Source organism: Ochotona princeps, chromosome 8 (genome assembly GCF_030435755.1).
Source record: "Ochotona princeps isolate mOchPri1 chromosome 8, mOchPri1.hap1, whole genome shotgun sequence".
Classification (NCBI taxonomy): domain Eukaryota; kingdom Metazoa; phylum Chordata; class Mammalia; order Lagomorpha; family Ochotonidae; genus Ochotona; species Ochotona princeps.
The window spans coordinates 25,802,632-25,908,775 of NC_080839.1; the positions used below are offsets into that span (position 1 = coordinate 25,802,632).

Consider the following 106,144-nt stretch of genomic DNA (forward strand, 5'->3'; position numbering starts at 1 on the left):
AATCATGAAACCATAAGCAGGAAGGGTGAACCATTAACATAAGCAGGGAGTGGGAATCATTAACATAAACAGGGAGGGGGCCGTGCCATTAGGGGCGGAGGCTAGTTGCAGGTGCCCCTTATCTCTTAGGCTCCCAGGCTCTGTCATGAAATGTGTCACTGCCCTTCACTGTCCTTTTACCGCAAGCAGAATACAGAAAGTAAAAAGCAAATTAAATTCTTCTGTCATTTCAATCCTAAATGTCCCTTTTCACTTAAAAAGTGATAAAGAGGGCCCGGGACAGTGGCTGAAGTCCTCATCTTACAAGTACCAGGATCCCTTATCGCTGCCGGCTATAGTCCTGGCAGCTTTGCTTCCTATCCAGTCCCCTGTTTGTGGTCTGGGAAAGCAGTCGAGGACAGCCCAAAGCCTTGGAACTCTGCACCCGTGTGGGAGACTCAGAAGAGGCTCTTGGTTCCTGGTTTTGGATCGGCTCAGCTATGGCCGATGCAGCTGCTTGTGGAGTAAATCTCTCTGTCTCTCCTCCTCTGTGTATATGCAATAGAAATAAAGCAATATTTAAAAAAAAAAGTGACAACAAAAATAAAAAGGACCAAGCAAAAATCTTAGAGATGAGGAACTCAATGTCAAATACAAAATACAGTAGAGGCCACCATTGTGGTATAGTGGGTAAAGCTGTTGCCTGTGATGCTAGCATCTCATAGGGGTGCCAGTTTGTGTTTCGGATATTCCACTTCCAATCCAGCTCACTGGAAAAAAAATTGGAGCATGACTCAAGGTCTTGGGCCCATGCTAAACATGTAGGAAACCCAGAAGACATTTTTGGCTGTTGGCTTCACCTTGGCTCTGCCCTGACCATTGCAGCCACTTGGAGAGTGAACTATCTGATGGAAGATCTCTCCGTCTCTCCCTCTCAAACTCTTTCACATAGATGAATAAAAAATGCAGCTGAAAGCCTTGTAGCAGCCTGAATCAGCAGAAGAACATCCGAACTTGAAGACAGAACACTTGAAATATTCTGGTTAGTCCAGGAGAGGACAAGCAAGAGGTTGAAGAGGAAGAGGAGGAGTAAGTTGTGGCTGCAGGGGAAGAGGAGGAAGAAGGGGAAGGAGGAGGGTTAATCCTAAAGGATGGACCATGAACCTAGGGCTTCGGGGAGAGGTGAGAGACTGGGTCCTGGCTATATCCAACCTTTAGTCTAGGGACATTCATGTAGGGAATTCCAACACCTAAGGTTGCAAGCATTAGCACAGTAAACAGAAGCAAAAATGAAATGTTCACAGTGTTGTGAACTACAAACAATTATGTAAATATTCATTCAGGGAATTAGTGACAAAGGCATTTGAACAGATGTGTTCTTAAACACTAAGTTTTATAATAAAGATACCAACAGGAACCACAAGAAGGCGGCAAAAATAATTATAGAATCAGACAAGCTTTCCCCTAGGTAGAAACCTTTGAGCTGAGGACCTGGAGTTTGCAACACAAAGGGCTGGGTGGGGTCATTTTGGTGTGCCTGTTGGTTCATTCCCCAAATGGAGGAAACGACTGGAGCTGGGCCAGACCAAAGCCAGGAGCCAGGACCAGAACCTCTCGCTGGGTCTCCCGTGTGGGTTTAGGGGTCCAAGAAGTTGGGCTGTCCCCCACTGCTTTCCCAGGCACAGTAGCAGGGAACTGGATCTGAAATGGAGCAGCCAGGACCCCAACTACAGCCCATATGGGATGCCGGGTTGGGGGTAGGGGATGCACAGCATACAGCACTCCCACCCACTACACTACAGCCTAGCTTCTGCCTGGTCCACCTATTGTGGCCCTTTGAGTAGTGAGCCAGTGGAGAGAACATTTTCTTCTTTCTCTGCCACTCTCAAATAAATAAAACTACTCTCCTCCCCCAAAATGGTTGGTGTTCCCTCCTCCAGGAATTGCAGTCTATTTTAGGGGAATGAGGCTCAGTAATGCCCATGAAAAACCCCTAAGGTGACTATAAAATCCCTTAGCAATTTGCTCAACTGCCTTCTGTGGCAGCAGCATCCCAAATGCTGGTTGGAGTCCTAGTTACTCTACTTCTGATCCAGCTCCCTGCCACTGTGCCTGAGGAAAGATGGGCCAAGTGCTTCCTGCACCCATGTGGAAGACCTGAAGAAGCTCCTGGCTTCAGAATGGCCCAAACCCTGCCTCTGTGGCCATTTGAGGAGTGAACCAGCAAATGGAAGACTTGTCTCTCTCTGTAAATCTGCCTTCTGAATAAATAATCAATCAATCTTAGGAAAACAGTGTTGATCTAAGGACTTAATTCTAAGGCACCATCTGGCTCCCTGCTACATTATCGAAACCTGTTGGTTAGAACGGACGCAGGACTTAATGACTTATTGGTCTCAGAGCCCACAACAGCACGGAACTTGGCAGGCCACTGAAGCAGGTTTTAGAATGAACAAGGAATGGATGAAAGGATTCAGTTGCGGACACTACACGTGCACTTCTGGTGTCACTAGTCGGCTTTCAAAACAAAAGGGCAGGAGGAGGCAGACACAAACTTAAACACACTGGGATGAGGACCAAGGTTAGTTTTCTTTGTTTTCAAGTTTCTGCATCATTCCCCTATTTCCGGCCACTTTAAGCTACTCCACCCGCAGGGAAAGTCCCCTTCGGTCACCGCGCGCCCCGGCCAGCAAACCGCCGGGGTCCCAGACTGCGCAGCCGCGAAACCCCAAACCACTCCCCGGGCACCCGCGGCCCCGGCGCGCCTGCGCACTCAGCGCAGTCCCAGGCGTGCGCGGGAAACTGGGCCGAGTCCGCCAACGATTGGTTGCCGCGGCGGATGCCCACCCACCAAGACGCAGCGCTGGGTGCTGATTGGCTGTGTCTGGCGAGGTCGGGCCGCCGCGCTCAGCGTGCGGGAGGGGAGGCGGGAAACAGCTCGGTGGGCGCAGGCTGGTGCGGGCACCTGAGCCTGGACCTGGAAACGTTTCGCCATGGCGGTGCAGCCGAAGGAGACGCTGCAGCTGGAGAGTGCGGCCGAGGTCGGCTTCGTGCGCTTCTTCCAGGGCATGCCGGAGAAGCCGGCCACCACAGTGCGCCTCTTCGACAGGGGCGACTTCTACACGGCGCATGGCGAGGACGCGCAGCTGGCCGCCCGGGAAGTGTTCAAGACCCAGGGGGTCATTAAGTACATGGGGCCGTCAGGTGAGGCGCGGGAGAACGCCTCCTGGAGTGGGGGACTCGGTTTCCTTTGTCCCGTCGCCCCCAGCTCAGCGGCCCCGGGCCCGCCCCTTCAACCGCTCGGGATCGGGACTCCGCGCGCTCGCCCAGTGTTTGCCTGTGCTAAGGTGTTACCACTTTGCTTTTCAGCTCTAATCGCCGGTTTCCCACAGATCACGGGAGGCGGAGTGGGTGGGGGATGTGGCAGGTTCGTTCTTTTCTGTCACCCGCATGACTGTGTCCACAAGACCCTCCCTCCGGGTCCTCGCTTGAGGAGGGGTGGTGTGGCCCCGGGGTCGGGCCCATGTGCCCTGGATTCAAATTTCCCGTTGTTGACGGAGTGACCTTGGGCAAGCCTGGGAAGCCAAGCATCCGTAGCCTGTTGCCCCCAGGCAGGCGGCCTTCTCGGGCACGCCCACTCTGTACCTGTGCCAGATAGCGGCTGTTAAACCCTTTCCTGGCCGGGGCGCGATGGCTTTAGCTTTCATTTATATGTAATATGAATGGCGCTCCAGGGGAATCCAGGAGTTGGGAAGAGGGGGTTCTGGGCCTGACGTGCAGATGGAATGTTCTTGACAAAAGTTGCTTCCGAATTGGAGGTTCCCGTCACCCTCTTGGCCCCGAAGCAAAAGGCACCAACGCCGAGTTCAGGGTAGGAGGTGAGGGTTTTCGAGCTGTGTAGAGAAGAGGGTGGCTGAAGGTCTCACGTGCCTCCTGGAATTTGGACTGAAGTGAAGTAGATTGGTATTCTGGTGCAGAAAAATGGCGATGGGGATGTCAGCGTAGGTGTCCTAATGTTGGGAGCTTTTGTGCTGCAGACAGCGAGTGGGCTCAAGACTGCCCATTAACCTCGAGGTGTTGGATCATTTAGAATGGACTGTGGTGTGGCAAGCGGTTTAGAAGGGGGCCCAGAGTAGAGGTTTGAGATCAGCTTCATAGTTGTTGAGTGTCTAGGTTGCTTTCCCAAACATTAACATTTTTAAGTTGTTTTCATCCACTTGAAAGGTGGAGAGAGACAGAAATGGAGAGATCTTCCATCTTCTGGTTCACTCCCCAAGGTTACAGCAACCAAGGCTGGGCCAGGCAGCAGCAGCTAGGGCTCCATCCAGGTCTCCATAAGCGTGCAAGGGTCCAAACACGAGCAGTATCTGCTGCCCCCCAGGATGCAGTAACCAAGCCGGATAGGGAACAGGACAGGCTACACTGTGATGTGAGGTGTGGGCGTGGCCAATAGCCACCTGTCCCTGGGCCCACATGCCTGATTTGCAATTTTAGAGATTATATAATCCTGGTTCCTATAGTTGTCCTGTCTCAGTGTTCAGTTTAGAATAGTTTTAGCAAGGTGAACCGCTGAACATACTTGTATGTATTTGTATGATTTTTCTATCTTTAGAATTTTTCTGTTTTGTTTTTAAAAGTTTTTTTTTTTTTTTAATTGGAAAGACAGATATACAGAGAGGAGGAGAGACAGAGAGGAAGATCTTCCATACATGATTCATTCCCCAATCGGCTGGTGCTAAGCTGATCAGAAGCCAGGAGCCAGAAGCCTCTTTGGGGTCTTCCATAGGGGTGCAGGGTCCCAAGACTTTGGGCCATCCTCGACTGCTTTCCCAGGCCACAGGCAGGGAGCTGGATGGGAAGTGGGACTGCCAGAACTTGGATCCAGTATTCCATTGGAGGCTTAACTTGCTATGCCACAACATAGGTCTTGAGTTTTACTTTTCAAAGAGATTAGGAAGGAAATAATGTTTTTTCTCAAGGATCTAACGTTGGAGAAATGCTAAAGGTGCATTTTAAGAATTATCTTGATACTTGTTTGGGTATAGTAATGACTGTAAAAGAGGAGTAATTTGTCACTAGAAATTGATGGAAATATTAAAGAAGGAAGAAAGGAAATAAATGAAAAATGTTTGCTGTGGGGATTCGGGTGCCATGGAGGTTGCCTGCCTCCCAAGTCGGCGTGCTTGGTTTTGAGCCCTGGCCCTGCTCCTGATGGCAGATTCCCTCTTGGTAATGTACAGCCTGAGAATATAGGTGTTGGCTTATGGGGCTGAGTCACTGCTACTTACATGGTAGGTCCACCCCGAGTTCTGACTTCCTGGCCCAACCCTGGCTGTGGTGGGCACATGGGGGAGTGAAACAGCTGGGTGGGCGATCTCTTCATGGACTGTCTTGCTGATCCTCTGTCCTCCAAATAAATAAATGAAAATATTTAGCCATGTACCATGAGTCTCCAATGGAAATGGCGAAATGCCACTGAAGATTGTTTGTAATTCATGTTGATGTAACGCTACTGACACTTTCTTGGGAGGACTCTTTCATGTTAACTTTATGCCATGTTGGTAAAGAGTTAACAAAGTTTTGTTGCCGGGTTCCTCCACAGCTGTTTAGGTTGAGAAGGCTTGCTGTCCCTGGACAGCATGAGAAGGACCCCATACTCCAGGTTCTGATGAGGTGTTTGCACTTCAGCTGTCACGGGGTGGGGGTGGGAGGATGACAGATGGATGGTTGTGCAGCCTGTTGCTGTATGCTGGGAGGAATGTGTGATGCTTCCAGCTGGGTGGTGCTTGCTGCAAGTGGATGGATGCCACGGGCGTCTATGGTAGTTCTCTGAGCTTGAACACTGCTGAACTTGGAGGCATTGTGTGCACTTACTAGTTTTTTGTGAAATGATTTATGTCAAAAGGAAACTGGAAAACAAAAATACAGCTTTGAGTTGGTACCTTTTTGTTTTTGGTTTGTTTTTGAGATTTTGCAGGTTTGTGAAATGCATGTAAATCATGGTTATTCTGAATTTGAGCTTAAAATGGTGATAAAGTTATGGTGTGGGTGAGAATAAGGAGAGGTAGTACTCTTACATACTACCAGCAGGGGTTCTAGCTTTCTGGATTAAAGATTAGTGGTGCAGTAATCCTTAAAAATCTTCATAGATTAGTAAAGAATTGCTATAATTCCGTAGAAAGGAAATACAATATTAAAGTCTATAGAAGATGTTTAGATGCCTGATGAAAGTGTGAAAATGTGCTCAAGTTAAAATTGCAGTCTAAAAAATTATAATGTATCACAAGAATGATTAAATTGCAAAAATGATGGCAAATGCTGAGAATTGGCACGAGTGTGGCCCCTGGGTCACTCAGGCACCACTGGTGAGAGTACAGATTGGTTGTGGTTACCTTGGCAAACTTACTAAAGCTGATTGTGCACATACATAGCCCCTGGTCCGGTAGTTCTTGTTAGCAGTGGAATACAGACCCAGCGGAAATGCATATGTGTGTATTTACTTAAAGAAAAGTATAACAGTGTCCATAGCTCCATACTGGAAACCACCCAAATGCCCATCAGTGGTAAAACAGATAAGTAAACTGTTGTTTATTCATACTGTAGAATATACTGTGCAAGGAGAGTGAACAATACTACATGCCAAAAAAAAAAAAGAAAGATGAATCTTGGAAAAAATTATGTTGTAAAAAAGCCAGGACTAAAAAGAGAGCTTGTTGTTTGATACTGACCTATAAAAACAAGAATAGCAGAAGTAGTGTACTTACTCTATGAAGAGTCGTAGCATAACTGCCCTTCCTGGGGAAAGCGGGGAAAGCAGTGAAAGCCGAGCTGGAAGGGCCCAGGAAGAGAAGCGGGGCCAGGTGATGTAGTACAGCACATCAGGCTGCCGTTTGGGATGTGGACATTTCTGGTCAGTACCAGAGTGCTGGGTACTCTGCTTCCAGTCCAGAGTCTCATTCATACTTCCTGGAGACATCAGTTGGTAGCCCAGCTGTGGGGCCCCTGCCATCCGTGTGGGAGACTCAGGTGAAGTTCCAGGCTTCTGACTGCTGCCTGACCCAGCTATGGCCATTGCAGCCGTTTAGGAAGTGAACTAGTGGTGGAAGATCTGTTATTCTGCCTTGCAAATAAACTACCAGAAAATGGTGCCCCTTAATTAGGAGTTTCACTGTTTGGTATTTATGCTAAGGGAATAATAATTCCTGAACAAACTCACATTCGAAAATGAGGGCATCTTGTTACTCTTAGTAGAATTATAGTCTAAATAAGAGAAGAACCTAGGATCATCTGTTTATATTCATTGTGGCATTTTTCACAATGGCCTTGATCTGAAATATCCTAAGTACTCATTGTGGGACGTGTGGGTAAAGCAATGTAGCATAGATGAACAGTGGAACATTGCTGAGCCCTAAAAAGGAAATTCGTTAGTTTGTGTCCATCCAGATGGCATTGTGCTAAGTGAAAAGACTGCATAGTCTCGATTCAAATGTGAATTTTTTTTAAAGATTTATTTATTTATTTATTTATTTTATTGGAAAGGCAGATATGCAGAGAGGAGGAGAGACAAAGATCTTCCATCCGATAATTCACTCCCAAAGTGACTGCAACGGCCAGTGCTGTGCCAATCCGAAGCCAGGAGCAGGAGCCAGGAGCTCTTCTGGGTCTCCCATGTGGGTCCAGGGTCCCAAGGCTTTGGTTCGTCCTCAACTGCTTTCCCAGGCCACAAGCAGGGAGCTGGATGGGAAGCGGGCGGCACCCAAATGGGATCCCGGTGCGTGCAAGGCGAGGACTTTAACAGCTACGCTATCATGCCGGGCCCCAAATGTGCATTCTTAAAAATTCAAATACAGGGCCTGGGACCCTGCACCCCTGTGGGAAACCTGGAAGAAATTCCTGGCTTTGGATCGGCGCAGCACCGGCTGTTGTGGTCACTTGGGGAGCGAATCATCGGACTAAAGATCTTCCTCTCGGTCTCTCCTCTTTGTATATCTGGCTTTGTAATAAAAATAAATACATCTTTTAAAAAAAAAGGTCAAATACAGAGGAGCAGACCAGAGGTTGTCAGGGACAGGGAGAGCCAAGAGCAGAGCTGGGGGTCTGAGGGTGTGCAGTTGCAGTTGTGTAGGCTGAGTAAGTGTAAGGATCTCATGTGCAGTTCAAGGGCTGTAGTTAACATTATGTAATGGAAATTTGAGTAGATTTTAGGTGCTCTGACACATACCCCTACATGGCTGTAGTGATCATTTCACTATGGCTATCAAAACATGCTGTGTGTGTTAAATATGCATAATTTATAAAGACCAGAGGTGAGTTCCCTAGGTAATGTCAGTAAACAGTGGAACTTTTTTTTTTTTTTAAGATTTATTTATTTTCATTACAAAGTCAGATATACAGAGAGGAGGAGGAGGAGAGAGAGAAGAGGATCTTCCGTCCGATGATTCACTCCCCAAGTGGCCACAACAGCTGGAGCTGAGCCAATCCGAAGCCAGGAGCCTCTTCTGGGTCTCCCACACGGGTGCAGGGTCCCAAGGCTTTGGGCTGTCATTGACTGCTTTCCCAGGCCACAGGCAGGGAGCTGGATGGGAAGTGGAGCTGCCGGGATTAGAAGCGGCACCCAAATGCGATCCCATCGCGTTCAAGGCGAGGACTTTAGCTGCTAGGCCACGCCGCCGGGCCCAACACTGGAACTTTTTTCTGCGTGTGTTCTACGAGGGCACTAACATCCCATATTTCTTCTGCCAGCTTCACTTCAGCTCCTCTGTCTACCCCAGCATCTTCCTCATGCCCTTTGGGCTGCTGTTGGGTCTCAGACAATTGTTCCATTGTTCCTCATCTTTGCTGCCAGTTAGCCTCAGCTCTCCTTACCTGCATAACCATTTTCCTTTTCATTTGGCCTCCACTCCTGAGAGCTGGTACTCTTCAGAGCCTTGCAGCTCCACATGGAAGAGCTGGAGCATTGGCATTGCCAGGCTGTGCGTAAGGCCCCTCTGCAGGTGGCTACTGTGGTGTGGTTCATTCATGTGCCAAGGTCCCTTAGGAGTGCAGTGCCTTGACGGCTTCCCCACCCTCCACGCAACCCCAGCCTTACCATTTTGCCCTGCGAATCTCTAGCTGTAGCTCTGGTCTCTGACTATATAAATTTTTAGTAGAGAACTCCCTCTATTTTCTATCTGCCTACCTATACTATATTTAAAATTGTATACCAGATGGATTGAAATAATCCATATAAAGAATTCACGTACGTCACATCTGCTTGTAGTGGTGTTGAGTATATTCAGAGTTGAGCAGCCACCACAATTGTAAATTGTAGATTATGTCACTCTTAGGAGAAACCTTATATACTATGACCAATTTCTCATTGTTTTATCTTTTCATATATGTGTGTGTGTGTGTGTGTGTGTATTCCAGATTTTTTCATTGCACCCTGTACATCCACTGGAGCAGAGAATTATGTTCACTGTTTTCTGCCCTTCAGAATCCCTGGAGTTGAAGAGCCAGTTTGTTGAGTGAATGCGTGATTGGGAGGATGTTCAGCTTGGAGAAGCCTTTTGTTGGATGCAGAACAAATTCTCAAATAGATAACGAGTTTTGTTTTTATTTTTTAGGAGCAAAGACTCTGCAAAGTGTTGTGCTTAGTAAAATGAATTTTGAGTCTTTTGTGAAAGATCTTCTTCTAGTTCGTCAGTATAGAGTTGAAGTTTATAAAAATAGAGCTGGAAATAAGGCGGCCAAGGAGAATGATTGGTATTTGGCTTTTAAGGTAATTGTCTTCCTTCTTAATGGTCTTAATTAGGAGCAGAAAACAAACAAACAAAAAAAACCTAGAAGTGTGAATAATTCAGCCGTGTATTAATTCTCACTAAACGCTGATTAATACATTACTGGTTGAGCTGTTACAGAGTTTGGATGTCTTCTGGCCAGGGTTGAGTGTATGGTGAAGGGGACAGTGCTCTTGGCCTGTAACCTCAGATTTCTTTTGTATCTGTTTCTCATGAACAGTAAAATTAATTTTTTTTTTTTTTAAGATTTATTCGTTTTTATTGGCAAGGGATTTGCAGAGAGAAGGGGAGACAGGGAGAAACATCTTTAGTCTGCTGCTTCACTTCGCGAGTCTCCGCAGTGACTGGAGCTGAACCGATCCAAAGCCAGGAGCCGAGGTTTTGGACCATACTGCACTGCTTTCCCAGGCCACAAGCAGGGAGCTGAATGGAAGCGGGGTAGCTGGGATTAGAACTGATGTCCATATGGGATGCTGGCACATGCAAGGCGAGGACTCTAGCCACTAGGCTACCACACTGGGCCTTCTTTTTTTTTTTTTTTGCAGATATGTTTTGTTTATTTGAAAGGTAGTTACTGAAAGAGGGTGAGTAGAGACACAGAAAGAGTTCTTCCTTCCACTGTTTCGCTCCCCAGGTAGCCAGGGCTGAGCAAGGCCAGTGACGGGGCTTCGTCCAGGTCTCCCACCATGTGAGTGTGCAGGGGCCCAAGCACTTGGGCCATCTTTCCCAGATGCTTTAGCAGGAAGCTGGATCAGAACTGGAGCAATAGGAACTTGACCTGGTGCCTATATGAGATGCCAGTTTTACAGACAGTGGCTTAACCTGCTGCAACACAGCACTGGCCCTGAAATTCAGATCTTTTTGAAATAATGAAAATAAATCAAGGATTCTTTATTTGGAAATCACTAATCCAGGACAACCATTGCATTTTATAGCTGAATATGTTCATTAAGAGATGACTTTACAAGATCAATATTTAAGCCAGTAATATTGCTCTCCTATGTGATACAGCTGCTCTGTGAACCAATGGGTAGTTTGACAGAATGTAGAAGTTTAAGCACAGCATTTTCAAGAGCACTGGTTTGGGTACCTTAATGATTTTTGTGTACAAACCTACCTGCTGTGGTACTGGTATGTTTTGTAGCACACTAATCCTCTGCCTGGAGTACTTGCACCCCCAATAGGTGCTAGTTTGAGTACCAGTTGCCCCACTTCTCACCCAGCTCCATGCTAATGGTCTGGGAAAACAGCAAAGGATGGATCAAAGCCTTGGATTCCTGCACCCATGTGGGAGACAAAAGAAAACTGGCTCTCAGCTTGGGACTGGATAAGCTCTGACTGTTTTGACTATTTGGATAGTAAACCAGCAAATGGAAGATGTCTGTATGTCTTTCTCCCTATGATTTTGAAGTTCAAGTCAAATTAAAATCCTTTTTTTTAGATTTACTGATTTTTATTGGAAAGGCAGATATATAGCGAGGAGGAGAAACAGAAACATCTTCCATCCGATGATTCACTCCCCAAGTGACTGCAACGGTTGGTGCTGCTCCGATCCGAAACCAGGAGCCAGGAACTTCCTCCAGGTCTCCCACGCGGCTGCAGAGTCCCAAAGCATTGGGCCGTCCTTGACTGCTTTCCCAGGCCACAAGCAGGGAGCTGGATGCGTAGCGGGGCTGCCGGGATTAGAACTGGTGCCCATATGGGATCTCGGTGTGTTCAAGGCGAGGACTTTAGCCGCTAGGCCACACTGCCGGGCCCAAAATAAAATAAATCTTAAAAAAAGCCAAAAAACTACCTGCTAAATTTCAAAACATTACTTCTGATATAATTATTTAAAATAATCCCCAAGTCAGTAGCACAATGGATAATGCGTTTGACTACAGATCAGAAGAAATCAGTTGGATTCATTGCATCTTTCCAGCAAAGTCAGTTTCATCACCTGCAGTAACCTGTCCCATGCTTACAAACTGAGTGCAGATGAGAGAAAATCTAAGACACCACCCAGCCTTCATTTACACCCCAAACTAGGGCTGCATGCAGACCCAGTCCCCAGGCTTTCCTCTGTAAGGATTTGAGTCAATTCCAGGTGGCATTTATTCCTGTGGTCTGTCCCCCTGAGCTCATGGCTCCGTATTGGTTAGGGGTAAGAGTATCTGGACCTACCGTTTTGTCCTCACCACTTGGGTGCATGCTGGCCTTTCTGTTGGCATACCCCTGGCCACTGCAGAAGCACTGTTTATCTGTTCATGGCACACTTGAAGGGCTGGGAAAACGTGTACCCTTGAGTCTTGGCTCAGTTAATACAGCTGCAAAGTGAGATGGTATTGACGAAACAAACTCTAACAAACAGTGATTCTGTGCTTTTGAACTGTTCACGTAGGCATTTGTCATTATCTGGGAATGTAACTTTTCTTTCATTTGTCTTACTGTACCAGCTAGGATCTCTTACACAAAAGATGTCCTGTGACAACTGGATATACTCCCCAAGTACTCTCTTCTCTCCCTTTCCCAACAGAGTATACTCATTTCCTGCCCCACTGTTTGCCTTGGCCATATGACTGGGAATGTTAGTTGATATGTGAGCAAAGGTTTGACATACAAAGGTGTCCAGAGTTTATGGGAAATGTGGTATCATGAAAACATAGTGCATGGGTTCAGAAATATTTGGCATCAAAATAAACTTTAATTCCATTTTCCATGAACTTTTGGAAAAAAAATAAAAAAAATAATCCCCAAGTATTCTGGAAATAATTGGAAAAGAAGGGAGGATACTTTATAGAAAATATAATAACCAACAAGGCATATAATTACAACCACTTACTTTTAATAAGAAAGCATTTTATTATTAGCAAAATTCTTCCTCGTTGGCTTGATTCTTGTCTGCTAGTAAAATTTGAAAGTATGTTCAGCATTTAAATAGAACTTTTCTTTATTTTTCTCTTAGGCTTCTCCTGGCAATCTTGCCCAGTTTGAAGATATTCTGTTTGGTAACAATGATATGTCAGCTTCCATTGGTGTGGTGGGGGTCAAGATGTCTGTAATTGATGGTCAAAGGCAGGTTGGAGTTGGATATGTCGATTCCCTCCAGAGGAAACTAGGACTGTGTGAGTTCCCTGATAATGACCAGTTCTCCAACCTCGAGGCGCTCTTGGTTCAAATTGGACCCAAAGAATGTGTTTTGCCAGGAGGAGAGACTGCTGGAGACATGGGAAAACTGAGGCAGGTAAGAGAATCAAGTCCAGGGATAGAGGAACATGTAGGCCTTGGAAGGGCTCAGTCGTGGACTTAGACTCAGGGCAAAATAATTTAAAGTCTTTTTAAAAAGTTAATTGGAATGTTTTGTTTGGGGCAATGTCTTGCATAAACTTTGTATCTCTGGAAGAACATTAGAAGGAATTACTTGTGTGAGACTTATTCTGCCCTGGTTTCCCTGCCCTTTTTCTCTCCCTTCCTCCCCCTTCTTTGTTAAAGGAATACTTGTTACAGTAGATGTTATTGGAATCAGTGAATCTATCAAAGGAGATATAATGCGTTAGGACTATTTTTTGATAGCAAAGCATGATGGCCGTTTCTCTCTAGGTAGTGTCTAAAGCAATTTTCTGTTTCTTTCTCTGAGGAGTTTTTACTGCTGAGACTGGTTTTGAATCCTTGTGCATACAACTTCAAATTTCAGTGACAGTATTTAAGGTTTTTTCTTTTAATTTTTCTTAGAGGGTTTATTTATAGATTTACAGAGAGAAGGAGATACAGAAAGGTCTTACATCCACTGGCTCACTCCTCAAGCGACCACAATGGCTAGAGCTGAACCAATCTGAAGCTAGGAGCCAGGACTTTCCTCTGGGTCTCCCATGCAGGTGCAGAGTCCCAAGGCTTTGGGTCATCCTCTACTGCTTTCCCAGGCCACAAGCAGGGAGCAAAAAGGGAAGTGTAGCGTGTGGGACACAAACCGGCACGCATATTTGATCCTGGTGTGTGCAAGGCAAGGACTTTGGCCACTAGACTGCCATGCTGGGCCCAATTTTTAAGTTTAAAAATCTGTTAAAAATCCTGTGTATTGTGAAGGATTTTAGTGTAGGTTCACTTGTTGTCACTTTGTTGGTGTTGCAGTTTTCCTTACAGTGATTGAAAATATTTCTTACAGGTTATTCAGAGAGCAGGAATTCTGATTACAGAAAGGAAGAAAATGGACTTTTCTTCTAAAGACATTTATCAGGACCTGAACAGGTTGTTGAAAGGCAAGAAGGGAGAGCAAACAAATAGTGCTGTTTTGCCAGAAATGGAGAATCAGGTGTGTGGGTTACAAACGTGCATTTATTTATACTTTACAATAGTGACTTTTAGCTTGTTTAAAGATGTATTTATTTTTTCTTTTATTTGAAAAACAGAATGTACAGGAAGAGGAGAGATAAGTGAGAAAGCTCTTCAGCCGCCGTTCACTCCCCAAATGTTCACTCCCAAACAGCCAGTGTTGAGCCAATCCAAAGCTGAGAGCCAGGAGTTTCTTCCCAGCCTCCTGCATGGGTGCAGGTCCAGCATTTGGGCTATGCTCTGCTGCTTTCCCAGGCCATAAGCAGGAATCTGGGTCAGAAGTGATGTAGCTGGGACTTTACTGGCACCTGTATGAGATATTGGCACTGCACGTGGAAGAGTAGCCAATGATGCCACTTGGCCAGCCCCAATAGTGACTTTTTTGTTGTTGTTTTTTGGTTAAGATTAATTCATTTGAAAGGTAGAGTTACAGAGAGAGAAATGGAGAGGGAAGGAGGGAGAAAAGGAGAGAGAGGAAGAAAAAGAAGCAAGGAAGGAAGAAAAAGAAAGAAAACAGAGAGTGCTCTGTCTGCTGGTTTATTCCCTTGATGGCTGCAAAGCCAGGTCTGAGCCAGCTCAAAACTAGAAGCCAGGAGTGTGATCCCCTTCTTCCACATGGGTACAGGGGCCCAAGCACTTTAACCATTTTCTGTTGCTTTCTCAACCACATCAGCAGAGAGCTGGAACTAAAGTGGAACAGCTAGGATTTGAACTGGAGCCCACATGGGACGCCAGAATTACAGTGACTTTGTGTGCTTTGCCACAGCACTGGTCCCATAACTTAATTTTTAAAACTGAACATAATGCCATAACTAACATCTTGAAGTCCAGAAGAATCTTGAAGACCTGGAGGCGCCTCAGACTTGCTTACAATCACTACTCCACCAGGCTTGGGTCTGACCTCAGTGTAGATCAGTTTGACTGTTTTTGTATTTTCTGTAAGTGGAATAGATAATTTTCTTTGCTGACTTTTTGTTCAGCATTACATTGGTGAGATTTATCTGATTGTGGAGTATAGTTTGGATTGACTGGTCAGATTTGTTTTTGCCAAGCACTCTATAATATAGATGTGGCAGAATTTACCCATTTCATTTATTTTGTTAAAATTATGACTTATCCACTTTTTTTTTAAGGAATTTTTTTTTTTTTTTTTAATTGGCAAGTCAGATATACAGAGAGAAGGAGAGACAGAGAGAAAGATCTTCCATCTGCTGATTCACTCTCCAAGCGGCTGCAGTGGCTGGAGCTGAGCAAATCTGAACCAGGAGCAGGAGCCTCTTCCGGGTCTCCCACTCAGGTGCAGGGTCCCAAGGCTTTGTGCTGTCCTTAACTGCTTTCCCAGGCCACAAGCAGGGAGTTGGATAGGAAGCAGGGCTTCCGGGATGAGAACATTTGCCCAGATGGGATCCTGGTACATTCAAGGCGAGGATTTTAGCCGTTCGGCTACCGTGCCAGGCCTGGTTTCTTTTCTTTTTTTTTTGTTGCGATTACTTTTATGTTGTTTTTCTATGTAAATTTTATAAAATTTTATTTTTTATAATGATTACATGGTGGATCAGGATGGGAACGATCGAGGTTTAGGGAAAATTGGTTGTACACGTTGCTTCCAAATTTGCTATTTCTTGTTATTTCTAGGGGAAGGAGAGAGACAAAGGGGAAAACCACTTGTGACTTTCCGAAGTCCCAGTACCCAGGGATGAGGAACCGCCTACATGCATGTTTATCTTAGTGATGGTAGGAATCTTATATATTTTTTCTTCTTAATTTTAGGTTGCAGTTTCCTCGTTGTCTGCAGTTATCAAGTTCTTAGAACTCTTATCTGATGATTCTAATTTTGGACAGTTTGAGTTGACTACTTTTGATTTCAGCCAGTACATGAAGTTGGATATTGCGGCAGTCAGAGCCCTTAACCTTTTTCAGGTAAAAAATGGATTTTGAAAAATGTTTTCTTGAATATATGCTGAAGTCTGTTACTAAGCAACTTAAATCTTTTGAAATATTGTTACATTTATAATATAAAGCAGTGTTTTCTTTTAAGGATTTATTTTATTTGAAACAGTTACAGAGAGGTGGGGATAGATCTTCCATCCACTGATTCATTCCCCAAATGGCGACAACTGCTTGGCCAGGCTAAAGCTACTGGCCAGAAACATTCTGGTTCCCTCATATGTGGCAGGGGCCCAAGCATTTGAGCCATCTTATGCCACTTTCCCAGGCACATTTGTAGCAAGATGGCACAGAAGTAGAGCAGCTGGAAGTACCACCCATATAGGGTGCCAGCATTTCAGTTGTTAGCTTAACGTGCTATACCACAGTGTTGAACCCACTGTGTGTGTGTGTGTGTGTGTATATAAAATTTTCCCGCCTTCGAAGATTTATTTATTTGAAAGGCTGAGACAACAGAGAAAGTGGTCTTTAATCTGCTTGCTCATTCCCCAGATGGCTGCAGCAGGCTTGTCTGAACCTCTCGAAAACTGAAAACCAGAAACTGTTCTGGCAGGGGCCCAAGCCCTTTTGGTATTTCTGCTGTCTTTCTGTCTTTCTTTCTGTCTTTCCTTCTTTCTGTCTTTCTTTTTTTTTTTTTTTATTAAAGATTTATTTATTTTATCACAAAGTCAGATATACAGAGAGGAGGAGGAAAGACAGAGAGGAAGATCTTCCGTCCGATGATTCACTCCCCAAGTGACCAAAACGGCCGGTGCTGTGCCGATCCGAAGCCGGGAAGCCAGGAACTTCCTCCAGGTTTCCCATGCGGGTGTAGGATCCCAAAGCATTGGGCCGTCCTCGACTGCTTTCCCAGGCCACAAGCAGGGAGCTGGATGGGAAGTGGAGCTGCTGGGATTAGAACTGGTGCCCATATGGGATCCCTTGGTGTGTTCAAGGCGAGGACTTTAGCTGCTTGGCCATGCTCCGGGCCTTTTGCTGTCTTTCCTTGTGCATTAGCATGAAGCTCTGGCCTGGGGGTCTTCCATGTCGGTGTTGTGAACCCAAGCACTTGGTCAACACTCCATTCCCAGGCCATTAGTAGGAAGCTCAGTGGAAAGTGGGTGCTCATATCGGATGCTGGTGCTGCAGACAGAGGCTTAACTTGCTATGCCCTGGCACTGGCTTATATATCTATAGCTGTATCTATCTATCTGGATATGTAGATATATCCATATATATATATATATATATGTAGATATATCCATAGATAGATAGATAGGTAGATAGATAGATATAGCTCTATAAAGGATTTATCTTTTTGTTTGAAAGGCAGATTTCAGAGAGTGATCTTCCATTTGTTGGTTTACTCCGCAAATGGCTGCAACCTTCTGAACTGTTTCCTGGTCCCCCTTGTGCGTGCAGCGTCCTAAGACCCTGGGCCATCCTCAGCTAGCCACCCAGGCCATAAGCAGGGAGCTGGTTATGAAGTGGAGCAGGCACGATGTAAACTGGAAGCCCGATGGGTTGCTGGCGCTATAGGTAGAGGATTAGCCTACTGTGCCTGCTTGCCAGCATGGACCTGACCTCTATATTATTTAAAAAAATTTTTCTTCTTCGAGCATCAGAGATACAGAAAGACATAAACAGAAAATTCTCATTTATTGGTTTCCCCACAAATGTCTGTAATGGTTGGGGTTGAGCCAGTAATTGATTCTACATCTCCCATATGTGTGGCAGGAACACAAGTGCTGTCCCAGGGTGCACATTAGCAAGAAGCTAGACTTGGGTGAAGGTAGGACTTGAATTCAGGCATTCTGAAAAGGTGGGATGTGGTTATCTTGCATTGGCTTAACTGCAAGGCCAGAAAGGTGTGCGAAATTTCATACATTAATAATTTTTTGACATTGCATTTGGAAGGGTCTCTTTTGGCTTAGGAGTTAAAATGCTAGTTTAAGACAACCACGCACCCTGTGGGAGTGAGTTTGATTCCTGACTGTGATTCCCAATTGCTAGGGCAGAATCCGGGAAGCCGCAGATGCTAGCTTGAGTGGCTGGGTTCCTGCCTCCCACCTGGATTAGACTCCATTCTCAGCTCCCATGCCTCTGCTTTGGCCCAACCAGAGCTAGGCATTGCAGGGATTTGCAGAGTGAACCAGGAGATGGGAGTTTGCTGTTCCTGCCTCTGTCTCACTGTTTCTCTCTGCTTCAGATTTTGCCAAAACCAAGTTTAAAAGATGAATATTTGGAGATAATATATGACTAAGCAGTGCATTTAAATTGATTTTGCTTCAGTGATGCACAGTTAAAAATAGAGATTGGTTGAAAACTGATGTTAGCAAGAGAAACTGCTGTGGAAAATTTTCACTCAATATTGGAAGAATATGATGTGATACTATTTCCGCAATGACTGAATCTTTTGTATGGTATGAAAATGTTTCTCAGGCCCGGCAGCGTGGCCTAGCGGCTAAAGTCCTCGCCTTGAAAGCCCCGGGATCCCATATGGGTGCTGGTTCTAATCCCAGCAGCTCCACTTCCCATCCAGCTCCCTGCTTGTGGCCTGGGAAAGCAGTCGAGGACGGCCCAATGCTTTGGGACCTTACACCCGCGTGGGAGACCTGGAAGAGGTTCCAGGTTCCCTGGCTTCGGGATCGGCGCAGCACCGGCCGTTTTGGTCACTTGGGGAGTGAATCAGTGGACGGAAGATCTTCCTCTCTGTCTTTCCTCCTCCTCTCTGCATATCTGACTTTGTAATAAATATAAATAAGTCTTTAAAAAAATATGTTTCTCCAGTGAGTGTGCCACTGCTGTTATTATTCACTTCTCAGGGCTCTGTTGAAGATACCAGTGGCTCCCAGTCCCTGGCTGCGTTGCTGAACAAATGCAAAACTCCTCAAGGACAGCGACTGGTCAACCAGTGGATTAAGCAGCCTCTGATGGATAAGAACAGAATAGAAGAGAGGTATACTAATGAATATTTTTTCAACTTTAAACCCTTTGCAGTTACTCCTTGATTATACAGTGTATTCTGATGTGTCATCTTCACCCATATTAAGCATTTTACTGTGCAGATTGATTTCTGTTTAATTTTTATTTGTTTTTACTGGAAAGGCAAAGTTGCAAAGAGAAGGAGACACAGAAAAAAATCTTCCATTTGCTGAATCACTCCCCAAGTGGCTGCAATGCCTGGTGGTGAGCCAATCCAAAGCCAAGAGCATCTTCCAGGTCTCCCATGTGGGTATAGGTCCCAAGAGCTTGAGCCATCCTCTGCTGCTTTCCAGGTCTTAAGCAGGGAGCCGGATGGGAAGTGGAGCATCCAGGACTTGAACTGGAGCCCATATGGGATGCCAGTGCGTGCAAGATACTACTTTTTAAGTATTTAAATTTTTTTCCTGTAGAACAATAAGATTTTACTAAATAATTATAAAGCAGCATGAGCTTGATAGCCCATATGCCTTGGTTCAGACTTTTGTGTTGTCTGGGGCAAGTTACCCAGTTGCAGTGTCATAATGTCATCATTTTGTTTTAAAGATTTATTTATTTTTATTGGAAAGGCAGATATATAGAGGAGGAGAAACAGAGAGGAAGATCTTCCATCCGATGGTTCACTCCCTGAGTGTCCGCAATGGCTGGAGCTGAGCCAGTCCAAAGCCAGGATCCAGGAGCTCTTCTGGGTCTGAAACGAGGGTGCAGGTTCCCAAAGCCTTGGGTTGTCTTCAACTGCATTCCCAGGCCACAAGCAGGGAGCTGGATGGGAAGCAGGGCCACTGGGATTAGAACTGGCAACAATATGGGCTCCTGGCACATGCAAGGCCAAGAATGCCATCACTGTCTCCCACATGGGTGACAAGGACCTAAGTACCGGTGCCTTTATCCACTTGAAGCAGAGGAGCCAGGGTGAAACTGGCATTCTAATATCGCATTCAGTTATCCCAAATAGTGGCTTAGTCCACTTCACTACAGTGATGGCTCCATGAAGAACCTATTAGGAAAGAAAGGGTTTATTTTAGTTTGCAGTTCTGGATCTGGTAGCCCAGTAAGATAGATTCTGCAGAGTCCTCATCATACAGTGAGCTTGCAAATAGAAGTTAGGCGAACTCAGATTAAAAAATCAACAGATGAACTTGACTAGACAATAAGATGCTGAACTCTATGTTTAGTATATGCTTGCAATGGGGGAATCTCAACTGAACTTGAACTGTGGTTATGCAACAAGGTGGAGGAATCTACCATGGTGAGAGAGTTTGGGGAGGGGTGGGGAGAATCCAAGTATCTATGAAACTGTGTCACATAATGCAATGTAATTAATGAATTTAAAATAAAATTAAAAAAAAAATCAACACATTGTTGTGCCAGTGTTGTATAGTGGGTTAAGCTTCTGCCTGCAACACCAGTCTCTTATGGGTACTGATTCACATCCCAGCTGCTTTTTTTTTTTAAAGATTTATTTATGGCCCTGAGTGGTAGTATAGCGGCCAAAGTCCTTGCCTTGCACACGCTGGGATTGCATATGGGTGCTGGTTCATGTCCTGGTGGCCCCGTTTCCCATCCAGCTTCCTGCTTGTGGCCTGGGAAAAAGCAATAGAAGATGCCCCAAAGCCTTGCAACCCTGCACCTTCGTGGGAAACCTGAAAGAAGCTCCTGGCTTTGGATTGGGTTAGCTCTGGCCATTGCGGGCACTCGGGGAATGAATGAGTGAGTGAATGGAAGATCTTTTTTCTCTATATCTCCTCTCTGTAAGTCTGACTTTCTTTCTTTTTTTTTTTTTTTTAAATATTTATTCTTTATTACAGTCAGATATACAGAGAGAGGAGGAGGAGAGACAGGAAAATCTTCCGTCCGATGATTCACTCCCCAAGTGACCAAAACGGCCGGTGCTGCGCCAATCCGAAGCTGGGAACCTGGAACCTCTTCCAGGTCTCCCACGCGGGTGCAGGGTCCCAATGCACTGGGCCGTCCTCAACTGCTTTCCCAGGCCACAAGCAGGGAGCTGGATGGGAAGTGGAGCTGCCGGGGTTAGAACCGGCGCCCATATGGGATCCCGGGGCTTTCAAGGCGAGGACTTTAGCCGCTAGACCACGCTGCCGGGCCCTGTAATTCTGACTTTCCAGTGAAAATAAGTCTAGAAACAAAATGTGTTTGCACATGAACATGGCTGCTGCAAATTTAGAAGTGGTAGCTGATGTGACAGATCTTTTTCCTGGTGGTTCACTCCCCAGCTGGTTGTAAGACCAGGACTGTACCAAGATTCCGGAACTTTGATGTCTCTCTCATGGGAGCAGCCTTCTAAGCACTTAGGTAATCCTCCACTGCTTTTCCAAGTTCACTAGCAGGGACCTGAATCAGAAGCAGAGAAGCTAAGACTTAAAGTGGCATGCCTAGGATGCTGGTGTTGCAGACAGCAGCTTAACTCGCCCTGCCACAAGGCCGCCCTCCCTGCACAAATCCTGTTTCTCTAAAGCCCAGCTATTTAGAGTATAGGCAGTTAAGTATGTCAAGTTAAAATTTTCTGGCTCCACAGGCTTTCCTCGCTTGTTATCCATGTAATATTTCATTCTGTTGTGTATGTCATTTGATTCTCAGCACTGATGGGGATGGAAATGGGTTCCTTTATTCTACTGGATTGTTTGAAAGCATCTTCTTTCATACCATGCCCCTCATCTTGCTTTCTTGGTTTATTTTTTAGTCTTCCTCATGCTAAGTATAATATATCGGCTACTTAATGTATCAAATGATTGATTCTGCTGTGTTAACCTAAGTGAGGAAGAGGTGGAGTATTCAGTTCTTTAGGTTGCATGCCTGCTCCCCAGTCTTGTGTATGGTCTGTCTGGGAATTCTAGTCAATTCTTTTTTTTTAGTTACCAGACATGCTAGTCAGAGAAAGGACAGTTGTGATTTAAAAATAATTAAAAATGTCTTTAACTGTTAAATTTTTAAAATTAATTGACCTTAAAAATTTACTTTGTAGTCTAATTGATTTGCAAATTAATACTGCATGAAACAGTGCATGACTGAGTAATTATATTGAGCAGGATTGGCAGCTCTACTGTGTTATGCCAACAGTAATATGGATAGTTCAGAAATTGTGATTTAAATGGGAAATTGTCATGGAAACAGCAAAAGGATCTTTTTTCCCCCATTCTTACTGCTTTTTGCCAAAAACAAACTGATACTGTAATTATTACTGAAATGGTATACTGAATAGACTTGAAACTAGTGATTTATTAGCTTTAAAACAATGTCTGGGGCCCAGCATGGTAGTTTAGTGGCTAAAGTCCTCTCCTTGCACACATTGGGATCCCATAGGTGTGCTGGTTCTAATCCCAGCCTCCCTACTTCCCACCCAGCTCCCTGCCTGTGGCCTGGGAAAGCAGTCAAGGACAACCCAAAGCCTTGGGACCCTGCACCCACATGGGAGACCCAGGAGAAGTTCCTAGTTCCTGTCTTTGGACCGGCTCAGCTCCAGCCGTTTTGGTCACTCAGGGAGTGAATCACAGATGGAATATCTTTCTCTCAGTCTTTTCTCCTCTTTGTATATCTGACGTTGCAATAAAGATAATTCTGAGCTCAGCACAGTAGCCTGCTGGCTAAAATCCTCACCTTGTACACGTTGGGATTGGGGCGCCAGTTCTAATCCTGGCGGCTCCGTTTCCATTCCAGCTTATTACTTGTGGCCTGGGAAAGCAGTCGAGGACGGCTCAGTGCTTTGGGACCTTACACCCGCGTGGGAGACCCGGAAGAGGTTCCTGGTTCCCAGCTTCGGATCGGCGCAGCACCGGCCCGTTGCGGCTCACTTGGGGAGTGAACCATCGGACGGAAGATCTTGCTCTCTGTCTCTCCTCCTCTCTGTATATCTGACTTTGTAATAAAATGAATAAATCTTTAAAAAAAAAAAAATAAAACAATGTCTGGACCAAAGTCTAAGGAAGGAGGCTGACCTATGTTTTTTAGAAGCTTTTATTTTTTTCTTTAATTCCTTTTTATTTTTCTTATTTGAAAGTCACAGAGATGGAGTCATCTCCATCCTCTGGTTCATTCCTTAATTAACCATCACAATTTAGGCTGGGCCAGGTCAAAGCCAAGCAGCTGGGAACTCTGGCTGTTTCCTAAGTGGGTGGCAAGAACCCAGCTGCTTAAATCATGACTTGCTTGCACCAAGATTGCACATTTCCAAGAAGCTGGAATGATGGAGAGTGCAGCTGGGCTTGAACTCAGGCATACAGACAGAGGTGCAGAGCCCCAGCCGTGTGGACCATTCTTGGCTGCTTTCACAGGCCATTAAACAGGGAGTTTGATCTGACATGGGGCAACCAGGAGTCCAGCTGGCGCCCTTGTGGAATGTTGGCACGGTAGATGGCTGTTTCACTTGCTGCATCAGAACACCATCCAAGCTGTAAGTTCTGATGGATTATGAATTAATATTGTGAATAATAAATAATATTTTTCTTGAAACAGAAAACTGTATAATGTAAAAAAATAGGCATTGTTTTCTGAAATCCATTTAAATTTCCACGAATTTGCTGGGTCTTTCCTGTGGATTACAGTGAAAATAATAGAAGGGCACGGGGTTCTGATAAATTACACAAGAGGCGCAGGCTAGAAATGTAATAGTTGTTGAAATAAGCTGAGATTGATTTGCTGACTTTGGGAAGCAGTAAAAATATTTCAATGGTGTAATTAAAAATTTTGGAATTTGTATTGTCAAAAAGTGATTTTAGAAAGAATTCTGAACATGTAAAACATCCTCTGATACAATAAACAGTTGAATTTGGCATCATTCTCTGTTTTTGTAAGCATTATTGTTTACTTATTTAATATTGTATCAGAAAGAAAAGTGTCCCAGCAGTGAATTTTTTTTTTCTTCTGAATTGTCAACCGGACGAAAGTCAAACTGAATTGTGTATATTTTAGTGTTGTTTACCACTGCCTAACTTCATGTTGATTTGACTGTTAGTCCAGAAATGCTTGCCTCGAAGTCTCACAGAATGAAGCAGGAGTGGGGAACCTCTTTTCTGACAAAGGCCAGATGCCTATTTACACTGTGGCTCACCGAACAATCAGCTGAGCAATCTGGGGGCCAGCACCATGGCATCCCATGTGGACATGGGTTCTGTTCAGTTCGCTCCTTGTTGCCTGGGAAAGCAGCCAAGGGTGGTCCCTGTGAGAGGCCTGGGAGGAGTTCCTAGCTTTAGACCCGCCGAGCTCTGGGTGTCTTGGCCATTTGGGTTTCAAGCAGCCAGTACCAGATCTCTATCCTCTGTAAATCCCTGCTTTTCAAATAAGAATAAAGAGGGCTCGGCAGCGTGGCCTGGTGGCTAAGGTCCTTGCCTTGATCCCATATGGCCGCTGGTTCTAATCCCAGCAGCTCCACTTCCTCTCTAGCTCTCCTCCTCTCAGTATATCTGACTTTGTAATAAAAATAAAATAAATCTTTAAAAAAAAAAATAAGAATAAAGAAAATTTTTTAAAAGATTTATTTATTTTTATTGCAAAGTGAGATATATAGAGAGGAGGAGAGACAGAGGAAGATCTTCCATCTGATGATTCACTCCCCAAGTGACTGCAACGGCCAGTGCTGAGCCGATCCAAAGCCAGGAGCCAGGAACTTCGTCCAGGTCTGCTACACGGGTGCAGGGTACCAAGGCTTTGGATTGTCCTCAACTGCTTTCCCAGGCCACAAGCTGGGAGCTGGACGGAAAGTGGAGCTTTCGGAATTAGAACCAGCACCCCTATGGGATCCCGGGGCTTTCAAGGCGAGGACTTCAACTACTAGGCCACGCTGCCAGGCCCAGAATAAAGAAATTTTTGAAAAATTAACCTTCTTGGCATTTATTGGATTTCGAGTCCCGCCTGTGGTTGTCTTGGTTGGGCCAGATTCAATAGTTTTGTGGACCTTATGAGCCCATGGGCTGCATGTTTCCCACCCCCACTCTAAAAAAAGTTAACATTCTCAGAGTGGCTTCAGACTTCTTGTGCAGAATATTAGAGCTCATCGGTACAGATTTACAGAAGTATCTACCGTACCGTTAGAGGTACTTTAAGAATTGTGTGAAAAATGCATATTATGGAAAAATTGTGCATGTATTGCAAAAGTTATTGTAGCAACATAAACTTACCTTTTAATTCCATTTTTTTCCTTGAACGTTTTGAAGTCCCATGATGTGTTTGGTTGACAGGTTTTAATTTTGTATTAAAATACTTGAAATTAATTCTAATGTGATTGCTTTTAGGTTAAATTTAGTGGAAGCTTTTGTAGAGGATGCAGAATTGAGGCAGAGTTTACAAGAAGACTTACTTCGTCGGCTTCCAGATCTTAACCGACTTGCCAAGAAATTCCAAAGACAAGCTGCAAAATTGCAAGATTGTTATCGGCTTTATCAGGGTATAAATCAGCTCCCTAATGTTATACAGGCTCTGGAAAAGTACGAAGGTAAAATTTGATTCTGATTTTTCTCTCTGTTCATTCATGCAATGTACTTGGAAAATATGTTAGTGCTGCCAACTCCCACTTACAAAGTACTTGTTTTTCTAGTAGTTTGTTTACCACGGTAGGGTTTATTACAAAACCTAGCAACCATGAGGCAAATTAGAATTTTGGTTTTTTAGAAATGAATGCTAGTTCCTGGATTTGTAATGACTTGGCAGATCATACTAACAGTGCTAGTTAAATAGGGCTAACTTGCTAAAGACCTAGAACAGCACGTACAATGCCTATGTTACAGAAGGATGGGTTATAGCAGAAACATTAAGAAAGGCTGTGCATTGGGGTTCGGCGGTGTGGCCTGGTGGCTGAGGTCCTCGCCTTGATCCCATATGGCCGCTGGTTCTAATCCCGGCAGCTGCACTTCCTCCCTATCTCTCCTCCTCTCAGTATATCTGACTTTGTAATAAAAATAAAATAAATCTTAAAAAAAAAAAAGAAAGGCTGTGCATCACGGCCAATGACTATCTTAGCCTGTTTCCAAGGAGTTCAAGTGCAAGTTCAGTCATCCTTCCTTTTGTGAAATCTGTGGTGGGGTGTGTGTTCTGTCTCAGATCAGTATGGGCGTGTGGAACAGCTTGGAAGCAGGGAGCTCCAAATGGAGAGTTGGTCTTGCTGGTGCAAGGAGCATGCTGTTGTTTAAGTTACTAGAATAAAATGAGCAGTCACATAGGACTTTAGCCAGTAGGCCACGGAGCTGGGCCCTGTTTATTTTTCTTAAAGAGGCAGATTACAGAGCGAGAAATCTATCATCTACCAGGTTACCAGATAGGCCAATTTGAAGCCAAGAGCTTCTTCTTGGTCTCCCATGTCAGTGCAGAGACCCAAGCACTTGGGTCATCTTCCATGGCTTTCCCAGTCACATTAGTCAAAGCTGATTCAGAAGGGGAATAGCCAGGCCTCCAAACGGTGCACCTGTGAGATGTTAGCACCTCAGAGAGAGGTTTAACTTGCTATGCTGTGGCATCTGCTCTAGACAAGCTTAGTTTTAAATTTTGAATGTTTCTGTAACAATATTAGTAACTGTAGCTAACATGTAAAGTATTTTAATTTTCAGTTAAGTAGTAACATCTGGAAATACTTAAGAATTCTGTATAAAACTCTATTTTCAGAAGTAGACTTAAGAAACTTTATGATGACAGGATACAAAATAAGTATGAACTCAGCTTGAATCGTATGGTAGCTTTTTCGTTACATGTCACCTATAAAAGGTAGCTTGTGTTACAAAAAGTTTTTTTCAGGGGCCTGTGCAGGCTAATTCTCAACCTCCAGTGCTGGCAACTAAATGCATACTGGTTCAGGTCCTTGGTCACTCCACTTTTAATCCAGCTTCCTGCTTATGGGATGGGAAAGCAGTGGAGGAGGGCCCAAAGTCTTGGGACCCTATAACCACATGGGAGACCCAGAAGAAACTCCTGGCTCCTGGCTCCAGAACAGCGCAGTTCTGGCTGTTGCAGCTGTTTGGGGAGTGAACCAGTGAGTGGAAGATCTCTTCATCTATCTCTGTGTAACTCTGAAATTCAAATTGAATTAAGTTTTTTTTTTTTTTAACTGTGCCTTTTTTTTTTTTTTAAGATTTATTTATTTTTATTACAAAGTCAGATATACAGAGGAGAGACAGAGGAAGATCTAAAAGTATGATGATTCACTCCCCAAGTGAGCGCAACAGCCGGTGCTGCGCCGATCCAAAGCCTGGAGCCAGGAAATTCGTCCAGGTCTCCCATGCGGGTGCAGGGTCCCAAGGATTTGGGCCATCCTCAACTGCTTTCCCAGGCCGCAAGCAGGGAGCTGGATGGGAAGTGGAGCTGCCGGGATTAGAACTGGTGCCCATATGGGCTCCTGGTGCTTTCAGGGTGAGGACTTTAGCTGCTAGGCCACGCTGCCGGGCCACTCCTGTGCCTCTTCTTTAGTCTTATTAGATTTAAGCACCCTTGCGTTTGTTTCTACCACAGTGGAAATCGAATGGATCTTTGTTTATTCCTTCCTAGAAAGGCAGAGAGACAAAAACAGAGACAGTGACAGAAAGATCAATTCTGTGTCTGCTGCTTAACTCTGGAGATGTATCTGGGAACGGCAAAGCCAGGAACTCCATCTGGGTTTCCCATTTGGGTAGCAGGAACTCATCCTTGGGCCGATCTGATGTCTTCCCAAGCACATTGGTTAGGGAGCTGGATTAGAAGTTTACTGGCCAGGTCTCATATCAGCACTCTGATATGTGCTATGGGCATCCCAAGTAGGACTTTAGCCGCTAGGCCACGCCGCCGGGCTCACTTCATCATTTTCTGTAGCTGACTCAAAAATTTCTCTTAGCTCATCATTTGTCAATACTTCTCGATGAAGCTTGATGTGTTCTGCTTCGCCAAGCATGTCAACAGATCCTTCACCAACTTGGCTTGCTGCATGAATGACTTTCCTGCCTTCTCCACTGCCCTTGGAGAATTCTTGGAATCATTAGCAGTTTCACATGGTGTTCCACCAACCCCTTGGAGTTTCTGGTTTCTGATTCACTCTGCAGCTTTTTTTTTCTTTTTAAAGATTTATTTATTTTTATCACAAAGTCAAATACACAGAGAGGAGGAGAGACAGAGAGGAAGACCTTCTGTCCGATGATTCACTCCCCAAGCGGCCGCAACGGCTGGAGCTGAGCCAATCCAAAGCCAGGAGCCAGGAACTCTTCTGGGTCTCCCACGTGGATGCAGAGTCCCAAGGCTTTGGGTTGTCCTCTACTGCTTTCCGAGGCCACAAGCAGGGAGGTGGAAGGGAAGTGGGGCCGCCAGGGTTAGAACTGGCGCCCATATAGGATCCTGGCACATTTAAGGCAAGGACTTTAACCACTTCTGCTATTGCGCCTGGCCGCACTCTGTAGCTTTGATGACGGTTACAGCCTCAGCAGAGGTGAAGGGTTTGCTTTGTTTCTGTTCAGTTTTCATGAATGGAAGATTCATTCTTATCTAAATCTTAACAGTGTGATTTTCAGCGTTTTTTTGTTGTTAAATCAAGTACTTACTTAAAGGAAGCCCTGTATTACTTTTCTTCGGCATACCTGAAAGCCAACATCACTTTTCTTGCACTTTGGGGCCATTATTATGTAAAGTAAGAATTACTTGAACAAAAACACTGGGGTATCACAGAAGCAGATCTGATAGCTGATGTCACTATAGGTAGATACAGTGTATAGGTAGAGGGACAATTCAAGTTGCAAGCAGAAAGGCAGGAGCCAGCCTGAAATTTCTTTCTGCTACTCAAATTGATGAACAGTTTAAAATGAATTGCTTGTATCTGTAATTTATGTTTCATATATTCAGATCACTGAATGGGGAAAATTAGAAGGAAAATTGCTATATTCAAGAAACATATGTTCACCGCTTTTTCCCCCAGCCCCTCAATAGAAAAAACAATGTGCTGTGCACATTCCTGGGGGAATCTCACACCCTGAGATAACTATGGGAGTATCTAATACAAAATCATGCGTAAAGGATTTTTTAAAATAGTATGTTATATTAAAAAATGGTTGTCATGTCCCCATGTGCATCTGGGCATGCCGTCTGCTGCACAGGCTGCAACAACTGGAGACTCAATTCTGACACATGCACTCCACCGTCAGACCACAGATCCTGTGATTTTCCCTGTTGTTCGAGTTCTGACTCCAGTGGTACAGTTGGGACTTCCCCAGAGAAACTTCACCAGAGGTGACCAGAGGTGACCCCAGACCTGACTCCTGTGTTTTAAAAATGTGTTTAGTTTTGGGCCCAGCAGCGTGGCCTAGTGGCTAAAGCCCTCACCTTGAAAGCCCCAGGATCCCATATGGGCGCCGGTTCTAATCCCGGCTGCTCCACTTCCCATCCAGCTCCCTGCTTGTGGCCTGGGAAAGCAGTCGAGGACGGCCCAATGCATTGGGACCCTGCACCCGCGTGGGAGACCCGGAAGAGGTTCCAGGTTCCCGGCTTCAGATCGGTGCACATCGGCCCGTTGCGGCTCACTTGAGGAGTGAATCATCGGAGGGAAGATGTTCCTTTCTGTCTCTCCTCCTCTGTGTATATCTGGCTGTAATAAAATAGAGAGAGGAGAGACAGAAAGCTCTTCCATGCCCTTGCTCACTCCTTAAGTGGTTGCAACGGCCAACTAAAGTTGAGTCAATCTGAAGCCTGAAGCTTTTTCCAGATCTTTCACACGATTGTAGGGTCTCAGGGTGTAGATAGTCTCTTAGTGTTTTCCCAGGCCATAGCAGGCAGATGGAAGGGAAGTGGAGCAACTGGGATACGTACTGGTGCCCACATGGGATCCTGGTGCGTGCAAGGCGAGGAGTACAGCCACTAGGCTGTCACACCTGGCCCCTGTGATTTTTTTTAAATTTAATTTTAATTTTTTTGAAGATTGATTTATTTTAACTGTAAAGTGGATATACAGAAAGGAGGAGAGACAAAGATCGCTTGTTCATTGATTCAATCCCAGGTGGCTGCAACCGCCAGAGCCAAAGTCAGGAGCCAGGAGCTTGTTGCTTGACTTTGAGCCATCCTTGACTGGATTCCATAGTTTTTGGACCGTCCCCGACTGCTTTCCCAGGCCACGAACAGGGAGATGGATGGGAAGTGCAGACGCCGGGAGATGAACCGGCGCACATATGGTTTTCTAGTGTATACGACACAAGGACTTTAGCCACTAGGCTACCGCGTCAGGCCTATGACTTTGGTTTTTAATTAGACTTCTAAGTTATTCTAGGAAAAGCTGAAAGTACTGTGATTAAATAAACAGCAGGGGGCAGCAATAGCATAAAAGTATGTTGAGTAATTTTTTTTTTAAAGATTTATTTATTTTTATTACAAAGTCAGATATACAGAGAGGAGGAGAGATAGAGAGGAAGATCTTCCGTCCGATGATTCACTCCCCAAGTGAGCGCAACAGCCGGTGCTGCGCCGATCCGAAGCTGGGAACCTGGAACCTCTTCTGGGTCTCCCACAAGGGTGCAGGGTCCCAAAGCCTTGGGCCGTCCTTGACTGCTTTCCCAGGCCATAAGCAGGGAGCTGGATGGGAAGTGGAGCTGCTGGGATTAGAACTGGTGCCCATATGGGATCCTGGGCGCATGCAAGGAGAGGTTTTTCGACACTGAATTATTGTGCTGGGCCAATTCTTCATATATATTAAAGTTGAAAAAGCTGTTATGAGCTCAGTGTGGTAGCCTAGTGACTAAACTCCTCACCTTACACGTGCCAGGATCCCATATGGGGTGTCGGTTCGAGTCCTGGTGGCCCTGCTTTTTGTCAGCTCCCTGCTTTTGGCTGGGAAAGCAGTCGAGAACTGTGCAAAGCCTTGGGACCCTGCACCCACGTGGGAAATCCTTAAGAAGTTCCTGGCTCCTGGCTTTGGATTGGCACAGCACAGACTGTGCTGTTGGCTTGAGGAGTAAATTTTTGGATGGAAGATCTTCCTCTCTGTCTCTCCTCTTCTCTATATGTCAGAATTTCCAATAAAAATAAAATCTTTAAAAAAATAGCTGTTCTTCATCTTAGGGCCCACGCGGTGGCTTATCAAGCCAATCCTTAGCCCGTAATGCCAGCATCCTACATGGCACCACATGGGACACCTGGAAGCAGCTCCTGTCTCCTGACTTCTGATTGGCTCAGCTCTGACCTTACAGCCATTTGGAGAGTACACCAGCAAGTGGAGGGACCCCTGAACCCTCTCTTTCTCGCCTCTCTCTGTATATCTGCCTCCCTCTCAAATAAAATTGAATAAAAACATTTTCTAATAATAAAAAAAAAAGCTGTTCTTGAACTGTGGTGATGCAACAAGGTGGAGGAATCCACCATGGGGGAAGGGTTTGGGGAGGGTTGGTGAGAATCCCAGTACCTATGAAACTGAGTCACATAATGCAATGTAATCAATTAAAAAAAATAAAAATTAAAAAAAAAATAGCTGTTTTGAAATTGAATTAGCAGGGCCTGGTGGTGTGGCCTAGCAGGTAAAGTCCTCGCCTTGAAAGCCCCAGGATCCCATATGGGCGCCGGTTCTAATCCCGGCTGCTCCACTTCCCATCCAGCTCCCTGCTTGTGGCCTGGGAAAGCAGTTGAGGACGGCCCAAGGCACTGGGACCCTGCACCCTTGTGGGAGACCCGGAAGAGGTTCCAGGTTCCCGGCTTTGGATCGGCATGCTTTGGCCCATTTTGGTCACTTGGGGAGTGAATCATCGGACGGAAGATCTTCCTCTCTGTCTCTCCTCTGTGTATATCTGGCTCTAATAAAATGAATAAATCTTTAAAAAAAAAAAAGAAATTAGCAGTGTTGTACATTTTTGAGTATATTTTTCACAGTAGTTGAAACAACTTCAAGTATTTTTTTGCTGTTTTTATCGTAATTATTATAATGATGAGGTGGATAATACTACTTTCTCCCTTCATTCCTTTGGTTGTCAGATTTTAAGTTCCTCCCCAAGTCCCTATAGTTACTATTTCTCCCTGCGTTCATTGAGCCCTATGGTAATCTTTGTTGGCACATTTTTTAAAAAGATTCAGTCATTTATTTTGAATGGTAGATTTACGGATAGGGAAAGAGAGAGATGGGCCTTCCATCCATTTATTCTTTCACCAAATGACTGCAATGGCTAGAGGAGGACTGACTTATGAGGGCTCTGGTAATCAGTGAGGAGTGTAGTTTGTCAAAACCCAATTAGAGGGCCCGGCGCTGTAGGCTAGTGGGTAAATTCCTTGCCTTGCATGCACTGGGGTCCCACATGGGTGCCGGTTCTAATCCCTGCAGCCCCACTTCCCATCCAGCTCTCTGCTTGTGGCCTGGGAAAGCAGTCGAGGACGGCCCAAAGCCTTTGGACTCTGCATCTGTGTGGAAGACCTGGAGGACGTTCTTGACTCCTGGCTTTGGATCAGCTTAAATCCAGTCATTGCAGCTGTTTAGGGAGTCAATCATCGGACGGAAGATCCAATTCTCCGTCTCACCTCCTGTTTGTAAATCTGACTTTTCAATAAAAATAAATAATCTGAAGAAAAAAAAGAATTAGCAATTGGAAGTGCTGCGGTTCAATACAAATTTCACTTAAAGGAAGAAGTTGGATGTGCTTACCTGCACCTTGCAGGCTGGAGGCAGGTGAGCGCAGAAAGCAAAGTAAGTTGTGGATTTGAGTTGCTGGTATGTTGAGAGCTTCAGGTTGTTAACGTTCAGATTTTTTTTTAATAACACTAAGTGGTTATTGTTGAAAAACATTTTTAAATATTATATGGTAGGAAATTAACAGCTTTTTTGCTATGTGGAATTGAGGCAGACTTCAAAAACATGAAATGTTTTTTTTTTAGATTTATTTATTTTTATCACAAAGTCAAATATACAGACAGGAGGAACGGCAGAGAGGAAGATCTTCCATCCGATGATTCACTCCCCAAGCGGCTGCAACGGCTGGAGCTGTGCCAATCTGAAGCTAGGAGCCAGGAGCTCTTCTGGGTCTCCCACACGGGTGCCTGGTCCCAAGGCTTTCGGCCGTCCTCAACTACTTTCCAAGGCCACAAGTAGGGAGTTGGATGGGAAGTGGAGCTGCCAGAATTAGAACAGGTGCCCATATGGGATCCCGCATTGAGTTCAATGTGAGGATTTTAGCCATTAGGCCACGCCACTGGGCCAAAAAACATGAAATGTTTTTTAAAACGTTACTAACAAAAGCATTAGGAAACGTTAATAGAAATGGCAACCTCTGTTGAGTTGATGCAGCCCGTTTTCACCTTTCTAGTCTTAGACTTGTGGGCTCTTGCTGTCTGCAGGTCCTTCAGGGCATTTGTTCCTAATAGTGGTCAGGAGAAAGAATATCTTTGACCTGTCTACATGGCAAATATTTGTATAGCCATCATTTATACTCAGCTTTCCCACATATAGCATAGTGGAAATACAGGGACCTTTAAAGCAGCTACACAGCTAAGGCTTACTCTAATTACATGATTGCTTGTTCTGATTGTCTCAAAAGCATGAATACCCTGGTGTGCAATCAGATGAACCGATCACAGACTCTGATTTGCTGCTGTAATTCCCTATTCACCAGTGAGCAATGGGAAGTCACGAGGCGTTGTAGCACAACAGACATTATGTGGGCTAAGTGTTGTTTGTGGTCTGTCTAAATAGTGTTTCACACATAGGTACTATTTCCTAAATATGTGTTGATGTTGTGATTAATAACAAAGCATGCATTCTTAAAATAATTTTGCTGACTTGACAGTAGCTTTTCATCTCTTAAGTAGGAGCTGCTAAAATTTCATGGGAAATATAGGAACATTTTCTTTGGAGTGAAGTTCAGTGTGTTGTGGAACACTTGCAGAATTATTTTTTAAAGATTTATTTTTATTTATTTATTTTTTTTTCTCTTACAATTCTTTTTTTTTTTTAATTATTTATTATTTAACTTCAGTAATTACATTGTATTATGTGACACAGTTACATAGATACTTGGGTTCTCCCCACCCCTCCCCAAACCCTCCCACCATGGTGGATTCCTCCACCTTGTTGCATAACCACAGCTCAAGTTCAGTTGAAAGATTTATTTATTTTGGGCCCGGCGGCGTGGCCTAGCGGCTAAAGTCCTCGCCTTGAAAGCCCCGGGATCCCATATGGGCGCCGGTTCTAATCCCGGCAGCTCCACTTCCCATCCAGCTCCCTGCTTGTGGCCTGGGAAAGCAGTTGAGGACGGCCCAATGCATTGGGACACTGCACCCGCGTGGGAGACCCGGAAGAGGTTCCTGGTTCCCGGCATCGGATCGGCGCGCATCGGCCCGTTGCGGCTCACTTGGGGAGTGAATCATCGGACGGAAGATCTTCCTCTCTGTCTCTCCTCCACTCTGTATATCTGGCTGTAATAAAATGAATAAATCTTTAAAAAAAAAAAAAAAAAAAAAAAAAAAAAAGATTTATTTATTTTTACTGGAAAGTCAGATATACAGAGAAGAGCAGAGACCAGAGAAAGATCTGTCTGCTGATTCATTCCCCAGGTTGCTGCAATCACTGGAGCTGAACTGATTTGAAGCCAGGAGCCCGGAGCCTCTTTTGGGTCTCCAATGCGAGTGCAGGGTCCCAAGGCTTTGTGGTGTCCTTGACTGCTTTCCCAGGCCACAAGCAGGGACCTTGATGGGACGTGGGGGTGACTGGGACACGAACTGGCACTCATGGAATCCCGGCACCTTCAAGGCGAGGAGTTTAGCCACTAGAGTACTGCACTGGGCCTCACTTGCAGAATTCTACGGAAAAGTATTGGTAATCAGAATTAAATTCTTAGTGATCCGGGCCCATTGTGATAGCGTGGTGGTTGAGGTCCTCGCCTTGCACATGCTAGGATCCCATATGGGCGACGGTTCTGGTCCCGGCGGCCGTGCTTCTCATCCAGCTCCCTGCTTGTGGCCTGGGGAGGACGGCCCAAGGCTTTGGGACCAGGCACCCGTGTGGGTGACCCAGATGAAGCTCCTGGCTCCTGGCTTCGGATTGGCTCAGCTCCAGCCGTTGCACTCACTTGGATTGAACCATCAGACGGAAGATCTTCCTCTCTGTTTCTCCTCCTCTCTGTATATCTGCCTTTTCAATAAAAATAAATCTTTAGAAAATACAGCTTTAGTAATCCATACTGATTCCTTTTTTTTATAAATATTTATTTTTATTGGAAATTCAGATTAATATATATGTAGGAGGAGAGACAGAGAGGAAGGTCTTCTATGCGTTGGTACACTCCCCAAGCAACCCCATTGGCTGGAGCTGAGCTGATCTGAAGCCTGGAGCCAGGAGCCTCATCTGTGTCTCCCACATGGGTGCAGGGTCCCAAGGCTTTGGGCCGTCCTCGACTACTTTCCCAGGCCACAAACAGGGAGCTGTATGGGAAGCGGGAGTGCCGAATTAGAACCAGTGCCCATATGGGATCCTGAAGCTTTCAAGGCGAGGACTTTAGCCACTAGGCTACCACGTGTGTCCCTAGTGATTATTCAGCACGAATCATTTCTCATATTGTTTAGTCAGTGTGTGTGTGTGTATGTTTTAAGATTTGTTTAATTTTATTGAAAAGGCAGAGTTACAGAGGAGGCAGGTTTTTCATTTGCTGGTTCTCTTCCCAAATGAGCTAGTGGCCATTGCTGAGCTAAACCAAAGCCAGGAGTTTCTTTCAGTCTTCCGTGCGGGTGCAGGGTCCCAAGGACTTGAGCCAGCATCTGCTACTTTACCAGGCCATAAGCAGGGAACTGGTTGGGAAGTGGGGCAGCCAGGATACAAGCCTGCCATGGCACACATAGGTAAAGGATTAACTTGTTGAGCCACCATGCCAGCTCTTGGGTGTTTATCAGTATTTCATTTATTCATCTGGATTTCTGTTGCTAAGACTCCATTGTACAGATTTGGAAAAGCGATTCAGAATAATATGTGGTAGCTAAGAAAGCCACTAGGCAGCAGTATTAAAATTGGCACTGGGTCTCTACCAGTGCTAATTTATTTATTTATTTATTTATTTATTTATTTATTTATTTATTTATTTAAGATTTAGTTATTTCATTACGAAGTCAGATATACAGAGAATAGGAGAGACAGAGAGGAAGATCCTCCGTCCGATCATTCACTGCCCATGTGAGCCGCAACGAGCCGGTGCTGCGCCAATCCGATGCCGGGAACCAGGAACCTCTTCCGAGTCTCCCACGTGGGTGCAGGGTCCCAAGGCTTTGGGCCGCCCTCTACTGCTTTCCCAGGCCACAAGCAGGGAGCTAGATGGGAAGTGGAGCTGCCGGGACTAGAACCGGTGCCCATATGGGATCCCGCGGCTTTCAAGGCAAGGACCCTAGCCGCTAGGCCACGCCGCCGGGACAATTTATTTATTTTTAAAAGATCTAGTTGTTTGAAAGGTGGAATGAAGGGAGAGGGATCTTCCATCCATTTATTCATTCCCCAGTGGTTGCAGTGGCCAGGGCTGGGTCAGAATCAAGGCAGCAGGCTGGAGCTCCATCAGGCTCTCCCACCTGAATGGCTCAAATGCAAGTAATTGTGCAGGGAGCTGGATGGGAAGTCAAGTCCCCAGTGCTGGAGACGGAGTCCATATGGAATGCCGATATCACAGGCAGTGGCCGAGTTCAGTGTACCATGCCAGCCTTTCTCTGCTTTTCACATTACACACTTTGTTGCTGCGCTTAATCCTTACATCATGTGTAGGTACTCCTAACTAAGTTATGTTTTTTTTCTTTTAAATATGAAACACTTGATAGATTTGTGTGTTATCCATGCACAGAGGGCTGACAATCTTCTCCGTATCTTTTTTTTTATTTAAGATTTATTTGTTTATATTGGAAAGTCAGATATATAGAGAGGAGGAGAGACAGAGAGGAAGATCTTCCGTCCGATGATTCACTCCTCAAGTGACTGTAACAGCTGCCAGTGCTGCGCTGATCCGAAGCCAGGAGCCTGGAACTTCCTCCAGGTCTCCCATGTGGGTGTAGGGTCCCAAGGCTTTGGGCCGTCCTCAACTGCTTTCCCAGGCCACAAGCAGGGAACTGGATGGGAAATGGGGCTGCCAGGATTAGAACTGACGCCCATATGGGATCTTGTCGCATTCAAGGCAAGGACTTTAGCCACTATACTATCATGAAGGGCCCTCTTCTCTGTATCTTTCCAATTTTAGTGTATGTGCTGCTGATAAGCACTTGAAGCCGTAAGCTTTTTTTTTTTTTTTTGCCAGTGTTAATTGGAATACTGTGTTATTTGTGGAAATTAACAATAAAAGTATTAGAGGTCTTATTTTGATGCTTTTGACTTTGGGTTTTAAAATGTAGAAGAGGGACCTGGCACAATAGTGTAGTGGCTAAAGTCCTCGCCTTGCACGCACCAGGATCCCATATTGGTGCCGATTCTAATCCCGACGGCCCTGCTTCTCATCCAGCTCCCTGCTTGTGTCCTGGGAAAGCGGTCGAGATGGCCCAAAGCTTTGGGAACATGCACCCGCGTAGGGAGACCCGAAAGAGCTCCTGGCTCCTGGCTTCAGATTGGCACAACATCGGCCGTTGTAGTCACTTGGGGAGTGAATCATTGGACGGAAGATCTTCCTCTCTGTTTCTGTTCCTCTCTATATATCTGCCTTGCTAATAAAAAACGGTATAAATCTTTAAATAAAATAAATTTAGAAAAGATGAAATTCATTTAGCTGTAATTAAGGTACTGTTTTTAAATCTTTAGTTCTTTTTCGCCGGTACAGATATTCAGTGAGGGTAGTATTTTTATTAGTTGGCGGCTTGATTGCTGGATCACTGATCTCTATGAAATGAATTGAGTGTTGAATGCATTTGTATTTAGACACCTGAGTAAGTAGTGATTATGGAAACCTGACCAATGAAAAATATTTCCAAAAAGTTATGGTAATATTTATTTTGATGGAAAGAAGTTTTGAAATCTTAAATATGAGGTGCAATCAGAAAGTTCATAAAACGTTGTTTATTCTGGAAAAGCTACGTGAATATAAAAGTTTATGCCACAAATAACTTGTCTTTTAGTTCCAACAATTTTGTGAAACAACCTCGTAATTATGCTTTTTTTTAATCAAACCTGCTGATTTTATATCAAACTCTTATTGTCTGAAATCTTGTATTTTTAAAAATGACACAATTTTTCTATTTTTCTTCTTACTTTCTTTTAGGAAAACACCAGGCCTTGTTGTTGGCAATTTTTGTAACTCCCCTTATTGATCTTCGTTCTGATTTCTCCAAGTTTCAGGAAATGATAGAAACAACATTAGATATGGATCAGGTAAGCAGTATATACACACACACACACACACATATATATATACTTTTAGATTTATTTATTTTTATTGCAAAGTCAGATATACAGAGAGAAGGAGAGATAGAGAGGAAGATCTTCCGTCCAATCATTCACTCCCCAAGTGACCATGACAGCCAGTGCTGCGCCGATCTGAAGCCTGGAGCCAGGAACTTCCTCCAGGTCTCCCACACGGGTGCCTGGTCCCAAGGCTTTGGACCGTCCTCAACTGCTTTCCCAGGCCACAAGCAGGGAGCTGGATGGGAAGTGGAGCTGCCGGGACTAGAACCGGTGCCCATATGGGATCCCAGCGCGTGCAAGGCGAGGACTTCACCTGCTAGGCCACACCGCCGGGCCCGTGTTTTACTAATTTTGAGCAACGGTTTGTCTATAAAATCGAGTAGTTTCTGAAATATTTGAAAGTATCCTTAGGCCTCTACGCTGTGGATGAGTTAGCTAAATTCTTACTTTGTAAGCCCCGGGATCCCTTAAGAACACTGGTTCATGTTCTTTGGTGCTCCACTTCCCATTCAATTCCCTTTTTGTGCCCTGGGAAAGCAGCAGAGGACGACTCAAAGCCTTGGGACTCTGTACCTACCTGGGTGACTTGGAGCTGCCTTGAGGTTCCTTGCGCCTGGATTCAGATTGCCTCACCTCAGGGTCTTGTGCCTATTTGGGGAGTGAACCAGTGGATGGGGGCATCTGTCTCTGTTTTTCATACTCTTTGTAAATCTGGACTGCCTTTCTAGTAAAAAAAAATCTTAAAATAAGAGAAAACTGTCCTTTTATGTATATATTTTGAAAGTATCCTTTTATAAAGAATTTGAAAATAAAATCCAGGAGAAGTTTTTTTTTTGTTAATGTGTAAGAAATTGTTTATGTAAATATAATATCCTGGGAATACTGAATATAGTTTAGAAATCACATAAACCAAAGAATAGTATTTGGAAGTTTATCTGTTTTTTTCTAATTTTCCCCTTCATTTTTGACAATGTTTACATAGTTAATTAGGGCACAAAGGTTCAAAGGCTACATGAAAGTGGGTAAGATTTATTTCCTCATTATTTTTGTCATGTATGTGGGATAAAGGGGGAGATAAAGGGAGAAGCCCCACCCAGTCTCCCACCCATCCCAGGTTCCTGATGTTGGGCATGCGCCGAGGGTCTTGCTCAGGTGGTTTTGATAGTTCAGCAGTTATGAGTTGCTGCTGATCTCACCATTCCAAGCACAGTGAGGTTGCTGAAGAATCCGCTGATTGACATAGTCCATCTTAGAGTCTCCGTTTGCCCTATTTTTCACTGTCAACATATGGATGAGGTGGTTGATTGACTTGTTCTGTCTTCTATCTTTTCATGGTTAGGGTTCTGAGTCCAGCAGTTCAGTTGGGAAGATCCCTAAAGAAACTTTGTCTGAGGTGAACCCAGACAATTTTCTAAATGAAAATTACATGTGCTCATTTTTCTTATGAAGGTAACAGTTTATTTGCTGTTTGTTTTTTTCTTTGCATCCTTAATATCTGTGGATTTTTTTAAGTTCAAGTGATATTTCATTGTTATTGGATCATTAAGTCTTGCAGAAATTAAATTCCATTTGTTCTGTGCTCTCTGGATTTATTTGCAAGGCAGCATTGCCATTGTGGGGAGCAGGAGGAGGGAGGAATCTTTGCTTTTTCGCTCCCCAGATGACTGTGGTGGCTCCGCCTGGACAGGTGAAAGCCTGGAGCTTGGGAGAATGGCTGAGCTCCATTTCAAGTTGCTTGATCCTACATTCAGTGATTCTGTGTAGGGGATCTAATCATTTTATCGACCTTTTGTGATTTCCAACCAATCAAAGCTGATCCCTCTACCTTTTTATTTTATTTTATTTTTTTTTAAATCTATTTTATTTTTACTACAAAGTCAGATACACTGAGAGGAGGAGAGACAGAGAGGAAATGGAGCTGCCGGGATTAGAACCAGCGGCCATATGGGATCAAGGCGAGGACCTTAGCCACTAGGCCACGCCGCCAAGCCCCTACCTTTTTATTTTAATATTTATTCAAAAGGTCAGGGGTTGCAGATCAATGTTCGTCTCTGATTAGGATTGAGAGGGTTGGGGGTTGGGGGATGGTGGGTGAGATAAATGTTTCAGTTTTCCCTTCTTTGTCAGTGGAGCTGGGGTTAGGAATGGGGCAGAAGGGAAGTGCACTACATCAGTGCCCAGGGATGGAGCCGATCATTTGGTGAGGGTAAGCATGTTCCGAGGGTGTTAACTTGAGTTGTCTCAGTTATTCTGAGTTGTAGGCTTTGTAGCACCAAAGGTGAGAAGTCTTTGTAAGACCTGTTGGCTCTCCATGTCTACCTTGGTGTGTCCTGTCCACAAACTTAGGCGATTGCTGTCAAGCCTGGCCTTCAATGTTTTTCAGCCCGTCCTTTGAAGGATACTTAAAGTATCGTTGCTTGGATGAGCTGACTGTCTTTTGTTTCATCTGATTAGGCTCGTTCCTGCACGTGAGTCAGCCGCTGAGGTGGTCCAGTGCTGGAGCACGTGCTCCAATGTCAGACCAAGTATCTGTGCCATTTTCCCTGAGGCTGGTGATCAAGTGCAGCAGTCTAGTTGGGAGCCTCCTAAGAAACCTTCTTGGGAAGTCCTCAGAACTTGCTCTAGAGTGTGCAAGTTGGTGTGGAGGGTAGGCTTAGCCAGCATACATAGAGGTATGTGCAGCAAAGGCCAGTCCTGCTCCTGAACTCACAGAGGGACCTGCGGGTGTGCTGTGGGCTAGTCCAGCGTGCCCCAAGGACTGCCTCTTGCATGTACTAGCTGGTCCTTCAGCCTAGCTGGGACATTTCCCAAGAACCCATGTCATGCCCAGTAGCAGCCCCAGGTATTGCGCATGGCACATGGCAATAGATGCTGTGACCCCACCCTAGCCCCTACTCACAGGTAAATGCTATGGCCTAGCCTGATCTGATTCACCCTGCTGCCTCCATCCCTGCCTACTAGTGGCCGTGGTCCCACCCAGCCTGTGTCCTTGTTCAAGAGTCGTTCCCTTTTTTAGTACTGTCAGGCAACATTCAAAACTCGAATCCTGTAATTTGCTGTTATAGATTTACTTTTTTGGGGGGTGGGAGGAAGGTCAGATTTACACATAGACAGAGAAACAAAGAAAGATCTTCCATCCCCTGGTACAGTTCCCAAGTGACTGCAGTGGTCAAAGCTGAGCCCTGCCAGGGGTCTGGGCACAGGTGTGCAGATCCCTGAGCCAGTGTCTGGCCAAAATTGTTCATTTTAAAAATTATTACTCATATGTGCAAAACAGAGCTGGACCGTGCTGCATCCAAGAGCCTAAAACTCAAGCCAAACCTTCAGTGCAGCTGCTGGATCCAGGGATCCAAGAACTTAAAGCCTTGCTGCTGTCTCCCAGTGCGTGCTAGTGTTACCTCCTGACACTGGGCAGTCCGTACCTCAGAGCTAAAGTTGGTGCAGGAAGTCCTTACCCGGAAGACGTTCACTACGAGACGTCTTCATGGGAATCGGTAGAGTTCGGGAGGCTGGGAAGGGCCTTTGGGATGTCTGACACTTTCTTTTTTTTAAAGATTAATTTACTTTTAGCCATTAATTTCTTAAAGATCATTATAGAGATGGGGGAAAGGTTGCAGACCCATATGGGCCTCTGGTAGGGATGCAGAAGGTGAGGGAAGGAAGGAGCAGTGGGAGATGCGAGTGTGGCCAGGGCAGAGGGGCTATTGTTACCAGACTGCATTAGTGGAGGGGATGGAGTGGTTGCCTGACACTGCTGAGACTTCTTTAGTGGTGGTCAGTCACAGATTTCTCCCTTACTACTGGAGCTCTCTTGTTTGGTTGTCTCCCCTTAGTGTAGGTTTTGTTCATTTAATAGAAGCTGAAAACAAGATTAAGACATATTTTCCCCACAGTTGGAATTGTGCAGTCAGTCCCAGGACTGAAGGTGTAGAAAGGGCAGGATAGTGCAGCTGCGCTAGATTTGGGAGTAGAGCCATGGCTTGAACCTAGGCACTCTAATCTAGGATGAGCGTGTCCCAGACAAATCTTAACCGTTGTGCCAAAGGCCCTCCCCCATGGGGAGCACTGGAACAGAATAACTGTGCAGGGGTTCTTGCCTTTTGCCCAAGAAAGAGTGCAGACATGAGAAGAGAGTAGCGCTAAGTAAAGCAGCAAAGTTTAATGAAGAGAGTATGCCTGACAGACTAGGTGGGCGTCTTAGTAATGACTGAGACTTCAGCAAGGGAATCCAAAGGGAATGGGTCCAGTGCTTCTTGCCCTTTTTCCCTTTCTGTCTCCATCTTCTGGACAGAGGCCCTGCTTGGTATGAAGCAGGTCAAATTACTCACAAGATTTTACCACTTAGTATTATCAGACTGCATAGCCTTCCTGACACCAGGCAGAAGAGATTTCGCCCAGGGTTTCTCCATGGAGCAAGACTGGGAAGGCCTTATTACTCTAGGTTACCAGAGTAGTCCATTCACACTGGGTGCAAAAGATTCTCCTGGCATTCTTCCTGGGACCTTCTGCAAAGTCAATGGATCATGCTCAAAACTTTGCAGTGCAAAATACTGGGCTTTTTTTTTTTAAAGATTTATTTATTTATGTTAATTGGAAAGTGAGATTTACAGAGAGAAGGAAAGACAGAGAAAGATCCCACATCTGCTGAGTCACTCCCCAAGTGGCCACAATGACTGGATCTGAGCTGTTCCGGAGCCAGGGGCTTCCTTCACTTCTCCCACGTGGGTGCAGGATCCCAGGGCTTTGGGCCATCCTGTACTGCTTTCCCAGGCCACAAGCAGGTAGCTGGATGGGAAGTAGAAGCCACCTTTTTTTTTTTTTTAGAATTTTTTTTTTTTTTTTTAAATTGGAGAGTCAGATTTACACAGAAAAGGAGAGAAGAGAGAAATATCATCTATCCATTGGTTCACTCCCAATGTGGCCACAACGGCCTGAGCTGAACGGATCTGAAACCAGGAAGTAGGAACTTCTTCCTAGTGTCCCACACGGGAGCAGGGTCCTAAGGTTTTGGGCCGGCCTCAACTGCTTTCCAAGGCCACAAGCAGGGAGCTGGATGGGAAGTGGAGCTGCTGGGATTAGAACTGGCGCCCACATGGGGTCCTGGTGCGTTCAGGGCGAGGACTTTAGCTGCTAGGCCACACCGTGCAGGGCCCAGCAATTAGTTTTTGTTAAGCAAAATGGAGGAAGAAAATAGAGTCAGAAAATACTGCCACATTAGAGTACTGTTCTGAAACTGTAGGCATTCATGTTTCACAGTATGTTATTGTCTTAAATAGATGAGATTCCTGTTTGAAAGCTTTTTCTAGATTCTTTTTTATATTTTGATTTAGAATTTTTGGATTATGTGGTATAATTTCATATAGACTGGGATTCCCTACCCCCCCAAACTCCCATCCCCTGGCAGATTTTACCCATTTCACTACAGGATTTTTTTTTTAAAGATTAATTTGTTTTTATTGGAAAATAAGATTTACAGAGAAAAGGAGAGACAGACATCTTCCATCCGCTGGTTCACTCCCAAGTGGCAGCAACAGCTGGAGCTTAGTCAATCTGAAGCCAGGAGCTTCTTCTGGGTCTCCCACATGGGTATAGAGTCCCTAGCCTTTGGGATGTTTTCGACCTCTTTCCCAGGCCACAAACAGGGAGCTGGATGGGAAGTGGAGCTGCTGGGATACAAACTGGCACCCCTGTGAAATCCCGGCACATTCAAGGTGAGGACTTTAGCCATGAGGCTATTGCGCTGAGCCCTACTGGATTCTAGAGTTGAGCTAGTGTGGTATGTCCTTCATTTTGAGTTGCAAACATTTAAACTTGTCTCAGGTTATAAGGTGAATTCAGCCCTTCTCTGTCACTATAATTATTTGTCATGAGTTTTAGGCATTTGGATGATATGATTCAGAAGCACTTTGAGGAGATCAGCAGGGAGTAGTATCACATGTGTCACTGGAAATTTCTGAAGTTTTACTCACTGCTTCCCTGCTCTGCACTCAGAAGTTCAGGCCACACAAGAATAATGATTGACTTGAGTGGTTTGGTTAGGTTTTCTTGTTTGACTTAGCTTTGTGTGGTTTTATAACTCTTCCCCTTTATCCCTGCAGAAGAATTTTCTATTTGGGCAGTAAAAATAACCATTTAAGGGCCCAGTGTAATGCCTCAGTAGCTAAATTCTCTCCTTGTAAGTTCCAGCATCCCATATGGGCGCTGGTTCATGTCCGGACTGCTCCACTTTCCATCCAGCTCCCTGCTTGTGGCCTGGAAAAGCATTTGAGGCTGGCCCAAACCCTTGGGACCCTGCACTCACTTGGGAGACTAGGAAGAAGTTCCTGGCTCCCGGCTTTGGATCAGCTCAGTTCAGGCTGTTCTGGCCACTTGGGGAGTGAATCAATAGACGGAAGATCTTTCTCTCTGTTTCTCCATGTATATATATTTATAAAAATATAAAGGAAAAATAAGGGAATTAATATGATGCTTTTAGGGGCATGATACATTAGAGAAAAGAATTCCTACTGTAGATGTTGGGTGTATTTTTGAAGAGTTTAGATTTAATGTTATTTTTTTCATAATATTTCTTATTCTAAATTTTATTATGTAATAATGATGACATGGTTGATCAGGATGTGACGGATTGAGGCTTAGGGAAATTCATGCTTCCAAATTTGCTATTTCTTCTTGTCGTTCCTGGAAGAACGGGGCCACCTCATGTCAAACCAGAGTCAATGTGTACATATTCCGAGGGTTCTGTCCAAATGGTTTGGATAGTTTTGAAATGCTACCAGTTTCGCCAATCCGAAGATGATGTCACCCTCCCAATGTCCATTGGGTCCATTCACCAAGATTTTTTGCTGTCAACGTTTGGGGTAGTTTTCCAGTTTGTTCTGTTCTGCTACAACACCAGTGTGCTGCCATATTCTTTTACAACAGGGCCTGTGTCCACTGTTCCACTTTTTTTTATTAAGTAGAACTTGTTCTTGCTGGCGAGGCCAAGTACCTGGGCCAGGTGTCCCAAGCATCACCTGATCCTCCCACCCCTAGGGTTCACAAACCTGGAACCCACTTTGCAGGACCCAAGTCAGGCAACCTGAGCCCCCGATGAATCCCCACCCCTGGGGCTGTAATTTTGAAGGTTTACATTTAAATTTTTTTTATGGATTTATTTCCTTATTTTTTATTTGAAAGATTTACAAAGAGGCAGGGAGGGAATGAGAGAAGAGAGAGACTTCCACCTGCTGATTCACTCTCCAAGTTACTACAATACCTGGAGCTGAGCTGATTGCAGCTAGGAGCCAGGAGCTTCTTCTGGGCCTCCTGCATGTGTGCAGCGCCCAAGGACTTGGGCCTTCCTTTGCTAGCTTATTATGCCAATAGGAGGGAGCTGGAACTGCCTAGACTCAAACCCATATAAGATGCTGATGCTGAAGACAGAAGGTTAAGTTTGTTACGCCACAGCATCCACCCCAGACACCCACATCTTAAATAGTAGTGCCTATAGGCCCGGCACAGTGGCCTAGCAGCTAAAGTCCTCGACTTGAACGCACTGGGCACCCATATGGGCACCGGTTCTAATCCTGGCAGCTCCATTTCCCATCCAGCTCCCTGCTTGTGGCCTGGGAAAGCAGTCGAGGACGACCCAAAGCCTTGGGATTCTGTACCCGCGTGAGAGACCTGGAAGGAAGTTCCTGGCTCCTGGCTCTGGATCGGCGCAGCACTGGCTGTTGTGCTCACTTGAGGAGTGAATCATCGGACGGAAGATCTTCCTCTCTGTCTCCTCCTCTCTGTATATCTGACTTTGCAATAAAAAATAAATAAATCTTAAAAAAAAAGTAGTCCCTATAATCAAGTGCTAGTCCTACTGCCACCAGCACAACTACTACTACTACTGCTACTTCTTATTATTATTATTTGCTAATTTTATTGGAATCAGATTTACAGAGAGAGAAGGTATTCCATCCATTGTTTCACTCCTCAAATGAGCATAATGACTGGGGCTAAGCCAGTCCAAAACCAAGAGCCAGTAACTTCCCACAAGTCTCTCACATGGGTGCAGGTTCCCAAGGCTTTGGGCCATCCTAGAGTGCTTTCCAAGGCCACAAGCAGAGAGCTGGATGGGAAGTGTAGCAGCTGGGATACAAAGCAGTGCCCATATATGGTGCATCTATGTATGTATGTATGTATCTATCTATCTATGTAGAGGGTTACCCATTGAGCCTTTGTGCTTGTCCCATGGGGTTCCACTTCTCCAGTGGACCGTGGGAGATGGCAGGGCTTGGATGGTGTCTGTGGTTGGGTTCTCACCACCTACTTGGTAAACCTGGATCCCATATGGGCGCCGGTTCTAATCCCGGCAGCTCCACTTCCCATCCAGCTCCCTGCTTGTGGCCTGGGAGGGCAGTCGAGGACGGCCCAATGCATTGGGACCCTACACCCCGCGTGGCAGACCCGGAAGAGGTTCCAGGCGCGCATCGGCCCGTTGCGGCTCATTTGAGGAGTGAATCATCGGACGGAAGATCTTCCTCTCTGTCTCTCCTCCTCTGTGTATATCTGACTGTAATAAAATGAATAAATCTTTAAAAGAAAAAAAAGAAATAATAACTTTATTTTTTAAGTAACTAAGTTAGAAGAAATGGGAAGAGATGGAAATTTCTTTGGATGACATGCTAATTTATGACAGTATTTTTCTGCTGTGAAAATTTAACATCTAACCATTCTTTTTTGGGTTCTGCCTCTCTTTGTTAGGTTATTATGTTACACGTTAGGATTTTAGGGTTCAAAGAAAGAGAGGAGGCAGCTAATTAAAGAAGCCTTTGCTTAGGGAGAAAGAATGGGGAGGGAGTAAAGAGAGTGGTGGAGAGCCTGCCTGGACAGAGGACAGAGTTTGAAGTTAGGCTTGATTCCATTGGAGCAGCAGGCAGAGTGAGTCCCTTCGTACCCAGTTTGCTTGGAAAAGTGCAGAGTGCCACAGGGATCTTGATAAGTTGTTTAAGGGAAGTACAGAACGGCTGTTTGAGGGTGTTTACAGTGCATTGTGTTAGCAGTTCGTACTGTTCCCAGGTGTAGGGGTTTCCAGAGCATTGAGCATGCCATTGGCTTTTGAATTAGTAATCTGCACTCAGTTCCATCAGGCCTGGGGGTGTTGAAGCCTAGTGTTCCAACACTGTTTATTATATCTCTTGGTTTTGAATGGTTATAAACATATATTTTTTTAACATTTATTTTGATTGGAAAGGTAGATTTGTAGAGAAAAGGATAGACCAAGAAGATCTTCCATCTTGAACTCAGCACCATAGGCTAGTGGCTAAGGCCTCGCCTTGCGTGCACTGGGATCCCATATAGGTGCCAGTTTGTGTGTTGGCTGCTCCATTTCCCATCCAGCTCCCTGCATGTGGCCTGGAAAACTAGTTGAGGACGCCCCAAATTCTTGGGACCCTGCACTTATGTGGGAGACCTGGAAGAAGCTCCTGGCTTCTGATAGACTCAGATACAACTATTGCAGCCACTTGAGGGGTGAATCAGCAGTCGGATCTTTCTCTCTGTATTTTCTCTTTGTATATCTGCCTTTCGAATCAGTATCTACTATCTGCTGGTTCACTCAAGTTGGCCATAATAGCCAGAGCTGAGCTGATCTGAAGTCGGGAACCAGGAATGAGGAGTTTCTTCCAGGTCTTCCACGTGAGTTCAGAGTCCCTAGAACTGGGGCCATCCTCCACTGCTTTCCCCAACTCGTACGTGAAAAGTGGAGTAACCGGGAATATGAACTGGCCACTGTATAGGATCTCAGTGCTTGTGAGGGGAGAATTAGCCAGTTGAGCCATTTACACCAGGCCCTGATACAATTTTTGTATCGTTCAGGTTTGACATATGTGATCTAGTTCATACTGTTGCAGAGATTTGGGAAGTGAACCAGTGCATGGAAGCTCTCTTTCTCTGCTGCTCAGTTTAAAGGTGCCCAGGCCATCTGCCAGCAGTTTTCTAGGTACATTAACAGGGAGTTGGATTGAAAGTGGATCAGCTGATACTTGACCCAGTGCCGAATGGGATGCTGGTGCTGCAGGTGTGGACTTAACCCTCTTGCTGTTCCACAGCATCATTTCCCAAATAATTTACAAAATATATTTGTGCATATAATTTATATGAAAAGAAAACTTATGAAATGATTAATCAATGTGTTAATGCTGAAAAGATACCCAGTTAATTACAAAGAGAACAGCCCTGAGATACATGGTAGTAAAAGGCCAACATGTCTAGTCAGTTCTACAAAACAAGTCCCAGCCATGGCTGTTGTGGGGCTCTGTCGCTGTCCTGCAGCGATGGACTTGGTGCATGGAGCCGATAATAACACGCTTGGACTACTGACTGATGATCAATAGCCAAAATTTATTAGGGGCAACAGACTTTATATGCTGAGGGTCATACAGGATTAGGGTAGAAATACTTAGTTCATCAACAGAACCATCAACTGTTTCTATGCCTTAGTTTGGAAGTCCTTTTGCCTTGTATATTACTTCCCACTCAACTGTTCTTATACAAATGATATCTCATCAGGTATACAAAAGGTAGCCATACAGTTGTTCTAATGCAAAGGATATCCAATCAGTCACACACAAGACATCCATTCAGTTGTTTATCATACAAATATTGTCCCATCAACTGTAATCCCGTGCTCGCTATGGTCACAATGTCCTCCTACAGGGCTCTGGGGAGTGAATCCATACAGAGTGTGCACTTCCATGTTCTCTTTCTCTAATAAATGCTTGAAATTTAAAAATTACACAGGTAAAGATTTAAAAAGTTAAAAAAAAATTTTTTTCCATGTTTCTTTTTGTAATTCTGATTTTCCCAAGTAAATAAATCAGTCTCCTTTAAAAGTTACTGGGTTTCCTTCTTTTGTTTCTTTTTAACTCTGCCCAGTATCTGCTATTTTAAAGTAGTATTTTTTTTTTTTTTTTTTGCCTCTCAGATTACTTTTTATTTTGTAAAGGCAGTGACAGAGAGCAAGAGAAAGATATTACATCTGCTCATTCTTGTCCCCTTAATACTCAGGACGACTTTCCACTACATAGGAGACACAAAGGAAGAGATTTAGGGTACAACAACCAACCCAGGATTGGAGAGGGAGGTGGTACGCCCTAAGAGACTAAATGGGAGGACAGTGACACAAGCCAGGGATCAAAGGAAAGCCCCATTTTCTATTGGGGGAAAACCCTGTGGGTTTCATGCATCAGCCTTCAATTGAGCTGCTTAGGGAGTCAGATTACACACAAGCTCTAAAAACCACACCCTATATTCTTGTCAACTAGCTAAAGCTGTCTGACTTTCCTCTCTTTCTTAAGATTTAAGTGTTTTCATTGGAAAATGAGATTTACAGAGAGAGGAGAGACAGAAAGATCTTCCATCCACTGGTTCACTCCCCAAGTGGCCAAAACTACCAGAGCTGAGACAATCCGAAGCCAGGAGCCAGGAGCTTCTTCCAGGACTCCCATGCCATTGCGGGGCTGAAGACTTTGGGCTGTCCTCAACTGCTTTCCCAAGCCACAAGCAGGGAGCTGGATGGGAAGCGGGACTACCAGAATTAGAACCGGTGCCCATATGGGATCCCAGGTGTGCAAAGCCAGTACCTTAACTACTATGCTATCATGCAGGGTCCTCCCCCCGCCAAAGATATTCTTAAAACCTGTGGTTCTGTGACTTTGGACCAGTTCCCAGTTGCAGAACTGTGCTTGACCTTGGTCTCTGGCACCAGCAGTCTGTGAACTCAGGATTCCACATGAAGTCTGCCCAATCTTCCTTATAAAAAAAATTGTTTTTTTATGAGTAACTTTGCTTGTGGCAGAGGCCATTCTGGAAACGGTACATACTTTCTCTGCTCACATTCTGTTAGCCACCTACCTGCAAGGGAGGCCAGGCAGGGTATTTTTTTATTCTGAGTAATCATTTCTGTCATTGCAGAAAGTGGAGACTGTTGAAACAGCCAACAACAAGCAGCCTTTGACTCTCAGCACAGATAGTGGACATTTTAAACCCTTTGTGAAGAGATTCTGGCAATTTTAATGGAGGAGATCCTGCCTCGTAACTTCCCTTCTTTTCCCTTGGGCATATATATATACGTATATATATATATATATTTTTTTTTTTTACCATTTTTTTTTCTTTTTTTTTTTTTGACAATCTTTACATGGTTAATTAGGGCACAAAAGTTCAAGGGCTACAGGAAAGTGGGTAAGACTGTTGTTTCCACATTCTCTTATTTTTCTGTATCTGGGGTATATGCGGAGATAAAGGGAGAAGCCCCACCCAGCCTCCCACCCATCCCAGGTCCCCTATGTGGGGCATGCTCCGAGGGTCTTGCTCAAGTGGTTTTGATAGTTCAACAGTTATGAATTGTTGCCAATCTCACCATTCCAAGCACAATGAAGTTGCTGCAGAATCCGCTGATTGACATAGTCCGCTTTAGAGTCTCCGTGTGCCCAGTTTTTCAGCGATTGTGCCGTCCACTGCTCCGTCTGAGCCTCTCAGGAGGCTCAGCTCTGGCATTTGCACTCCATGCAGACCATGGAACCTGCACTTCTGTTCATGGTTGGGCTTCTGAGTTCGGCAGTTCGATTGGGGAGATTCCCAAAGAAACCTTGCCTGAAGTTATCCCAGACCCGATTCTTGTGTGTACTTGCAAGTACAGGGCCCAGTACAATCCGTCGTCCCAATCAACTGGAGGTTGCAATTGCTAGGTCAGTTCTGTTTTCAGCTCTGTCTTCCACTGGAACCAATGGGTGTTGCATTCCAGCCAGATTCTGCCCAGCATACACTCGGCCCTCACATAAACCAGTGGGAGCTGCAGCCTAGTCGGAGCGACCCACAATAACCCCCACCAGGCCCACCCCCTACCCTGGCTCCTGTGCTTGCCAGTATGTACAGTAGACTAGTCCAATCTGTCCCACATCCCATTCACCTCTTACGCATGTCAGTGGACACCGAAGCCTAGTTCAACCCTTGGGTCCAGATTGATGGAAGCAGGCTTCCCTGTTACCATTTATCATGGGGTGGTCTTTAAAATGATCTCTAGTTTTCTGGCTGGGGACTCTGCTTTGCAAAGGGCTCAGAGCTCTGCTTTTTCTAATTACGCTATATGTATTAATTTGGGAAAATTCCCATAATTATTTTATTTCCCATTCTTTTTTTTTTAAAAAGATTTATTTATTTTTATTACAAAGTCAGATACACAGAGAGGAGGAGAGACAGAGAGGAAGATCCTCCGTCCGATGATTCACTCCCCAAGTGAGCCGCAACCGCCGGTGCTATGCCGATCCCGAAGCCAGGAACCAGGAACCTCTTCCAGGTCTCCCACGCGGGTGCAGTGTCCCAATGCATTGGGCTGTCCTCCACTGCTTTCCCAGGCCACAAGCAGGGAGCTGGATGGGAAGTGGAGCTGCTGGGATTAGAACCAGCGCCCATATGGGATCCCGGTGCGTTCAGGTCGAGGACTTTAGCTGCTAGGCCACGCTGCCGGGCCCGATTTCCCATTCTTTAATCCCATATCTTTTATTTCCACTGTGATTGTATTGGCTCGCTACTGTATAAATATGTGCAGTTTAATTCAGCAATGTGTTTTCTTTGCTATATATCCCTTCCCCATTCTTTTAATCTCATTTTTGGTTTCATCATTCATTTGTTTCTAGTTTCAGGTTGTGTTCTGTCCCTTTTTGAGTAGCTTAGTGTAAGACTGTTTATAGTGCTAAGGTAGGTGAAAATGAGAACAGTCATTTGTTGTGCCTGTTTGAGTACCAGTGCTAGATAGGAGTACCTTGCTGGCGACATGATTGCTGTTCCACGTTGTCTGGGGAACGGTGATAGAGTGGCTGAAGGTTGCCCAGCTCTTAGACTTTCTTCAGTCAGAATCAAGTTGTTCACGTCTCCCTGATTTTACATGCATCTCCAACAGCCCTGTCAGAGGTCTTTCCTATCTAAGGAGGGGAAATCTTAGGATTCCCTTTACTTTTTAGGAGCTGGGATAACAAGTAAGAATTCTAAGGGTCTTGTTGACTTACCAGATAGTTTCTAAAAGATGGGCGGAGAGAAACTTGGGCAGCTGCGTTAGAACAATTCCATTGTGACATTATTGTTTTCCTGCCTTTACTGTGAGCCTTGGTCTTTGTTCGGAGATAATCTTTGTTGTCTGTTTAAAAACTCTAAAATATTCTATTCTGTTGATATACCATTGTGCAAATATGTTTCCCAAGTTTTACTGTAACAGATAAATTTGCAAATGTGCAACTGTTATTTTCTGTCACATTATTTACTTAGTTTAAATTTCTAGGAGTAGACATGCTGTGACAGAGTATATATGGAATATCTGAATCTTGATGCCTAATGTTGTCCTTACTTTTAATAAGAGTGATGGCAACTTAGATTCTCACCGGAAGTCAGTGTGTGTGCTAAGGCCATTAAAGCCTTGCTAGTGTTTGGTAGTAATTTCTGTTTGTTTTTCTTTCTTTCCCATTTTTCTTTCCTGCCTTTCTTCCCTTCTTTCTTTGTCTCTATTTTGTCTTTTTTCTTTTCTCTTTCCTTTTTTTTTTTTTTTTTGATTTATTTATTTTTATTGGAAAGTCAGATTTAGAGAGAGGAGAGTCAAAGAGAATGACTTTACATCTGTTGTTTCACTCCCCAAATGGCCGCAATGGCCAGAGCTGAGCTGATCTGAAGCCAGGAGTCAGAACTTTTGGGTGCAGGGTCCCAAGGCTTTGGGCCATCCTCCACTGCTTTCCCAGGCCACAAGCAGGGAGCTGGATGGGAAATGGAGCAGCCAGGACAGAAATCAGTACCTATGTGGGATCAACTGAGCCATTCCACAGGCTCATTTCTGTTTCTTTTGTGACAAAGGAAGAGCTGTAGTGAGATCACTGCTTGTATTCTAGAAAAATATCTCAAGGTTGCTTAAATATTCCTTTTATTATTGTAGCATTTTTCTGTGTCTTGCTTGACTACTTATTTTCTCATTGTGAGTTAAGTTTTTATGCTTGTCCCTTTAAAGACTTTGATGTTTTCTTATCCATGAAAGCAGAAACCTTCACAAAGGAAAATGCTCACCTTTGTATTTTTATATTTTATAAAAGAGTTTCTATAAGCCTTATCTTTCAGGAGATTAAACCTAAGATTTTTGAAGATTAATATCTTATCGTTGATTCTTGATTTAAATTGAGAAAAGTTATTTCTATAAATATTTTCTTCTCTTTTTGCTACTTTTCTATAATTTATTTTTAATTATTCCTTGATTGTTCACTTTTAGTCTGAAATTGTCCTATGATTAAATGAAAGGTAACTAGAAGCAATTTATCTCAATCTCATTTATTGAATTTTTTGTCATGTTGTGTTAGAAAATTGACTCTTACATTAAGCTTTTATGTATAATTTGCCTTTTTAATGCCTGATAAGGATAAGCTTCGTTTCTTTTTTTAAATGTTCTTTTCAAAGTTTAGTCATTTTGTTTTGTTTCAATAAAGGATTCTTATTGAATAGTGAGTAACAATGAACAGCTGTGAAGCTCTGATTTTGTTTTATCTTTCACGACTTTTTGTCCTTTGGCTAAGATTAAGTATAGTTTCTGTCTTTAGTTCTTTTAAATCTTCTAACAGTAATTAGCTTTGTAAGAGTTATTTATTACCAAGGTATTCTGTTTAAGTATTTTATATATTTTTTTCTATTGTAAAAATAAGATCTCTTTTATTATATCCTTAGTTATTGCTGGTAAGAATTTGGTGAAACAAAGTTTGAAGAAATAACTGTTGATTTATTTATTTGTTCCATCTGCTGATTTACTCTCTAAATGGCAAAAAATGGCCTGAACTGGCCCAGTCTAAAGCCAGGAACCGAAAGCTTTTTCCGAGTCCCACATGAGAGTGCATCAACCCACGTATGTGGACCATCTTGTGCTTCCTTCCCAGTCATTAGCAGGGAGCTGAATCAGAAGTGAAGCAGCTGGGACTTGAACCAGTCCCTATATGGGATGCCCGCACCGCAGATGGAGACTTTACCTGCTATACCATAATGGTGGCCCTCAGTTTTAAATTTTTGTTTTTAAAGTTTTTTTTTTTTTTTTTTTAAATGAAAAGTCAGATGTACAGAGAGGAAGACCTTCCATCTAATGATTCATTCCCCAAGCAGCCGCAACGGCTCTTGACTTCAGATTGGCTCATCTTTGTCCCTTGCAGCCTTTTGGGGGAATGTACCAATGGATGGAAGACTTAGCTCTCTGTCTCTCCTCTCTGTAAATGAGCCAATCTGAAGCCAGGAGCTTCTTCTGGGTCCTTCACACTAATGCAGGGTCCCAAGGCTTTGGGCCGTTCTCGACTGCTTTCCCAGGCTACAAGCAGAGAACTGGATGGGAAGCGGGGCTGCCAGGATCAGAACCTGCGCCCATATGGGAACCCCAGGGTGTGCAAAGTAAGAACTTTAGGCGTTAGGTTACTACCTGGCCCAGTTTTAAATTCTTTTTTTTAATATTTAATATATTTTTAGTTTGAATTTTGAATTATGTGGTACAATTTTGTACGGGCTGGGGTTTCCCCCAAACTCCCACCCCCGTCAGATTTTTCCCATTATGTTACAATAGTGTAGTCCTTCATAAGGAATCATAATTTCATCAGTATCTTATTTAAGTGTACCCCTGACATTGTTGGTAAAGACAATGTTGGACAATCCATCATCCCATTGTCTACACATGTCCAACAGTTTCATTGGGAATCCATCTTTCATCTGGAAGCAGGGATGCATGTTCCATTATACCCCCACATCTGTATATGATAGACCCCAGATCTCCATCACTATGCATTACCATAAGTGAGAAGCCATGAAACAAGGTCAACAACTGGTATGAGTTAGAACTGCCACAACAACAACAAATTACAGTGCCATGAAAAAAAGACAGTTTTAAATTCTTCCTACAGATCTTGGATTCCCTCATGGTTACAGGGACCCATCAGTGTTGCTCCCCAGGGTGCTAATTAGCTGGAACATGAGTTGGAGAATCAGCTAGGGTTTGAGCCCAGACATTGTAGTATGAGATGCATGTAACCTGCATGGCAGTTTAACAGCTCTGTTTCTTAATGAATTGAAACTTCTCAATAGTTTTTGACTAAGAGATAGAGAATATTTTAACTTAAAATATTAGTCAAATTTAAAGCAGGAAAAAGTACTTCCCTCATGATTATCATCTTCATTGTTTTCACAGTGCAGCCAATCTTTGTTCTACTTTCAGGTGGAAAACCATGAGTTCCTTGTGAAGCCTTCATTTGATCCGAATCTGAGTGAGTTAAGAGAAGTAATGGATGACTTGGAAAAGAAGATGCAATCAACACTAATAAGTGCAGCCAGAGATCTTGGTAAAAATGGGTCTTTTGCGGGGGAGGTGGATTTTGTTGTTGTTGTTGTTGTTGTTGTGCAGTATCCACAATGTTTTGAGATTATTTTACTAATTTCCCACCTTCAAGATGATCACACATTTCTGCTCAACAGAAGTGTGCCCGTGGATCTTTGCATGACATGATTAAAATAAGCCCTATTTCCTGATTCTTCCAGGAATATTTCACTGAGTTGCCGTTAGGTTTTCCATAGGTGTCATTATTGCCAACTTTTTTTCTATGCTTAAAATTTACTTACATTTTGAGATGTTGAGACATGATTGAATTAAAATAATTTTACATATTTATGGAGTATATAATGTGATATTTTAGTAGATGTATGCAGTGTGTATTGATCAAATCGGGGTGAATAGCGTCTTCCCTCTGTCATTTATGGTTTGAGCTTTCGAGCTTCTATTCTGTTTTCTTAGAAAGTTTGTGAGAGGTTATTATGGACCATAATCATTTCACTGTGCTGTGTCACACAAGTAATGTCTGTCTTCTCTGTGAGATTATTAATTCATTAGGGTGATTTCAGTTATTAAATGTCTTCATGTTAGACAAGTTTGAATGAGTAAATGAATCCTAAATTATTTGAATGAAAAAAGCCCTTTGGGGGTAGTTAGGTTTAAACTTTCACAGAATCTGATGATTGTTATATATCTTTTCATAGGATTATATACCCACATCTACATTAACAAAAATGTGGGAGATCATGTTTTTTTTTTGTTTGTTTTTTGTTTTTTTGTTTTTTGACATTTATTTGAAAGCATGACAGAAAATGAAACAGAAAGATTCTGTATCTACTAGTTCACTTCTAAAAGGTCTGCAACATGGGTCTGGAGCAATGACTCTTTTGGCTAGTATTCTGCCTGCAGTGCTGACATTCAGTATAGGCACCAGTCTGTGTCCTGGCTGCTTCACTTATAATCTAGCTCCTAGCTTAAATCTGGGAAAGCAGTGGAGGATGACCCAAAACCTTGGCACCTGCACCGAAGTGGGAGACTTGGAAGAAGCTCCTAGCTCCTGACTTCAGATTGGCTCGGGTTCGTCTGTTGCGGCTTGGGAAATGTACCAGTGGATGAAAGACCTCTCTGTGTCACTCCTTCTCTCTGTAAATCTGTCTTCCCAGTGAAAATAAATAAATTTTTAAAAATAACAAAAAATAGCAAAATAAAACAAAACCTAGAACAGCCAGATCTGTGCCAGACTGTAGCCAAGAGTCAGGAATTCCATCGTGGTCTGCTTTGTGTGTGGCAGAAAGCTGGATTTGAAGCAGAGCAGCTCCAGCTTACACCAGCACTCACACTGGCACTCCAGTATGGGATACTGCCATCACAAACAGAGCTCACAACAGCAGCCTGGCAGTTTTCATGGAGTGTGCTTATAAAGACTACACCCCAAAAGATCACAAAAACCAGCTCTCTTCATTTCATAGCTGAGGATCTTGACACTCAAGAGTTAAAGTATCTTCAGTTAGAATCACTGTTGTGTTTTCTTAGTGATTTTTTGAAAATATTTATTTTTATTTGACAGGAAGATTTATAGAGGGAGAAGGAAAAATAGAGAGGTCTTCTGACTGCTGGTGCACTTCAGTAAACACAATGGCTGGAGTTGGGCCAATCCTGAGCCAGGGGACTGGAGCTTCTTCCAAATCTACCACATAGGTGCAGGGGCCCAACCAAGTGCTTGGGCCATCTGCCACCATTTCCCAAGCACATTAGGAGGGAGCTAGATGAAAAGTGGAGTACCAGTGTCTTGAACCACCTGGTTGACCTGGCACTCATGGGATACCAACACCACAGCAGAAACCTAACTTTATTATAGTATGGTTCTGGCCCCTTCTTAAGTACTTTTTTTAAAGATTTATTTATTTTTATTGGAAAGTCAGATATGCAGAGAGGAAGATCTGTTCATTGATTCACTCCGAAGTGGTTGCAGTGGTTGGAGCTGAGCCCTTTCAAAGCCAGGAGCCAAGAGTTTTTTCTGGGTCTCCACCATGGTGCAGGGTCCCAAGGCTTTGGGTCATCCTCAACTGCTTTCCAGGCTACAAGGAGGGATCTGGGTAGGAAGTAGGGCCACTGGGATATGAACTGTGAGATCCTGTGAGATGCCCAGTGAGATCCTGGCATGTGCAAGGTGAGGATTTTAGCCACTAAGCTTCCTTGCCCGGCCAGATTAGGCAGAATTCTTTTTTTTTTTTTTAATTTTATTTTAAATTCATTAATTACATTGTATTATGTGACACAGTTTCATAGGTACTGGGATTCTCCCCACCCCTCCCCAAACCCTCCCACCATGGTGGATTTCTCCACCTTGTTGCATAACCACAGTTCAAGTTCAGTTGAGATTCCCCCATTGCAAGCATATACCAAACATAGAGTCCAGCATCTTATTGTCCAGTCAAGTTCAACGGCTTCTTAGGTATACACTCTCTGGTCTGAAGACAGAGCCAGCAGAGTATCATCCCGATCAATTAAAAGCTCCAACATACCATCAGCAAAAATTTACATCATTATGGAATTAATTGACATAGTAATGAGTAACCAATATGTTGAAAGTAAATGCGAGTTCCCAGCCACCTTCTGTGACCACCTCATTGACATTTCAATTTTAGTTTATACACAACCTATAACATTCAAAACATAACATGTTATACATAAGATCATATCATCTTAAATTAAGGCAAACATGTGGTATTTAACCTTTTGGGATTGGCTCATTTCCCTTAGCATTATGGTTTCCAGTTTGGCCCATTTGGCCACAAAGAACTGCATTTTGTTTTTTTTAATAGCTGAGTAGTATTCCATGGAGTAGATGAACCATAGCTTTCTTATCCAATCCTCTGTTGATGGGCATTTTGGCTGCTTCCATGTTTTTGCAATTACTGATTGTGCTGCTATGAACATAGGAGTGCATGTTGGTTTCTCATAAAACAAGTGTTCTGGATATATTCCTAGGAGTGCTATTGCCGGGTCATACGGTATGTTGTATTTGAGTTGTTTGAATGTTCTCCATACTGATTTCCATAGAGGCTGTACCAGCCTGCAGCCCCACCAGCAGTGGAGTAGGGTTCCCTTTTCCCCGCAACCTCGCCAACAACTGTTGTTGGTGCTTTTATTCATGTGGGCCAGTCTTACTGGCGTTAGGTGGTACCTCATTGATGTTTTAATTTGGATTTCCCTTATTGCCAGGGAACTTGAGCATTTTTTCATATGTTTATTTGCCATTTGGGTTTGTTCCTTTGTGAAGTGTTTGCCCATTTCCCATGCCCATTTCTTGAGTGGCTTGTTTGTTTTGACATTTTGGTTGTTTTGTAGCTCTTTGTATATTCTGGAGATCAGCCCTCTATCACCTAAGTCATGTGCGAAGATCTTCTCCCATTCTGTGGGTTGCCTTTTTACTTTGTTGATTGTTTCTCTAGCTGTACAGAAGCTTCTTAGTTTGATGAGGTCCCAATTGTTTATTTTGGTCTTGATTTCTACTGCATTTGGAGTCTTTTTTAGGAAGTGAGGGCCTACCCCTAAGTGTTGCAGTGTGTTTCCAACATTTTCTTCCAAAAGTTTGAAGGTTTCTGGATGTAGGTTTAGATCTGTTATCCATTTGGATTTGATCTTAGTATATGGTGAAAGATGTGGGTCTATCTTTTTGTTTCTGCAGGCTATCAACCAGTTGTCCCAACAGCATTTATTGAACAGACCTTCCCATTTGCCTGGATTGTCGTTTGTCTTTTTGTCAAAGATTATTTGGCTGTATTTCTGTGGGTTCCCATCTGGTGTTTCTATTCTGCTCCATTGATCTTCTTCTCTATTTTTTTGCCAGTACCAGGCTGTTTTGATAACCACTGCCCTATAGTATGTCCAGAGGTCCGGAACTGTGATTCCCCCTGCTAACTTCCTGTTCTTGAGAATGGTTCTAGCTATTCGTGGTTTTTTTGTGTTTCCAGATGAACCTTTGAATCATTGTTTCCAGATCTGTGAAGAATGTTTTGGGCAATTTGATTGGGATTGCGTTGAATGTATATATTGCTTTTGGCAGTATAGACATTTTAATGATATTGATTTTACCTATCCAGGAGCATGGGATGTTACTCCATCTTTCTAGATCTTGTTCAATTTCTTTTTTAAGTAGTTTGTAGTTTTCTTCAAATAGGTCTCCAGTTTAGGCAGAATTCTAAGGACTCGGTCACATTCCCCTTTAATGATTTCTTTTAAACTTACTGGGAAATTCAAATACCTACGGATTCCTGTTTCACAGTTTAGTATTATGGAGAAAGAATTCTATTTAAAATGTTTCCAGTTGTACATTAATTGCTGCCTGCTCTTGGTCTGTTTTGTCGAATGCTCATGAGCAAATTAATGACTAACATCTGTTTCTACAGTTAAAATTAATTTTAATTCCATTTTGGAATTAAATATGCTGCTTTTAACTCAAAAAGCAGCTTTCATATTACAAAGAGTTTAAGAATTTAATAGATTTAAATTATGTACTTTCTGAATGAAGTTTGCTTGAGTTGGATTTTGTCCAGTTGTTTCCAGTACACATCTTGAAATGGAAGTATGTTTTGCACTGTTGAAGTTTAGTGATTGTAAGCATTTACTTCAAAGGTGGCTGTAGAGATTTATGACAAACTTTCTCCCTTCTTCCGATCCTGAAGGCTTGGACCCTGGCAAACAGATAAAACTAGATTCTAGTGCACAGTTTGGATATTACTTTCGAGTAACCTGCAAGGAAGAGAAAGTCCTTCGTAACAATAAAAACTTCAGTACAGTAGATATCCAAAAGAATGGTGTCAAATTTACTAACAGGTATGTAAATCAAGACACTAGTTTTACGTTTTCAGTAATTCCATGGATTTTCTGGTGAAGTGTGAATGCTGTATTATAAGAAAGCTTTACCTTGTTTATTGGTAAGTCAAGTTTTATTTTCTTCCAGGAGACTAGTCAAGTGTCCCAGTACCATTTAACAAATAATCCAGCACTTCCTCACCAACTGAAATGATATTTTCAATCTATTTTTTTTAAAGATTTATTTATTTTTATTACGAAGTCAGATATACAGAGAGGAGGAGAGACAGAGAGGAAGATCTTCCGTCTGATGGTTCACTCCACAAGTGAGCCGCAACGGCCGGTGCTGCGCCAATCCCAAAGCCAAGAACCAGGAACCTCTTCCAGGTCCCCCATGTGGGTGCAGGGTCCCAAAGCTTTGGGCCATCCTGCGCTGCTTTCCCAGGCCACAAGCAGGGAGCTGGATGGGAAGTGGAACTGCCGGGATTAGAACCAGCGCCCATATGGGATCCCGGTGCGTTCAAGGCAAGGACTTTAGCCGCTAGGCCACGTCGCCGGGCCCTCAATCTATTTTTAATGCCACTCTTTGACTTCCTTTCTCCTTATTCTTTGGCAAATGCAGAGTCGATTGTATTATTTCATAGTATGTTTCCTTTTCTTTTAGTATTTTTCTGTTTTAGTGTTTTTCACTTAATTTTTCCTAAGAAAATGGTGCTTGTCACATTAAGTTCTGATGTTTCAGTTGGATGAATGGCTTTAACAAGTCCATTCACTGAATTTTTGGGCTATGACTGTATTTTGAGAAAAATATATTTTATTTTTTACCCCTTGCTGATCTAGGGAAGTTTCTGAGGCAAATTATTCATTAGTGAAAAAGGAATGTTATTTTAAAGATTGGTAGTGATTTGAAAGGCAGAATGATACGCAGGGAGATACCTTCCTTCTGGTGGTTAAGTGCCTTCCTCCATGACTGGTCTTGGGCAGGCCACGGCCAGGCGTCCATAAATCCATTTGGGTCTCCCATGTCGGTGGCAGGGCCCCAAGTACCTGGGCCATCTTCTGCTGCTTTCCCAGGTGCAATAGCAGGAAGCTGGATTGGAAGCAGAGTAGCCAAGAAACACTTCGGTGATTTAAGGAGGGTATTTGTCATTTTATTTCTGTATTCTGGAATCTATAGCCTTATGCCTCCATCTCCTAAATATTCCCTGTAATTTACAGATCATTTATTTATGCATTTATAGTTGTAGATAAAGAAATTAAGGCTACAGTATACTGGGTTCAAAGATCTTTTGATGCCCAGTCTAATCTGTTTTCCCAGTATGCTGTGTATCTTCTACTTCCATAAAGGTTTATATTTTTGCTTAGATAAGGTGGAGATTTTTAAATTTTTCTCAATAATTTGGATGCTTACTGGGTTGTGACTGTGCTATTTAATTTTTCTTCTTAAAAGGCTTTAGTTGGGCCTAGCAGGATAGCATAATGGTTAAAGTCCTCGATTTAAAGTGCCAGCGTCCCATATGGACGCCAGTTCTAATCCCAGCAGCCCGACTTCCTATCCAGTTCCTTGCCTGTGGCCTGGGAAAGCAATGGAGGACGGCCCAAGGCTTTGGGACCCTGCACCCATGTGGAAGGCCTGGAAGAGATCCTGGCTCCTGGCTTCAGATTGGCTCAGCTGCAGCTGTTGCTGAAAGATCTTCCTCTCTGTCTCTCCTCTCTCTGTATATCTGCCTTTCCAATAAAAATAGAGAAATATTTAAAATCTCTATTCTTAAAAAAAAAAAAGCCTTTAGTCCTTATCCGAAATGAAAGCTCAAGTGCTTAGTTTGACCAATTATTGTCTGCACTTACGAGATTTTACAGCTTATCTCTTCACGCTAGGTTCTCGCTTTTATAATATTTTTGCCCTTTGCTTTTCTAACGTTTAATTCTTTTTATTTGCTTGTTTTATAGTAGTCATTTTGTTCTCTTAATCACCCTGTACTGTCCTGTAGTTAGTCATGTTTCAGAGATGATTTTTCATCCAAGGTGGCCAGGGCTGGGCCAATGAAAAGCCAGGGTCCTGGAACTGCATCTGTGTCTTCCACGTGGTAGCAGGGCTCGGATATTTGGGCCATCTTCCACTGCGCTTCCAGGCATATTAGCAGGATGCTGGGCCATAAACAGAGCAGCCAGGACCCCAGCTGAGACTCCAAATGTGAGATGTTGGCATCCCAAGTGGCAGCTTAACCCATTGTACCACGACGTCAGCCCTTCATTTTTGTTCTTCATTTTATTTCCTTTTAATGCCAGTGAATATTGTTTTTCTCATTTTATTCTCATATTTTTTCAGGATTTTTGGTTTTAAGCAATAAATACCTATTTTCAGATTATGAAGTTTATTTCCAAAACATTTTATTTTTGAAAACTGAATATCAAAAGATGTACAATAAAGAGAAAAATGTGTGTGTGTACGCGTTTAAGAGGAAGGAAGGCATCCTTCCTCAATAAGGATTGTATTTTAATTATTTTCTATCAGAATTTTATTTATTAAAATTAAAATAATTAAAATTATTTTAAATTATTTTTATTTAAATAATTTAAAATAATTTTAATTATTTTGTATCAGAATTTTACTCAAGGGATTTATTTGCTTGTTACAGTACTGACTGTGCTGGTATACTATTCCTGACATTAATAAACTGAACTGCAGCCGCTTCCGCCCCTAATGAGTTGCCCAATTTGTTCCTGTGTCCTAATTTTGTTGCTGCCTTGGTGATTCAGAATGAAAATATGCTTTGTTACGTTTTATATAATGTTTTTAATAATATATTAACTTGATTTGCAGTAAAAAAAAAAATTTTTTTTTGATTTGCAGTAAATTAAGTTCTTTAAATGAAGAATATACCAAAAATAAATCTGAGTATGAGGAGGCCCAGGACGCTATTGTTAAAGAAATTGTCAATATTTCTTCAGGTAAAATTTAGTAATGTTTCTAAATATAATCTTAGTTTTGGTCATTAATTAGCATCATGATGTTGGAAGAGTGTTTTCTGGTATGTTTTGGTAAGCTGTAGTATACTGTAACTAATTACTACTTGTAGAGCAAAACATTTTAGGGTGGGAAATAGAACTTTAAATTAACTAAACTTTAAGCACCAGCTGAGGAATGACAATAACCTGAACTTTTTTAATTTTTAGTTTTTTAAAGATTTATTTATTTGTATTGCAAAGTCAGATATGCAGAGAGGAGGAGAGACAGACAGGAAGATCTTTCGTCTGATGGCTTACTTCCAAAGCAGCTGCTATGGCCGGAGCTGATCAAATCCAAAGCCAGGATGCAGGAGCCTCTTCTGGGTCTCCCATGCCAGTGCAGGGTCCCAAGGCTTTGGACTGTCCTCGACTGCTTCCCCAGGCCACAAGCAGGGAGCTAGATGGGAAGCGGGGCCGCTGGAACACGAACCGGCGTCCATATGGGATCCCGGGTGTGCAAGGTGAGGACTTTAGCTGCTAGGACACTGCGCTGGGCCCTATTTTTAATTTTTAATTTTAATTTTTTAATGGGAAAACATAAAGCATCTAGTTGTAACAAGGAGAAGACAAACTACCAGCAGTATCTTGCGTTGTCTGTAAGCTCAAGCTCTAGGTTATGAAAATAAATACAAGTGAAAATAAACATGAGACAAGCCTCTATGGGTTCTAAATTCCATTTTGCAGATTTTTGGAGTCTGTTAAAAAGCTGCTGCCAGAGTTGATTTTCTGAAAATGAACGATATAGTACAGCTTGGCCCTTAGGCATGGCTCTTCAATGGAGCAGACATACGTTCAGCACAGGGTCGGGTAGAGATGTGTTACACCAGAAGATTCTGCTCACTACCGTCTGGATGTTGACTGTGATCTCTGTGCTGCCACGTTAGCCAGGTTGTCAAAGTTAGCATCACCAGTTACTCAACAAGTGGCATTTCTGAGCTTTCTAATGTGATACAGAAGGAAGGACACAGTATCACTTCTGTAGAGTTTTTCTTTCTTATTGTCTGTCTTATTATCTTGATTTTTCTCTCTCTCCTCCTCCTCCTCCTCCCCCGTTCCTTCCTTCTTTTCTCCCTTCCTTCCTGCAGATTTACACCCAGAAGACAAGATAGAAAGATTTTCTATCTGCTAGTCACTCCCCAAGTGACCCCAATGGCCAGAGCTGAGTCAAGCCAAAACCAGGAGCCAGGAGCCTCCTCTGGTCTCCCATACGGGTGTAGGTTTCCAAGATGTTGGGCCGTCCTCTGCTGCTTTCCCATAACAGGGAGCTAGGTGGGAAATGGAGGACGTGAACACAAATGGGATGGTGGCACCACAGGGCATAGGATTAACATGCTATTATCATTGCACTAACCTCAATATTATTTTTGAGTATATTTGTGTCTGTATGTTAGAAAGTGTGGGGTCAGTCTTGTGTAGCTGGTAAAGCTGCCACCTGCAGTGCCGGCATTATCGCTGTACTGTTTCTGTTCAGCCTTGGAAAAGCAGTGGGAAGTGTGGGCCAAGTGTCTGGACCCTTGCCCTCAACATGGGATAGCTCCTGGGTGGAGCTGTTTCCTGGCTTTGTCTTATACCAGCCTGGCTGTTGGAGTCATCTAGGGAGTAAAGTAGTGGATGGAACAACTCTCTCTCTTAGACTTTCAATACAATACAAAAAGTCATAAGAAAAAAAAAAAAATAGTCATAGAAGTTTGATCTTAGCATTGTGGCACTGCAGGTTAAGCCACAACGTGTGAGGCCAGCATCCCATTTTGGGGTAATTTGAATCTTGTTTGGTTACTCCACTTCAGATCCAGTTCCCAGCCACCTCAGTAGAGGCCTGCATGGACTTCCTGGTTTCAGCCTATTCCAGCTCTGGCTGTTGTGGCCACTTGAGGAATGAGCCAGTAGAGTAGAATACCTCTACCTCCCTGTCTTTTTCTCTCTGTGCCATGCTGCCTTTCATGTTAATTAATTAATTTAAAAATCTATGGTAAGTTTTCTACTGATGTTTAATTCCTGCAAGTTCCTATTGCCACAAGGAAGTAGTGAGCTCTTCTTAAAAAACTTTTAGTAGAAGAATTAAATTATTTTTTCATTCATGAGTGAATTTTTACTGTCAAAATGTTTGTCCCTTTTAGTAGAAATGAAGGAATAAGAAATGACTCATTTTCTGCCACTTGATTGAACTCATGATCTTGTGTTTTCCTGAAGTTGTGAGCACTTTCCTCCTGCATGTCTGGTGAGGATTGGGATGAGTGATGTGGTAGCCTGTGTGACACCAGGTGTGTTACACCAGCTCCTCTTCTCTGAGCAATCAGAATTTACTCTGAAGTTCTGGCTGTTGTAGTTTGCTCTGTCTGTCATGTGTTTGGGTTTTTTTCATGAATGTGACAGCTTTTAGTATTAATACTCTAGCAAAATACTTGCAGAATCTTGAAAATGGTGGCTTTTTAAAATTAGTATTATTAAGATTTTTTGGGCCTAGCAGCTAAAGTCCTCGCCTTAAACCTGCCCCGGGATCCCATATAGGCGCTGGTTCTAATCCCGGCAGCTCCACTTCCCATCTAGCTCCCTGCTTGTGGCCTGGGAAAGCAGTCGAGGACGGCCCAAAACCTTGGGACCCTGCACCCGTGTGGGAGACCTGGAAGAGGTTCTTGACTCCTGGCTTTGGATCGGCATAGCACTGGCCGTTGTGGTCACTCAGGGAGTGAATCACTGGACGGAAGATCTTTCTGTCTCTCCTCCTCTCTGTATATCTGACTTTGTAATAAAAATAAAGTAAATCTTTTAAAAAAAAATAAAAAGCAGGGAGCTGGATGGGAAATGGAGCTGCCGGGATTAGAACCGGCGTCCATATGGGATCCCTGCGCGTTCAAGTCGAGGACTTCAGCTGCTAGACCACGCTGCCAGGCCTGAAAATGTTTTTAAGTGATAATTGGTGATCTAAATTCATACTGAAATTCTATGGACGTGGTAATGATGAAAAAAACTAAGCCTTGGTGATAGTCCTACTGTGGTTTTGTGCATACAAAGTCCGTTACAGTCACATGACTGCCTGCCAAGTGGGGGTGCCGTATTTTTTATGCTGATTGGGAGGTGCCACCCTGGTTTTCTCAAAGTTGAGAGTGTGTTTCAGACAGTACTTCCTCTTGCTTCTCTTAATTTTTTTTTTCTCTTACTGAGGAAAGCGAAAGAATTTTTGCTTATCAGCATTTTTTGAAAGCTTTTTCTTGTTAATTTTTTAAATCCTGACTCATCTCTTCACAAATACTTTTCCTTTTTAATTTTGCTGGGTTTGGATAGGGAGGGAATCATACTTTTTTTTTTTTTTTAAGTTACCTTTTTATGTAAAAGGTAGATTTATAGAGAGAGAGTGAAGCAGAGACAGAGAAATCTTCCATCTGCTGGTTCACTCCTCAGATGTCCGCAGTGGCCGGAGCTGAGCTGATCCAGAGCCAGCAGCCAGGAGGTTTTAGATCTCCCGTATGGGTGCAGGGTCCTGGGGCTTTGGACCATCCTCTGCTCTTTTCCCAGGCCATAAGCAAGGAGTTGGATGAGGAGTAAAGCACCCAGGACTTGGAATGGGTGTTCCCAGTGCTGCAGGTGAAGGTTTAAGATGCTGGCCCTTGGCATTAGTCCCCCTCTCTTTCTTAACTTTCTTAACTAGAAAATGAGTTACGTGTTCTTAAAGGAGGAAGTTAATCTTTATTCTTACAAGTCTTACCTGGTTTTTTTCTTACCTGTTATTGCTGTTCATGCTGTTTTTTACTTTTCTATAGGGTACGTAGAACCCATGCAGACCCTCAATGATGTGTTGGCTCAGCTTGATGCTGTTGTCAGCTTTGCTCATGTGTCTAATGGAGCTCCTGTTCCATATGTAAGACCAGTCATCCTGGAGAAAGGACAAGGAAGAATTATATTAAAAGGATCCAGACATGCGTGTGTTGAAGTCCAAGATGAAGTTGCATTTATTCCTAATGATGTACACTTTGAAAAAGATAAACAGATGTTCCACATCATTACAGGTAAGACACACACAGAGTGTATGGGCTTCAGTGACAGAGGTAATGGATAGTATTCCCTTAAATGTTTTTTAGTGTTGGAGTAAAAATACGTAAAATTGATGACAAACATTCCTGTCCTTGGCATTAAAAAAAGGAATGTTCTGGTTAGTTATGCATATTCATTCTGGTTAACTATGCATATTCACATTTATTTAATTTGTATTAGAGGGAAAAATCTGAAGGGATGTTAAAAACTTTATGAGGGGCTCTTGTGTAAAACTGTTTCCGGGGATTCAGGGTATTTAAAAGTGAGCATTGTCTCTCTTAAAACTTAGATTAAGCAATATTTCCCACAGTTTTTTTTTTTAATATTTATTTATTTTCATTATGAAGTCAGATATACAGAGAGGAGGAGGAGAGACAGAGGAAGATCACTCCCCAAGTGGCCGCAACAGCTGGTGCTGCGCCGATCCGAAGCCAGGAGCCAGGAGCTCTTTGGGGCTCCACCATGGATGCAGGGTCCCAAGGCTTTGGGCCATCCTCAACTGCCCTCCAAGGCCACAAGGAGGGAGCTGGATGGGAAGCGGGGCCACTGGGACCAAAACCCGGTGTGTTCAAGGCGAGGACCTTAGCCACTAGGCCATGGCGCCAGGCCCCCCACAGTTCTTTTTAAGATTAGAACTGTGTGAAAGGAAGATAATGTCCATGTGTAGACTAGTGCAGTGTGACTCAGCTCAGGTGTCTTTGAGAGATCTTAGATTCTAGAAACTTGTAGAAATCAGATTGTAGAAATGTAGGAGTATTTTGGGAAAGGGTCATTAATTGTGTTATGTTTCCCCAAAGGAGTTTTTACATTGCTGATTCATTGTAAACCCAACCAGTAAAGGGCACATTTTCCCGAAGAACAACCATATCTTAGGGCTGTAGTGTGGAATACACTTAATGTGATCATAACGATGCATTTACTAACAGTGTTAATCATCAGACCCTTACTGCTTTTCCGGACGTCATTTAGTTAACCTGATAGCTATTCTGTCAGTGATTGGTACATGTATAGTTCTAGACCAGAGTCAAATGACAGGTCACTGTGGTTTTGTGCTCCGTTTGATGAAGAACGCTGGTATTGACATTGAATTAAAGGTAGTATAGGTGCGAATTTGTCCACATATTTGGGTTCCTTGCATGTCAGATCATTGTGTGATCTAGGTGGTTAATCAATAATGCCCACAATAAGAGTAGTGGTCAGTAGTAGAACAAAATTAGTAATTTTTCTTTTTGGCTTTGTATTATAGGGCCCAATATGGGAGGTAAATCAACGTATATTCGCCAAACCGGTGTGATAGTACTTATGGCCCAAATTGGGTGTTTTGTGCCATGCGAGTCAGCAGAGGTGTCCATTGTGGACTGCATCTTGGCTCGGGTAGGGGCTGGTGACAGTCAACTGAAAGGAGTGTCCACGTTTATGGCTGAAATGTTGGAAACTTCTTCGATCCTCAGGTAAGAGCTTGTTCTAGTCTCCTGAGGTCAAAAGCTTTATGTCACTGTCTGGTGAGAGGTGCATTGGCAGATGTGTGCATTTATGACATCTGGGTATATATTTATCTCAGTTTAAGAGTTGTTTTCCTGAAACCTTTAAAAGGGTAATTAATCTCAAAAAGGAAAATGAGTAATTAATGATGTTATTGAAAAAGTGTTTTTGAGTTTTGTATCTGAAGATGATAACTTTTGATATGTCAGTGACATTTGTTTCCCACCATATCATCTTAATTTTGTTTTTTGCAGTACTACATTTTATGTCATGGAAAATTTACATGTGGTTTATGTTTTTCAGATCTGCAACTAAAGATTCTTTAATAATCATAGATGAATTGGGAAGAGGAACCTCTACCTATGATGGATTTGGGCTAGCATGGGCTATATCAGATTACATTGCAACCAAGATTGGTGCTTTTTGCATGTTTGCAACCCATTTTCACGAACTCACCGCCTTGGCCAATCATATACCAACAGTTAATAATCTACATGTCACAGCATTGACCTCTGAAGACACCTTAACCATGCTTTATCAAGTGAAGAAAGGTGAGTATGTACAACAGTGATGTACTGTGAATACAACATGACCATACAAAACCCATTGGGCTGGAGTCATTAATTGCCTGGTTTCTACTGTGTCTCCGTCACTATGATCACTAATTCTTTTGGAGAGCACATTTACCTGTTAGCAGTCTGGGGTCAGAAAGACTGCTGCATTATCTGTATTTCTCTGTCTTGTAGGACTGGCAATCATAATGTGCACTCTTCATCCCAGATCAAGTTTTCCTTCCTTTCCTCCTCGTTCTCTCTCTTTTTCTCCCTTTCTTTTTTTGGCAGAGTGACAGAGGGGGACAGAAACAGAGATCTTCATCTGCTGGGTCACTCCCCAATTGGCCACAGTGTTAGGGACTGGGTCAGGTTATAGTTAGGAGCCTCAACTCCATCCGCTTCCCCTGTGTATGTGGCAGGGCACAGTCAGTTGGGCCATTTTCTTCTTTTCTAGGAATATTAGCAGCAAGCTGAGTTGGACCTGAACCCGCCCTAATATGGTGCCAGCGTCCCAGGCAACAGCTAATCCACTATACTGCGATGTAGATCCAGAGCCTGGGATCTTTTATCCTTTATCGTTTAAGTGGAAAGCCTTCTGAATTTTTGAGTTTGCATAATTATTGCTGTAGAAGACAGGTGTACTTGGCATTTAGCCAAAAGTTGTTCTGTTTTTTTAGTCATGTCTTGTTATATGTGCCCTTGAAATGGCTTCAGAATATATGTTTTTTAAAGATTTGTGTATTTGGGAGGTTGAGGGAGACATAGATCTTCCATCTTCTGGTTAGCCCTACAAATGCCCACAGTACTTGGAACTGAGCTAGGCTAAAGCCAGGAGCTAGGAACACACTAAGTATTCCAAGGACCCAACTAGTGTAGCCGTCACCTGCTGGCTCCCAGCTGTGCGTTAGCAGGAAGCCAGTGGAGCTAGGAGTCAAACCCCGGCATCCTGATATGATATTCAGCCAGCATAACTCTTCGCTCCAGGTTGAACTCCTGTGCACATCTCCTTATGGCTGCTCCATGATATTATTAAAGCAGAAACCGAAGTTTGTATGGTAAACTTGGCACACATCATATGTGCTAAATTCCTGGGAAAAATGTCTTGACCCAGTTTATTTCCAGGAAGTAGGATGAAGAAAAGCTGCCTTGTCTATAATTTACTAGTGATTTGTGTCAAAAATCCATTGTCATTTCAGAATGAGGTTTTACAAGCATGGTTAAGGAGCTTTTCCATGAAAATTATTTCAGATCCTTCAATGTATTCATCAAGCAACTTTTCCCAAGTGTCATCTCTAGAAAGTGATGTGGGCAGATCCAGAGGACAGACCAGTCACGAGTAATAGATCAGTGTATTTTGAATTAAATACTTCTGTACGTAGTGACACTTTCACTTTTTTTTGTTATTATTATTTTAGTGTCTCATGCAATGAGAAAACCAGAGATGTTCAAACTAAGATGTTGTTTTCTAGGCCTTTGAAGTTGTTTATCAAACTTTTCCTCTGCACTTTTACTTTCCTACTAAAGAAATATGGTAGAGTATAGTGTGCCAGGCCAGTCACTTTTCACTGTAGGCTTAATTAAAATTTCTTATCTAAATTATTCAGAAACATTTAGCTCATGTGTTTGAAATAATTCCAAATTAAGTTTCCTAATGATAGAGTGAGCATGGCAAATCCCAATTATAGAAATTGCTGACTCTTTGCACTCTGTTCCCTTCTCATCCCCCTAAATTTCTGACAGGTGTCTGTGATCAAAGCTTTGGGATTCACGTTGCAGAGCTTGCCAATTTCCCTAGGCATGTGATTGAGTGTGCGAAGCAAAAAGCCCAGGAACTGGAGGAGTTTCAGAATGTTGGAGACTCACAAGCGTGTGATGAAATGGAGCCAGCAGCCAAAAAGTGCTGCCTGGAAAGAGAGGTTTGTTGATTCCTGGGTTCTGTAAAGGAGCTCACAGCAGACGTCGTGTTCTGTTTCCCGTAGATGACTGTAGCATTTACCTTGGGATGTTGATTGTTGGTTTCACTTACAGTTTTTGATATGGCAAAGAATCTGTTTCTATTACATGTAACTGTGATCAAGAGAATTTTAAGTATCAGTATAAATATAAAAGCTGCGAATTTAATCTAGGGGTAAAATTGGTCATTCAAGGGAGCTGTAGATGTCCAAGAACATCTTTGATGACCTCATAAGTGATTACATCAAGTCCAGTTAAATTGTTTTGTTTGTATGGGATAAAGACAAATAAACAAAAAAAAAATTCACAGTCCTTCCCCTTTTATGATCAGACTGTGGTTGAGATAAGGTTAATAAACGAGAGTGTCAGAGGAGCCAGAGTGATATACAGTCGATGTTTACTGAAGAAGCCAGCGGGGACCTGGTGCGATGGCCTAGTGACTAAAGCCCTTGCTTTATATGTGCCGGGATCCCATTTGGGCTCCAGTTCTAATCCCCGCAGCCCTGCTTCCCATCCAGCTCCCTGCTTGTGGCCTGGGAAAGCAGTCGAGGACGACCCAAAGCCTTGGGACCCTGCATCCGTGTGCGAGACCTGGAAGAGCTCCTGGCTCCTGGCTTCAGATTGGCGCAGCTCCAGCCGTTGCAGCCACTTGGGGAATGAACCATCAGATGGAAGATCTACCTTTCTGTCTCTCCTCCTTTCTATAAATCTGCCTTTCCAATAAAAATAAATCTTAAAAAAGAAAAAGAAGCCAGCGGGCAGGATGTCCTAGTTCTTGCGGGAGACATGAGTCTTATATGGACCTCTCTGAGTGATGGGTCAAATTTGGATGTTCACATAAAGATACATGCCAAGTTTGCTTTGTTTTTAAATCTTACGAGTTTCATTTAACAATGAAAATGAGATTACCTTAATTCACTTCCTGGTCTGCTCACATTTGTTGTAGCATATATTGTGCCAGCTTTTCACTTGTCACATAAAGCTTTTACACGATGAACTTGTGTTCTTGAAGGATAGATACCTGCTACAATAGTAAAAAAAAAAAAAAAATACACAGATCTTATTACAAGAAGTATATCATTGTTTATTAATACATGGTTGGCTATGAAAAGTCACCATCCTAAATACAGAGCTGTTTTTGTGTTAGCATTTTTAATGGAAGAAAAACATAGCTCTGATGGTGGATTAAGCAGGGTTTTTCTTGTTTGTTTTGTTTTAAAGATTTATTTATTTTTATTGGGAAGTCATATTTATAGAGTGGAGAGAGAGAAAATTTTCGTCTGCTGGTTCACTCCTCAAGTAGTCACAATGGCCAGAGCTGAGCCAATCTGAAGCCAGGAGCTTCTTCCAGGTCTCGCACACAGGTGCAGGGTCCCAAGGCTGCTTTGCCAGGCCACAAGCATGGAACTGGGTGGGAAGCAGAGCAGCTGGGATACGAACCAGCGCCCATATGGGATCCCAGTGCATGCAAGGTGAGGACTTTAGCCACTAGGCTACCACTTAGGGCTACCTGGTCCTAAGCCACGGAGGTTGTTTGTTTTGTTTTGTTTGTTTTAAAACATAATTCCCGGTGTCCAGTTAGAACAGACATAATTCCTAGAATCTGACTTGATAATTATGCTATTCTGATAAGTTTTAAAGGTAAGGGTATAACATTGATACTAGTCTAATTTTATCTTTAGGAAAAAAAAGGTGTATTTGACTCTGTAATAGAAACGTGTTTTGTTGTTTTCTCAATTGGACATCTACTTTTCCCCTTTAAGGTACTTTGAACCAGTTAGTTCCCTGTGTGAACAGCAGGCTTTTCAGTCATTCCTCATGAGCAATGATAACTGTATATGTGGTGCTTACTCTTTGCCAGGCTCTGCCAAACAGTTTATACCTAGTAATTATTTAGGTCTCACAACTGCCTTTGAGGTTGGTAATATTCCCTTTTTATGGATTAGGAATGGAGGTTAAGGGAATGCCCCAAGGATTGCATAGTAATAGCCATGTTCTTTGGAAGCACATAACTAAGCAGTAAAATGAACAAAACAGAAGCATACCCTTTTGTATGTGTATGAACTTGTCAAAGGCTGCTGAACTAAATATTTATAAATGGTGAGTTCATCCTCACAACTCATCCCTTCTCCTCCCAGATTAGCTTTATATGTTGGTTGTGGTATTGAAAGGTTTGGGAACTGCTGAATTTCCAGTTCCTTTGTTACTCTCTGAAAGAAAAGTCATAGGGGCTTTGCTCCATGTTGTAGTCGCTGCTCACTTGGACTAATGAAATTGATCTGTAAGTATTGGGGGATGTGTTTAGCTGGAGATTTATTGGAGCAATTCATTGCTGTCTAATGTGACTTTCTAAAGACATTTTAATGACTAATGGAATGTTTACTTGTTTTTCAGCAAGGTGAAAAAATTATTCAGGAGTTTCTACTGAAGGTGAAGCAAGTGCCCTTTACTGAAATGTCAGAAGAAAACATTACAATAAAGTTAAGACAGCTAAAAGCTGAAGTGATTGCAAAGAACAATAGTTTTGTAAATGAAATCATTTCACGAATAAAGGTTACCACATGAGAAATTCCCACCAGTGGAGTGAAGATAATATTGATAAGCTATTGTCTGTAACACTTTTGCATTGTTTTATATTAACCCCCTTTCCATAGTGTTGACTACTGATTCTCATGAGATTTCAGTCTAAAATACTTAGTGACATTTTGCTGAGTTCGTTTTCAAAGATGTTTATTTTGGAAAATGAAAGTTATAACTGAGGACCATTTAAAAGGACATGAGCAGTGGTATAAAAATGTGCCGAATTTTATAAATAAAATCATGTAGTTTGTGGAATTTGAGATATGTTGTAGTTCTTTCATAACTTATTCCCACATGACATGGATGAAACAAGTATCCGGAGGCCTGCAGAGGTAAGGATTCTGTGGCCTGAGGCTGAGGGGCTTGAGGGCGCATGGAGGTTTTTCCCAATGATTGCAAAGTACCCATCTGTGGGCAGGAGCTGGGCTGGCAGCATGGAGGTAGCTCGTGTGCTCCTCTACCCTGTCTTCCATTCTGTAAACTCTAGGCTACGGTGAGACTTAGAGATTGGGATGGTTTTTCTTTACTTGTTCCTTCCTCACCCCTCTCCTTGGCTTTTTTTTTTTTTTTTTTAAATATATTTATTTGGGCCTGGTGTGGTAGCCTAGTGGCTAAAGTCATTGCCTTAAATATGCCAGGATCTCATATGGGCACCAGTTCGTGTCACAGCTGCTCCACTTCCCATCCAGCTCTCTGCCTGTGTCCTAAGAAAGCAATTGAGCATAGCCCAGAAACCTTGGGACCCTGTACTTGCATGGGAGACCTGGGAAAAGCTCCTGGCTCCCGGCTTTGGATCAGCCTAACTCTGACCATTATGGCTACTTGGGGCGTGAACCAGCGAATGGAAGATTTTTCTCTCCTTCTCTCGGTATATCTGTCTTTCTAATAAAGATAAATAAAATCTTGTAAAAAAAAAAAGCTAAAAACAAAAAAGATTTCTTTATTTTAATTGGATTTACAGAGCAGAGAGACAGAAACATCTTCCATCTTCTGGTTCACTCCCCAGATTGCCACAATGGCCCAAGCTGAGCCAATCCAAAGCCAGGACCATTTTCCAGGTCTTTTTTGTGGGTCCAGGATCCCAAAGCCATCCTCCACTGCCTTCTCGGGGCACAAATGGAGCTGGTGGGAAAGTGGTGCAGCTGGGATGTGAACAGGCACCCATCAATTCAGCTATTGTTTCAGGCCCAATTTTAAAACTCCATACTGTTTTTCCAGTGGCTCTACTAATTTAGATTCCCATTGACGGCATACAAATTTCTCTTCTTGATGCCCTGGATAGCTGTTTCTATGTTTTGTATTTTTGATATAATAGCCATCTTTTGTTGTTGGGAAGCTACTTCTAATATGTTGAGATGTACACTACAAGAAGAAAAAAAAAGCCAGGAAGAAGTCACCTTCCCACCAAGAGTGGCCTGGGAGCAGGGAGGCGAGCTGAGGGCCCTGTTGCTGATGCCAGGCACAGAGCCTGTCAGCACTGCAGTGGGGTGTGCTCGTGCTGGGACTCGCCCCAGACCCACAGACGGGGAGCCTGAGGGTTAGACAGGAAGCCACAAAGCTGCTTCGGTTGCCTCATTCTGAGACCCTTCTCTGGCCAGCTGCAGCAGAAAGCATCTCAGTGCTTTCCCTTGACCAAGTTGTTCTGCTTTGCATCCTGGGGCAGCTGAGTGGATGCTCATTCCACATCTTGGCCTTCGTGGTGGCTCTTGCCTGCCTCCATTGTGTCCTTTTACGCTGACCATGATAGCAATCCTCAGGCTGGAGTAACGTGGCACCTCCTTGTGGTTTTTGCATGCTTTTCACTGATAGTGATATTGAGTGTATTTACATATATGCTGCTGGCTATTTGTATGGTTTTTGAAAAATGTCTACTGAGACAAGTTGACTATTTTAGATTGACACTTGTTCCTATGCTATTGAGTTACACCGTCTTGCTTTTATTAACACTTTGCCAGGTATGTAGTAAGCAAATATTTCCTCCCATTGTGCAATCTTTTCAGTCTTTTGGGGTATGTGTGTGTGTGTATAAGCATTTAGTTTGATGAAATATATCAGTTTTTGTTAATTGTGCTCTTGGAGTCTCACAATACCTGTCTTACCATATCCCAAAGTATTTCCCCTTTGTTTTCCTTTTTTTAAGATTTATTTAAAGGTGTATTTATTTTTTTTATTGAAAAGGTAGTATATGGAGAGAACGAGATACAGAGAAAAACATCTTCCATCCGCTGGTTCACTTCCCAAGTGCTCACAGCAACCAGAGCTGAGCCAATCTGAAGCCAGGAGCCTCCTCCAAATCTCCCAAGCGGGTCCCACGTCTTTGGGCCGTCCTCTACTGCTTTCTCAGACCACAAGCACGGAGCTTGATGGAAAGTATAGCAACTGGGATAAGAACTGGTGCCTATAGGGCATCCCAGGTGCTTGCAAGGTGAGGATCTAGCCACTAGGCTATTGCACAGTGTCCAAGATTTACTTATTTTACATGAAAGACTCATAGAAGGAGAGATAGAAATCTTCCATATGTTGGTTGACTCCCCAAAGGGCCACAGCATCCAGAGGTGAGCCAGTCCAGATGCAGGAGCCAGGAGTACATGGGTACATGGTTCTAAAGCTCTGGACCAACCTCCACTGCTTTCCCAGGCCACAGGCAGGGAGCTGGTTGGGAAGTGGAGCCGCTGGGATTAGAACTGAGCCAATATGGGATCCCGGTACATGCAAAGCAAGGACTTTATCCACCAGGCTATCACACTGGGCCCCATTAATTGTATCTTCTAAAGATGTATTTATTTGAAAGAGAGTTCTGCCATTCACTTGTCCACTCCCGAGATAGCTGTAATGGCCAGGACTGGGCCAGGCTGGAGTCTGAAGCCTCATCCAAGTCTCCTGAGTTGGTGGCAGAGACCCAAACGTTTGGATCATCTTCTGCTTCTCTCAGGACATTTAGCAGGGACATCAGGAACTAGAACCTTTGCCCATTTGGGATGCTGGGATTGCAGGCAGTGGCTTTACATGCTGTGCCACAGTGCCAGCCCCAAAGATTATTTTGTTAAATCTATTCTGCTAATGATGCTTTCTGTCCTGTTTATTAATGTATTTTTTTAGCTCAAGATATATTTTTAAAATTTTATGTTAAATTGTTCTGTTAGAATAATGTTATGAGATCTTGTTGGATTTTCTTAATGCTGCCAGTTTAAATTCCGCATTTCAAATTTATTTGTCAGTTACTCTCTGATCAGTTGAGGTTGTAATTCCCTTAAAGTTCTAGTGGCTGAAGTCCATGCCTTGCACATGCCAGGATCCCGTATGGGTGCCGGTTCGTATCCTGGCTGCTCCACTGCTCTTCCAGCTCCCTGTGGCCTGGGAAAGCAGTCGAGGATCACCCAAAGCCTTGGGACCCTGCACCTGCATGGGAGACCTGGACAAAGCTGGACAAAGTCCTGGCTTTGGGTCAGCTCAGCTCTGTTCATTGCGGCCATTTGGGGAGTGAGCTAGCCGACCGAAGTTCATTCTCTCTCTCCTCTGTAAAATTTGACTTTCCAATAAAAATAAATCTTTAAAAAAATTTCTTGATGCTTGTTGGCATTTGTGCCTTCAAGGATTTGAAAATGTTCCAGGTTTTCTGCCTTTTAACACTAGGGGGCGCCCTAAGTTGTCATCAGCTTCAAGTCTCAGCTTCAGCACCATGATGGACTTGCCTCTGCAGCTGGAAGTCTTTGCGTTTTATTCAGTGGTGTTGCACTGGGGTGGACTCAGTGCTGCGCTCCAAGTCAGAGGCCTTCACTGTCGCCTATCCTGCTCCCCAGTAGATGGAGTCTTGCTCTGTTGTCTGCAGTAACTGATGGTTACCACTGCCCACAGCAGCATGAATAGGCTTGGAGAGGGAGATAGTCGTGCAATTGACAAGCTAAGAAATGAGACAGACACAAGATAAAGAATACCAAAGTGGGCAGCCAGAGGGAAGCCCATTTCTCTCAGGAAGGAGGTTGACCTAGAAGACTTGCTGCCTCAATCTTTTGTTGAAATACTTGGGGAGTCAAATTGAAGGAGTTGATGTGGCACAAAGGGTAATAGCCACGGCCGCTGTTGATGTTAACCAGCCAGTGCTAGATGTCAAGAGCGTGGCCCAAGTACAGAAGTCAGCGGGTGACTCTCAAGGATATGGTAAAGCATATGGTCCTGTGGCCTTCGACCATTGCCCATCTGTGGACCCTCCCCTACATGCTTCTCGGTACAGATGAACCTTTGCCTGCAGGCTCCGGCTTTAGGGCAGAGCCCCTGTGTTTTCCAGTGGCAGGCCTGGTACCAGCAAGAGGGTAGAGAACACTGCTTGGAGCTGGGGGAGGTGACATGACAGTTTCTTCTGTCTTCAGTGTGTCTCTGTTGTAACGCTAAAAGCCGGCTCTGTTATTCTGACCAGTTTCCTTAGCTTTTATGTAGGTGGCTTAGCGTGTGACTACCTGTAAATATTGGTAGCTATGCGGGGAGATGTTTGCTGGCACATCGTAACTTGTCCGCCAGCTTGCTCTGCCTCCTGCCTTGTGGGTTTTAAGCTCTCACTGGAGATCCTGATTTATGTGCTTCTCTCCTTTCACAAGAAAGAGATGGAGGAATCAGCTGCCTGGGCCAGGTGTACTGCAGTAAGTTAAGCCTCTGCCTAGGATGTCCACATCTGGAATACTGGTTTGAATTCCAGCTCCTCTGCTTCTAATACAACTTTCTGTGAATGCAGCAAATAATAGCTCACTGCTTGGGCCTGAGACTCGGGTGGAGTTGTGCCTCTTGGCTTTGGCCTGGCCCAGCTTGGCTGTGCAGGCATGTGGGGTGAGAACCAGAGTATGGAAGATTCTCTAGCTTTCAAAAAGATTGAAAAAAAATTGAGAAAATGACTAGTTTTGCAGAATGTGATGGAAAAAGAATAGTAAGTGCCCACAGGATGGTGTAATATTCATAGGGTGAACAATGCAGTTGAACCTCAGCGCCATATTATATGTAAAATTTAACTCCAGGGAGCTTTAGAATAAATCTACAAAGCAAAAACAAAACCAAACTGAAGGTCAAGAGTTCGGGTTGCAGCTTTCCTCTTGATTCCAGCCTACCTGGAGGCTGCTGAAGATGGTTTGCAGAGTTGGGAAGATAGAGACTGAGTTTGTGGGTCTTGTTGCTGGCATGACTCAGTCTTTACTTCTGTGGGTATTTGGGAGAGCTCTGTATTTTTAAATATTTTGGTTTGTAAGGTGAAGTTACCGAGAGACGACAGAGTGAAGGTCTTCATCCACTGGTTCACTCCCCAAATGGCCACAATAACTGAAGCTGAACCAATCCAAAGCCAGGGGGCAGGAGCTTCATCTGGGTCTCTCATGTGGGTTCAGGGCCCTAAGGACTTTTTAAAAAGATTGATCTGCTTGAGAGGCCGACTTGGAGAAAGAGGAGAGAGTGTGGACTTGCATCCACTGGTGCATCCCCCCAGGGGTCCCAGTGGCAGGGGATGGGCCCGGGGAATTGCAGGAGCGGAATATTCATCTGGGTTTCCCTCTCTGGCTTTGCTTCTCTCTGTGGAACTGACTTTCCAATTGAAAAAAAAAAATCCTTAAAAGAAATTACATCTCAAGAAAACTCTTTTTAAAAATTCAAGCTTTGTCCAAGAGGAAATCTGAGTGAGCCATATCATAAAGAGGTTTGAGATTACCACAGAGGAAAACAGTGACCCAAACTCTCCCAGGCTACCCCCAGTCTGCTCCTCCCCCACCCCTCCTTCCCACCAATTGCACATTCTTTTCAGGTGAGGCCTTGGGGTGTGGGCTGTCTGCTGGTGGCTAGCTTGGAGATACGCATAGCGACCCAGCAGCTGTTCTCGCCACACATGCATGCTCTTGTGATGGCTGCGTGACATGGGATAGCCTCAGCAGCGAGGAGAGTGAACCTCAGCTATGCAAGTTAACAGACGACATCGGCTGATGATGTGAGTCAGGGGAGTTGCTTTTTGGGGGAGGCTTGCAGGACTTATAGGGAGGGGCCTATGTGGGCTTGGGCAGGCGTTAGGCCTTCTGGCCTCAGACCTGAGTAGTGGTTTTGCAAGTGCTTGCTTTGTCATTGTTAACTTATGCAGCTCCCTTTGGTGCCCTGAAATTTTGTATGAGAACAGATTGAAGCTTAAGAACAGGAATCCTTTAAAATACTGAATTTTTTGTGTTCTGTTTCATTATCATTACGGGTAGAGTGACTTATATCAGTTTTTCTTTTCTGAATACCAAAAACTCAAGTAGGAGGCAACACTTAAAAAGACATGTTTAAATGTGGAAATCTTTCTTGGTTTACAGAGTCATTTAATCGCTCATAAGTGGAAAAAAATTACATAATTCAAAAAACAAGTTTTAAATTCTAGTGAAATGCTTCATTCCTTGGTTGGCTGTGAAAGAGTGTTTTTAGATTGCTGCACAAAAGCATATTTAAAATGGAAATCAGCTCGTGGTTTGAGTTGTTAAGGCTACAAGAAATGGGAGGAGCCAGTGTTGACTCTGAGTTGACCAAGCTCTGATAAATCAGGCTGCTTTCATTTCCCTAGAAGAGACTGTGTTTCATTCTTAGATGTTTTTGAAAATGAACAAAACACGTAATAGATCTCCTTAGGATGTTTCAGACTTGGGTTGGACTTACCGAATGAATATGCTGATGAACCCACAAGGCCTTCAATTAGCGGCTTCTTTTTGGAATGGCAGGTGATCTGTCAAAGACAAATAGCATTAATTATAATATGGCTTGCTTTTTTTTTAATCCCTGTCCCTGCTCAGACTGGAGCTAGGAGACCATCGGAATAAAGCTATCTGTATAAATATTATTCAACTTAGAACTTAACCATCTTGTTAATTTCTAAGAATGGTTCTGCATTTTTTTTTAAAGAACTTTACTTTTGTAATGAACTGTATTCTCCCCACTACCACCTTAAAATGCTGCTGTTAAAGTTGTAATGAAGCAAAATGTACATGTTTTAGGGTAGAAACATTAGAGTCTCCACTGACTGAGCTAGCCAGGTGACGAGAAAAGATATATTTAAAGAATAACTTTTCTTCTCAAAAACCTTGGTGTTCCATATACTAATCACATCCCGTTAGACTTCTTGAGTATTAAATACATCTTCTATCCTTGGTCTTTCTGCATTTAGCTTTTTTTGGGAAGTATGTTTTTACCCTCAGCATATGGTACGAGCTGCTGACTCAGTATTGAATAGCTCTTGAAGCTTGTTACTTACATTCTGTTGATTAAAATGCTGTGCAGATTTAGTCAGGAAAAAGCAGTCTCATTTGAAATCAATTAAACAATGCTAATTGGCTTAGGGGGAAGGACAAATGAGTAGAGATAGTTGGTGTACAGAGGAACCCTCTCTGTTCCTGCTTCCTCAGACGGTGTGTTTGGAGATTGGGGTCTGACTGGGGAACCTGACAAAAATGCCAGGAATGACATATCTATTTTTAGAGTAAAACTAGGGCTGAAATGAGAAAAACAGCTTTTTGCCTGATGTGGTACCCTCACCCTGACTCGCTCCCTGTAGGTGGAGGTTCCGCTTTCTCAGACTGCTGCCTTGCTCAGCTCTCGAAGGGAGTTACTCCCGGATGTTGTGATGTTGGGTAGGAAGTTAGAGCCTGTGAGAGGGACCCAAGGACGACCACACACCTCGTAGAAGGAGGCCTGTCCAGATACCAGGTGGTCCAGCCTTCCCCAGTCTTGCCAGGAGAATCCACTAGACAAAGCACCAGTCTTACTACCCAGCCTGATATCTTCAGGCACCCAGAACCTTCCCCCAGGCAGGCACCCCATGGGACAGCGCCTCTGCACTGGGGTGGTGGGGAGTGCAGTGGGGAAAAAGGGCAGCTAAGGAGTCATTCTCTGAGTGCTGAAATATTGTGAGGGAGTTCCCAAATTTACACTCAGCAAACCGTTTGTCCTGGCGAAGAGGGAGAGGGGCAGGACTGGACCCCACTCCCTCATGAGCTGCAGTGGGAGTACAGAGGTGTGCTCGGCCCTCAGCATTCTCCTGAACTGCCCATCTGGCTGCCAGGTGTCGTCTCTGCCTTGCTTTCCCCAGTCTCAGTGACTGGGCACCCTCATATTCTTTCACAGATGTCCTGCTCTGTTAAACCTTGCTGACCACTGCTCCGTGTCATATTTGGATTCCTTCTTACACAAAGACTGTCTCCGACCCATCTCCCCTCAGTCACCCCGGTCATAATTGCTGGCAGTAGGTAGTGCCTCCTGTGTGCTCAGTGGAAGGAAGTAGGAAGAGCAGTGTGTCCTGGTGTGGGAAGACATTAGAAACCTGGTCAAACTGAGCTCAAGGCGGCGTATTTCCTCTGTTGTGTGGTTTGTCCAGGCGGATGTGCCCACACATATTTTACATGCAGCCATGTGGAAAACTTGGCAGCAGTGTGGGACCATATGGGGATGGTGGGATGGTGGGCGGCCTTGACTGGACTCCCTTCATCTTATTTCTATACTTGGTGAGTAGGAGACCACACTGTTACTGCCTTTGGTTCATCAGGGTGGTAAAGAGATTAGAAACTCCCTTAAATCATTAAATTTGGAAAGAAGAAAGCATTTCTGCCAATGTACAGTTTGCTTGTCCTCGAGTAACTGCTGTGTTTCCTTGGTGTTTGGCCTCAACCCGTCACCACTGGTCACGCTGCTGTAATTGTGTTTCCTGGAATTCTGTTAACACTTAGATGCAAGTAGTAGGCAGATCCATTTTGTGAAGGATACTAAAGGGGTGATAGCACACAGGTTAGCCTAACTGTTGTGCATTGAGGTGGTACAGCCATTTTCTTTCTTTTTTTTAAATATATTTTTATTTTGATAATCTTACATAGTTGATTAGGGCACAAAGGGTCAAAGGTTACAGGAAAGTAGATAAGACTATTGTTTCCACACTAATATCTTTTTTTTTTCCTGTATCTGGGGTAAGGGGAGAAACAAAGGGAGAAACCTCACCTAGCCTCCCACCCATCCCACGTCCCCATTGTGGGGCATGCTTCGAGGGTCCTGCTCAAGCAGCTTTGATAGCTCAACAGTTCTGAATTGATGCCAATCTCACCATTCCAAGTACAATGAAATCTCTTCAGAATCCACTGGCTGACATAGTCCCTTCATGGTTGGGGTTCTGAGATCAGCAGTTCAGTTGGAAAGATCTCCAAAGAAACTTTGTCTGAGGTGATCCCAGACCAGATTCTTGTGTTTGCTTGCCAGTACAGGGTCTGACACAGTCTGTCACCCCAATCAGCTTATGTACATGCTGGTCATTGCGATTGTCGAGTCAGTTCTGTTTCCAGCCCCATCATCCATGTGAACCAATGGGTGTTGCAGTCCAGCCCAATCCTGTGTACTTCATACTCGGCCCTCACGCAAACCAGTGGGAGCTGCAGCCTAGTTGGGGTGATGCCCCATAACCCCCACCAGGCCTGCCCCCTACCCTGGTTCCCATGCTTGCCACTATATACTGCAGACTTGTTCAATCTGTCCCATATCTCATTTCGCTCTCATACATGTCAATGGGCATTGAAGCCTAGTTCAACCCAGCCAGCCCTACTATCCAGTCCATACACATACTGGCAGGTGCCTTTCTGTCTAGCCACCCCTGCCCCTGTCTTGGTTTTCATGCTCTCCAGTGGGAGTGGTAACCCAAGAGGGAGGTGCCCACTATTTCCCTACTAGGCCACTCCCACTCCTGGATTATGCACTCTACAGGTGGTTTGGAGTTTAACTTGACAGATTTAGCTCCTAGTGTCAGGCTCTGCCAGCTGATGCTATGGCAAAACCCAACCAACTCTCACCCACTCTTGCACCAGTCGGAACAGTCAGCCCAGCCTGGCTTTTCCCTGATTCAGCTCACATGAGACCCACAGGTGTTGTAGCCCTGCCTGGTCTGGTCTGCCCCCATCCCAACTCATGCTCTCCAGTGGGAGTGGCTGTCCAGCGGGGGAGTCCACATTCCCCCTGCTGGCTTTGCCCTCTCCCTTCCTAGTTCTCACGTGTGCTGTTTCGGAGCTGCAGCCACATCTGCTACAGCTCACCTCACCTTGGCATTCCGTAATGTGCACTGGTTTGTGTTGCGACCAAACCTGGCCCGATCCACATCTGTTCTGGTGCTTGGATTCTCCAGCAGATGATGTGAACTGGTTCAGCCTGGTCTGCCCCTGACCTATGCCGAATGTATGCCGGTGGGTATCTTTCTCTTGCCTGGTCTGGGCTGCTCCCTATTGTGGTTCTTGTGCTCACCTGCTGGGACTGTGTCCTGACAGGAGTTTCCCAAGCTCCTCCATCAGAACCTTTCCCAATGCCAGATTTTGCGCATACTGATGGGTTCATGGACCAGCCCTACTTAGTCCACCTCCTGTCCTGGCAGGAACAGTGGCCTTTCCTTGCTGGCCTTCAATCCATTCTGGTTCTTATTGTTATATGTTTCAGCCCAGCCATGGCTTGTTCATACCCATACACTGTTCACACATGGCTGAGTAGGGGCAGAGACCTAGCCTAGTCCGTCCTACATCTATCCAGGTTCTCCAGAGCACCAGATGGTGCTGGAGTCTAGCCCGGTTAGGTGCACCCAACCCCAGTTCACACTTGTGTCAAGGGAGATTGCACCCATATCCAGACCAGAACGCAATCCCCACTCCAGCTCCCGCACTCACCAGGGCGAACCCAAACCTAGCAAGGGTATAGTTTCACAGCTCCCCAAGCAGGTCTATTCCCAGCCCTAAATTATGTGCCTGCCAGTGATTGCTCTGACCCAGTTGGCTTAGCCCCTCACCTGTCTCAGGCTTTGCCTTCGATGCTGTGGCTTAGTATCCCTCGCTCATGCAGACCAGTTGGTATAAGAGCCTAACTCGGCATGACCTGTGCTCCATCCTGATCTTCTGTTCTTCCTTGTGAGTTATGGTATGCTTGCCCCTGCCTGGTTCACCCCACATCCTGTTTTTTTGTGTTTTTTTTTTCTTTCATTCCCTTTCTTTTCTTCCTTCCTTCCTTCCTTTCTTCCTTCCTTCCTTCCTTCCTTCCTTCCTTCCTTCCTTCCTTCCTTTCTTCCTTTCTTTCTTTCTTTTATTACACAGTCAGATAAAAGGAGGCAAGACAGAGAGGAAGATCTTCATCTGCTTGTTTACTCCCCAGAGTGACAATGGCCAGTGCTGTGCCGATCCGAAGCCAGGAGCCAGGAACTTCTTCCAGGTTTCCCACGTGGGTTCAGGGTCCCAAGGCTTTGGGCCATCCTCGACTGCTTTACCAGGCCATAGGCAGGGAGCTGGATGGGAAGCAGGGCCACTGGGACACGAACCAGCACCCATATGGGATCCTGGCGCATGTAAGGTAAGTACTTTAACCACTAGGCCCCCACACCGGGCCACTCCACATCCTGTTTTAGCATGCACATTCGGATGCTGCTGCCTTGACATGCCCAGATTATTGTCGGTTTCTTTACCCATAAGTGATGGCAGGTTCCATGGTCACACCTAGCTCAGCCCATCGCTACCCCAATTATGACTTAACCAGCAGGACTTGTATTTCCACAGGGTTCGGCCCTCACTTCCCCCACAGATTCTACCCCCGGATTTGGTTCTCTTGCATGCTGGTTAGTGTCTTGACCCTGCCAAGTGTGACCCAACCTCTGTTCCACCACTCTGTCAGGTACTGGCACCTAGCCCTGCCAGACAGGCCCGAATCCATAGCTTTTGTGTGGACTGGTGTGTGGCAGGCGGTGATGCTCTACGCTAACAACCCATCTCAGAATTCCCATGTGGACTGGTGAATCAGTCTGGCCCAAATAGATCTTATGGATTCTCCCCTCCAAACCAAAGGTCTTGGTCCTCATGCTTGCCAGAAAGTTCTGTGACCCTATCGCTGGGAGTTACCCAGGATTCATCCCTCACTTACACTCATACTCGGCTTTTCCATCAATGTCCCTAGGCAGCAACTACATACCCTAAAAACCCCAGAACTCGCTGCTGGCGGCCAGCAGGGAAAACCTGACGCCACCCTAAACGAAGGACTTGGTCACCACTTGACAGCAGTGACCATGGCCTGAGTCCCCAGCACTGGGTCCGGCCTGGCTGGGGCACCCCCCTGCAGCAGCCCGCTGCGGGAGGCTCCTTTTGCCCCAGCCCCACGGCCAAACTGGTATAGCATTTTCAATGCAGCCTTGACCTGTAGTGTCAAGATGCCTTGTCCAGGCCTGGCAAAATGACTTGGTTGGTTAATCTCCCTCTAAGCACTAGGATCCCTAATGGGCCTGGGTTCATGTCCCAGCTACTCTGTTTGCCATCCAGCTCCCTGCTTGTGGCCTGAGAAAGCAATGCAGGATAGCCCACAACCTTGGGACTGTGCACCCACATAGGAGTCCTGGAGGAAGTTCCTGGCTCTGGATTGACTCAGCTATGGCTATTGTAGCCGTTTGGGGTGAAATATTTTTCTGTCTCCTCTCTGTAAAATTTGCCTTTCCAATAAAAATAAACTGATCCTTTTTATTTTTTGTTAGAAATTCAGACATACAGAGAGGAGGAGAGAGAGAGGAAGATCTTCCATCTGCTGATTCACTCCAAGTGGCCACGATGGCCAGAGCTGAACCGATCTGAAGCCAGGAGCCAGGAGCTTCCTCTGGGTCTCCCACCTGAGTGCAGGATCCCAAGGCTTTGGGCCGTCCTCTACTGCTTTCCCAGGCCACAAGCAGGGAGCTGGATGGGAAGCGGGCCACTGGGACATGAACCAACGCCCGTATAGGACCTGAACATATGCAAGGTGAGGACTTTAGCCACTAGGTTATCATGCTGAGCCCATCTTATTTTTTTAAGATGCCTTATCCATCTGGTGAGATTTTTCTTTTCTTTCTTTTTAATGATAAGATCAGATGTACAGAGATCTTATATCCATGGGTTCACTCCCCAAATGGCTGCAAGAGCCAGAGCTGAGCCCATCTCAAGTGAGGAGCCAGGAGCTTCTTCCGAGTCTCCCATGTGGGCACAGGGTTCCAAGGCTTTGGGTCATCCTGTACTGATTTCCTGGGCATAAGCAGGGAACTGGATGGGAAGTGGAGCAGCCAGGACTGAACTGGTGCCCATGTGGGATCCTGGAACTTGCAAGGCAGGGTGGGGATTTAGTCACTGAGCCATCACTCCAGGGTCCCCGTGTGGTGTATTCTGTCAGCTTTTCATGTAATAATGAGGGCTTGGTACTTATTGCTGCCAGTGGGACATCTTATTACTGAACAGTTGTTTGACTTAGGCAAACCAGTTATGAAATGACTCCACTACGAAGGATTTGGATCAGCTACGACGATTCAAAATAGGACTTGGTTAATTGGGCGAAATATACTGCATTATTTTGATGTATGGAGGAGGGGTATAACAGCTAAGGTCACAATTGATAGGACAAGGCTAGTACACCTCCGAGTTTGTTGGGAATAGATCAGAGGATAGCATAGGCAAATAGAAAATACCACTCTGTTTTAATATGGTGGTGTGTTGAGTGGGTTAGCGGGAGTATAGTTGTCAGGGTCTCCCAGGAGGTCTGGGGAGAATAGAACTAGGGTGAGGAGAAGGGTGATTAGGAGTAAGAAGCCAAGGTTGTCTTTCTTTTTTTTCTTTTTTTTTTTTTTTAATTATTTTTTAATAATCTTACTTAGTTGATTAGGGAACAAAGTGTCAAGGGCTACAGGGTGAAAGTGGGTAATACCATTGTTTCCACATCAATATCATTTTACCCTGTATCTGGGGTCAGGGAAAAAAAAAAACAAAGGGAAAAGCCCCACCCAACCTCCCACCCATCCCAGATCCCCAGCGGGAGGCGCGCTCTGAGGGTCCTGCTCATACAGTTTTGATAGTTCATCAGTTCTGGATTGCTGCCAATCTCTCAGTTCCAATCGCAATGAAACCTATTCAGAATCCACTGGCTGACAGTCTCTTCATGGTTGGGGTTCTAAGATCAGCAGTTCAGTTGGAGGGATCTCCCAAGAAACTTCATCTGAGATGATCCCAGGCCTGATTCTTGTGCGAGTTTGCTAGTACAGAGTCCGACACCGTCCGTCACACCAATCAGCTTATGCTCATGCTGGTCGTTGGGATTGCTGGGTTCGTTCTGTTTCCAGCCCTGTCTTCCTCGTGAACCAACTGGTGTTGTAGTCCAGCTCGATCCTGCCCACTTCATATTTGGTCCTCAGGCAAATCAGTTGGGGCTGCAGCCTAGTTGGGGCGACTTCCCATAACCCCTATCAGTTCTGCCCCCTACCCTGGTTCCCATGCTTGCCAGTACGCACTGCAGGCTTGTCAAGTCTGTCCCACATCCTGTTTAGCTCTCGCACGTGTCGATAGGCATTGGAGCCCAGCTCAACCCAACCAACCTACTATCCAGCCCACACACCTACTGGCAGGTGCCCTTCTGTACAGCCACCCCTGCCCCTGTCCTGGTGTTCGTGCTGTCCAATGAGAGTGGTAGCCCCAAAGGAGGTGCCCACTATTTCCCTTCTAGGCCACACTCACTCCCAGATTATGTACTCTCCAGGTAGTTCTGGCATTTGACTTGACAGATTAGCTCCAAGTGCCAGCCTCTGCCAGCTAGTACTGCGGCTAGCCCAACCAACCCTCACCCACTCTAGTTTTTGCTTGCACCAGTTGGAACAGTCAGCCCACCATGGCCCTTCCCTTATCTAGCCCACATGAGGCCCACAGGTGTAACAGCCCTGCCTATTCTGATCTGCCCCCATCCCGACTCACGCTTTCCAATGGAAGTAGTTGTCCAGCAGGGGAGCCCTCATTCCCCTGTCAGCTTTGCCTCCTCCCCCTGATTATCACATGTGCTGTTTGGGTGCTGCAACCACATCTGGTACGGCTCATCTCACCTTGGCATTCCTTATTGTGTACTAGTATGTGTCGCAACCGAACCTGGCTCGACCCACACTCTGTTCTGGCACTTGGACTCACCAGCGGGTGATGTGAACAGGTTCAGCCTGGTCTGCCCCCAATCCATGCTATCGGTGTCTCCCGTCCCGCGGAAGAAATCACCTGACACACTGGAGATCGTCCGAGGCGCTTTATTGAAAGCTTCCATTAAATCCGTTAAAACTGTTACTCCGCCGCATTCCGTAAAAAACCATTATGCAGAAGCCCCACCCCTCCCCCAAAGCCCCTGACTTATCTGTCAATCCTATCCAATCAGCTTACACACCCGAGGCATGCGGTAAAGGGCCAATCACAGGGCACTTCCAAGGCTCCAAGAGGCAGTAGGGTCCAGGCATCATCTTAGGGCAGGGCATTGTCAGTGCCCCCAACACCATGCCATGTGTATACCAGTGGGATAATTTCCATAGCCTGTTCTGGGCTGTTTCCTATTGTGCTTCTTGCGCTTACCTGCAGGGACTGTGTTCTGCCAGAGGAGTTGCCCAGGCTCCTCCATCAGAAACTCTCCCAGTGCCAGGTTTCGCGCATACCAGTGGGTCCATGAGCCAGCCCTGTTCAGTTCACCTCCAGTCCTAGCAGGAACAGTGGTGTTTCCTGACTGTTCTTCAACCCAATCTGGTTCTTATTGTTGGATGTTTCAACCCAGCCATGGCTCTTCCATACCCCCATACAGCTTACACATGGTTCAGTAAGGGCTGAGACCTAGCCTAGTCTGTCATACATTTCCCCTGGTCAAGGTTGTCTTTAATTGTGTAGTAGGGATGAAAGGGGATTTTGTCTGAGATAACGCCTGGGGGGTTGTTTTAACCTGTTTCGTGGAGGAAGAGCAGGTGGACTATTACTAGGGCGGTGATAATGAATGGGAGGATACAGTGAAAGGCAAGAATTGGGTTAGGGTAACTTTGTCAACTGAGAAACCCCCTCAGGTTCATTGGATGAGGTCAGTGCTGACATAGGGGATTGCAGATAGGAGATTAGTAATTACAGTTGCCCCTCAAAATGGTTGGCCTCATGGTAGGACATACCCTATAAAAGTGGTCGCTATAACTGTGAATAGTAATAGGATGCCAATGTTTCATGTTTCTGAATAGGTGTAGGAGCCATAGTAGATCCGTCAGCCCATATGGAGAAACAAGCAAGTAAAGAATATGGATGCGCCATTGGCATGTAGGTATCGGATAATTCAGCCATAGTTTACATCTCGGCCGATGTGGGTGACTGATGACAATGCGGTTAGTGTATCTGATGTATGGTGTGTGGCCAGGAATAGGCTGGTATAATCTGGATGCCTAGACATAGGCCTAGTAATGAACCGAAGTTTCATCACGCACAAATATTTCAAGGGGCTGGTAGGTCAATAAGGGAGTGATTTATGGTTTTTATTGAGGGGTGGGTTTTTTGGATGTTGGTCATCAAGTTTTTGTAGTTGAACTACAACAGTGACTTTTCATGTCACTAGTCTTGGTTAAAGTCCATGCAAAAATTATGACATATTATGTATTATTATTAAGTATAATATTTGTTGTGGGTTTTGTGGGGTTTTTGTCTAAGCTATCACTTGTTTATGGGGAGTTGGGTTTAATTGTGAGTGGGGATGTGGGTTGTGGGATTATTTTAAGTTACAGGCTGTCATTTTTAGGGTTAATAATGGTTTTGATTTATTTAGGAGTTATGCTAGTGGTATTTGGGTATACTACTGCAGTGGCTACAGAGGAGTACCCTGAGTCTTGGGGGTCAAATATGGTAGTTTTAGGGGCATTAGCTATGGGTCTGGTGATGGAGTTAGTTTTAGTTGGTTTGTGGTGTTGGGAATTTCAGGTGTGCAGAATGATAAGGTGACTTGCACTTCGCGTCACCGTTACTGAAGACCTCTGGTGTCACACCGTGAACTCACATTTGGCGGCACCTGGGAGTTTATCTGGAAGGTACCATGTACTGGAGCAGCGGGAAGGAGGGCAAAGGGCTCATCCTAGTGGAAAGATCCTCCTAGCAACCTTTCCTAGGTGAGGCCTAGAGTTTGGTTCCCTGCCCAGGTTGCTCAGCCAGCAAGTGGCACAGCTGGGATTTGAATGCCAGATCCACACTTCAAATTTTTATTTCAAAGCTTTAAGTATATATAGGATTCTGAGATGTACACGTGTGATAAATTTAATCCTTCTAAATATTCTGAGTGTTGAAAGGAGTGGTGTAGGCATTGCCACAGGAAGAAAAAAATAGACACAGGTGCGGTAAGACATAGCCTCTGTATTTCCCAGCAGTTGCTGTGCTCCTGCAGGTAGGGGGTGGGGGAGAGGATTCTGTCTTCCCACAGGCACAGCCAGAGATGTCCACCCAGCACTAGCACCAGCTGGCTTGAAGCCAAATGAGCAGCCCACAGGTTCACCTTTGCATGGTACCCAGTGTAGATGGCTTGTGTTTTAAATGTAAGGAGACATGATTAGTGAATTTGAATGAATTGTTGCTGAGATTAGAGCAAGGCCCTAAAGCTGGAGTACTGGAATCTTCTGACCATGTGGATGACAAAGTCCTGAGCCAGGAATGCCTGGGCCAGGCCATCGGAACCAACCCTGTGGGCTCTGTTTGTCGTTCTGCCCTGAATATGTGCTGAATCAGTGCATTTCTGGGGTTGAAGTTGTACAACCAGGACACAATATTGAAGAAGACAGTGGGACTTGAGTTCCCAACCTGCCTTCACCATTTAGCTATGTAAAATTTTTAAAAAATATTTTATTTATTTTTATTGGGAAGGCAGATTTACAGAGAAAAGGAAAGAAGAAAATGTTTTCCATCTGGTGATTCACTCATCAAATGGCACAATGGCCAGAGCTGAGCTGATCTGAAACTTGGAGTCAGGAGCTTTTTCCTGGTCTCCTACATGGGTGCAAGTGCCCAAGGACTTGGGTCATCCTTCACTGCCCTCCCAGGTCATAGCAGGGAGCTGGATGGGAAGTGAAGTGCCTCTGCCAGCATGCTGCGGGCAGAGGATTAGCTTGCTATGCCACTGTGTAGGCTCCATTAGCTGTGTGACTTTAGACTGTTCACTCCTCCTCAGTTTTTCCCTTTGTTCTGTAATTGAAGGGGGATGGGTCATGAGTGATCTCAAATACACACCTGAAGGGCCAGGCGGATGCAGATACACACAGCACCCAACCTCAGAGCACCCAAAAATACAGAAACACTGCTGGCCGTGCTAGTGCTCCCTTAGAGCTGGCCTTGGCCAAGGCATAACAGTTTAGAACCCTGCCTGCTAACATGAGGGAACTTGAAAAACTTGTGTGGAAATTGGAATTAAAAGAAAGTTTATTTTAGTACTAAAATTTTTGGAATTCATGCACATTAAGGGTCTTCATGTGCATGAATTCCATAAAGCAGTAGGTATTCAAGGCCTGGAGTAATGGCTAAATCCTCATCTCATAAGCGCTGGGATCCCATATGGGTACCGGTTTATATCCTGGCTGCCCTACTTCCCATCCAACTATTTGCTTGTAGCCTGGGGAAGCAGTTGAGAATGATCAAAGCCTTGGAATTCTGCATCTGCGTGGGAGACACGAAGGAAGTTTCTGCCTCAGGAGCTGATTGGGTCAGCTCTGGCCATTGTCGTCACTCAGGGAGTGAAGCAACAGATGGAAGTTCTTTCTCTCTGTCTCTCCTCCTCTCTGTGGATCTGACTTCCCAATACAAATAAATAAATCCTTGAAAGGGAAAAAAAAAAAAAGCAAGAAGAAGACCCGAAAATCTGATTGAAATGGAATCTTTTAAGCTTAGGGTGTATTTCTGGGGGGTATATGTATGTGTGTATGGAGGGAATAGAACAATAGCTATCAATTAGAGTGTGGAGACACACGCATCCAGGAGAATCCTGTGTATTCTGCTCAAAGCATGAAGCCATCAGAAGGGCGAGATTGGTAACTTCTTTTTATTCTCATAAGCTGGACACTCACAGGAGTGGAATGGCAACTTCCTTGCTACAGACTGGGAGCCTGTGGGGGCAGAAGCCTCCTGCACGTTTGTAAAAGAACTCTCCCCTTCTTATCCCAACAGGGACCTGGCCCTGTCTGCCTATCTGTTCACCTAACTTCTCATACCACACTCAAGTCCCTGGGTTTCATTCCTGATCAGACTCCCTCTAAGGTAGACCCTGGGAGGCAGCAGTGGGGGCGTTAGCCCTGGCGCTTGTGAGCACTGAGGAAGTGAAACAGAGGATGGAGGCTCTTGGTCTGTCTGCCCCCACCACAGTCTCTCTCATTCACTTCTCAAGAAAAAATTCAAGTTTATGAAAAGAGCCTGTTATAAAGAAGATATACATGGATTACAAAGTTAATTGGGCCACAATAAACTCATCTTTTGATTTAGTTTTTCCACAGTCTTTCTGAAATGCCCTCATGCAGTTGTATGCAAATTTCCTATACATGCTAAAAAAGGGCCTAAGTGGGGTTAGTGATTGGTCCAATGGTTAAGACCCCAGAGGGGATGCCTGAGTCCCACATCGGATTACCAGGCATTAATGCCCACCTCCAGCTTGTCACTCCTTCTTTCTGCTAATACAGCTCCTGGGAGGCAGTGGTGCCAATTCAGCTTACTGCTCCTGCTAGCTGTGTCAGAGATCTGAGGTCAGATATAACTTCAAGTTGTGTATCCATCCAGGAGGCTGTGGATCAACGCAGACATTTGGGGAGGGAACCGGTAGATGTGGGAGTGTGCGCTCTGTCTCTCTTCTCAGATAAAACAACAAAAATGTGTTTAGGTAGGAGCTTGAGCTTCTGCTATGGTTGGTCTTTGTTAGCATCCAAGATGGTGCCAAGGTGGTGCTGGCTCTCCCCCCTCCAGAGCTGTGGTGCTGATCCTTCCCCTAAACTCTGAACAACAGCAGAGCTCGCGCTGCATGTTTTCACTATTAGTTGTGCTCTTAGCAACCAGGGTCTTCTGAGGCTTAGTGAAGAGTCCTCAATGGTGCCTTTATCCAAAAGCCTTTCAGCGACACATTTTGTAAGAATCAGACGCAGAGCATTTCAAGCAGTGGAATGAGGGAAAGAGCATTGGACATGTGATTGATAAAAGTCAAGGTGATTGGAATCAAGCAATACTTAGGAGCCTTTTTCAGGTCAATCTAGATACATCTTTGAGGAAGGTCCAAGTTAGTGAGAGTGAGGAAATAAAGTAGCAACTTAGGAAAAATAGTGAAGGGTGGGGAGGATCCCAGCATGATGGCTCAGTTGGCTAATCCTCCACCTGCAAGTGCTGACATCCCATATGGGTGCCAGTTTGTGTCCTGGCTGCTCCCTGCTTGTGGCCTGGGAAAGCAGTGAAGGATGACCCAAGTCCTTGAGATCCTGCTGCCACATGGGAGACCTAGAAGAAGCTTTCGAATCCTGGCTTTGGATCAACTCAGCTTTGGCTGTTGTGGCCACTTGAGGAGTAAACCAATAGATGGGAGATCTCTCTGTCTCTGCTTTCTGTGAATCTGCTTTCATAATAAAAATAAATAAATCTTTTAGAAAAAGAAAATAAAACAAAGGGAATATAAGAGTAAATACTCTTTCAGCAAGATCATGTCTGAAATTAGAAAATAAAATCATAGCAGTGTATGCAGCTATTGGAAAATACAGAGAGAGGTTGGCACTTCTGAGGGTGGCTCCCTGCAGGACCCTGCGTAGGCAGCGCTAGAGAGGAGGCTGCTGCTTTCTCTCTAAACCTCATGATGAGTTGCTTGATTTAAAACATGCTTATGTTTTATTTTTCAAAAATCACTAGTAAGTTAAAACTGAACCCAAAAAAATAAAACTAGCTGAAAGAATACTCAGTCACTTTTATTTGCTCATTCATACTTTAATAAAAACCCAGAAAGCACAACCTTGTAACCAAATCCATTATGTTCTAATGTGATGCTCTTGGGGAGTCTAAACTGACAGGAAAAAAAATGTTCATCTCTAATCAGAGTGTCTTTTTTAAAAAAATAAGATTTATTTTTATTTTTATTGGAAGGTCAGATATACAGAGAAGAGGAGAGACAGAGAGGAAGATTTTTTGTCCGTTGGTTCAATCCCCAAGTGGCCAGTGGCTGGAGCTGAGCCAATCTAAAGCCAGGAACCAGGAACTTCTTCTAGGTCTCCCACGTGGGTGCAGGATCCCAAGGCTTTGGGCCATCCTCCACTGCTTTCCCAGGCCACAAGCAGGGAGCTGGATGGGAAGCATGGCTGCCGGTATTAGAACCAGTGCCCGTATGGGATCCTGGGTGTACAAGGCAAGGACTTTAGCCGCTGGGCTACTGTGTAGGGCCCAAGGAGTGTCTTTTTACCATTAGGTGGCTCTGTGAGAACTGGGGCTGCTGCCTGCTTTGTGCTTGTTTCACTGTGGCGCACAGCTCCCTCTGCAAGATCATGTACCAGCCCCAAATGACTGCTGAGACTCCCAACAGGGCACCCACGTTTCAAACAACAGGAAGAGAGTGCAAGGTCGGTCCTCCTCCCATGAAAGCGACAAGGAGTGGGTGTTTGGAGCAGTCCAGGCTGGCTGCATCCCATGCTGCAGTGCCTCCTCTGCTTCCAATCCAGCTTCCTACTGACAGTGCTTCTTGGAAGGCGTGTGGTGGTTCAAGCACTTGGGTTCCCTGGATTGAGTTCTGAGCTCCTAGCTTTGGCCTGGTCCAGCCCTGGCTGCTGTGGGCGTTTAGAGAAGTCAACCAAAGGAAGATTGTCTCTCTGTCTCTATCTCTGCCTTGCAAATCCCCTCACACACACACACCCCGGGCAGGGAGACACTCTCCTCCATCCTGTGGAAGAAGTGGGGACACCTGGCAAACACTCTGCTTTGACCCAGGCTTCAGGAGACTGCCCTGTCCTCTAGGCCCACCTGACACACCTGACCCTTGGCTTCCTTCTCTGTCCCTGCAGAGTGAGCAAGAACCCCGCCTCGCCACTTTGGAGAAGAGCTTCTCCCCTCAGTATCCCAGTACCTGCAGCATCTCACTGGGCCCTGGCCTGTCCTGCTGGGATCCCATGGAGCCAGGAGTTCCTTTCCTTCTGGGGTTTCCTAGCAGCAATTTTCCATTCACAGACCACCACCCCGCCCCAAACACACACACACACACACACACACACACACACACACACACACACACACATCCTATGCTCCTTTGCTGTGCTGTACTCAGAGTTGAGCCCATTTGCTCCCAGTGCAAGACGCCCTGGCAGTGGTCCCTACACCAAAAGCCAGGAGCACCTTCAAATAAAGTCCGTACTTTGCTAAGTGCTGTGAACAACATTTTTTTTCCCGTAACAGTTCCATGATCCAAAGATGGGAAGAAGGGCTGCTGTCCTGAGCAAACAAGACATACCCACGTGCTCCTGGATAGGAGACTGTGAGGACGTGGGAAACACTGTGCACAGTGCAAGCCCGGGCCAGTGTGATCATGACCCTGGCAGGGAGGAGGAGATGTGCTCTGTGTCTGTGTGAGAGGGGCCCAGTGGGGGCCAAGCAGGGCTTGCTCTGTATGGGCCAGCAATGACACCAAAAGTAGAGGAGTTTTTTGTGCTGAGACACCAAAGGCTGAAGGAGGGCGGATTACGAGGATGCTGAGTTGGAGTGCAGAGTGGTAGCTGGTGCTGTAGTGAAACGGAGCCCAAAGCTGCTGACCCTGCACCGCCCCCAGGCAGCGTTCCCAGGGCCTTAACACGAGCTTCCTCTGCCTTGGAGTCTCCTGTCCCCGTGGGTTTGTGTTCTCATGGTGGCCACACAATGTATGAGGCTTTATCCTTCACCTGTTGCAGAACCACACTGTTTCCAGATACTTTATTATTGGGAGCCATATCCCCTCAGCTTGCAGTGTGAGCAGCATGCACACTCCCCTGCAGTGTGAGCAGCATGCAGGATGTGGGAAGGGGGCAGGCTTTGGGAGTGGCAGCAGAGGGTGACCCGTGGTGGCTGTGTGCAAAGCCCTTACTTTCTCAAAGCTCTTACCTCCCTGACTTGCCCTCGACTGCTGTTGTTGCAAATGCCCAGCCCAGGGAGCCGTGTAGAATGTATCCATCATCTCCTCATTTAGCTCAGTTTGTGGGCTTCCAAGTCCCTCATGGAAGGTTCAATTAAAATCTTGGAAGAAATCTAGGCTGTGTACATTGTTCTCAGTGGAGTGACTAAGCTGAGTACGGTAAAAGGAAGGTGAGACAAAGCCATTGCTCAGGTTAGGATAATTAGAATTTGAGGCATTTTCTTTGTGTGGAAGGGAGAAAAAGGTCCTGATGACTTTCACTGGGGAGAGAGGAATGTTCTAGCAAGTAAGATGGAATTCTGCTGATTATCTTCAAGGGAGGCTGGAGAGGAGGCTTGGGGCTGTGCAATCCCACAGCTCGTTCTTTCTCTCGCTCCACTTTTCACCTTCTCCCAGATTGTTCATATTCAGATTTTTAAAATTTTTTTTTGCTTATAGATGTATTCTGTATCTGCTACAATGATGTAGCAGAAATATACAAGTGAGTGAATGGATGGCTGGAGAAGTGGAGCGATGGCCGGGCGAATGGGTAAGTGAGTGGATGGGTGAGTTTACAGAGGGATAACTGCAGATAGGTTAGAGAAGGAAAACTTGAACTTGTGTATTGAGAAGGAAGTGAAGAAGAAGAACTGATGTTCCTTGATTGTCTGGGTCTGGCGCTTTGTGAACATCATTTCAGCGAATCCTCACAGCAACGCAGGACTGTAAGAACGTGCTCACGTGGGGGTGGCGTTTTGATGCAGTGGGCTAAGACTTCACCTGCGACACTGGCATCCCCTGTTGGCACCAGTTTGAATCCTGGCTGCTCCACTTCTGTTCCATCTCCCCGCTAATGCTCCTAGGAAAGCAGTGGGAGGATAGCCCAAGGTTTTGGGACCCTACACCCATGAGGAAGACTGGGAAGAAGCTCCTGGCTTCAGCTTGGCCCAGGCCTGGCAGTTGTGGTCTTTTGGAGAGTGAACCAATGGGTTGAGATTCTCCCTGTTTCTCCTGCTTTCTCCATAGTTCTGCATTTCAAATAAATTTTAAAAATTACATAAACAACTCACTTTAGAGCAATTTTAAGCAGAAATAACAGAGGAGGGCTGTGGGAGTAAAAAAGTCTCTTTTTTGGAAAAGATTTATTGGGCCCAGCGCCATGGCCTAGCAGCTAAAGTCCTCGCTTTGAAAGTCCCGGTATCCCATATATTCGCTGGTTCTAATCCCGACAGCTCCACTTCCCATCCAGCTCCCTGCTTGTAGCCTGGGAAAGCAGTCAAGGACGGCCCAAAGCCTTGGGACCTTGTACCCGCGTGGGAAACCTGGAAGAAGTTCCTGGCTCCTGGCTTCAGATTGGTGCAGCACCGGCCATTGCGGTCACTTGGGGAGTGAATCATTGGACGGAAGATCTTCCTCTCTGTCTCTCCTCCTCTCTGTATATCTGACTTTTCAATAAAAATAAACAAATCTTTTTAAAAAAGAATTTATTTATTTGTATATGAAAGGCAGTTTACAGAGAGAAGGGGAGACAGCGAGAGAGAGAGATCTTCTGTCTGCTGGGTCACTCCACAAATGATCTCAATGGCTGAAGCTAAGCCAATCTGAAGTCAGGAGCCTGAAACTTCTTCTGGTCTCCCATGTGGATGCAGGGTCCCAAGACTTTGGGCTGTCCTTAACTGCCTTCTCAGGCTACAAGCAGCTTGATGGAGAGTGGAGCAGCCAGGACACGAACTGGCTCTTATATGGGATGCCAGCTCTGCAAGGTGAGGATTTAGCCATTGAGCCACCATGCCAGCCCAAGGGAGACATTTCCTAATTCTGATGTTCTCTATCTGCTAAGATGTTGATCAAGAATGAGTGTAGCTTACTGCTCACCAGAAGCTGAGGGCCAACAAAGGAGGGTGGCGCCACAAGGGGCTCTGCTCAGAAGCAAAGCTAGGAATGCTCTAAACCCAGGGTGTACCTGCATGCAGCTGTGGTGTGACCACTCCTCTGGTCACTTACTGATATGTCCTAGCTCTTAACGTGTGGTCCACAGCATGTGGATCTGGCTGCCCTGGTTCACGAGGAGCCGCTGGCTCCTGCAGCCACTCCTGCTGAGGTCCCTGATGTTCTCTCTCTTTTTGAAAAGATTATTTTGAGTTGGTTATTTTTTTAAAGATTTATTTTTATTGCTAACTCAAATATACAGAGAGCAGGAGAGACAGAGAGGAAGATCTTCCGTCTGATGGTTCACTTCCCAAGTGACTGCAACGGCCAGAGCTGCACTGATCCAAAGCCAGGAGCCTGGAACCTCTCCCAGGTCTCCCACACGGGTGCAGTTTGAACTCCAGTGCCAGTTTGAACTTCCCTTCTGCCTATCCCTTAAGTGTTGACTCTGATCCTCTGTTTATCCCATACTGAACACTTAGCTAGAGTTATTTCATTCACCATCTTTTAAAAATTATTCATTGGAGAGTTAAAAGAGACAGAGACAGTATGTGTGAGAGAGAGAGACAGGGGGAAGTTACTGTCTCTCCACTGGAGTTCACTCCTCGGATGCCTGCGCCAGCTGGGACTGGGGCCAGGAACCAGGAATACAAGCTGGGTCTCCCTTCTGATGGGCCAACCCTGCTGCCTCCCAGGATGTGCTTCGGCAGCAAGCTGGAGTAAGAAAGCAGAGTCAGGGACCAAAGCGAGGCACTCGGAGTACAACATGGCCATCCCCATGGGTAGGCTAAACACCTGCTGGCCATGCTGATGCTGAGAATTCCCCCAAATGTTTGTCTAGCTGGACAATTGTTTGGCACTTGGGCAGCATACAGCCTGTTGCTTAGTGGAAGGTTCTCCTGGAATAGCTCCTGGGCTCCTTGAGATCTTCTCTGTATTCCGATTCCCAACCCCATTCCTAATCCCAGGTCCCAGGCTCAGCAGTGGAGTCACTGTTACCCGGCTGTTCACCCAGAATCCAGGTGCACCCTAATTTCCTCTCTCTGCTTTGTGGTCCACATCTAGGCAAGGCATTCATTGGTTCATCTGCTTTCTCACATGTGTCCACCTCTCTCCATCCTCATGTGCCCTGCCTTGGCCCACTCTGTCCTCCCATTCTCTTCTCCACACCTGCAGCCTGAGCCATTCTTTTGCAGTGCAATCATCCCTAAAGCCACTACCTTTCCCAGCATCCCCTGGGGTAAGCCCAACACTTTGTTTTGGTCTCCAAGGCCATTCCGGGTCTGTCCCCTGGTCCCCTCCCTTGCTGGGCAGGCTCCAGCCCTGCAGATCACATGCTGGTCCCAAACTAGCCCCGGCTGTATGCTCTCACCTCCTGCTGCCTGAATCACCAGGCTCCCGTAGGGTGGGGGTGGGGGGTAACTTCCACTCAGGCTCAGCATTGGTGGCCTTCTCCAGGGAGCCTTCTCTGACTGTCCAAGCTGGGTGACAGCCTCTCTTTGGAGTGTTCTGCCCACAGCAGCTCCTGTCTGTCACATGGTCATGGAGTTCTCCAGACAGCAAGAGCACCCATCTTTTACCTGTGCCTCTCCAGTCTCCAAGGAGGAGTGCCTGGCTCTAAACTAGACAAATTTCTTAGTGACCTGACTAAGACAAAACGGACAGATGACCAACTTTTCAGGGTTGGTATGTATCTGTGTGTGTGTGTTGGGGGGAGCGGTGAGAGTGTTAAATGAGATCAATGTACAACTTGGGCCTAGCACAATGGCTCAATGGTTAAATCCTCACCTTGCACACGCTGGGATCCCATATGGACCAATTCATGTCCCAGCTGCTCCACTTCCTATCCAGCTCCCTACTTATGGCCTGGAAAAGCAGTTGAGGACAGCCCAAAGCCTTGGGACCCCACACGGGAGGTCTGGAAGAAGCTCCTGGCTCCTGGCTTTGGATTGGCTCAGCTCTGGCTCTTGAGACCATTTGGGGAGTGAACCAACAAATGGAAGATCTTTGTCTCTCATTCCCACTTTAACTGCATCTTAAGCAAATAAAATTATATAGATATAAAACTATTGCCCAAAAGCCTGACTTCTCATCTAACTTCCCTCTTCTTCTCTCTTTGTTGAGATAATAGAACTATTCCTGGGAAGGGCAGCACAGCAGAGAAGATTGGCAGTTCATCCAGTGGTCACTACTGGAGTCTAAAACATCCCAGGAATTCTAGATCTCAGACCTAAAGGGCAGGAACGAACCCGCGGGTCTGTCTGTCTGTCTTTCTTTCTTTCTCTCTCTCTCTCTTTCTCTCTCTCCCTTTCTCTCTCTCTCTCTCCCTTCCTTCCTTCCTTCCTTCTTTCCTCTTTCTTTCTCTCTCTCTTTTTTATTTCTTTCTTTCTTAGATTTATTTATTGGAAAGTCAGATTTACAGAGAGGACAGAAAGAAGATCTTCTGTCCACTGGTTCACTCCCCAAGTGGCTACAACGGCTGGAGCCGAGTTCATCCAAAGCCAGGAGCCAGGAGTTTCTTCCAGGTCTCCCACACAGGTAGAGGGCCCTAAGGCTTTGGGCTGTCCTTGGCTGCTTTCACAGGCCACAAGCAGGGAGGTGGAGCAGCCGGGATACGAACCAGTGCCCGTATGGGATCTTGGTGCATATGCAAGGTAAGGACTTTAGCCACCAGGCTGTTGTACTGGCCCTCTGCCTCCTCTCTGGCTCTGGACCACTTTCATGCACGTGAATCTGCACCTGTGTCCATCACACACCTGGAGTTCAGCTGGAGAGCCCAGCAGGGAGGCAAGCTCATGGGTGTCCCCAGGCCCCTCTGTTCCGTAGGCCAGCTGATGGACCTTGGCCGGAAGCCGAGCCATAGGAACATCTTTTCCTCAAAACCTGAAGACCAGCACTCAGCATATGGGCAGAGCATGGAAGCAAGCTTGCGCCTTGATTAGAATAAAAACAAACCAACACTGGTGGGGCAAAGGCCATCCAGCGCCTCTACAGGCTAGCTGCAGGAAGCTCCGCATCCCTTCATTGTGCGGTGTCCTATCAGCCTGGGAGGTGGACAGGCAAGGAGCTGGCCCATGGGTTGTGTGTATGAGACCCCACAAGCCCTGCTTCTGGGGTGGGGGTCAACTTGAAGACAGGCAGAGGTGGGGCAGTGGGCATGGACGTCTCCCTGAGTCCAGGCCAGTGCAGCGGCCATGGGGTTCTACTGAAAATCAGGTGTGCAGAGCCTGAGGCCCCACTGGGTGGGAGCATCTTCCCAGTCGGCACTGTGGGAGGGACCCCTATCACTTGCCCTGAGGAAGTGGCAGAGGCGTCCCAGTCCCTTGTCTTCATAAAAATACCTTACAAAGCTGACAGCTTGCCTTGAGGAGCACTTTCCAGGGTTCCCAGCATCCTTGCTACTTCTGCTGAGGTGTCTGAGAGGTGGAGGGATGGGATCGTTGTCCCAGCTTAGAGATGGGGATGACTGAGGCCCTGAGGGAGCCATGTGGCTGGCACCTGCAGTCAGGTATGTGTCTTGTGTTTACAGGGGAAGCTTCCAGACCCTGGCTGCCCATTGACAATCACCTGGGCATCTTCATGACTATCCTGAGTCCCAACCCTGCAGATCAGACTCTTGGGGCCTGTGGCCTGGCCATGGGCAGTTCCTGCAGCTGGAGGCCATGGAAATACTTGGGTCCATCTCCCCATTCCCTCAGGTGAATGTGGCCTTGGAAGGAAGTGTTCTGGGTCTCAGGGGACCCCTGGAGGACAAGGTGGGCCAGCAAGTGGCTTGACAAAGCACATGGCCCAAAGGGGTGGCAGGCTGCGTTTTATTCATCATCACACACCTTCGAGTCCACTCTTGGAGAACATGCACCGCTGAAGCAGGCTGCAGGGAGCCCACAGGCTCCACCCCTCCTGAGAGTAGGCAGCGGGAAGTGGGGGTGCTTTCTTGGGGGTGGGGAACATCACAGGGACTTGGCCGCAAGCTCCATGGCTCCTCCTGGCTGCAGCATGCGACTGGCTTCGGGCAGCAGCAGTGTCACCCTTGAGGCTGCCTGGAGGTGCCAGGGCAGGAATCCAGGCCCTGAATTCCATGCAGTGAGTCCATTCCTGGGGTCCGGAGAGGCCTGGGTGGGCGCTTCCTCGGCCCGTCCTTTCTGACTGCACAGCAAGCTGCTGGCGAGCTCAGTCCATAACCACCACAGCTGTAGCACCTCATCCCAGAGCCCACAGCTGTCTGCTGGCTGTGCCATCCTGACTGTGTGCATGTGAAGTTGTGCTTTTCATGTTGGAAGAATGTACAGGGATGCAGTGAGACAGAACCATGTAGCCCCCAGCGCTGGCAGGGTCTTGGCCCACGTAAGCCCCATCAAAGACTGCAGGCTGCTGTGGCCATGGTCAGCTACTTTCCCAGAGTTGGGCTTGGGTGTGGATGCTGGCTTCTATGTAAAACACAAGGACATGCATGCTGGATGGAGAATTCCCACCATGCAGAGCCTTCCATGGCCAGGCCCTCCTAGCACGCTACAGAATTTGCAAGATGGGGAACCCTTTCTTCTTAAAGGGACCTCCACAGGGATTGTATATCCCGCCCCAGGGGAAAAAGAAATCAGTAGCTCTTTTGTAAAGCTGATGTGTGTATGTGTATGCTCATGCACATGATACATGATTCTGGTTGCATGGTCAGGGCAGTCTGGAACTTTCCACAAGTGGAGGGCCTGAGGCTACCTGAGTCTTCTCACTCCTTTATCAGGCCTGGTGGCTCTGGCTGCACTCAGAGGATGCTGGGGGCTCTGAGCCCCTGGCTTTGGCAATCAAGGCCACTCAAATCTCTTTCCTTCCCTCTTCCCCTCCTTCCCTCCCTTTCAGCTCCTCCCTTCTGTCCTTCCTCCCCTTCATGACCACAGCTGGTTGGCCAGCGTTTCTTAGAGACCATGCACGAGGGGTATGAGGGTGGATCCAAGGTTAGGAAGCAGCTCCTGGAGCCTGGGTGAGTGCAGATTGCCAGGGGTCACACTGGAGACACACCCCCCTCCCCAGCCCCAATATCCAGAGAGGCCCAGGCAGCAGGCACAGAGTGTGGAGGCCTTTCCCAGTCCATTCCTGGGAGGAGGAGCTTCAAAGGAACCTGCATGAAAGAAAGAAAACTCGGTCAGAGCCCGTGCTGCTGGCTTCCCCAGGCCCCGCTTCCAGCAGGCGTCGAAATGTCCTGCAGGCCTGGGTCTAGGGCCTCGTCAGGTCCTCCGACGCTGGGGCCACAGCCCTTGGTGGGTGAGACGGGGCCCTTCAGCCTGAGATGAGCAATGACGGGGTGATGCCCGAAGCTGTGTGACTGTGGTCAGGGTTGGGGGCCAGGGACCAGGGAACACAAGCAAGCATGGGTTGGCTCCTGGGCCACACTGGGCCTGGGGATCTGGGTTGGTCACAGAGGTTGGTGAGAAGGAAGGAGAAAAGTCTCCTTCTGCCACCCACTTCCTGCTTGCTCAGGAGGGCCCCCGTTGCCTCCTTCCAAAGCCAAAGCACACAAGTGAACACAGCTGAGGCTGCAGCATAAGCAACTTGGGACAAGACTGTAGGAAGCTGGACACATAAAAGTGTGTCAGGAGCGCTTCTCTGGAGGTTGGTCCTGGCTCCTCCTGTGCAGATGGTGGGTGGGTGGGGGTTGGGGGAGCAGGGATGGGCAGGGTATGGCCTGGTGCTTCTGCAGGCTAGCTTGGCCTCAGGTTTGGGCTCCCTTCCTGTGGGTAGGCTGCTACTTTACCTGACAAAGAACTCCCAGGCTGCCTGCCTCTGTCCCATGGATCTCAGCTGCCTACTTGGGGTGGCTCAGCCACCCAGGTTGTTTCCTGTTGTCCAGGGAATACCTCTCACTGGATGCCAGGGACACACCTGTTAGTGCTCTACTTCCAGGTCCTGTCCGAGGCTCTGCCATGGAGACACCGGTCTCTTGAGGTGTGCGGCCATCTGATGTGACTGCCGTCAGCACTCCCCAGGGGCTCCCAGTGCTGGCTAGAGTGCTGGCCACTGGCAGTGTGACCCATGGGGAAGCCTACCTATCAGGATGCAGTGAAATTGACTCGCTCCTGTCTGGACCCACCTCATTGGCCTCGCTCCAGGCCAGGCTCTGTGCTTCCAAACTAACCCCAAACCCCAGATCCGAAATGACTCCAGGTAGCTAGAGAGGTACTGAAATCCCAGCTAAGCTTTTTTCTTCCTGCTATGAACAGGAAAGGGAACGAGGAGTTTGACATTCAAGTGTGACTCTCAGTGCTGTGTGTCTGTGTGTGTGCCAAGCACGTTTGCCAGGGAGGGAGACTGTGCAGCATGGCTCACGCTGCCAGGGCAGCAGGGCTTCTCTCCCCTCCTCACATCGTGCCTGTCTCCACCTTGGCTCACCGTCCTGGGATTTTCATCCTGTTCCAATAAGGAGCGCTCCTTTGCAGCCTGGCTGTCTGGCTCACTTGCTAGGGCAGGGACCTCCCATGCTGCGTGCACAGAAGGCGAGTGTGGGAGACTCCGGTGGACAATGACCCAGAGCAAAACTTGGATCTTAAAATGGCATCTGTCCCTGGTTCCGCCAGCACTGTGCCTCCTGCCTTCTTACACGCAAACACAGACACACTTAACTGGCAGGAGCCAAGCATGATTGGGGGCACTGGAGGCACAAATGAATGCCCTTGACATTGCAGAATGGCTCTTTGGAGTCTCCCCAAGGTGAGGTGATTGAGATTTGGACAAGGAAAAGGGGACAGGTCAGGGGCTGCGCTCTGTGAGCCCAGAGTCTCTGCAGGGGAAAAGTCCAACCGATCGCATCCCACAAAAACAATTCCACACCAAGAAAGATAACTGTGGCTTGACAAGATATTTTGGTTAATAGGGAAAAGCATTCCAGATGCTGCCACTGGCAAAAGGAAGTGGGGTGTGTGTCGGGGGTGTGCTCGGAGGTGTGCAGGCATCCTCAGAGCTGGGGGAGGGGGAGGGAGGACAGAGCAGGCCTCCCTCCCTGCAGAGCATCTGTCCGCCCTTCCTTTCTTCCTTCCTTGCGCCCCCTCCCTAAGAAGTAGCTACTCTGGACGCTGAGTTCAGAGGGCTAACTCCAGGCTGAGAAAGGCCAGCTCCGCCCCTTACCATGGCAATTTCCAAATCTGGGGGAAATGCCACAGCGCCAGAGCTGGGTGCCGCCTCATCTCATTGCATAATACTACGCGCCGCCCAACTCTGCGTACGGAGCCGCTGTGCTATATATACACACCGAGAGGCAACAGATGGCTCGCCCCACCCCCACCTGTCCAAACTGTGACTCCAACGCTTCTGA

The 106,144-nt window shown here is 45.2% G+C and overlaps 1 protein-coding gene across 1 annotated transcript; it reads left to right on the forward strand.

Moving 5' to 3' along the window:
- The first annotated feature begins 2,857 nt into the window (after window positions 1-2,857).
- Window positions 2,858-74,285, forward strand: MSH2 (mutS homolog 2). Its single transcript, XM_058667746.1, has 16 exons — window positions 2,858-3,183; window positions 9,585-9,739; window positions 12,703-12,981; window positions 13,900-14,046; window positions 15,837-15,986; window positions 18,818-18,951; window positions 25,220-25,419; window positions 38,105-38,214; window positions 55,490-55,613; window positions 60,289-60,439; window positions 63,273-63,370; window positions 67,186-67,431; window positions 68,703-68,907; window positions 69,242-69,489; window positions 71,233-71,408; window positions 73,840-74,285. Exons 1-16 carry the CDS (start codon window positions 2,973-2,975, stop codon window positions 74,008-74,010), a joined length of 2,805 nt encoding a protein of 934 aa, XP_058523729.1. The 5' UTR covers window positions 2,858-2,972; the 3' UTR covers window positions 74,011-74,285.
- The last annotated feature ends 31,859 nt before the right edge of the window (window positions 74,286-106,144 follow it).

Coding starts and splice junctions, on each gene's coding strand:
- MSH2 (XM_058667746.1), top strand. CDS start 2,973: ATGGCGGTGCAGCCGAAGGAGACGCTGCAGCTGGAGAGTGCGGCCGAG. Junction 67,432..68,702: donor GATGTTCCACATCATTACAG/GTAAGACACACA, acceptor TTTGTATTATAG/GGCCCAATATGGGAGGTAAA. Junction 68,908..69,241: donor GAAACTTCTTCGATCCTCAG/GTAAGAGCTTGT, acceptor TATGTTTTTCAG/ATCTGCAACTAAAGATTCTT.